The 144,179-nt window shown below is 44.2% G+C and overlaps 4 protein-coding genes across 5 annotated transcripts; 3 read left to right on the forward strand and 1 right to left on the reverse strand.

Annotated features, from left to right (window-relative positions):
• Positions 1-24,372: 24,372 nt before the first annotated feature.
• LOC119656874 (calcyphosin-like protein) lies at positions 24,373-65,220 on the forward strand. Of its 2 annotated transcripts, none has more exons than XM_038063538.1 (6): positions 24,373-24,509; positions 53,849-54,006; positions 54,080-54,199; positions 64,501-64,558; positions 64,620-64,829; positions 64,886-65,220. In XM_038063538.1, exons 1-6 carry the CDS (start codon positions 24,489-24,491, stop codon positions 64,985-64,987), a joined length of 669 nt encoding a protein of 222 aa, XP_037919466.1. In that variant the 5' UTR covers positions 24,373-24,488; the 3' UTR covers positions 64,988-65,220. The 2 variants fall into 2 exon arrangements, with proteins under 2 accessions (XP_037919466.1, XP_037919475.1); XM_038063547.1 differs by lacking the exon at positions 24,373-24,509 and adding an exon at positions 37,224-37,392.
• An 8,234-nt stretch (positions 65,221-73,454) lies between these two features.
• Positions 73,455-105,354, forward strand: LOC119661524 (27 kDa hemolymph glycoprotein-like). Its single transcript, XM_038070900.1, has 7 exons — positions 73,455-73,968; positions 103,332-103,507; positions 103,573-103,685; positions 103,751-103,914; positions 103,975-104,128; positions 104,561-104,690; positions 104,757-105,354. The coding sequence occupies exons 1-7, from the start codon at positions 73,917-73,919 to the stop codon at positions 104,847-104,849; spliced, it is 882 nt and encodes a 293-aa protein (XP_037926828.1). The 5' UTR covers positions 73,455-73,916; the 3' UTR covers positions 104,850-105,354.
• Positions 105,355-121,346: 15,992 nt separating this feature from the next.
• LOC119646306 lies at positions 121,347-122,723 on the forward strand. Its single transcript, XM_038046724.1, has one exon. It carries the CDS (start codon positions 121,441-121,443, stop codon positions 122,629-122,631), a length of 1,191 nt encoding a protein of 396 aa, XP_037902652.1. The 5' UTR covers positions 121,347-121,440; the 3' UTR covers positions 122,632-122,723.
• A 5,208-nt stretch (positions 122,724-127,931) lies between these two features.
• On the reverse strand, positions 127,932-129,748 carry LOC119646636. The gene is made up of 2 exons (XM_038047149.1): positions 129,335-129,748; positions 127,932-129,239 (listed from the first exon to the last, which is right to left on the reverse strand). The coding sequence occupies exons 1-2, from the start codon at positions 129,746-129,748 to the stop codon at positions 127,932-127,934; spliced, it is 1,722 nt and encodes a 573-aa protein (XP_037903077.1).
• Positions 129,749-144,179: the final 14,431 nt, after the last annotated feature.

Below are 144,179 nucleotides of genomic sequence, written 5' to 3' on the forward strand. Positions count from 1 at the left end.
ATAAGAATGCAGACCATTTAAATATCCTCCCAAAAGGCGATCCCCACTACATTTAATGAATTCTGAGATGTGGTTAGTAAACTGTTACTGCTTAAAAAAGATGGTGATCTTTGGAGGGCAAGCCTTTCTGTGTTTTTTTCTACGGGATTTCAGCTTCTATCCAGCAATGGCGTTAAAATTAGAATTTTATTATCATTGGAGGGCAAATTACCATAGGTTCTATTTAATAGAGAGTAAAATTTATTTTTCTTAGTAGTAGTTAGTAAACCTAAAGTTGAAAAGTTTCTCCACTTCCACTTAACGGAGACGACTGGCTATTGACCTCGTTTCCAAACCATTTTACTTTCTGGAATGCTAAGAAGATAATTTTGCATTGCAATTGTACAGTGCTATGCACAAAGAAGATTTGCTATATGAAGGAAAAGGACATTTTCTATGAACGACTATAAGTTGTTCAATAACATGCTCGGACGTGTGATAGAGAAGCATGGTCTAAGCGACCTTAACAATCGCGATGCTATTTTTGCAGGTTTTTTCAACATTCACCGCCTAGTCATCGGCAACAAGCTGTTTGAGCACAGGTTCTTTGACCAGTTTATTTCGGTATCAACTGAAAAACTGCAGATATAGAAACTGCCCTCTGTATGTCCATGATAAAAGAGGTGTTAACATCGGCCTTGAAAACGATCACGTTTTACGTGTCGTGGCTACGTTTATTCGCAAAGCAGCCCACTTCAAAAACCTTCAAATTAAATAGGGAAGAAGTACAATAAATTTTGAACGATTGGCCCGAAAATATTAAAGGGTAGTAGGACCTGATACCTGGCAAGAGTGAAGTGAGCCACAAGACTGACTGTGGAAAGGTAGAAGCGAATCGATGAACATAAGAAATGGAGTGCTCTGCTAACTATTGTGACCAGGGGTGGGAGTAACTGCTGTAGGTTTATTATCGTGATAAAATTAGAGAAAGGTTCCATAACACACGTTGCGTAAAAGGAACACAAGTTGCCACAAATTCCAATGACTTCACCATCGTATATCGCATGACTAGAGAGATTGCAGGTAGTTGAGAGCCTTTTAACGACCCGGGAAGGTGGGGTGCCCTTCGCAAAGTTCTTAAATTCTTTTTCGTAAGTGACACTCATTATTCAGGTTTACTGCTCCTGTAAAGCTTATTTATACGAGTTCTCAGGAAAATTACATATGTCTATGCCACCGTATTGCAGCACAGCCCCGCCATGCAAGCACAGCGGTCCTGGTTTATACTGAGTGCAGGCTCAGCATTCATATCAGTGGATGCGAGGCCTATCTAACACCTCTGCCGCAACTAAGGAGTACGGCACCCGAGTTGTACAGCGCAACTCCACGCTTGAGCTCCGAGGAGCTCTGCCCGCGCTGCAGGCATAACCACAACCACCATGATATTCCCACTAGGGGGCCAACCGCAAATAACCGGGCCGAGAACACATTCTCCAGGAATTCTCCTGGAACATATGCTCTCAGAGGGCCATCCCGGTTCCCATGGTACCAGATAACCTCCGGTGAGGCTTCGTGGCAGATGAGTCCCTTGCAGACTCGGGTCTGATCGCCCTCCTCGAGTAGTTTCGCTGAAAGGTAAAACTGCTCCAAACTTCGGCAATGATTATGGAAGTGGAGGATGAGCAAATTCTTCACTTGAAATCTGTTCGAAGTATTCTCGCCATCTATCCGTCGCAACTCGACGGTTGATAAGTAAAGTACCGTTCTTGTCATTGACGCAACAGAAGTGTTCGATATCTTGTGTGCGTTCGTTTCGGCTTTTGACAAGTCGATACAGATCTCTTTCGCCATGCCGAGGGTCCAGTTTATCGTAAAGATTCTTGTAATGGTCCGCTCGGGTGACAGTGACTGCTTTCTTTCCTTCCCGATTGGCATTCTTATAAATTTGCCAATTGGCCGGTGTTTTATCGTCGAGAAATTTTTCGTAGAGGGGTTTCTTTTCACGGACCTTCATTTCAACATCGTCATTCGAAAGCCAAGTATTTCGGTTGATGTACCGCTTATCCGGCTTGGTGACCCCGAGGGTTGCAGAGGCTGCTTTGTGGATCGTGTCTTTCATTTTGTTCCACGATCCTTCCATATTCGTAATGGTCGGTAATTGTAATCATTTCTTCTTTTTTCTCACGAAGTCTCCACCATTTAATGCGTGACGGGCCAGTGCGTTCCTCCCGCTGTTTTATCGGTGGCTTGATTGACAAGATGGCAACCAACGGCCGATGTTGAGGTGCGATGGTCTCATGGGAAACGGCTTTCCAATCAGTGATAGTGGTAAAATGTCGGTGTCTTATGAGAATATAGTCGATTTACGTTTTACTGTTCCGACTATAAAATTTAGAAAAATGAGACAATCTTTTGATGAACCATGTTTTCATAAGTACAAGGTCATGTGTGTCCACAAAATCGATTATACGCTCGCCACCCTCATTGCGCTTTCCGAAACCCTTCCCCCATGGCACCTGTTACCGTCTGCCTTCTCATCCACATGATCATTAAGACCGCCGGCAATGATGATATAGTCGTCAACAGGCACGTGACAAGTCTTTTTATTGAGACGTTGCCAGAAGACATCTTTCTCGACATCAGGCCGACCTGTCTATTGTGCGTACGCGGTGAAGAAGTGAATCGTGCAATCAGCTGATATAATGGTGAGCTTCATCAGCCGATCATCAAATCGTTCGACTTCTTTAATGGCATCACTGAGATACTGAGTGTGTGGGCTACCAAAATATAGAAGTTTATAACCATTCTTACCGCGTTTGCGTTTACTGTCTCAGCTTTTGGCACCAGACCATCGGATTTCTTGCAGATATCAATGCGCCTTTTCGGAAAAGCTCTTGGGAGTTCCTCGGTCTTTCCAGTTAGGGTTCCAACATTTAGCGTGCAGACACGTATTTGTTTTGTTTGCTTTGTCCGAACTAACTGGCTTACGTCCTGACGCCGTCCATTCGTCAAGAACCCTTGCCCATTTCTCGACAGGACAGGGGCCCGTCCTGCCGTGTCGACTGAGGTGGACGCCCTAGCATTTCTCCGAGGCTTGTGACTCAATCCGATCATGATGTTTGTAACGACATTGTATGCATTTCCTTGGTCGGCCAGTCACCAAGAGCGATCAGGGCAAATTTAGCATAGTGGACTAACTCCAACTATACTCTATTCTGAGGATAGTACAGAGTACGTTGTCTCAAACCCTCCTTCTTTACCTGGGCTTGGGACCAGCATACTGTGTTAATAGCAAGCTAATCACTTTTCTATTTAATTCTAATCTTCAATCAAAAATAAATCTATGTTTTCAGCTTTGAATTGATCAAACTAAGTTTTATTAAGGATCTAGGAAGCCCGGAGACCGTACCTATTCAAACCGGTCTATTGAAGGTAAGACACCGTAAGTGGTAAGTTTCTTCTTTGTTTGTTATTCTCCTTCTGCACTCGTTTTTACCACAATAGGTTTTCTTTCGCTCTTAATACACTAACATATTTTCGAAGGTTTCTCGGAATGAATCTTTTATATTATGTTTGAGCATCTTGTAAACTTCCACTTCAAACAACTTCATTTGGATTAGTTGTCGCTTGTTCGATTTTACCTTATTTTCTGAACAACCTGTTCTAAGAAACGTAACGAGCATTTAGGTTCAGTCTGTTAGGGTTTCCGAATTTGCTGAAGAAGCTAATCGTCTATCCGACAATCAAAGGCGTGTAGGTTGTCAAGTGGGCTGCTTGCAAGGGGGACTAAAGTATATGAGCACCTAAATGTATATTCCCGGTGTTTCCAACGATTAAACGAAAATGAAGCAGTAAGACGTATCTTGCAATTCGCTCCGTCTACCAGACGTACAGTTACGTCGCCGTGTTTTACGTGGGTACTTGTCTCGTGGACTTAATCCCACTGTCCTCTTTGAACACGGATTGATTTTGTGACCACAATCAGAGCCCCGGTGCAGCAAGCTACGACGGTACCAGTCTATACCGAGTCCATGGCTCAGCATTCATACTGGTGGATGCAAGACCTACCTAATTCTCTACCGAACTTAGGAGTACGACACCCGTGTTGAAACGCAACACCACGCTGAGACCCAAAGGTCTCTGTTCGCTTGAACGCAACCACAATCCCCATGAAGCTCCCACTAGGGGACCAACCGCAAACAATCGAGCTGTAAGAAGCACATACAACAGGAGTTAACCTGAAGTATACCAGACGTACAGCAGGAAAGAACAAATTCTTGACGAGGTATAAGTATATACCAATGTCGGTATAATGGCAACCTGGAGAATACTCCTGCTGCACTGTACCTTTGCATTCTGAAAAGCCAAGTGGTAGCAGACACGAATCGGACATTGTATAGTTTTTGGTGACAAGCGGAAGGCTCGCTCTCTTGAACTGGGAACCTGTTTCTGACAAGATTTTTGTTGCTAAAATAGGGTCCAGATTAAAGAGCATCACAGTTGCGCAGTGCTACACACGACAAAGTTTTCCGACCAAGTGGGGAAGGATACTTTCTATGAGCAACGATAGGCTGCTTAGGAGAAGCTTCATGAAGGTTACATTGTGGTCGTGATGGATGATTCGAATACCACAGGGGACAGTGATTATACCTTGCTTCCCGTGCATCGTCTTGGCGACTATAACAAACACGATAATAAGCTTGTACACTTCCACAATAAACGCTGTTAAAGCGTAAAGCATGCCACAACGTATCAACTGACCTTAGATATATTAGATTCCACCTCAAGATATATATTGGCCTCAACAAGTTTTTTCACAGAGCAACAGAGTCTAAAATACCAAAACTGAAACGGAAGGGGGAACGGACCCTCAGATAGACAGAAATTTCGAACAACCACTCAAGAATATCGTCTTCGGGGTCCGGCTGCCGTGCAGCAGTAGAAAAACTCGCTGGGAAATATTGATGAACACTGGACAGCCATCAGAAGTGCCCTTATGTTTGGTGCGACCAAAGATGGCTTCATGGGCGTCTCGAGACCTGACTAACTGCGGAAAATTGGGGTCGAATTCATGAGCCTAAAGAACTGGGAGCAGCCGGACTTGACAGATGATGAACCTACATTTATATAATTATTAAACATTCATTTTTCAGGAAAAAATGTGGAAAGTGTGTTCATTATATACATATGTATATAAAATATTCTCCCGATTTGCCAATAAAGAGTACATAATAGCTTAAAAAGAATGATTATGCCGTTCTCTCATATTGCCCCTAATTTTCATGAGAAATGAATCCAATACCAACCGTCCTTTGGTTCATGCCTCGTTAAGAGGGGTAGACCTAAGTATTATTTGTTGTTGTGTTCAATAAAGATACACACAAATTTCCATGAATCAGCAGAAAACATTAGATAATAAACTCAATCACCTATAATAATTGATTCACCCACTTTCCTTCTTTGGAAACTGTGCGCGTGTATGTGGAAATGACAAATACCTTGTGACTTCTCCTTCCAGAAGAAAGGACCTTTAATATTTGGAATAGTCGGTATCATTTCATCCGATCAAAAGCCTAATTATACTATTTCACTAATATGAACAATTAGGAAATTCCTAGAAATTTTCCATCATTTAACGAAGGTCACGGGTAGTGCTCGTTAAGAAAGTGTTTAGGAGACATTTCTGGCCAGCTTCTAACATTTTACCTTTTGGCTCAAAAACCATCAAATCATCTTTTATTCAAAAAATATTTTCCCGATAATGCTAGCATTTTATTTGGCAAAATTCTGATTTTTCATTGGCGTGGGACATTCCATTACATGCATGAAAAAGGATGAGTCCATAAGGAATCTCTTCATAGTAAAGATTAGGAAAATATCGAGTTGAATGCGCCTTGCATTTAGAATTTTTGAATTTCTTATTTTAGAACATATGCATTTAAGAAAGAGAAAGAAAGATGACTAACGATTTCGTTCCGGGCAGTGGTAACTCATCAGACGCTGCCTCACCTCTGCCCTGGTAGCAGCGGGACCGAAAGGGTAGGTAAATGCGTTAACGCGCTGAGTGATGGGGACTCCCCCAGCTGCAAGCCACCCGAATGTCAACTGAATGCCTCCCCGTCATTAGAGGACCACTTCGGGCTAGTGTTAGGAAATTCCTCAATATGGCAGCGCTCCTTAGCATCTCTCCGACTATACTCTCTGGAGAGAGAGTCCCCTGTGTCGGCATAAAGTTACTGACGAATCACATCTCGTCTTTCAAATAAGATGTGATCGCTGATGTTCCCCAACGTATTGCAAAACAACCAGCCGGGAGATCGTGCCTTCTCAATTTTGTGCAGGTAACACTGTAAACCTCCATGCCCTCTTAGAAACTGGGTAAGAAAATAATTAATCTCGCTATGCTTCGGGTTCAATCACAGTTGTCGATCAGCCAGCCAGGCAGATTGACTATCTGCCTCTTGGTTTGTTTTCACAACAGAGCGCCCGCTCATTCACCAGGAACCACCTCTCTCGAGTCCTCTCAATTGCGTTTGCAGATGGTTTTGCATACCTTAGCAAGGAAGACAAAAAGTTAATTTTCGAGTCAAGCGCCAATCCACAGTATTTAATCTTTGGTTTTGAGTATGCAATCATTCCGCCTATGGACGTGAGACATGGGGTCGGGATTCCCTTTTTAGCCAAGATGACTATTTGAGTATTTTCCATTGCATTGCTGAAACCATTAACACTCACTCGCTTAACCGTGGCATCAAGTGCTCAGTCTACTTTGTTCAACAAGTACCGCAACAACCGACCAGGCACCATTGTTCTGAGTTTTAGCAAACTATTGTAAGGAGTATTTTAGGGATTCAGATTCGGCCTTATGATAGATCCATGTGCTACTCTTGACGTGGTCTTTATCTCATTTCTGATATCAAGCGAGCAAAGACCACTACTCTTCGAAACGAACGACCTTCTTACCAGCATCCACCGTAACTTCCTGTCCTAAAACCAGTCTGCCCTGAGAATACGTTCCCGGCAACACATATAGCTTCGGCAAGTCTTCTCCTGACACGCTTTTCGAGCACTTTCCTGACTGTGTCAAGCATACAGAGTGTTCGGTAAGTAGACGGCAGCCTCATGACGTTACATCTACAAGAAAAAATGCGCTCCTTCAGGCGAGCATTAAATACGCAGGGCAGTCGGTCCAGGTATTGGTAGAATACCTCTTTCAGGGTGTTGTCGAGTCCTGACGCGTTATTATTCTTCATAGAGAGAATTGCTTCTTCCAGCTTTTTCTTGGTGCACCTTCCATACTGTTGATATCACTTTAAATGGAATGGTAGGAAATAATGCCCACACAATGAGGCCTACTCATTAAACATTAAATGCCGATTTTTCGGGTGATTAATTTATAACCGAGACCCCACAGATTCCCGCCAGTAGTGAGCTTTGCTTTTATTTGTCGGCTTGTGAAATCACCCTTTAGCTGATTGGAACTTTGCCATTTTGGTAAATGTTCCTCCCGCCCGATTACAAGTTATGCCAAACGTGAAGGCTTTCACGGCCGAGTGCTACTACGAGCGAAGTTCAGTAGGCTGTCGTTATCGGGTTCAAAGCTGAGTTCACGTTTTATAACTCACCCCCCGTCCGTCGCCGACACCAGCAATTCCGACACAAAGTTTACGTCGGAAAACTACGAACCCCGTTCTAGCTACCATTTCAACATTTCAAGAATCCATTTCCCTCTAAAGTCGTGATGAGGCCCCAATGAAGTTGTCCCAAACCAGGATCTCCACCTCCGTGATCAAAACAGCATCCTGGAGAACATTGAGCCTGCATTGAAAGTTTGGCATCGTTTCTTTCGACTTTGGTGTTAGATATACACTGGTATACTTTGTTTCTAAACACCGAATATAATAAAGACGTTTCGGCCTTGAGTGCGAACCCAGAGTCGAGTGCTGTCCCCCATGTGGCTGGGTTTTTATTTCGGCACTGTTCACTGATTAATGGTAGCAGCTTGTGAGCGGCTACACTTCCGTGCATGATGATAGGTAGAGTGCGGATCCCGTTAACTGGATCCTAGCTCTATTCAATTCCGCTTTGAAGGCGAATACAATCCCGAGCCCACGGTATATGCAACGCTCTTATCAAACAAGCCATGATCCCTGCAGAGAACGTTACTCTCCTCTGCGGCATGCTGCTCTTCTGTCAGATCCTCAACAGGTTGTGTACATACGCTCACAGTTAAGCACCTCCAGCACTTGGTGGAACCTAATCGGATTCGTCCTACTTACTATCCAACCAATTCTGATTTTCCTGCTATTAGGAATTTTCCTCGCCCACGGGCTGGGGACTTCCACATGAGCTTTTGGCTTCTAGTATTCGTGTGATCCTATCGTGGCGTTGACCACCTCTGGCCATTCACGCTTTATGGCATCTTTCACTTCAGTATTTTCTGAAAAAAGGCTAAATCTTAGATTCCGAAACAACTTATAGGTTCTAGACTGGATATCTCTTACAGTGGTCCGCATCACAAAACGTACACTTATTGCAGTGGACGGACTCTGTCACCTTTTGCTTTCCGTATGAATGACACTTCTACTCCACTGTATTCGGGGTTTTTCTTGTGGATCTTACTGAACAGTTCCGCAAAGCTTTTGTTGTCCGTCGGCTTGAGAAGAGTTGGCGGCTTAGTTCTCGTTCGTTTCCTCACCTTTTCCTTCGTTGCTCCATGATTCATGACTTTAGACAGACGGTTTTTTACCGGCACAAGTGGGTTGTTTTTTCTTGCCTTTCTCTGCTTTCTTTTTTTTTTAGCCTCTCGACTACCTAGATGAAGCCTGCGTCTTACTTATTTCGCTTTTTGCCCAGTTGACTCTGCAGCAGACTATCTGTGGTATTTCATGATTATGTTTGGGATTTTGTTGGACTACTGCCTTCATCCAGATCAAGTAGGCGGCGCGAGATCTTGGGCTGCATATCAACGAAGGCAAGACAAAGTATATGGTGGCAATGTCAGCATCGAAAATCAACCAACCAACAACATCAAACCGCACTGGTTAAACAGGAAGAATAAAGATAGGAGAATACAACTTTGAGATCGTTGATAATTTCTCCTATCTAGGGTCGAAAATTTCAACCGATAACAGCTACGACGATGAAATCCGCGCACGATTGTTGTCAGCCAACAGAGCCTATTTCAGCTTACAAAAACTGTTCCGCTCGAAACGTCTCACCATAGGGTCAAAGCTCTTACTGTTCAAGACAATGATCTTGCCAGTCCTCTTGTATTCCTCGGAAACTTGGGTTCTTAGCAAGAAAAATTGCGAACTCTTGGCCGTGTTCGAGAGAAGAATCCTCCGAAGAATTTTTGGCCCCCTACATGAGGATGGACGATTCCGTAGCCTAAATAACGACGAAATCTATGAGCGATACCATGACCGTCAGATTGTGGATAAAATCCGGTTCAATATGTTATGGTGGGCGGGTTACTTAATCCGTAAGGATGAGGATGATCCAGCCCGTAAAGTCTATAAGAAGACGAGACAGGCCCTGCCTAAGCGATGGCGTAGGTCAGGACGCCAGACAGCTTTTAGGGACATCGAATTGGTGGACCTCGGCGCAAAACCGGGATGTCTGGGGTTTCTTATTAAGGCAGGCCTAGACCGGATACCGGTTGTTGTGCCGCTGATGATGATTTTGATGGACTCTGATAGCGGATATTCACTCGTTAAAGTGACCCATTAGGTGAAAATGTGCTCCGGCCCGACATCAACTGGAATCCTTAAACAAAAAGATGGAAGTATAATCAACGTGAGCGACTGCATAAATAAAAATGAGGCGTCCTACTTTTCGGAACTTCTGGACCTTGGAACCCCCCCAGTGCATTAGCAACTGTGAAGTTTTCTGCAGAACTTGAGCTCTCAATCGCTGGAATTGATTTTTCATCCATAGAGAAATGGATACTGGCATCAAAGCCTGAAATTAAATCCTGTTCATTGACAGTATACCCCCGGAGTTTCGGAAAAGTAGAGCTTGCTGAGAGGTGATCCAGTAAATATCTAACGAATTGAAGTATCATCCATCATGCCAAGCTGTTAGACTGCAGGACATCTCGCTATTATGACCTTTTTTACCGAAATATTGGAGAATAAGCTCAAACTTTGCGCTGAAAACCTGATTGACAAATATCAAGGTGGCTACCACTGATTAACTATTTACGGCAATGAAATTTCTAAAAAAATGTTGACGATTACCAAATATTTGTAGACTTCAAGTGGGATTAGCAGGTATTAATGGCTCAGCACTGGACAAAATATTGCTGCAATAAGAGATTCTTGCAAAACTAATCCAGCTCATAAATTTGATGATAACAGGCACTATAGCTGAAGTGCAGCCTTAGAATACGCCATTTGACGAAACAGGGTTATAATAAGGAGGCCTGGTCCCCATTCTTTTCCAATTGACAGTCGAAGATATAGTCGATAAGCCCCCATCGATACCAGAAAAACGCGGTTATTTAAGACCGACCAGGTAGTGGCATATGCTGGTAATTCTCAGACTTTGTTCATACCTTTTCGTGGTCCAAAAGAGAATGCTGACCATATTGCCCCTACAGGGTGCTGTAATCCTGTAGTGTACCGTTGCGGTCTTGAATGAAGTGCTCTAACACACTTCAAGGCCCTGATTGAATATGGGTTGTTGTGTTAACGATTATTATAAAAGAGACGCTGGTATGCATCAACAGGATAGCGAAGAAAGCCGCAATTAGGATAAATGAAAACCAAACAGAGGTCATTATGCAAACCAGAAAAAGAACGCTATCTAAACAGGATATTACTGCTGATGAGTGAAATTTTGAAGCTATCCAAGGACTCAAATGAAGTTGATGCAATAGAGGCATGAATCCAGCTGGCAAATAAAACTTACTGGTCCGGCCTCCCCATTCTAAAGTCAAAATGCATACACAGGAAAGCGGAGCTGCCAAATTATCCTCAGACCTGTGCTAGGTTATTGTGGCGAAGGATGGACATCAACTAAGGCAACAATAAAAACAGAATATTGGAAGCGATTTTCAAGAGAGATGAGTTGCGCATCAGGACAACGAATTTGCATGAAATCTATGGAGAACCAAAAGTGTCGACCGCAATATAACTGCAGACTGCATTAACAGACCAACATATGGACGACCCGAGAATACCCAAGTGAAAAACTGAATGAAGGAGATGTATCAGAATACCGAGGAAAAGATTGAAAGACACAGTCCACGGCGCACACTGGGACGAATCGTTATTTTAGCATGACAAAATTATTTGCTCATTGTTTATGAGAGCGATTTTGGTAAAACATAGAATTCAAGGGTAACAGAGTTTGCTAGTTACAAATTCGAGTAAAATTTCAAAATGGCGGATCCAATATGACATTTGAAGATACGAGATTTCATTCACATTAGTGGTTTTAACGATTCAATATACCCAATTTGACGTTAGATTTATTAAAAAATGTACACGGGAATTAACAGACAGCGGAAATATTAATAAAACAAAAAATTAAATAAAAATTTGTATTTCAAAAGGACTTATTCTTATCTATTAATATATTATGTATAGTAGAAATATAAGTACATTTTTTTAAAATTAGATTTCTGCTTCTTCGTCTTCATTCGCACAGCAAATAGGAGTTCTAAAGCATACTTATTACCACCTGGTTAAATTTGGTTTTATTCTTTTTGGGATTTTTTCGTTTACTTGTTACAATGGGGTCCGAAGATACAAGCATCCAATTAAATATATCAACATTTGTATTTATTCTTGATGTTTTCCTGGAATGGCATTGCCTTAAAATTTTGTATTCCTTATGGCCTGCTTCAATGACATCTTCAGATAACTGGCCTATTGGCAAAGGTAAAGATTTTATAATATCAGCACCATGTAACAAGAGTTTGTGAACCGTGGCACTCATTTTATACCATGCAATGGCACTATTGTACACAAAATAATGTTAGAATCGGCATATAATGAATTATCTGCAAAATTCTGTTTGTATATGCTATGCCCACCACTTCCATCTAAACCCCATTTGCAATAAATTTCGATGATATTTGAGTTCTCCGAAATATTCTGAAGAATTACTTCAGCCTGTACTTGTGTCAAACGTTCTGCTGTATGTGTAAGAAGATCTTGCAAGGGCACAAAAGCTTCTTTTTTAGAAACGGTAATGTTTGGAGGATAACACATCTTTTTTGCCTCTACTATTAAATGATACGAAGGGTAAATGTCAGCCCCTCTTTCCTTCGCTCCAACTCGCATGGTTATATAATCCTCCTTGGTTAGGCCAAGATCAACTACAAGACCTAAAGCCTCTTCAGGGCTGTATGCTCTTATAGAACCAGAGGATTGTGTATCGTGAGCAGTCTTCATTTTTTTTATTCTGTTGGGTGAAGATTGGATGGCTAATTTTACAACCTTAGCTACACCTCTCTTTCCAGATTTGACTAAGCTTGACTCTGTGGCCATGTACAATTTGTCTGTGCTTATGCTTGATGTTAATTCACTGATCTGCCTTTGCTTAGTACGTAGAGAACTTTCTTCAAAGTCCTTTTTTGGCCTTCCGGATAGCCGAAGCGGCTCTAATTCAAATATCTCTGGAAGTTTTAAATCTTCATCAAGCCATTTCATGTTGTTGTTCCGAAACCGCTCATACGTGTAATGAGAATTGCGCCATTTTATAAATAATTTTGCAACAAACGTTTTTACTATATTTTTCAGTTGCTTTGAGCAATTTTCTGAAAGTTCGTTTATGGCAAATTTTTCCGTTATATAGCCAATCAATTGTTGATTACATTTGGCTGATGACATTTTGTTGAATTGGCTGTTTCTTAGCACTGTAAAAAGTTCCCCTTTCTTAATTCGAATTTCATTAGGAACAGGGTCAAGTCGACTACCTGAAAGAAATTTAGCGATTTTAAGAAAAGGGGGAAACGGGGGGACATGAGTATTACATGCCTTTATCAGCTATACGTTGTGCTACAAAACAAGTAAAAAAAAGTCATGGAACTTTTTGGAACTTTTTTTGTAACACAAGCAAAAGTCAAAATTTCAATTTCTTTTAAACATCAAGTAGTAGTATTTTGTGATACGCATACTAAGTAATTACTTCGTACACAGTAATGATATTAATAACTGCAAATTAAAGTACCTACCTGACGATTCTAAATTCATGATACAAAACTTTAATTTTTCTTACTAACAAAAGTGTAACGACCGTATAGTAACTGTCAACAATTTGTTGTAACTCACCAGTATCAACGAATAGAAACAATTACTCAACTTTGCGCGCATGGGATGAGCGCTGTGTCGCAGAAAAAAGGAAATTTTTTCTAGTTTACAATAAAGGGACTTATAGTGTAAATTTCTGGCGCATTTTTTTTAAATTTGGGAAAAATATTTAAAATCGATTTTGTCGTCGTAATATGGTCGTTTGTCCTTATGTGCGGCGAGGGGGAAATGCTACTAGATTGCTGCTGCTAGGACCGCGACAGTTGGAGGCAAATGTTGAAGCAGCGCAGGATTTGAGCATTTTACTTTGTCCATAAAATACGTAATGATATTATCGCTGTTTTGAATTTATTCTCATCATCTTTTATTTATAGGCGACATTAAGATACAATAATAAAATGAGAATTTGAAATTCACCAGGGCCACAGAAACCCTTTGTAAACCGTTCTCCTGAATTGTAACTTTTTCAACTCTTGAATAACGAACGAACGAGCATTGCCATTAAAATATTACACCATAAATATCTAAGTTTAGAACTCCTTATGAGAAAGTTCAACGAACTCAAACATCTGTTTATTTCTCAAGATACAGCAATCGAAACTTACATTTCAATCAGATAGTTATATTGATTCCTTGTCAATTCTAATTTACTCACATTAACAAATTTTGAGGGCATCGATTTCCCAGGCCCAAATTATTCACTGTGTCAAATATAACAAGAGGAAGGATGAGGACCGTATTGATTAGACACAGGAATGACTTCGAAGGGGGTTAATTCAAAGCATGTAGGAGTAGTTAGCCCGCCGCCTAGTAATTATTCCCCTTTTTTGCTTTTGGTAGACATTTGCGTGTGAAGGACATTTTTATCGATTTACCCACTGAAAGTGATTTGCTTGCTTTAACTGACGTGTCCGCTATGTACTAACAACAGATTTTAGATAGTGATAGTGGGTAATTATTAGATAACTCGATTTGGTTATATTCAGTGGAAAGCGACAGGTGGGCATATGTCCTTATATTTATATCCTCGACTTACTTGAGCTTACTGGAATTCCGCGGAATACAATAGTCATCTTTATAATATATCACAGGCAAATGGGAGGAGGAGGTTCATAAAATCAAACTGAATTTTTACTATATTCCTTGACCACATTGGGCATGTAAACTTACAGCCCGGTAAAGCTGAACAAATGTATAGTGAAAATGCTCGTCCTGTTTTTCTTATCAGGCAAAACAAGCTCAAAATCCTTTCAAATGAAAACTAGTTTGAAAGGTCATCTAAGTTTTCCGTATATGACTCTTGCATTTAAATCATTCAAACCCTAATGACCAATGCATAGTAATAGGTTGCCAAGCTGGATTATTATTATTATTTTTTCACGTCATTACAACAAGGAAATTGACGCTTGCTTTTTCTCCTCACGGTTCCAACAACTGTTTTCAAAAATGACCTTTAGGCTTTGATCCGCCGCTTATTCGTTGGCGATTTTTTACACCTTTTTTTACACCCCTGCTACCATTTTCGGCGCCACATTTTCTGGTACCAGCACCTCTCCTAGAGTCTCCTCTAGATTCCTCCTTTCTTTCACAAATCTAGGAAAATGGAAGAATACATGCTCTGGGTCCTCTGGAACTCCATCGCAATTTGGACAGCCGGGTGAGGTATCCAGTTTAAACCTGTGCAGGTATTGTCGATATCCTCCGTGCCCCGTATGAAACTGGGTGAGATTATTATTAATCTCACGTGTTGTCTCTTCAATCATCCCTTGACGGCAGAAATGAGCCTATGAGTCCAACGATCCTTTCCCGAGCGTTTGGCCGAATTGAATGCATTTTTCACGTCCAGGGTTACTACCGCAATATTTACTGCCCTTTCCCTTTCTGTGTATTGCATCTTCAGCCAAACGAGGAACCAATTTGATAGTACGAATGGTTAATCTGGCTTTATGGATCCAATTCTTCCGATTTACAGGGTCGCCTTGGCTCTCAACCACCAGGAGTAATTTTTCGGTATGAGGATGGTTCAACCGCGGTTTTACCAGGCTTGGGCACAAGTACCAACTTCCACTGCCTCCATGCACTGAAAATATCCCCTCGGAAATGCACGCTTCGAACAACTCAGCGAACATATCCGGTCTGGATTTCACGGCAAGCTTAAGGACCTTATTCGGTACTCCGTCCAGGCCCGGCGCTTTATTGTCTTTTGTTCTACCGCACATTTCCAGCAGCTAGTCTCTGGTGGCTGAAGGAATTGCCGTCACATTAAGAGGTGGTTGGAATTTATCGGTGCCCTCCTCTTGCTGGAGAAATAACCCCTGTATGGTTTTCAGTAAGAGGGTAGGGCACGTAATCAGCGGAGATGTACGGCCTCTGAATTATCCCGTCACGATTCTATAAGTGATCTCCCATGGGTTTACGTCCGCTTCTGAACAGAGCTCCTTGCAACTCGGTTGCAGGCTGATCGAAGGCTGGTCAGTTCATCATTCCACCAGTAGTTTGGTCTTCTACTGGGGAATGAGCACATGCTCGGCATGGACGCATCACATGCTTTGGCGATGCATTGAGTCAGATGGACGGCTCTATTTTGTAGAGGCGCCTGCTTTACCAGGTTGATCTAACCACACCTCTATGAAGGTCTGCTCATCCAAAGATTTTGCAGACCAGCCTGAAATCTTTTTCGACTTCGGACATGAGATTTCTTCCCCCTGTGGCTTAAAGAAGATTGCCTGATGATCGCTGTGGGTGTAGCGTTCGCTGACGCACCAGGACATACCACGCGCCAGTGCAGGGCTGACAAAGGTCAGATCTACAACCGAGCCTAACACCCCTTCCTGAAAGGTGTTTACAGCACCTTCGTTAGCCAAAACTATGCCCATCTGCACAAATGCTTCTAATAAACTGGGCCCCCTAGCATTTGATTCTCTGCTACCCCACTCTAGGGCCCAGGCATTGAAATCACCAGCAATCACCTTTGGACTTCGTCCCCTTGCGTCAAGAACTAGATTATCAAGTATTTGCTCGAATTCAGACAGTGTCAAACTTGGTGGGGCGTAGCAGCTGTATAAATATGCACCACTTATTTTCCCCCACACAAAGCCACTGGCTGCCTGGCTCGAACATGAGATCCCCTTTCTGGGTTCTTGGGATTCTGTTCACATTTCCGCTCAAATCTTTTAGGTCTTGATCAGCTTTGACCTTTTTGAGTATCTCCGTGGACATATTGCCCTTACTGGTGATAACAATCACATCTGGATGAGTTCGCACTTTTGCTTTTCGTTTCGCTATTTTGTTGGTAACTTCAGTCCATCCATCGTTTTCGTTCATCTTGGGCTTCGCAACACTGATCAAGTTTCCTACATTCGCTGTATGCTATCCTCCGTCTGAGGTGTTGGAGCTAGTTTTGAGAATGTCCTATCCGCCTTTTTTTCTCTTAGGCACCTGCTGATTATTTAGAGGATCCCCCTCTTTTTCACGTACCCGTTTATTTTGGCGTGATTCGGTAGTACGGTTAGGCATCACTTGTGACACTGTTGGCACAGCGGGGTTCGGCGTATCCTTATTATTCTTTTCTTCCATCTGCGATCTATTTGAAAGGATTCTAATAGCCCTAACCATGTACTTTATGGCTTGGTGCACATTGTACTTGTCCTTGATAAATTCGGACAGCTCAAATATTTTTGCCCCAAGCTGGATGAAGGGTAATTCCTCCGGATCGGGACTCTGCTCCCTATAAGCCTCCGGTTACTCCGGCTCCTTCACTTTTGGCGTTTACTGACCTTGCCTGTACTTTATCCTTCATTGTCTTTGGCATTGGTGGAGATCTCAAAGTTGACGAGCTTCTTTTGAATGGACCTTCCTTATTCCTGGAGCACCTCCTGCTGTCGCGCATCTTGAACATATGCGGTGGATGTTGTCACGGTTTTTGTCGTTCAAAAATCTGCCTTCAGTTCATCTTTATTTGGGCTTGTTACTGGTGTTCTCGGTAAGGTCGTACTTCGCTTGAACACCTCTTTCTCCAGATCCAAATCATTTGTAACATTATGTGCCAAGGTGACCAAGTTGTCCACCACCCGCAGGCACTGCGGTCGAGGGATATGCTCACTCCCAAAAGCCGCCGGTACTAGCTTTCCAAGCCCCTGCACCGTAAGTTTCCTTCTTCTCTCGTCTTCCATGGTGGTTTTATGTTCAGGGTATTCTTCCCATAGCCATTTTGGTCAACGCACCAGAGATGAGCAAACACTAGCCCATGCACAGTCAGAAAAGAAAAGTACATGAACACATAAATAGGTATGGTAAAATCTGCCAGCTGGGGTCGCGCCTGATGGGAGATCCTCACAGGACTATCTGTCTGTCTGCCTGTCTTTCTGTCCGTCACACGCATTTTTATCGGAAACGGTTATAGCGATTGGCACCAAATTTGGAAGAAAGGTGGGAACTGTGAATGCTCACGCATACAGTGAGTTACATCCTTTTACGTCGAATTTAAGGGTGGGTCCCCATACATGCAAAAAGAGGATCTACTTTTTTTTTTCACCAAATATAGTCATGTGGGGTATCAAATGTAAGGTCTCTGTTAGTACTTTTCGAAGCCGACATTTGTTGAAAGGGTGGGGAGTGCGGGGGGTTAGAAGTGATTATTTCTTTAAGGGGGCCATTCTCAGAAACTACCCAACTGAAAAATCTGAAATCAGAAGGCTGCCACTATTTGGTGCCTGGGCTCCGAATTGTCTAATTTTTTTGATAGGTTTTGAGGGGGTTTCGGCGATTTTAAAGTTTAAAGCTTTTTAAGAAAACAATTTCGAATTTTTACTAAAGTGAAATTCTAAAGAGTATTATGAAATTGAAAAGAGGATGATGGCGGTGCTAAAAGATGCTAGATATTGTGATGAAAGATGCCAGTATTCTCTTAAGGGGTCATCCCGTCCCCGTCGGTTCCGCGGAATCGATTTTTTTTTACATCAATTGTATCTAGATATAGTGTAGAATATATGGGCAAAATGATTTTTAATATTCGGAGTCGTTTGGAAATTACAGTGTTAAACAGGTAAGGTGTCACATGTCAGATTTATGTCGATGTCGATGTCCGAATGACGTTCGAATGACTTCGCTAAAATTATAAGGCTTGAGGCCAAGACTATATATATGTGTTTCTTGAAGAATCCTAAGGTTTATGGACTAGGCTTAGCAGATTAATGGGCAATCAAGATTTTATGGCTAAAAATCACAATTTACTTTTTAAACGCGTTTTTCTCTAAACTGCATATTGTAAATCGGCTGCTACCATAGCCCGAACACTATCCAACGGAATTTTTTGAGATTTTCACGATTTATTTGGAACATATTTCTAGGGTCCGCAAAGTAGGATAATTGGAATTTATTCGGTAGTTTTTTTTTCATTAAAGAAGCCTTAAAAAAAAGCCAAAATTCACAGCTTTTAATATTTTTTAATGATCCTAGTTTGCGGACTGTAGTTAAGTCTGCATGTTAAAATGCCGTTTTTTTCTTTAAGATGATCGCATCGCCCTCAACCGTGGTAGCAGAAAAACACCTTTTTTTGAGATGGGTATATGAATTCCTCTGAACTATGCTATCGGGTTGGAAAAATTACTACGCATGCTCTAGATATTAGTAAATATATGGTGAAAAATTCGTATTTGTATCTTCATCCAGTTCTTCACAAAAAAATCCAAAAGAAAGCGAAAAAAACGGCCTTCACACGGGATGATCCCCTTAAGCTAATAACAGCTGGCGACGAGATTTAGTAAAGAGATACGTATATGACTGTCTCAAGCCAATAAACCGTGAAAAAATCTGCCATATTCCCAGAACATGTAGGTCTCACTTTCCAGCAGAATGTTGAGTCCATGAATGACTAACTGAATAAGTAATTGCTCTCATAGCTCCCACGATTTCCATTAAAAGTCATCAGATCAATCTCGGATGAAGATAATTCCAACATGCTTTTTACATACATACGTATTTACACAGCTTGAAACACTCGGTAATATCTGTAAAATATTTAACGAGTAAATTTAGATAATGCAGAAAGATCTATTATCTTTGAAAGTACATCCACTGGAGAAAGTTTGCATCCAGATTAGATTCTAAGTTTGATCAATGAAAAGTGTTCTTAATGTGATACCATTTAAGCTTTCCTTTGTATCTCATCGTAGCGTATTATTTTCTTATTCAAGTCCTTTTTTAAGGTTTTGTGTAAACACAAAACCTTATTAAAATCGGTTTACCGTCTGTCTGTCTGTCTGTCTGTCCGTCTGTCTGTCTGTCTGTCTGTCTGTCCGTCACACGCATTTTTCTCGGAAACGGTTATAGCGATTGACACCAAATTTGGTAGAAAGGTGAGAACTGTGAACGCTCACGCATACAGTGAGTTACATCATTTTACGTTGAATTTAAGGGGGGGCCCCCATACATGCAAAAGGGGGGTGTACATTTTTTTTTCATCAAATATAGTCATGTGGGGTATCAAATTAAAGGTCTCGGTTAGTACTTTTCGAAGCCGGTCTTAGTTTTGACATTTGTTAGAAAGGTGGGGAGTGCGGAGGGTTGAAAGTGACCATTCCTTTAAGGGGGCCATTCTCAGAACTACTAAACCGAAATATCTGAAAAAAATTAGGAGGCTGCCACTATATGGTGCCTGGGCTCCGAAATACTTTCCATACTGATATCTGTACAAATAAAGTTAATAATAGTATATTACCATAATTTTTAGTAATTGGCTGCAAAACCCCCCTTAAGTTCATGTTAGCAACATGAAGTTTCGCAATAATATAGGGTATAATATAGAGCATGATCTCACCAAGTTTGGTCGAATTACCGCTATTACTAACAAAGTTATAATACGTCAAAGTTGTCACTTCCTTGTAAATTCAAGACTATGAATGTCAATGTCATCCGAAAGTGGATATTCTCACATAATATATGCATATATTACGTGCTACGTACAAAGAAATACACAAAACCTTTCGTACCTGAAGTGTCCAGCTTCCGGTTTCCCGACTTGTTTTATTATTATTATTCTGTTAAGGGAAATTCGCACCGCGTCTTTAAAGAACTATTGTGCCCCTCTCACTGGTTAGAGTGTACCTATTGATCATAGTATCTCAAACAGGCCTAAAACCGTCAGGAACTTTAGTATGTTCCCTACTTCCAGATGTTTCAGCTTTGCATCTGGTATTAAGTGTTCTCCAAGATGCTTCGACCTACTTTGCACAAGTGCCGGACACTGTCCCAGGATGTGTATAGAGGTTTCACCATACTCCTCACAAAACCTGCAGGCAATCTCCGTAGATATCCCTAGCTTCCTTAGTGATAGTTCAGCCAACAATGAGCAGTGAGAATTCCTACTATGATTCGGAGGTTCTTTTTGGTAAGGTTTAGGCAATCCTTTGTGCAGAAGTGCATTGAGGGCATCTTCCGGACAGGATTTCAGAGCTCCGTTAGCACCTGCACACGCCTCCCGCTCAGTACCTGCCACCGTACAATAGAACTGAAAATAAGGATGGGGTCGACTACGGTTGTGAACATCCCGAGGACCATCCTCGATGGCAGGTTCCATTCCAAATGCCGTCTTGCAGTCGAAGAGGGCTATACAAACTTCCTTAATCTTGGGGTTTATGTTCAGCCTTTAATTTGCCTTACTATCTAGCGTCATACCCAAATGCTTTACCTTGGATTAAAGAACTACTCTTTGTTCATTTAGCCTCGCGAGGTGGAATTCGGGTGCTCTGGTCATGGTGATGAAGAGTTTTACACCATTCCTGTCCAACATGCGTAGAATTTCATCTATGATCATCAACCAGAACACCGGAAAGATGGTGTCACTCTGGGACTTCCTTCTACTCACAGCTGGTCAGGTGCCTATTTCGCAGATCAGATTGAATTTTACTGGTTCTTAGCATGAATATTATCCAATGTGTTAGATACCTCTTCAGGCTTATTCTGGCTAGAGCTTCTGTGATGGCTCCGTTGCTATTGCTGTTGTTGGCTCCATCCAGGAAGGCAGTCAGCGTGTATTGTTTGTGGTTAGTCTTCTCACATCAGTACTAATTACTTACCCATCCTTAAGTCCAGGCCGAGCTTTAGGGATGCGCTGGTAAAAATTTAAATGGCGAGCACAAATAATACGGATGAGGAGATATTGGGAATGGAGAATGAGTTGGTTCCGTTGTAAGAAAGTGCATTGCCCGTCCAGCGAAGCGCGCAGCAACGGCGAGAAAAACCCGACGAGACGTCGAGCTGCGCTAACAGAGAAGAACCCTCGAAAAGTGATGCGACACCTGGGACTTATCAAGAAATGGGTGGTAGTTATGAAGCGGATGCCGTTTGAAATGTTCCCTCAGAAAAACGTCAGCAAAGGCGCGAAAATTGGGGTGATGGACCTGGATAAGCCCCTTGACGGAATTTCGTACCAAAGGCGAACAAGGAGAGTAATAGAAAATGCGCCAAAAGCAGAAAGAACCGCGCCTCCCACTGAGAACACCACGAGCGCTAAATGGATCGTTGAAGAGCGAACTGGAAAAAAATCGAAAGGAGGAAAGGACAAGACAAGACTTTACTTCACTTCGGAAAATGAAGAGTGGTGGAGTCCTAGTCGAATTAGGTAGGTGCCAAGAGGCTTCTGGGAGAGAAAGTTTTGGTGTCTAGCCTGGAACTAACGTGCTCTTTGAGAATCCGAGACCTTGGCTGCCTGACAAAAAAGAAAGAGGTAGAAGAGGCCATCAGACGCCGGGGGTCCGGGGGTAACTAATGCCCGGATTGGTGTCGCCTCTGTGAACTCCCCAGGCCAAAAATTTCCTGTGATGGAGGAAGCTTTTAAACAGCGAGAAAAAAGAACACCTGCAACGAAAAGGGGGGTTGTGTCCCTTGGAGGGACCGTGGTGCGTCTGATGAGAACGTTGCGAACACTGCAAGCTCGAGGTGATCTTCAGTTTTCAGAGCAGAACTGGAAAGAGCTAGGACGCGGTCAACATGATTCACATCCTACAAATCAATATACACTGGAGGGCAACCGATTACGAGTTGCTAGCGCTGTTTATTGGAGGAAAAAAGCTAAGCCAGTGCTCATCAGTGAACAATGCTAAAACAAGGACCCAGCTTTATGCCACCTTGACGTATCAAGCGCCACTGCCGTCTGGTTTCGGGACGGCACCCACCTTAAGGTTTTTGCGTAAGGCTGAGGGGGCGTCTTTGTCTGGATTCGGTGTTTACGGGTAACGTTTTTCAGCATCTATCTAACACCGAGTGCGATGGTGACGGACTTTCGTCGCAAGCTTAATGCTCTGGAGGACGCTATGTTGAGCACACAAGGGCGGATCTTTGTCGGGGGTGACTTCAATGCCAGGGTACTTGAATGGGGCATGCCTCACCCAGACTTTAGATGGAAACGAATTCTCGAAATGGCGGGGGAATAAGACTTGCAGTTTTTAACACCTGATCTATCCCAACGTTCCATCGCCCAGGCTGCGAGGGAAGCATTCCATACGTAACCTTCGCGTCGGAGTGTTTTTCTGGGCATGGAACCTCCCCAAGGTTTGTCGAAACTCTTGAAAGAGGAGTGGCTGTGCTAGACCCTAATCTCTCTCTAATCGGGGGTGGTATCGCTGCAGCTGACACTGTGGTAAGTGCGGTTATGTGTGTCACAAACTCCGCCGCTTGACACTGCGTCTAAACGACCCAGAAGAAGCTTGTATCATGATGGCAGAGCACAGATCAGACAAAATGAGGCACCGCAGTACAACAAACACGTAACGCACAGCTGCTGCTAGGATTTGGTGAACGAGGTGAATCGGTTATAAACTGATAATCCGAGAAATTGGGGTTCTACGGAAACCCTATTCACCTAAGACCAAGTAGATGTACCGCATCGTATGGACACTATTCCCTGCGCACCCCCGGTACGAGATGCTGACGGCTGACATTTCTTTTAAAAAAAGTTGAAAGGAGCAGTCCTCGCTATGAAAAACAAGAAGGCGTCAAGTCCCGAGAGCATCCCAGCAGAGGTGTACAAACCGGTGTTCTAACTTCGGCAGACCTACTGCTCGGCGCATTCAACCCTTGCCTGAAAGAGGGTATTTTCCCTTCTGGTTGGAAGGTGGCGAGACTTGCGCTGATCGGCAAAGGGAAAGCCGACTCTGAGCTGCCGTCTTCATACCGCCCACTTTTTATGTTTGATACTGCTGGGAAAGTGCTCAAAAAAATCATCAGAAGTAGAAGATACTTGCTGCCGGGGTCTTATCCCAACGACAGTTCGGTTTTAGAGCAGGGATATCCTCAGTTAATGCTGCCATTCAAGTCGTAGACGCCGTTCGTGGAGCGGAGGCTCACAGCCACCGAGCTAGACAGGTAGTGCTCCTCGTAATGATTGATGTCAGAAACGGCTTTAATTCCATAAGGTGGAAAGACTTTCTAGGTAAACTGGGAAGACTATCTGTGGAACCGTTCCCTACCTTGGACTGATTCTTGACTCTAAGATGAGATTAACGGGCAAATCAAAGCAGTCGCGAACATGGCTGCAGCTGGAATTTCAGATTTAAGTTGGCTAATGGCAAATATACATTGGGGCCTCGTAGATTTTATTTCTCCTCGTGCAGAGCTTTCCTCAAAATTTATCTAAATATAATAGTATCCTGACGGATTCCTCACTCTACTATACCCAGAAGTGTTCGATAGAATTCATAACAGATAATTTCAGTGACCTAAAACAGTCAAAGCTTTATTATGTGTGCAGAGTGTTCCAAGTTAGTATGTTGGTGGAACTACTTGAATAAGACTATGCTCTCCAAATGTTCAAATACCTCCATTTGTCCATTCACTTCCAATGAATCATGCTTTGCTGGCACTATATCCATTAACTGCTGCCAGCATGCCTATTGTTAAAAATTTATCCAAACATTCTAATTATGAAAGTCTATTCTTTTGGGAGGCCAAGGACTTTGAGATGTTGCGCTACAGAAGAGGATATAGCATTCTCGCCTGTACATACCATATACGGAATCAATTTCCACAAAGTATCTTTTTTAAGCCAAATTAAATTGTGAATCACTTTGTACGCAGATTTTTCCATGGAGTTGTATTTACATGTGTACATATCTACATAGGTAGATATTCGAGCGAGAACAAATGTATCTTTCATGCGAGGTTAAAAATGCTAAGTGTGCATGTGATTCAGTCAGTTTAAGATAGGTTTTTGCAAGTATTAAGTCATCAATAAAAGTTTTCTGTGTTACAATGAGTGATCCGGATCTTGATGTAAGTGAACAATCAGTAGATAGTGCAAAAGATACACTACTTAAGCTAACAGGAAAGTTCATAAGTGCATTAGCATTGTGATTCATATTCCGTGGGTCTTCCGGTTCCAGGATGTTTCGTTAATTGCTCCTGTAATTGTTTTCAGCAAATTTATCTGATTTTCCCTCATTCTTTATAAGTAACCTTGAAGATTCTTAAAACGGATGTTTCAAGTTTGATCGTGCCAAGAGATTTTCAATGTTAGCCAACAGAAGCAACGGTTGAAATAATCTTGTGATGAAAAATCTATGCATACAGTTCTTGCCGGATTTGTATTCAATCAATCTTGTTTACATATTTACATACACACTTAGTAGCCTCGCGGCATAAACATATTCAGTTTTCTGCACTTTTATCGATCCCAACAACTAATTGGACTCATTTGCAATATGTCACGCCTTTCAACTGCTGCTAATAAACCATCTTATTAATCACCCCAAAGAATAGATGGTTTTCAATGAAATATCTGAAAATATTTAGATATAGTCAGAGATTGGGAAAAAAATCGACGACCGATATGTAGTAGGTTGAGTAGCAACTTGCAGTTTGTTCAAGTAATGAGCGGAGAATGCATGTGAATATCTCTTTGATTCATATGTGAATAAGACTGGATATTCTCGGTTTATCTAGAACGGTCTAGAAAATGAACTGCTAATTGTTAAGACCATTAGAATATGGAAACGACTTTCTAGTTTTTTTCCATAAAGCAACCTGTCTACGATTCGCTTGGAAAGTGTAGATTCAAGAAAGCGTTTCATGAGGGCTGTGTAAATCCATATGGCGAGAAGCCAAGATGGAGTACATTGAGCGCAATTTAATATACCTATTAAAAGTCTAGATCTGTCTGTCCCTCCATCAATGTTTTTTTTAAGAGGAGGAAAATCTTCAAAAGACACTGGGCTAAACACGCACATGTGGCGTTTTCACCCATAACAAACAAACCCGACTATCCCCCTGGCTAACCACCCCACCATAAGGTATTACCTCACGGGGCGGAGTTAGCTTACTGTAGCTTGGTATCCTTTCTTCTTCTTCGTAGATTACACTATCAATGATCATGATCGACGAAACCGATCGTATCCTCTCATGTTTGCCCCACACTTTCCAGTATCAGCACCTCTCTTAAAATTTTCCCTAGGTTTCTCCTTTTTGCCCTGGGTTTGTCAGGACTCCATCGCAGTTTGGACTATCAGGCGGGGGGTGTCCAATTTAAACCTGCAATATCCCGCCGTGAAGAACTGAGTGAGACTATAATGATCGGTCAATTGAACCACTCTTGACATTAGACCAACGCCTTCACCATCTATTTATCGTCTTCAATAAAGGAGAGATAGATTTTACCTGAGTGAAATTATGCGGTAATTCCAACGATTAATTATTTGAAATAATAAAAACTTGTTGCTTCTTTTTCGTTGGTGCGAATATTTATTCTTGCAAATACCGATATTTCAGGAACCACTTGTTCCCTTCATCAGTGCTAACAAGTTCAACCTGTTTGCAAATGTCAGGTCAACGATCGAACCCGACCCTCTTCCTCGAAAGGTGGACACGCATCCAACGTTGGCGAGCACGATGTCCAGCTACGCAAATGACTCCAACAGAATTTGACCTCTGGTGTTCATCGGTCGACTTCCCCACTCCAGGGCCCACGCGTTGAAATCACCCGCAATGATTTTAGGGCTGCGGTCTCTAGCGTCCAACACCAGACTGTCTAACATCTCCTCATATTGTGCCAAGGTTGCACTAGGATGAGCGTAGCAGCTGTAAATATGGACACCGTTGACCTTCGTCCTTATAAAACTGGCTGCCGGGGGGGCCATGACTTCCTGAATGGCCTGTCTTCCGCACGCCCAGATTGCGGCGTTGCCAGACGCATCCACCGCCCAAGTTGCACCGCCGTAGTTTCTGTACGGCTCGCAAATAACCGCGACATCGACATTCGACTCTCGAATGGTTTGCGAGAGCAGGTCCTGAGCTGCCTCACAGTGATTGAGATTGATTTGTATCAATCTCATTTGCCTGTGCGGTTCAGCTCCTTCCTATATACCGGACATCTGCTGCTTCCCGCAATATGCCGGCCGTCCACGTCCTCTTTCCCACTACATAACATACACCGTGGATCTCCGGTGCAATCTTTGATGAGGTGGCCCTCTTCCCCACACTTCCTGCAATTCCTCGACCTATCATGCTGACTAGTGTATGCCGCCGCAAAATGGCCGAAATCGAGGCATCTGAAGCATCTCTTTAGAGATATTTGCTCCCTGAGCCTGCACACGACCCAACCTACTCTTACCTTGCCCGCGGTAATTAACTTAATAGCTGATTCCGCCGGCAAACTAATAATAGCGGTCTGTGTGCCACCATATGCCTTCTTCATCCTTTTTATGGCACTCTGGTCTATATCGCCAAGGTTGAACTGCTGCTTTAGTGCAGCACAGATGTCCTCCCGTGAGGTGACTTCATATAGGTCCTTGCATTCAACCACTATCTCCTGTTTCCGAGCTCTTACCTCAGCTTCCTCTCCAAGTACACTTTCCACCTTCCCGCGGAAGTTATCGGCCGACTTGTCGGCGGATTTACTTAACTCCAGCATCAGATCCCCTCTCTGTGTTCGCCTGATACGGCCCACACTATCCCCCAAATCCTTCAATTCCGGGTCTGACTTCACCTTTCGGAGGATGTCGGCATAGGACATATTTCCCTTCTTGGAAATAATTATTATTTCCGGGCGGAGCTTCTTTTTGTCCTTTTTCCTCTTGTTGCTCACCTTAGTCCATTGTTCGGGCCTCCGGGCGTTGGTTTCTTCCATTTTTGTAGGTGTTGTGGCTGCAATCGTGAGATTACCGACTTTCGCGGGTACTCTCGCCGGCTCCACCTTCTTTGGTGAAGAGTCTTTTTTCTTCTTCGGGACTTGCTGTGGTCCAAGAGGCTCGCTGGTACCGTCTTTAGCTCGTTTTCCTGTCTTCCCGCCTGCTTTATCACCGGGAGGCGTCACCTGCGTTTCCCTTGTGACCTTGCCAACTGACGCTTGGGAATTCTTTTCTTCGAGTGCCTTGATATAAGACAATTTAATGTCTCTTATCAAGGCTCGAATATTTTGGTGGATATTCCGTCTCTCCTTGATGAAATCGCACAGTTCATTTATTCGTTCCCCGAGTGTAACGAACGCCATTCCGGTATGTTCCCGTTTGCTTTCGCGCCTTGCGCCACAAGGAATGATCTCGATTAAGGGACTATTCGTATTTTTTTCAGAGTCCCGCGACGAATCTCGACTACCAAAAAGAACCATTGTTCTCGGTGGTGATCTACCAAGCTTCGAACTCCTCCTAAAGGGATCCGGTGTGGACCTAATTTCCACTCCACCATTATCTCTTGTAGCATTAGATGCCACAGTAGCCAAGTTTCCCACTACTGAGGCACTGCGGTCGTTGGATATCGACGGCCGGGAGCCCGCTTGCTCACTCCCAAAAACCACCGGCACTGAGTTTCCGAAGCCCTGCACCGTAAAAAAACTACTTTTCTCCTCTTCCATATTTGGTTTAATTTCTGAGTGTCCTTCCCATAGCCAATTTTTATCCACGGGTGGGCGTTTACTTCCCACCTACCCGGCCTGCGCATAAGCATGCCCATACACGCACATCTCCGGATGCGTGCATGTGCATGCCCATGACACATTCGCCGAGCACTCCCTTATCCGCACGAAGGGACGCGCCTGATGGGAGATTTGGCAACTCCGCACAGGATACCGCACACATTTAATAAGATCTAAAGTGCCTTTCCCTAACTGGGGTCGTATAGAGCAACATTGAGCTCACCACCCCGGCTATAAGTAGGCTGCAAGTACAGTGCGACCCTCCTACATTCTATGGTATCCTTGCCAAAGTCATACTTGTCTCGAATGTTTTGTCGCATACCGCACGTTTTGCTTGTAATTTAGCATCGCATCTATCATCACTACCAAATATTTAATAGCCGATTTCGAACTGATAGTGCAGTGTCAGTCCAGAGTTCTTTTTTTGAAGATGGAAGGTGGAAAGCTTCAAAATCTACCGCAGGTTCTTGCCACACGGTTATGTAGGACTCTTACCCACTAAAACCACTTCCTTCTCCTTCCACTCTCCCCGCGGAACTCCCATTTGGTATTACGTCACGGGACTGGATCAGAATTTATTCTGCGCTCATGTTAATATTCGTGTTCCTCTCGCTTTCATTCTTTCGAGTGACTTCTTCCTGCCTAAACTTCTCTCCGATGGTTGCAATCACTTTTTCGACTTCGGTCCATATCCCCTTTGCTTTCGCCATAAGTTCCATTATATTTTCGGGTGGATCATCCTCATCCATACGGATTAAGTGACCCACCCACCGAGACCTGTTGAGCCGGATTTTATCCACAACCAGACAGTCGTGGTATCGCTCATAGATTTCGTCGTTATGTAGGCTACGGAATCATCCAATCTCATGTAGGGGGTCAAAAATTCTTGGGAAGGTTCTTCTCTCGACGGCCAAGAGTTCGCAGTTTTTTGCTAAGAACCCAAGTCTTGTGTCGATTGTGATTTTCGACCCTAGATAAGAGAAATTATCAACGGTCTCGAAATTATAGTCTTCTGTCTTTATTCTTTCCGTTTGACCAGTGCCATTTGATGCTGTTGGTTTTTTGGTACTGACGTTGCCACCACATATTTAGTCTTTCCTTTATTGATATGCAGCCCACGATCTCGCGCCGCCTACTCGATCTGGACGAAGGACTGCATATCTCGGGTTGTTCTTCCCATGATGTCGATATCGCCAAGATAGGCCAGTAGTTGGGTGGACTTAAAGAGGATGGTGCTTTTCGACTTCCTCCACCTCTTAAGCTTTTATACCAAGGTACATAGTACATAGGTTAGTTTAGTTTTAGTTCAGTGGGGGGAGCCATAGCTCCAAGCACTTTGTTAGACCCATTGTGGTATTGTACTCTCGACTACGACATTCGCAGACTGTGAAGAACTGTGAGAACTATCTATCTCCACAGACAGAGACTGAGACTGGGGATACGCAGACTCTTCGTTGAAGAAAACGAGGAGGCTGAATAAAAAGTGCAGAGCCGTTCTCTTGCTCCTCCTCACATTGGCTGTATATGGCCCAGACCACCACCGACACATGGTGGCGGAAAATGAGGCATGCCGCATCAAAGTAAAATTTCAGAGGAATTTGAGGAGCCGGAGAGGATTCGGCAGGGTTGCATCTTGTCACCGATATTCTTTCTTTTCGGCGTTCTACATGTACCTCCGGGGATGTAAAGGAGTTCAATGGACCAAGACATGCTTCATCAAACACCTCGACTACGCAGATGGCATCTGTTTTCTCTGCTGGATTTAGAAAGATAAACACCAATAAAACCAACGTTCTCCCCCGAATCATCGTTCTCTCCCTATATGCATTAATGGGCAAAGCATCGAAGACGTCGATCAATTTGCATATTTAGGAAGAGCGGTTTCTGCCGACAGTGGCACCGTACTGAATGTTGCTTGACGTAATATCAACGCTAGATCCGCTTTCGCTGCAAATCTGGAAATACAGTCCTCCCAACGTCAAGATTCCATAATATATCCATCAGCTGATACAGAGCAATTTCGGTTGACCGTCCTGCCCGGTAATCCTTGACTATGACCTTCTCCAACGTTGTAAGTACGAACGATGTACGGCGAATTGGTCTGAAAAAATTGCCAGTGGAAAGGATCCGTTTTACACGCTCTTGGAACAAAGACCCTTCTGTCCTCCTCTATGCTCTTGCTATATATATCCCAAAGCTATGCTACCCCTTTTGACACTTGGAAGATCTTAAGATAATTGCTAGGCCCCACTGGAGTAGTGCTAGAAAAATAGCATCTACTGCGGGTGATTTTAGTAGTTTAAAGGTTCTCACTGCCCATTAATCTTGTTCTCGAGCACACCTTTTTCCAGTTCTCAGGAAGAATGTTGTTGCCTTTCACTGTGGGGTAGATCCCCGGAAAATGAATTCTGAAAACCAGGTGCACTCTGTTCTCCTCATTCTCGTTAAACGTCTCATCTTTCTTCGGGAGGTAATGCCCTATTATGGCTAATGTTTCTGTTTGTGATTCCTTTGGTTTGGTCTAGCTTTCCCAAATTTCCCTGAAACTGTTCCATTTTGCGTTGCTGTAGGCGGTCAGTGCATTTTTGTCTCTCGGACTTCTATTCTTTTCCGGTTAAGTTTCTGTTCCATAAGGGACATCCCTTGATGACGTAAATGTCTTATCCGAACACCTGGCCTTATATGCGCTAATGACGACTTCGTTGCCTTTTTATACCACTGTTCGTTCCAGTTCGTTTCTGATATCACTATCTCTTTGTTAATGAGGTGTCTTGCATTGGAGCCAGTCCGTTCGCCTGAGATTCCTTAATATTCTTTTTACGTCAGAGTTGCCCTCATTATCGAATCTGATTATTGTGTGATCCGACATAGAGAGCTCACTCGACATCCTTCAATTCTTGACCAAGGCCTTCATCGGACTGTTCCCTAGAGTTATGTCTAGGGAAGCTTGGTGGAGATTTTCTGGGTTATCTTAGTGTTGACCATTGCTCTTAGGTAGGCTTCCCAGTCGATGTCCCCTCCGAAGTATCTTTCCTCGGCCTCTCCCTGTGCGCATGCACAGGTATGTTGCCAAATCAATAGTTGATATGACAATTTTGACGTTTGATTGCCTCCAGGAATTGAAAACCTGCCACTATCGTGAGGAATTGATTTTTGCCTTTCACATTGCTTCTAAAGACTCTCCATAATAACGTATGGAGATCATAATTTTGAGTAGGAGGCCCATGAGATCGTCTAGCGCTGAGGTTTTGGGAAGGAACACTGTCACCATGTGTGCGCTTCGTATATAATTCCCAGCACATGTCAATAATTCTGCTCCTTTCCAGCCTGGCAACTTAGGGACTATAGTCCCAAACCATTACGCATTGCCCTCCGGCGCATAGTCCATCAGTGTATGACCTGGTCGAAAACGTATGCCGATGATCATAAGCGACAAAACGTTTGATAATTTCATGCTCCTCAAGAGAGAGTATTCGCTCCGTACATTTTTTCGGGAATATGATATACTAATGTTAGACGTGTTTTTGCCTGTTCCTGCTTCTTAAGCAGTAAATTAAGCCCCCGGGCTCTCCCGCCTTGCCGGGCCTTCAAATCAGGGAATTCTAACCAAAGGGAGGAGGAGAAAGGGAACTGTTAGTTCAAAGAACCTTCTGCCATCCTGTCCCTCCACAAGCTCTACCCTTCTTTGCAATGAGAAGAAGTCAGAATGGAATGCGCAACACGGCTCCACCTCTCAGCGCTTAACAATGTTGTTTGGAGAGAGATTCCTTGTGTTTAAATATAGTTCCTTGCGAATCTCATCCCACTTTCTACAATGAAAAAGGCGCGATGGGCATCGTCTAAAATTCCATTGCAAAACACACATCAAGAGATCGTACATTTCCAATCTCGTAAAGGTAAAGCTGAAAATCTCCAGTTGGGTAAGGAAGTAACCATGCATTCGGCTCAGTCACGGCTCTAAATTCGGGAGCATATTCAATGATTTTAAAGTGGGAATAACTCCACGGCAGCACATATCGCTTCAGCGAGCCTACTTTGGATGAACTTTTCGAGCACTTTCTCGGTAGCATCAAGCATAAATAGTAGTCGGTATGAAGGCCGCCCTTTCCCTTTGCTGATCAGCGCAAGCCTTGCCACCTTCTAACGAGAAGGAAAAATGACCTCTCCCAGGAAAGCGTTGAATGCGCCGAGAAATAAATCTAGCTGCCGTTGGAGCACCGGGATACCATCGGGTCCTGGCGCCTTCTTGTTTTCCGCAGAGAGGCTTGCCTCTTTCAACTCTTTTATAGAGAAAAATAGGTAGCCCTCGGCGCGCCTCACACTGCCGTCATCATCCCACACGAGGTTCACAGGTAATAATGCCCGTACAACGTGGTCCCGATTTTTCGAGTCACTAGTTTGCAACTAGTTTCCACGGGTCCCTATTCACCTCGTCGACAAGATCCTGCCAGCAGCGAGCTTTATTCCTGCTCATTGCGCTGCGGAGTCTCAGTTTGGCTGATCTGTACTCTGACATTATGGTACATACTTTTTCTGGTCGTTTAGACATTGTGTCAAGCTTGTGACACTCCTTCCGGAGCTCTATAATTTCCGCCGTCCACCAATACATAGAATGCTTAGCATGTCTCGATGTCCTCCTGGGCATGGAAGCTTCGCAGGTCATCGTTATCAGATTCATAACTGAATTTACAACAGTGTCAGCTGCAGAACCCGTAGGGGTGCCCTCCCGCGCGGTCCCAACTGCTCCAAGAGTTTCGACAAACTTCCCGGTGTTCATCTTCGCGACGTACCATATACAGAAAGAGCGCCAGGGATACCTTTGTTGGTTGCGGTCTCCGGAGCTGGCCAATATTCAGCCTGGTTCCACTGCTTCACTTTATTTATTTATTTAATTTAACGGACGACAAACAGAGAAAACTCCAATTAACTATTCTCCTCAGGAGATGGTGCTCAGAGGTGGCGGTGAGGAAGAAGGGGCGGCAACCCTGTCGGTCAAACTAAAACCAAGTGGCCGAGGAGAACCTCCATAGTGGTGGCACCGGGAGACGCTGTAATCACTTTGGTTTGCCGGCCGTGATTCGGTAGGCGAATGCTCCAAAGACCTAATCAGGGCGATCAGACCCGAGTCTGCACGGGGACTCATCTGAAGTGGCAAATTGGTCACGAAACCTTACCAGGGGTATACTGGTACTATGGGAGCCGGGAAAGCCCGTGGACTCACATACTTCGGGTGAACTCCTGTTGTATGTGAGGACAGCTCGGTTATTTGCGGTTGGCCCCCCTAGTGGGAGTTTCATGGTGGTTGTGGTTGTGCTCAAGCGAGAAGAGACCTTCGGGCCTCGACGTGGTGTTGCGTTTCAACACGGGTGCCGTATTCCTTAGTTCGGTAGAGATTTAGGTAATTCTTGCATCCCCCGGTATGAATGCTAAGCCATGCACTTGGTATAGACTGGTACCGTTGTTGTTTAAAAAATGCGCATAGATCCAAATAGGTAGCCCAGGGAAGCTTTTCTTAAAGAAGAGGGAACGGGTGAATTTACGTGCAAAACAATTACAGTTACGGGAGGGAGACCAGATCACGAAGCAACACTCGAGGGTATTCCTCACGAGGGAATTGAAGAGAGCTAATGAGGGTTGGATGGAGTCAAAATCAGAGTGAAGTATAAAGCCTGACAATTTTGCTGCTCGATTGATGACCTCGAGGCAATGGGTATCAAAGCGGAGTTTATTGTCGAAAGAGACTCCGAGGTCTTGAGTGGAATTTAAGCAAGATAAGGAATGCCCGTTAAGAGAGAAGGAGAAAGAAGTGGGTGAGGATTTTAGGGAGTAGCACATAGCGGGACACTTTCTGATGTTTAGCACTAAACTATTGGTCGAGTACCAACGAACCAGAGGGTCCAGGTTAGACTGAAGGGAAACAAAGTCCATAGGTGACGATATAGCGGAAAACAGCTTAAGGTCGTCTGCAAAGTGCAAACAGGGACAAGTAAGGAGGGGAGGAAGGTCGTTAATAAAAAATAAAAATAACAAAGGGCCCAGAATAGATCCCTGTGGGACGCCAGAAGAGGGGGAGAAGGAGCGGGAAGTACAGAGGTCAAAAGAGACGCTGTAGGATGGGTTGGAAAGGTAAGAGGCAAGTCATAAATCTGGTAAGGAAACGTTTAGAGACGAGAGTTTGGATAGAAGTATTTTGTGATTTACAGTGTCAAAGGCTTTCGCGAAGTCAGTGTAAATGGTATGCACTTCTTGCCGTGAATTTAGACATTTGGCGACAAAGTTGGTAAAGTCAAGCAGGTTGGAGGTAGTGGACCTACATTTAACGAAGCCATGTTGCTCTTTCACTATGTGTTGGCCAAAGTGGGCGGACAACCAGTCGCTGATATATCTTTCCAGGATTTTGGAACAGGAGGAGAGGAGGGAAATGTGACGGCAATTCTCGGCAAGCGTACGATCGCCACTTTTGTGTATGGGGATGATGAAGGCCTCTTTCCACAAGCCGGGAAAATGATTTTCTTCGAGGCTTTTGTTGAAAATAAGAGATAGGGGAAGGGAGATGGACTTCCCGGTTTTGAGCAAAAAGAGGTTTGGAGGACCATCGTAGCCAGGTCCGATATTGGCATCAAGTTTGCCAATGAGGTACTCGACAAGGATAGGGGTAAGAAGGGGAATGGTAGGCAATGCGGGGCAGGCTACATCCACTATTGGGAGGGATTCGGAGGAAGGAGGGGGAACATAGACTGAGGAAAAATAGCGGCAGAGTAAATTACAAGATAGTTGGTGGGAGTTAGCTGAGAAGCCAGACAAATTAATGGACGGAGGGGATAACTGGGCAGGGCAACGAGAGTTAGAAGGAAGTTAGAAAGGTTTCAGGTTTCCGCGCTTGCGAGAGCCTTCCACACTGGTCAAATATTCGTTTCTATACTTACGTATTAAGGGTTTGACCGATGAATGTAGAGATTTGAAAAAAACTAAGTCAACATCGTTTCTAAAAGACAGGAACTTCTTCCTCGCAGTCTCTTTTTGACGTAGTTTTTTGTGAACTTCAGTGGTGAACCAGGCGGGGTAAGAGCGTAAGCACTTAGGAGAGGAGGGAACGTAACAAGGAAGAAGATCAAATAAAATGGTATAGAAAGTGTTGAGTGTTTGGTCACACGTAAGTGGAGAGAGGAGGGGGGCCCAGTTGATTGACGCCAGGGATGAGTTCAGACCTTCGAAGTTCGCTTTACGAAAGTTGAACTTGGTAGGCTTGCGAGCGACCGGAGAGTGGAGTCGGGATATCTGAACATCGAACTCGAGAGCTGGATGATGGGCGTCAGAGGCAACATAAGACGGGGCATGAAGGGATCAGGAAAGGCAACGCACAGGAAGGTTAGAGAGGACAAGGTGAAGAGTGCGATCTAAGTGGTTTCTAGAAACGTTAAACTGGAGGGCGCCACAGGTGTACATGAAAGTGGATAGAGGAAGGGAAGGGTGGGTCGAGTTATAAGGGAGGGAGGGGAGGCCAGAAGTAATGGGCCAGGAGAGCATAGGAAGGTTAAAGTTGCCACAGAGGATGAAAGCAAGTGAGGGAAACAAAACGGTTAGGACCGCTGATAATCTGTCGACGAAATCCTTGTACAGAGAAGGCGGGCTTAGGCAGGGAAAACATACTCACGATATGATAAACGGACATACGTTTGGCGGAAAGGCACGTGGTGACAGAATCGTAGGAGGGGGAGGAAAAGATGATTTCGGCACAGAGAGGGGACTTAACGGCTATTATGGCTCCTCCGCCAATTGTCTTGCCAAGCGCAGCGCAGTCTCTGTCACAACGAAAGACACTGTAACCTTCGAGGAGCTCAGAATCTAAAATCCTGTCATCCAGTCAGGTTTCAGAAATGCTGATGTCATGATGTTGGAATGCTAAGGCAGACAGTTTGGAATCCGACAGCTTGGTCCTTAGACCCCTTACATTTTGGTAAAAGAGTGTATAGTTGTCGGCCGGAAATTTACATAACTTCTCCCTTCTTTGATATATTCCTGGTTCTCAATATTGCGGGGATGCGCCTGATGGACCAGTTTGTGTGCAGTACGGGGTTTCGCTTGTTTGTCGTTGAATATTTATTTGAATCCTACAAGTATGGTGATAAGGTCCGCTGAGACATAGCAACCCGTAGGACGGTAAGGTCAAGCTTAGTCACTGAGGTGACCAGGTATCAGTGAGGCTCCGTTCGAATTCAGTCCGTGATGCTCAATAATAAACTGTCTAATGGGCATGGTTTTCATAACAGCCTGGATTGTGGGAGGTGGATCCCAGGGAGCTATCTTCTGAATCAGTCTTTGGGGAAAACAGTGGACTGCAGAATATACTGATGCTAAATATAGAATTCTTCACTAATTCATGTCATACTCTCAACTACTATTATAAAAAATCCATAGATGATTTACAATGGGAACATATTAATCAACGATAAATAAGACTTCAAAACTTGATGTGAATTTTCATGATTTTCGTAAGTCTTGGTTCCGCCTGATTTATTATGCAGTACTACATCCGAGTATACATGAATATTTAAAAACTCATGGCTAACGCATATCATTTATGTATGTCCATTACTTTAATTAAGCCCCAGTCAAGGTCGTTAAACTAAAGACAATTCCCCATCTTTGTGGCAAACATATCGCTTGATTAAAGACTACATATGTACCCAGTTAATGCTTTATACTTCGTGGTTTTCGCAGTATTCGTTTGTTGTACATATATTTTTCGCTTGACTGGAACTCCCATCCAAAAATATGAAAATGTCATTATATATGTACATGAAAATGGAAAAATCGTTGCGAACAATATTCATTGTTTCCCAATAAAGAGAGCACCCCACCGGCGACTTCTGGGTACCATTTATTATACATGAGCCCCATCATACCGACCTAGAACTGTATCGAGCCATCCATCAAGCTATGCCTCAATCTTGGAGGAACTCATACATAGGAACTGGGTATTATTTTCCACTATTGCCGTGTCACCGCATATGCATAGTATGTATGGAGAATAGATATCCTTCACTTATTACTTGGAGCGGGCCGACGTTTACGTGGTATCCACCTTTAGCCCAATTAGGTTGATTCGAAACGGTTGGCTAGCATTGCTCATAGGAACTAGTTGTGTGTTGTATTTCCGCCGAGTTGGGCAGTTATTCCAGTCATCCGGGTGGAGTTTTTTTCAAAAGGATAAAAGTTTCAAGTGTTAAGGAAATAATCTAATTTTTAAAAGTACATATTTATGAATATATACTCATTATACATAGATAAGTAGTGATAAATTGCTTTACCACTGTCACAATTTTTTAAGGACTCTTTATAGTGTAGTGCCGTTGACTATCTAAACTCCTATTAGAAAATTGTGGATGGGTTTCACATACAATAACCATAATTCTTTCAAATCTTTTCAATATACGCTCTTGGACCTCAAAATCCGAGGCTCTACGTTTGACTATGACCCCCTCAATCGTTAAAATACTTTTCCACAGTCCATAACTTTAGAACTCCCTCTTAAGGGCTAATCCTTATAGAGATTTTCAAACAAATTATTTGAGAAAAAAGAATTCCGATATTTCTGGTAATTTAAATTCTGCCTATTTTCAAGCCTGCACTTTTCCGGAACAGGCAAAAAACCTGCATCAACGCTGGACGTTCCCTTAATGTGTTCTTTACTTTCTAGCATGTATCCTTTTGCAACTGCTGATATACCCAAAACCAATTTCTCCCTCGCATTGTTGAACTATCCAGTTCAATGCTCCTGTGCTCCTTTTCGGCTCCACTAACTTTTGACCAACAGTTTAAAATACGCGAATGTCCTTTACTTGTTGCATGTAAAGGAAGCATAAGTAAAATAGGAGGCCATCGTCTCTCGAAAAATGTAATGTTCTGAGCCTGTTGGGAGTCATAAAAATTATTGTGTATAAAGGCACGACTGACAGATAGAATTAGCTAATTAGCTTAATCATAGGAAAAGAAATAACCAAACATCGTAATAAAAGCTTTCGGGGCCATTTCATTTTTCACCGGAACCTTTTCGTGAAATCACCGCAATTAGTCTGGGGCAAACAAGAGTTATGTTATTATAATAGTATAATCCGTGGAGCACCAACCAGCAAAATCAATCATAATTTATTGGTCCAGTGTGAGATAATTAAAAAAAAAACTAAATAAAATGTCTTTTCAGTTAGGGGAATTTAGCGGAGTCAGATTTTCAGACTCAGTCCATAGAGGGATAGCAGTTCCGGTTACCTTACAAACAGAGATCTCTTTGAGTTCGCGAAAGAATTTTCTACCTAGAGGAGGGTAGCGAGGAAGTGCCTGAGGGTTTCTCCTTTCCCTCCGCAACTTCAATAACGCAAATTTTATGGTATGCCGCACCTGGCGGCATCCTGCCCCTCCCCCGGCAAAATCCGGATACGCACGCGTCTGTCCCGAAAGCCCTCGTGATGTAGTCCTTTTATAGGAGGGCTATATTCTCTTTTACTTAGCACAGGTAAACCTTCGCCTCTTGAAATTAGAGGATGTCAAATAGTACGGGTAAATCCCACTTTGCATAGTCGTCAGAGGGACATCGACCACATCTACGAAGGAATTGTGAAAAGCGGAGACCTGCCTCATCGACCCGCTCATTCCCCTCTATGTTCCTATAGTCGGGAATACAGAGGAGGGAACTTTGAGTGTATCGCCCAGACTGTTCATCGTCACTGGACATCTCGCCAGCCTGGTTGTTTTCACCACTAAGTCCAAAGTCTTCATGATCGCTTGGTTATCGTTCGAAATAACTATGTTACGCTTGGGGCTCGGATCATATCCCAGGTATCTCGACAGGCCTCCAGTATGGCCAGTAATTCCGCTTGGAATACACTAGCGATTCTTGGAACTTAGCTACCCTACGCGCACCCGAGAATACTCCCTCGCTGATTTCGCAGAACATCTTTAATTTGTCGGGAATACTGTGTTGTTACATCGCAACGCATCGCGTGTCTTCCATTTTGTCCTGGTCAGAAAGCCTACAGCATAATTAGGCAGCAGGCGTAGGAGGCTATACAAGCTATCTGGGCACTCAATTCTCCCTCAAATCACGTACAGAAATTTTCCGTTGAAGGAAAGTGACAATCTTTTGGATAAATTCATCCTGAGTGTGTATCCTGCAGCCTGCTGGCATGCTTAACGGGGGAAAACATCCTGGACAGAAATATCACCATGTCTTCGGCATACCCCTTGTTCCAGCTCTTGTCCGATATCGATAGAATTTCATCCATTGCAATTGACTAGAACACTGGATTGATGTTAGCATCCTGGGGGTGTCCCTTAACTTACAGCACTGGTCAAATGACTACCTCTCAGATCAGATTGGATTATTCTGGCCTTTAGTATGAATAAAATCCACTGCGCAAGGCATTCCTCCACTCCTATACAAGTTAGAGCCTCCTTGATTGGACTATGTTATAACGTTGTTGAATACTCCTTGTATATAGGAAGACAGCTAAGAAATTTTACTTCCAGTGTAACGACTGTTCAACCGTGCTAATTACTTTGTGAAGAGCAGTCTCTTTAAGCGCGTAAGCGTGTGTAAATTTGAAGAAAGGCGACCTATCACTCTAGGGTTTTCAACAAGAAAGATGGAGATGGGACTGATTAGACGAAAGTCCTTCGCAAAATTATGACCGCGCCCACTCGCTTTCGGTATGAAAACCACGCGCGTACGTCTCCTGGAATACAGTACACGGCCAAGTGAAATACGGCTCCGATAAATTTTAACAAGTCACCGAATAACCTTTTCTTGTTGGGTGTGAACTATGTCTGATATTATACCATCTGGACCCGGAGATTTATATGCAGAAATGCCCTTTATACCTCAGCTGATTCGATTATCTCAAATGACTGGGACTGCATAACCTCCAAGCAGAACTCTGACTCACAGTCCGCCCCCCCCCCTCCCCCCGCTGGCGGAGAAATGTATCCGAAATAGCAGCTCCAGAGCTTCGCCAGAAGATTCCGTGCAGGACCGCCTCGACTTTTTAAGAAAGGATCGGCTTCTATGTTCCTTGGCTTGAATCTTACTAAATCTCGCAGTACCACTAATAGTTTCGATAATTTGACAGTAATCTAGTTGGGATGGTTTCCTGGCAGTCATTATGGCCGACTTGTACCTCCAGACGCAGTCCTTGTATTCATACGTGTATCAGATGTTGATGACTGGTCGGTTTCGTGAGATTGGACAAATCTTTATTCCACTATGGTGCCAATGTCTTTTTGCTATATTTTGCGGGTGCGATTCTCTAAAGACGATTTAGAATTCCTCCTTCAGAACCTTGATTTTTGACACCAATTCTTCTGTCATACTAATGTTATCGTTGGGAACACCGGTGAGTAGGGTATTGTTAACTTGATCAAACTTTCTCCAGTCGATCCGCCTGGGGTCTCCGGAAAAGTAAACGTCTACAGCGAAATTCGGATTGAAAAATGGCCAATTGGTATCCGAGAAGAATCTTTGGTCAGACTCTCTCTAGTTCTCTACCCTAAAGGTTCCATTGTCAGTGTGATATCAAGGACCTTCACTCAACCATCACAGTTCGCTGAGCTGGGGAAGTGGAAGGTTAATATACCACCCCTATTACATACTGATCACCATCATCATCAACGGCGCAACAACCGGTATCCAGTCTAAGCCTGCTTTAATAAATAACTCCAGACATGCTAATTTTGCGCCGAGGTCCATAAATTCGATATCCCTAAAAGCTGTGTGGCGTCCTGATCTACGCCACCGTCCCACCTCAGGCAGGGTCTGCCTCGTTTTTCTTGTCTACCATGCATATATTGCCCTTATAGACCTTTCAGGCTGGATCATTCTCATCCACAAGGATTAAGTCACTCGCCAATCGCAAACGAGCCGGATTTTATCCACAACCAGACGGTGATGGTATCGCTCATAGATTTCGTCGTTATGCAAGCTACGAAATCGTCCATCCTCATGTAGGAGGGCAAAAATCTTCGGAGGATTCTTCTCTCGAACGCGTCCAAGAGTTCGCAATTTTTCTTACTAAGAACCCAAATCTCCGAGGAATACATAACGCCCAATGGGCCTTCCAAACTGCTATAATCCGAATTTGAACGTGTCTGGCCAAAAGCTGATCAGACCTTACAGTAGAAGAGCCAAGTTCTTCTTTAGCACAGGTGGTAAGCCTTCGACATGTGACGTCATCGGATATCAAATAGTGTGAGTAGATTTCTTCCTCCAAAAGCAGTCCAACTGCACTCAGCTTGGTATTTAAGAGCGGAAACTGGCCAATTTGTCTACCCGTTCATCCCTCTCCATATTTCTATAACCGGGAACTCAGAGGAGGGTGATCAGACTGTTCAGCATGTCTCTCCACTTAATGACCGCTTGTCTGTCGGTTAGAATGACTATGTTACGCTTGGGGCTCGGATTATATCCAAGTTATCAAAAGGTTTCCAGTATCGCTAGTAGCTCCACCGGAAATACCTGGCGAATCCAGGAAACCTTACAACTCAACGACACCATGCGTATCCGAAAATACTCCCGTTTCAACTCCACAGATCATCCTCGATATGTCCGTTACCTCGCCACGCATCATCGGTCTTCCATTCTGCTTTGTTTGGAAAGCCCACAGCACAGTGCTTCCCCTTTGTTGGGGATGGCTAGTGTTCTCGTGGTACTTCGTCTAGGATGTTACTATGACCGTAGAGTTTTCCTTTCCAGCATCCAGGCTCACAGAGTCTGCTAGTAAGGCTCAATAAGGCGTATTTAATATAATATAACCCAAATGTCGAAAATGTAGCAGTACATTGAGGGCATCTGCTAGATAGGACTACATAGCACCAGTAGTACCTGGACATACAGTTTTTAGGATCCTTTTAAGTTTTGCCTGTTATATTTCGAACTCAACGCGGCTAACAATAGAACCGCACGTTACAAGGAGGCGGACCCTATTTCCTCAAAAAGGTCTTCAAGCAGGCGTAGCAAATTATGCAGGCTTTGCTAGTTCTCAGCTCTATGTTTAGTCTTCAATTTACCTTAGAATGAGGGTCCACATGGGATGAAAGTAACAATTTTTGACCACTTAGTCACTGGAAATGGAATTCAGGTATCCTTCTTTTGGTGGTAAATAGAATTAGCACAGCGCCCTTCATAGTCTCGCTGATAACGGAGGGAAACATCCCCAGCACAAGTATCACTAAATTGTCCACATATACCATCACTTTCACTCCACTCCTATCGAGTATCCGTCGAATTTCATCCATTATTATCAACCGTAGCATTAGACTGATGCCACCACACTGGGGCGTCACTATACTCATAGCTCTGATTAAATAATCTTTCCAGATCAAATTGAATTACGCAAGTTCTTACCATATTATTCATTTTCGTAAACCACCTCTCCGATCTTACTATGGTTAGAACATCGTTGATGGCTTTGGTACTCACTTTGTTGAACGCTCTCTCTATACCTTGCAAGGAAAGTAGCTAAAGTATGATGCTTGAAGTGTACCAACCGCTCAACTGTGCTCACTACCCCATAAATATAAGCCTCTGTGGATTTGCCTTAAAGTTAATGATAATAATAATCGCTGGCGCGTCAATTCATTTAGATCTGGGCCTTAAAGTGTGTTAGAGCCCTTCATTCAAAGTCGTAATGGTATACTACATACACTGTAGGAGGCAATGTGCTCAGCATTGTGCTCACCCGTGTTTATCGCGCTGATTGGCCTCAGGTGCTCATTCATAGCTGAGTTAACTGATATCCCACATCTATTACCTTTCAGGTTGCCGAGCTAAAATTTGAATAGTGGCAACCTCTCCATGATTGTCCTTAAGTTGGTGCCCAGGACGTACCTTAGGGTCTGATTGACCGAAAGGCCTTCGCCGACACATAGCCCCGCATATCCACTTTTAGTATAAAAACAACGCATACATGTCCCTAGTAGTACGATATATGCACGAACGAAATGCAGCTCCAATCCATGAAGCAACTCATTCTTACTGTTTCTGATGCATAACTGACATTATGTCGTCTAGCTTTCTATGCAGAAAAGCTATTTATAGCCCAACTGATTTTATTCTTGGTGACTACCGATTCGAAAATCTCAAACGTTTGGAACGGTGCAACCTCCTCACTGGCCCGAGAAATGCGAGTGGATCAGCAAACAGACCTGGTCGCCGACGTAGTCCTTGTATAGCTACCAGTATTTATGCGTATTAAAGTTGTTGAAGACTTCCTGGTCAACTTCGTGAGATTGTACAGCTCCTATTACTGTATTTTGCCAGGTACGAGACTCTAAAGAATACCTTCTCCAAAGCCTCGATCTATGACTCTAATTCATCATCATCATCAACGGCGCAACAACCGGTATCCGGTCTAGGCCTGCCTTAATAAGGAACTCCAAACATCCCGGTTTTGCGCCGAGGTCCACCAATTCGATATCCCTAAAAGCGGTCTGGCGTCCTGGCCCACGCCATCGCTCCATCTTAGGCAGGGCTGCCTCGTCTTCTTTTTCTACCATAGATATTGCCCTTATAGACTTTCCGGGTGGGATCATCCTCATCCATACGGATTAAGTGACCCGGCCACCGTGACCTATTGAGCCGGATTTTATCCACAACCGGACGGTCATGGTATCGCTCATAGATTTCGTCATTGTGTAGGCTACGGAATCGTCCATCCTCATGTAGGGGGCCAAAAATTCTTCGGAGGATTCTTCTCTCGAACGCGACCAAGAGTTCACAATTTTTCTTGCTAAGAACGCAAGTCTCCGAGGAATACATGAGGACTAGCAAGATCATAGTCTTGTACAGTAAGAGCTTTGACCCTATGGTGAGACGTTTTGAGCGAAACAGTTTAAGTAAGCTGAAATAGGCTATGTTTGATTTCATCATCGTAGCTTTTATCGGTTGTGATTTTCGACCCTAGATAGGAGAAATTGTCAACGGTCTCAAATTTGTATTCTCCTATCCTTATTCTTCTTCGTGTTTGACCAGTGCGGTTTGATGTTGTTGGTTGGTTGGTTTTCGATGCTGACGTTGCCACCATAAATTTTGACTTGCCTTCATTGATGTGCAGCCCAAGTACTCGCGCCGCCTGCTCGATCTGGATGAAGGCAGTTTGTACGTCTCGGGTGGTTCTTCCTATGATGTCGATATCGTCAGCATAGGCCTGCAGTTGGCTGGACTTAAAGAGGATCGTACCTCTTGCGTTTACCTCAGCATCACGGATCACTTTCTCGAGGGCCAGGTTAAAGAGGACGCATGATAGGGCATCCCCTTGTCTAAGACCGTTGTTGATGTCGAATGGTCTTGAGAGTGATCCTGCTGCTTTTCTCTGGCCTCGCACATTGGTCAGGGTCAGCCTAGTCAGTCTTATTAATTTCGTCGGGATACCGAATTCTCTCGTCGCCGTATACAGTTTTACCCTGGCTATGCTATCATAGGCGGCTTTAAAGTCGATGAATAGATGGTGCAACTGTTGCCTGCACTGGTCCTCTCCGAAAGTATTGCCGTGTCGTCTCCGCAGACCATTTTCGATCATTTGATAAGAAATACTGAATCCTAACTTCGCAACACACTGCCAATCCCCCTCCCCGTAGACAGCACAGTTGGGCGCAGACGTAAAACGCTATAGTGGAATTCTTATCCCTCAGCTTGCACCCAGATGCTTTATATCAGATTAAAGTACCAATCTTTGCCAATTTGGCAATGGGAAGTGGAATTTGACTGTCCTTCTGTTGGTGTTAAATAGCATCAGCTCCGTTTTTACTCATAACGGAGAGGAACATCCATGATACTAATATAACTAAGTCGTCACCATACATCACCACCTTTTTGTCCAGTATCAGCAAAATTTTATCTATTAATCAGTAAAAAGAGTACCGGAGATAGGGCGCCACCCTAGGGTATCTTTCTACTGAAAGCTTCGGTCGACTGGCTGTCTCCGATGTCAAACTGCAATATCATGGTTCCGAGAATACATGATACCCCGTTGCATGTAGTGTAACGACTGCTCAACCGTGTTCATTACTTCATGAAGAGTGGTTCTTGTCGATTTGCCTTTGAAATAGGCGTGCTTAGGTTTGAAGAAAGGTGACCTCTCCATGATTAATGATCCTTAAGTTCTGGACGTATTTTAGGGCCTCCAACACGAAAGAGGTGTCTGGTTGGCCGAAAGCTCCTCTCCGACTCATGATCGAGTTTGTCCGCTTTCGGTATGAAAACCACGTTCCCACGACTCCAGTAATGCGGTATATGTCCCAACGAAATACAGGCCTGTCGAAAGAGAGAGAGGAAAGGGGCGATTTCTACCAGGTCCGGAATTTTTTTGAAGGGTCGGAAGTAGATATTTTTTCTAAAATATAGGGATAATAGAGGGTCCTCATAATCTCCACCTCTGGCCAGGATTTATCTCTCTGCGTTCCTGATCACATCATGAATATGATTTCACCGCGGTTTTGAAGTCTTCCCATTTTCAAGTTTTTTTTTTTTAATTTTTCTACGACCAACGGGCAACATAACGTTCGAAGTGGAGTGTGGTCTTGGGATAAACATATGAACAGCTGAGCTTCTCTCAATAACGACTACCTTAGTTCGCTTTGCGAAATTATATGGAGATCACGAAAGGATCTTATATCATCTCCAGCTCGGGGTTCAGAACACGAAACTTACTGTAGTACTAGCTGGAGTTGTCTATTACTTCTGCCTTAGGAGAAATTATCCCATTTAACAGTTTTAATTTTTTTTTCAAAGAGGTATATTTCTAACTTGTAAGATAAATTCAAAGTTGCTAGATAACCTCATAAGATGCGAACAGAAAAGACAAATAGGGACTCACCCTTGCATTTCGTTGGCTGTTTCGAACGATTGGTTTCCATCATGCACTTCCTTCTACCAAATATCCACAAATTGGTTTTTACAAAATAAAAGCATAGAGGTTGGCCACGCAGTTCTTAAACACAACAGGCGTACTTTGTCCTCCTGGCCAGGTCTTCCTAACTGCGAAATAAAAAGAGATATATACCTATCTGACGATTTGATTTTACCTACCTTAAAAAAGTGTTACACCATAGCACTTATCCTGTTTCTCAGCATGGATATTATCCAATGCGTAAGATTCCCCTCCAATCCAATACTGGTGAAGGCTACCTTGATGGCGTTGACACTAATAAAGCTCAATGCTCCCTTTGTATCCAAGAAGACAGCTAGGGTATACTGCTTGCACTGCAATGATTGTTCAGCCATGCCAATTACCTGGTAGAGAGCGGTTTCTGGGGATTTGCTTTTGAGTTAGGCATACTGGGACTTAGAAAAAGGCGTCTCCACAATCGTCCTTAAGTGGATGTCCAGGACGCTCTCTACGGTCTTCAAGACACAAAAGGTGAGGGTGTGAACCAACAGCTCCAAGGTTCCACCAGAAGATTCCGTCCAGGATCCTTCCAACTTCTTCAGAAAGGATGGGCTCCTATATTCCTTGGACAGATTCTTACTGAACTTTGCAGATTCCCTGGTGCTTTCGATGTTCTGGCAAAAGTCCAACCAAGACCGCACTCTTGATGACCGACTTGTACTTCAGCCCTTTTATAGTTGCCAATAATTATACCTATATCAGGTGTTGAAAATTTCCTTGTTCAGCTTCCTGAGGCTGGACCGATCTTCATTCCACCACGATGGCATTGTCTTTTTGCTGTATTTAGTAGGGCACGAAACTTGAAAGGCGGTATCAAATGCCTTCTCCAGAGCCCCAACCTTTGCCTCCAGTTCGTCTTTCGCGGCAATCTTGTCAATTTGCGCACCGGGGAGTTTGTTCTTGATGGGTAGGTAGGTAGGTATCAGTGGCCGCTCCGAGGAGCCCAATTAGCGCTTTGGTGCGCCGTTTTGATGCCACAAACTCCCAAGACCGTGACTGTTGTTATAGGAACAGGGAATCGGAGTCCAGCTGGCTCGGATCCTCAGAGCCAGCCCGTAGCATTCACGAAGGAAAGCAGCTCTCCGACCCTGTAACTAGAAATCTCACCGAGGTCCCCAAAGAATGGTTTACCCAGTGTCCGCAGCCTGACTCGAGCTAGAGCCGGGCAATCGCAGAGAAAGTGCATGAGGGTTTCCCTTCCTTCTCCGCAGCTTCGGCAATGCGAGTTGTAGGGTAAGCCGAGCCTAGCGGCATGGTCCCCTATGGGCCAGTGCCCCGTGCAGACCGCCGTAATCTTGAATGCATTTGCGCGCGTCTGGCACAGGAGCTCTCGTGATCGGGCTATGTTATAAGCGGGCCAAATTCTCCTTGATTTGGCACAGCTTGTAAGCCTTCGCCATCTCAGGCCCGCGGCTGCTAGGTAGTGCGAGTAGACTCGGCCCCCGACAGCCGCCAGCGGAACACCGACTGTGTTCCCCGAGGGACTGCCAAGAGCAGAGCCTTGCCTGGCCAATCCGTCAGCCCGCTCATTCCCCTCTATGTTCCTATGCCCGGGAACCCAGAGGAGAGTGATCTTGAGCGTGCCGCCCAGATGGTTGAGCGTGTCTCTGCACTGCCCCACCAACCGGGAAGATGTCGTCGTTGAGTACAAGGCCTTGATGGCCGCTTGGCTGTCGGTCAGAATGGCTATGTTACGCTTGGGACTCGAATCACGCTCCAGCCATCGACAGACTTCCAATATCGCCAGTACTTCCGTTCTTGATAATATGACCAAACTTCCTCTAGTCGATCCTCGTGGGGCCTTTGAATAGTTTGAAGACCTCTATGGCGAGATCTAGACTGAAAAGTATCCAACTATGATCTGAGAAGGATCTCTGGTTAGACACTCTCCAGTTCTCCACCCTCAGAATCTTATTGTCGGTTAGTAGGGTGATATCAATTACCTCCTCCCAACCGTCGCAGTTCTCGGAACTGAGAAAATGGAAGGTTGGTGTACTGCCCCTGTTTCACACAGCGATAGATTTGTATTAATAATAAAATCAAACAATGGCTCACCTCTTTCGTTGATTTCCGAGCTGCGCCAAAGCGTATGCCTTGCATTGGCGTCACAGCCTATCAACAGATTGACTTTCTTTATTGTCATGGTGTTCGTCAAATGCTTTAGTATTTCTGGCGGAGCTGGTGAGCCATGTAAGTCGAGAAAATATACGTCTGCTTCAGTTTGACCATGACTTGGTTGTTCGAACTCAGGTCTGGACACAGAAAAGCGTAAAGATTCTTCCTCGTGAGGATACATACTCTAGGCCTGTCCTGATCAGCGTTTCCTGTGCTGTGGAATAAATTATAATATTTACTTTGAAGCCCTTTGATGATCCGGTCGCCTCCAATCCGGGGCTCCGGTACTAGTGCGATGTCGATGTCTTCCTCTAGGAGGAAGACAAGCAAGAAACTGCAGATTTACCTGCATTGCCATCAGCATGACCTGCTTGCGTAGAGGGTTCGTCAGTCTCCGTCGGATTGTCGATCCTCATCTCCTCGAACAACTCTTTGGCGGCGGTCGATTGGATACTGGTCTTCGTCCGCTTCTGCAGAGCGGAACGCTTTCACCTTTGCGTTCCTGACTCCGACCCGCACTTTATAGTCTACCTTTTCCAGTGCCTGCAGACACTCTCCGTTTATACGGGACAGAAAAAATTGGCTGTTCGTCGGGGGTTGCTCTTCTTTAATAACTATCCTGCCGTCTATAAAAATTCTGGGGTTTTGATCGCGCTAGGAATGGATGAGCTTGTCCTTATACGGACCTTCAGCAACCTGATGCGAGAGACCAGCCTCCTGGAAATCTCGTTGTAAGGGATAAATTTGAGCTTTACGCCTTTCCAGATGTCGCTGATCTTAGCGACGCACGAACCGAGAAAGTCCCTGACTTGGGACCAACGCACCACCTGAGAGAAATCAAAGGGATGGATCCCGTGTGCCTTTGGAATCTAGGAGATGCTCAAGGACCACCTCCGACAGCCTGCCCTCAACACCTCCGACGCTAGTATGCCACTGGTGGAATTTCCATCCACTAGCACCACACGTAAGTGGCTCTTGGCCACGTGGCTGAAGGGTTTCCCAGTTCGTAGCTCATCGGTTGGCTGTTGCTGCTTATTATTCTGCAGAGTTTGCGTAGTATCCGAGCTTTTGAACGCTCTGCTCCGCTTGTGTTTCTGTTCGACCTCGTCTTGAGATAGATTGCGTTGGGCTTCACCTTCTGCTCGTCAGCCAGGCGTTTGGTGTTATATTCCTCAACAATCGCCTGGTATTTAGCGGGATCCTTTACATCCCGCTCGTCGACGGTAGCAGTCTCCTTATTCTTAACAATCTTGTTGAGAATATGCATAGCCTTCTGGTACTGGCTCGTTCCTTAGTTGGTTTCCGGTGACCGACATTCTTTTCAATCTTTGCTTTTGAGGCGGGGGGGCTCGACGCCGACGGCTTCAAGTAAAAAGTGCTATGGCTGGTACTAGCTGCACGAAGGGTGACGGCAGTGTATTCCAAGCTGAAAGCCACTAGTCCATCTGCTGCCACTCTCCGAGAAATCTCTGCACTTGGTTTCACCACACGACGACTACTATCTCCTGACTGGATGCCAGCAGCTCGACCTATAATTATGCGCTCGACATGACCACCTCTTCTTCTCTCGTCGGTTTTTAATTTTTTTAATTGAGTCCACGTCTTGCGACGTGTAGTCCAGGAAGAATGCACGAGTAGTACGGGAAGAATGTCACCAGGGCAAGGGTCTTATTTGAAATTAAAAGCGCTAAAGGCATCCAGAGTTCTCATACTAAAAACCAAGCTCCGCATTGGCCACGCAGCCTTCAGCGTATGCTGTTCCAACTTGACTTGGGATCCTGCTAGTACTTTCTCCAGTGCAGGGAGGAAGATCTCCAGGCTGTTGCTTCGGCTTATCTCCTCGACAGATCCACTTGCTCTTAATACATAACTAGCAGGTAAACAGATCTTCGTCATTTGAATGAGCCTACTCCCAGGCCGGCCCCACACACACTTGGCCCGTCTGAAAAGGGTTCCTAGGGGCCACCGTGTGGAGTTCTCGTGAAGCCTTCCCGAATTTCGGAAAAAAGGAAATACGACAAGTGGTTTGCAGTGAAAAAGAAGTTGGGTTAGACAGCTGGATGTACTTTCTCGACGGTACTAAAACTGGCGGAACAAAAAAAAAAGAATCCTGGTAGACTGGCAGATACTACTGTTGAGTATGGATTACTTTAAGTGGATTCGTTGCGTAGTTGTTGCAATGAGATTTCTGGTGACTGTTAGCGACTACACCTGAAGACTTACCAGGCCTCAATATTTGAATGACTCTTTTCGCTGCTTCCAATTCGGTGGTTCGAACAGTCTTCGTCTTCAGAAAACCAGTTTCTGTGCTTATAGATGTTTTCATATTTCCTTCGTTCATATGAGATGGATTCAACAGAAGGATCCTCTTACCAGCTCAAAGCGAAGGTGACGATGAGACTCAAGTGGTATATCACCAGACTTATTTATTTAGGACAATACACAGAAAGCAAATTCCTTATTACATATCATCCTCAGAGGGAGGAGCAAGTCAATGGCTTATTTTACGCTTAAAGCTAGAGAGGGAAATAGAGTCAAAGGACCCAAGCTGTAGGGCATTGTAGGACCGGCCAAGTCTCGGGATCGGAGAATGAAAGTAAATCTCGAGCTCCGCGAAGGGTACATCCAAAATGTCTGCACTACGTGTGTTATAAGACGAGGCGATACGGAAAGTAATATCCGAGTTCGCGGAGCAGTCCATCAGACAATTGCACAGTTCGAAAAGAGTACACATATCAGGGAGGGGAGATTGAGGGTGCGGAGTCGTGACGGATAATCAACCCGTGGAAGGTTCTTTTTGTAAAAGAGGGTCCGGGTGAATTTACGTCGTACAGCTTCAAGAGCGCGGCAGTCACGGATGCGGTAGGAGGACCAAACTACACAGCAATATTCAAGGATGTTTTTGACAAGGGAATTGAAGAGAGTGAAGGAGGGCTGGATTGAGGTAAGGTCGGAGGAGGAACGTAGGATAAAACAGATATTTTGGAAGCTCTATTGATATGCCAACGAAGTGGGAATTGAAACGAAGTTTATTGTCGAATATTACATCCAGGTCTTTGAAGGGGGTCAGTAGTGAAAGGGTTTGTCTACTAAGAGAGTAGGATAAAGATGTTCTGAGGAGGGTTTAAGCGAATAGCACATCCAGTGGCATTCAGTGTTAGCTTGTTGATAAAAAACAGGAAGAGTAGGGGGCCAAGTATTGAGCCTTGGGGAACACTAGAGGAAGGAGAGAAGGAACCAGATGAGTGACTATGAAAAGAAACTTTGCAGTAAGCCAGGAGATGACTGAGGGAGAGGAGTCTAGTAATGAAAGTTTGGAGAGGAGAATGTTATGGTCAACGGTATCAAAGCCTTTGATGAGATCTTTATAAATCGCATGTACCTCCTGAATTCAAGCATTTAGCAACAAAGTTGGTAAAGACCAGGGGATTTGAAGCCGTAGATCTATGTTTCAAGAAACCATGCTGCTCTTTGACAATGAGGTGACCGAAGTGCGCGGTCAACCAGTCGTTGACGTATCTTTCCAGGATTTTAGGGCAAGAGGAGAGAAGAGAAATGGGGCGGTAGTTTACAGCAAGGGAAGGGTCTCCGTTCTTGAGGATAGGAATGATAAGGACCTCTTTCCAGAGACGGGGAAAGTAGCATTCATCTAGACCTTTGTTGTAGATTATACTTAGGGGGAGGGAAATGTGTTTTCTACAGTTAAGGAGGAAGAGATTAGGAAGCCCATCGGGACCAGGTCCGACATTGGGGTCAAGATTACCAATGAGAAGCTCAACCAAGGAAGGCGCTTTTCTGACCATTGACTTCACAGTAGAGTGTATAGCCTTAAAATGAGCAAGGTCGGCGTCATTCTTAGAAGCCCGAAACTTCTTCCGCAGTGTATGTTTCAAGCGAATGTTAATAAGAATTTCCGTTGTGAACCAAGTTGGGTACGAACGTAAGCAGGGAGGAGAAGAAGGGGCATAACAGGAAAGGAGATCGGACAGGATAATGTAAAAGGTGTTTAAAGCTTGATCACATGATAAGTTGCTTAATATACGTACCCAGTTGAAAGACGCTAAAGCTGAGTTCAGACCGTCTAAATTGGCGTTGCGGAAGTTGAACTTAGTGTGTTTACGCTTGGTTTTGGGTTTTGAACGAGGGAGCTCCGCTTCAAATTCAACCACATGGTGGTGAGCGTCAATTTTGACATACAGGGATGTGCAAGGAAACAAAGAGAGCTGGCGCTCGGGGAAGTTGAAAGGATGAGATCGAGAGTGCGGCCCAAGGAGTTTTTGGTGGTACTGAAATTCAGGGCAGAGCAAGTGTTCATAAAAGAAGAAAGTGGGTGGGAAGAATGGGAGAGGTTGTTGGAAGGAATTGGAAGGCTAGGATGATTAGGCCAGTTGAGCATGGGGAGGTTGAAATCTCCGCAAAGGAAGAAAGGGAGGGAAGGGAATCTGACGGTAAAGAGTTCAGACAAACTGTCAAACAATTCTTCATACAGGTGAGAAGGGCTAGCACAGGGGACATGTACACAAGAAGCAATGAACTTCGTCTATTATCTTTGTCCTCTGTAAAAGTTTGGAAGTACACAGAAAACAACCCAACAATACAAATTTTAAAATTTTAGTAACATACATACCCATTATCATAATTTTCAATTATTCGCACGAGGCATAGCTCTTCGTCCTTAAACTTAGATTTACCGGGTCATAGTGGCTCAAGTAAAAACAGTTTAACTTCGAGTAATCAGCTTCTGAATGCCAAGGAAGTTAACGACCTACTGTACACATGTGAAATTCCAATTTCATCCTACATAAACAAATGATTGACAAAGAAGGAGATTTGGTGACGAAAATTGATTGCTTTAATCACGCAATTGCGGTTTTTAGCTAACCTATTTTTTGGCAACGTGCTTGTAGGGCAAGCTGGCCGAACACGAGGAATTAAACTTGCGGAGAAATGCTGGGTTCACTGCACAGAATCGTCCTGAAAACTGATTATCCTTTCACCTCTCATTATTCCTCAAGTCGTCGATAATAGATACTCGAATTGTTCATTAAACAAAATTAATTATTTCTCTTGTTTTATGAGGTCTTAATCATATCCAGTGAAAAGGACATTGTTCTTAATCGTTGTGTACTCCCCTAACCTGGAATGTTGCTATAGAAAATGAATATTCAGCGAATTGTTACCGTCGTCCCCGTACGTGAGTAAATAGCGTGGCGATGGTAATGGGCAAAGGTTAGTGCTCGCTTTAACGCAATGCTGACGAAAAAACTAGGCTTCACCGAGGACTGAGTGTCCTTCCTCTTGTCCGATTTGGTATTTATATTCGTATTTAACCCGCGCATACAATTGATTTTCAAATGCTGTTTTACCAAATCGATAGCGACATTATGTTTAGTGGAGCAAGTTGCGCTCAAGTTGCCGACTAGTTGTCCTTTACCATTAAGAGCGGTTCGTTAGTAGGTCCTTTTTGTGAATTTCTTTAATAAGTTTTCTGTGAATTTAGGAATAAAGTTAGGTTTTTAAAAAATGGCTTCAGTTGTGCAGTCAGTTGAGTCTTTGAAAATGTCGAAAAACGATATCATGCGGCTGGTATTTATAGTGTCCTTTTGTGACTTTATGTTTGAAGCCTGCATTCTCATGTCATCTGTTTTTTGTTCTAGATGTCTAAAGGACCCGTTAGTGATTTGCAGTTGAAGGAACAGGATCTTGCAAACAAAAGCAAACGAGCGTTGGTTGATGGGAAACCTAAAGATTGTGTAGAAAAATTAAGGCTACTGTGCCTTAGTCGTGGTGCTACTGGTATCCTTGGCCTCGGAAGGTAGAATTCCTTATTGTCCTCGTTAATCTTGATCTAATGCTTTTCATTTCTTGTTTTTCTTTCGCTTTCAAAGGGCATTTCGAAGAATGGATGACGATGGTAACAAATCACTTAATCTAGAAGAATTTGTGAAGGGTCTTCGCGATACAGGACTTGAGTGCTCCGATGAGGAAGGCGAGGAAATTTTCAAAAGGTAATTTTTGTGTTGTTGCCGCATTTTAAACCTTTAGGATGTGTGAAGTGGAAGTAATGTCAATTTGAGGTTGAGTGTTGCGTGCATCATCGAAAATTTAAATGTGATCTGCTATTGCTGACAATTCTGGCTCCTCATAAGAATCATACTGTTCTCATCTAATCCTGACCATTTTATAACTAAATCAAAATCCTCTAGAGTCCAGGTGCGTTTAAATAATTTTGCCCTTCCAATATCAGCCCCTTTTCTTTAAGCACTCCAGATCAAGGTTAAAATTCCTGCAAGTCAGTCAATCTTTTAGGCTCGACCCGTTCAGAAACCATGAGTCAACTTCTCTAGATTCCTTCATTTATTTATGGGTGTTTTATTAACGGTCCCGATGAAATTTGAAGTTCAGGTATTCATGTGAAAATATTGGTTAGGAACCCGATTCAATTCATTTGATTTTATTTACAAAACTGACAGGTTTATATCAGGAGCCAGGTATTTATTCCTTCATTTGCTTATTCGAACATGGAGGCCTCAACGTTAATACCGTTTATACATGTATTTGACAGTAAGCGCCTTCGACCGCAGATCATGAGATATTGAATCACCTACCCGTGCTGATAGAATCCAATTCTGTTCTTTTTTGTTTGTGATATGAGGGATCCTAAGTCCACATTCACTCGATGTTGGACTGGATCAGTTGCCTCTGCCCTGGGCGAAACTGTTAGTCTTTCTTTCTTTTTGAATACTTGGGCGCTATGCCTCAAACGAGGGGTCCGTGGACCAAAAAACATGTAAGTTGCTCTTCATTTGGTCCGGTCCAACATCAAGTGCATGTGGACTTAGGCGCCCAAGGCAGAGGTGAAGCAGCGCCTGATGAGTTGCCTTTGACCTGGACGAAATCTTCAGTCTTTTTTTCCAACTCTGTTCGTTTTGCCTAAAATCTACGTTCTATATGCAGCCATCTCTACTTGCCCCTGCTAGGGTTAGAAACGGTTCCGAAGCCATTTACTGATTCAAATTCCTAATTCAGAGATTTATGTAAAATATACCTGTCCTACCCATAAGGATCCAGGACATTACCCTTAAGCTATAAGAAATTCTTAAAGAATAGTGATGACCTTTTTGACATCATTTATTATTTATTGGTATAAAATGGAACAATGAGAATAGTGAACCACAGCAATTAGGAGAATCCTACACTTACGACAGGCCTTCAATATTATGGAAGACAGTAAAATCATGGACGTAGTTCAATTGTTCTATGAAATTCCGGCTTCAGAGATGTGAGAGGTGTGTTGTTTTTCCAAGGTTGTTGGATTATATGTATATAAGGATTAGATAGTAAATTACAACGACTAAACGGGTTGAAGACGGTCGAAGGACCATTCTTAGTGGAGACGACCTAAAAGGAAGAGCTATCCCAAAAACATATAAAAAAATTGGCTAAATTGATCGTGAAGGTCCGCCCGCAAATTTTCATCGCAGTGCTTTGTCGACACGTGCTAGCTAGGCTGGAGAATATTTAGGGAGACACTTCAATCCATCACGTGCCATTATAGAAAATTGCACGTGTCCATGCCGTGGATCCGCACAGGATCCTGAAAAATAGAAATATACTATTATTAACTTTATTTGAACATACATCGCTTTGGAGGGTATTTCGAAGCCTAGGCATCATACAGTAGGAGCCTCCTGATTTTTTTCAGTAGTAGTAGTTTCTGAGAATGGTTCCGTTAAAGAAATTATCACTTTCGACCCCCACATTCCCCACCTTTCCCATAAATGTCAAAATTAAGGCTGATATCGGGAAGTACTAATCGAGACCTTTCATTTGACACCCCACATAACTATAATTCATCATCATCAACGGCGCAACAACCGATATCCGGTCTAGGTCTGCTTTAATAAGGAACTCCAGGCATCCCGGTTTTGCGCCGGGGTCCACCAATTCGATATCCCTAAAAGCTGTCTGGCGTCCTGACCTACGCCATCGCTATAGAATCGTCCATCCTCATGTAGGGGGCCAAAAATTCTTCGGAGGGTTCTTCTCTCGAACGCGGCCAACCCAAATTTCCGAGGAATACATGAGGACTGGCAAGATCATAGTCTTGTACAGTTAGAGCTTTGACCCTATGGTGAGACGTTTCCAGCGGAACAGTCTTTGTAAGCTGAAATAGGCTCTGTTGGCTGACAACAACCGTGCGCGGATTTCATCATCATCATCATCATCATTTCATTCATCTTGCATTTACCTCAGCATCACGGATCACTTTCTCGAGGGCCAGGTTAAAGAGGACGCATGACAGGGCATCCCCTTGTCGTAGACCGTTGTTGATGTCGAATGGTCTTGAGAGTGATCCTGCTGCTTTTCTCTGGCCTCGCACATTGGTCAGGCTCAGCCTAGTCAGTCTTATTAATTTCGTCGGGATACCGAATTCTCCCATGGCCGTGTACAGTTTTACCCTGGCTATGCTATCATAATAATAATAATCGTTGGCGCAACAATCCATGTTGGATCAGGGCCTTGAAGTGTGTTAGAGCACTTCATTCAAGACCGTAACGGTACACTAGGAGGCAATGTGGTCAGCATTGCGCTCGCCCGAGATTATTACCCTGATTTGACTCAGGTACTCATTCTCAGCTGAGTCGACTGGTATCCGACGTCAAATCACGATGCAAATTCCACTGCCACCAGTGAGATTTGAACCGCGACCTTCCGTATGACAGCCTAGTGCTCTAACTACTGAGCTATCCGGACACATGCTATCATAGGTGGCTTTAAAGTCGATATTCCATATTTCAAGAGTTTTTCCATCGCTTGCTGCAGAGAGAAAATCTGATCTGTTGCATATTTGCCTGGAGTGAAGCCTCTTTGGTATGGGCCAATGATGTTCTGGGCGTATAGGGCTATCCGGCCTAGCAAGATAGGGGAGAATATCTTATAGATAGTACTCAGCAACGTGATACCTCTATAATTTCTGCACTGTGTGATATCTCCCTTTTTATGTATAAGACAGATAATGCCTCTTTGCCAATCATCAGGCATTGATTCGCTGTCCCATACCTTGAGCACAAGTTGATGAACCACTTTGTGTAACTGGTTGCCTCCATATTTAACTAATTCGGCGGTAATTCCATCGAATCCTGGCGACTTATGATTTTTAAGCCGATGAATTGCACGGACTGTTTCTCCTATACTTGGTGTTGGCAATATTTGTCCGTCGTCTTCAGTTGGCGGGACCTCGCAACTCGCCGATCTTCTGGTTCTTCAGTAGCTCATCAAAGTACTCAACCCATCGCTCTAATATGCCCATTCTGTCGGAAATCAGATTTCCCTCTTTGTCTCGGCAGGATGAGCATCGAGGTGTATAAGGCTTCATCCTGCTGACTTGTTGGTAAAACTTCCGCGCCTGGTGCGGTTGCTCCCTGTACTTTTCGAGTTCACAGACCTGTTGGTTCTACCAGGCTTCCTTTTTCCGTCTGTGAAGTCGCTTCTTCGCTCGCCGGAGTTCATGATAAGTCTCCGCGCGTGCCCACGTCCTTTGAGAATCCAGCATTACTCGGTATAGAGCATTCTTCCGTTCCATTGCTAGCTTACATTCACCGACAAACTAGCCGTTCCTACTCTTTTTGCGGCTAGGGCCAAGTATGCTTGTGGCCGTATTTATCATAACGTTCTTCAGGTGATTGTGAAGATCATTTGTTGACTCTTGAGCTCGAAGGTCTCTGTTGACTGCAGTTATTGCGGCATCCATTTCCCTCTTATAGGTGTTGCGGAGGGCTGTGTTGTGGATGGCTTCAGTGTTAACTTTCACCTGGTTATCAGAGGAAATTCTGGGTGGTGTTGTTATTCGAGCTCGGAGCCAACGAGATAGTAATCCGAGTCTATATTGGCCCCCTATATGTTCTGACATTCATCAAGGTTAAAAGGTGGCGACGTTCAATCAACACATGGTCAATTTGGTTGAAAGTGGTCCCGTCTGGAGAAGCCCACGTATATTTGTGGACCGTTTTCCACGCAAACCAGGTACTTCCAACAACCATTTCGTGTGACACTGCTAATTTGATAATCCGCATTCCATTATCATTTGTATTTTTATGCAAGCTATGGGAGCCAACGTATCGCCCGAATATGGGCTCCGCCCCTGCTTGGCTGTTCCCCAATCCCCAAGTATGATTTTGATATCATATTTGGGGCAGGCTTCGGGGGTTCTTTCTACTGCCTCGTAGAGGGTAGATCTGCAGTCTCCTCCGTGGTGGCGTGAACGTTAATGAGGCTTATGTTTCTAAATTTGCCTCGCAAGCGCAGAGTGCATAGCCGTTAGGTTATGTTTCCAAAGCCGATAACAGCAGGTTTCTTTTTTTTGCTGACTAAGAAACCTGCACATGGTTTACTGTATGGCCCCTATAATATATGGTGCAGTGGCTCTTCTCCGGGTCCCTGTCCAACGCATCTCCTTACATTAGCCCTATATTGGAATAGGGTACCGGCTAGCTGCTTGGTAGCTTCATTTCTGTACAGAGAGCGCACGTTCTATGAGAAAATGCCCAAATCATTATTCCTTTATCGTTACTGGGTTCGTCGTTGTATTATCCGTCCAGTCCGAGGCTCCTGTTGTGGCTTCGTAAGAAATTGTTTTCCGTGTAGGGTTGTCAGCCCTACCCTAACCCCCAACCTGGAGGACCAGTTGATACAATTTGTCCCAGTTTTAGGCGCGGGAGACTCACCTTCATCCTTCTCCGTCTGCAGCTTTTCGTTAAGAAAGAGCTTCCAGGGGTCACCACGTGAAGATGGAGATAGGGTTTGATAGTAGAGCTGTTGGTGTTGGTTCAGCAGACGTTTTCCAGATTATGTGCTCCACCGTGGGTACGAATCCACGTTTCGCCCTGGGACCTATACTACCCTTTCACCACCAATTGGGAGAATCCTGCACTTACAGCAGGCCTCCAATATTATGGAAGTCAGTAAAATCATGGACGTAGTTCAATTGTTCTAAGACTTTCCGACTTCAGAGATGTGAGGTGTGTTGTCTTTCCAAGACTGTTGGATGATAAGTATGTGACTATTGAGTATTCAACATTGATCAATTTGGACCAATGTTCGGATAAGACACAGTAAATTACAACGAGTAAACGAGTTGAAGGCAGTCGAAGGACCATTCTAAGTGGAGACGACCTAACTGGAAGAGCTATCCCAAAAACATTAAAAAAATTGGCTAAATTGACCGTGAAGGTCCGCCCGCAAATTTTCAAGTTTCTTCGCAGTGCTCCGTTGACACGTGCTAGCCAGGCTGGGGAATGTGTGGGGGGGGGGGGTCATTTGACGCTTCGATCCATCACATGTCATTATAGAAAATTCCACATGTCCAGGCTGTGGATCCACACAGGATCCTGAAAAGTAGAAATATACTATTATTAACTTTATTTGAACATACATCGGTATGGAGGGTATCTCGGAGCCTAGGCATCATACAGTAGCAACCTCCTGATTTTTTTCATATTTTTCGGTTGGATAGTTTCTGAGAGTGGGTCCGTTAAAGAAATGATCACTTTCGACCTACGCATTCCCCACCTTTCCAACAAATGTCAAAACTAAGTCCGATTTCGGAAAGTACTAATCGAGACCTCTCATTTGACACCCCACATAACTATTTATAATTAGTGAAACAAAAATTGCACCCCCCTTTCACATGCATGCATGCATTGAAGCATCCAAAGACATAAAACCTTTGACGTGGAAATGTTCATTGACGTAGAAATGTTCATTGACGTGGAAATGCTCACTGAAATATTTAGGGATAGTTCCACACCAACAAGTGCAGTGAGTGAAAAATCTGAACAAATTGCCAGAAACATAGTCGCAGCCTGTGACGCCTCTATGCCAAGACGCAGAAATAACGCTCACAGATTACCGAAACCGTGGTGGAATGACGAAATCAGATGACTGAGTGTCATATGCCTATAAGCGCGAAGAAACTACCAATGCGCAAATAAGGAACAGTAAATTGCACAGAGGAAGCGAGCCGAAGAGAGCTGCGAAAGGCGATCCGTGAAACTAAACGGAATTCCTTTAAAGAACTCTGCCAAGAGGCCTGCATCAACCCGTGGGGATGACCCCGCAGATAAAGTGCCTAGTTTTATTGCAAAGATTAGTGACCACTTCATTCCCACAGCAAAGCAAATACATTATTCCGTTCGAAAGAGAGCATTCCACAACGGATATCCCAAGTGTAACAGAGGATGACCTTACCATTGCCTGCGAAAAAGTAGGGGCTAAACAAGCACCCGGGCTGGACGGAATACCGAACGTGGCTTTGCAGGTGGCGATAAAAGCAAGACCGGTTCGTTTCCATTTTTAATACCTGCTTGAAAGAGGGCACCTTCCCGACTCAGTGGAAAAGGAAAATGCTGATGCTGCTACTAAAGAGTGGTAAACCACCTGGAGAGCTATCATCGTATCGTCCTATTTGTTTGCTGGACAGTATAGAAAAGTTGCTGGAGCATATTATGTGCAAGAGGCTGTTCCCAATTGTAGAACAAGCAGGAGCCATGTTCACACAACAATATGGTTTCCGCGCTGGCCGATCAACAGTGGATGCAATCAACGCAGTAGTCAATCTTCCAGAGGAAGCAATTGCAGGTATAAGGTGGAGAGTTGACACCAAAAAATACTGTGCCATCATCACCCCCGACGTGAGGAATGCTTTCAACTCAGCGCAATGGCAGCATATAATAAGATCTCTAAACCAGCTGAACGTTCCCTCGTATATTCAGCTAATTACCAGGAATTATTTTGTAGATAGAAAGCTCCTCTACGATACCGACGTAGGCCCAATTGAATATTTGATAACCGACGGAGTGCCTCATGGATCAGTGCTGGGCCCATTACCCTGGAACGTGATGTACAGCCATGTGCTCGCTTCCGCGACAAGCTACCCTTATCGGCTATACGGACGACATTGCAATTATTGTAGTGGACAAACACCCGGAGGATGCTATCTGGGCATGTGAGACATCGGTAAAGCTGATCAAGGATTAGTTGGTATTACATGGATTAGTGCTACGGGCTGGCTCTGAAGATCCGAGCCAGCTGGACTCTGCTTCCCTGTTCCTATAACAACAGTCACAGTCTTAGGAGTTTGTGGCATCAAAACGGCGCACCAAAGCGCTAATTGGGCTCCTCGGAGCGGCCACTGATACCTACCTACCCTACATGGATTAGATTTGACGGAACACAAAACGGGAGCTGTATTGATCAGCAGCTGAAAACTGAAAGAAACTCAACGGTTCGCGTGGGGCAGCATGTGATAACAGTCCAAGCCTTTCATAAAATACCTCGACGTTATGCTGGATCATCGATTAACCTTCAAGGAACACTTGAGCTATGCCGGCGAGAAAGCAACGAAAGTTATAGCTGCGTCAACTGGCATGACATCCAATATTGGAAGACCCAAACCACCGTGGAGGCTGCTGTTAGCCAGAGTGTGTTCATCCATTTTACTGTATGCAGCACCCGTTTGGACAAAACCCCTTAATGTTCAGGCGTATAGGAGAAAATTATCTTCAGTATATCGTCTGAATGCGATAAGAGTCGCTAGCACATTCCGAACAATCTCAAACGAAGCAGGTTTCGTAGTTGCGGGAATGGTTCTCATTGATATTTTGACTGAGGAAATCCAAACACTATACAATTGGAAAGCACGTAGTGACCATAATGCCGAAGATCGATGACGAAAAGAAAGAGCGCACACAGGAACACTGGGATAATTATCAGTGAACTTAGAGGCTGATTCCAAATATCCAGTGTTGGATTACTCGTAGCCATGGGGATGTCCACTATCACTTGACCCAATTTCTAACTGGACATGGTGGACACCGCAGTTATTCACATCGTTTTGGACATGATGATTCTCGCTTCTGTCCTGAATGCATAAACGAATACGCTTTGTACCTCCGAGATTTGCAAATGAGACGGAAATGCTCCAACTTCTCTTGACAAGGCGCTTACAAGTGGAAACGATCATTCCATTTCACTGCAACAATCTTCGAGAAAAATGCGTGTGACTGACAGACAGACAGACCGTAAATAAATCGATTTTAATAAGGTTTTGTTTTACACAAAACCAAAGCGCAGTCCTTTCTCGTTGTTAATAGCAACCCGAGAAAGGGCTACCTTCTACTCAATTTGGGCCTGTGCAAGGACAGTAGCCAAAGACGGGAGGGATGAAGAAGAATGTGCGATTGAGGGAACATATATAGATTGTGGAGCCTAATTGGTAGAAGAAGGGACATAACTTCAGGAGAGAAGTTTACAGAGATATCATATTGCCTGAGATGAGGGTCAATCCTGACACGTAGTACCTCTGCTCGCGCAACGAGGCGTTATGCGTAGCAAGATTTTTTATCAGCGGATTAGGGTGGGGACAGCCACTTCTTCAGTCTGACGCGCGACGGTTTGATCATATGCAGAATTATGGAACAAACCCCGAAGAGGTTTTTAGGTTCAACCTTCTGCATTTGGCCGCGCATCTCCTGAGTATCGTCGTCTCGAAGCGATGGAGGGCTTCTGCTGCATTGGGTGGCAGAGTAGTCCATGTTGGGAAGCCATCGTTCAGGATTGGTCGAATTAGGGTTTTGTATAAGAGGGTTTTGGTGGCAGGGAACAGGGTCCAAGATAAGAAGAGGTTTTTTAAGGCAGCTGGGGCTTTAGAAGCTTTGGCAATATATGACCTGACATGGGGGTTGGATTTAAGTGTGTTATTGAGAGAGATTCCCAGGAATGTTTGACTTTGGCTTGAAAGTGCGATTGGCCATGCATAGATGAAGGTTTCTACTTTCTGGGATTGTGCGCCAGTGGCACTTCCCGTTGGCTAATAACCTCAGACTTAAGAGAATTAACGGAGAGGGCCCACCGATTGAAATACGCAATAGCCCCATTGGTTAGAAGTTTGAGAGAGAGCAAGGCTAGTGAGGGCCCTGATGCGGGAGGCCCATTGTCTTTGGAGAGAAAGAGCGGGTGAGGGGCTGCCTGAGCTGGCGGAATATCGTGGAAGAAGTTGTTAAAAAGTTTGGGGGCTAGAATGGATCCGTGAGGGACTCCTGAGTTTACCGGGAAGTCGATGGAGCGAAGTCCATTGAAGCGTAAGTGGCAAGTTTTTTTGCAGATAAAATCTCCAAGTATTCTGAATAGGGGTAGGGGGCAATTGGTCTGAATTAGCTTGTAGAGCAAACCCGCCTTCCAATCTGAATCGAATGCATTTTCAAGGTCTAAGGCAGAGGCTACGGCACAATGCATATTTTCCAGGGGATTAAGGATGTAGTCTTACAGGTACAGGATTGCATCCTCGGTGGATCTGAGGTTTTCGAAGCCGAATTGATTGAGTGCAATGATGGACGAGTAGTGCCTATTGAAGTGACTTAGTAGGATACTTTTGGAAGATTTTCCCAATATTGGAAAGAAGAGAGATAGGCCTGATATCTTTCAGATCGCCAGAGCACTCCTTCTTAGGGATAGGTATTGGGAGAACTGATTCCCATGATAAGCGCACACTTCCGCAGGACAAAGCTAGAAATATCGTCGGGGCTCACTGATTTTTTATTTTTGGACCGGATGGTTACAAGTTCAATTTCTTCTAGGGAGGTAAAGAGGGAGGCGAACGGGCGGTTTCTGACTATATCAACCAGGCGGCGGCTGACAATAGTTGCGACTACCGAATTCCAGATAGGGTTCGCGGGTGACTTGGTTTTGATTAAGTGGCTGAAGTAGTGTACAAAAGCCTCTGGGGAATAGAACTGGGGGTTACCTATTTTTATCGGGGAGTAGTTGACTTTGCGAGAAGATTTTTTCCTTCCAGCCAATCGATTAATTATTGAGAAAACTTGTGGGCCAGGTTTAAAGGATTTGAAAAGTTTCTTGTAAGATGGATTCAGGTCGGACCTAATAGCTCCATTGGTTTTGTTGGACAGGTTTTTAATGATCTCGAAGAGGAGACGGTAGCCAGCGTTGCATCTGTTACGTAGCCGGTGAAATAGTCGTTTGTTGCGCTGCAGTAGTCTGTTTCTGTCGCGGACTAAGAGGAGGATTGAGAGGAAAAGGCACCCGTGTTTGTAATAAGCAGCTCTTTGATTGGGGGATGTTTGCCAAGTTATTTTGGCTCCCACCGCCAAAATTTTGCCTTACTTACTTCGAAGATACTACTGTCATCCCGGTCACAATGTAAAACGACCTTAAAAATACTTAAACACATTTCTACTTTATGCTAATCAGTATTTAACTATGTTACTTATACTGACTTTTCGATAATTCCCAGGTTTGATCTTGATGATAGTGGAAGCATCAATATGAATGAGTTTTTATTGGCGTTACGAGTAAGTTTGATCAATTTTTCATATTTATCGAGGTCCTAATTTAAATACACCTCATTTCCAGCCCCCCATGTCACAGTCACGTCTCAATATAATCGACAAAGCGTTTGAGAAATTAGACAAAACCGGGGATGGTGTTATAACGGTCGACGATCTGAAGAACGTCTACAGCGTTAAGAGCAATCCTGCCTACACCAGCGGCGACTTGACAGAGGATCAGATTCTGACTATGTTCCTAGCAAATTTCGAGGACGGAGGAACCGTCGATGGAAAGGTGAGAGTGATACCCAAGAAGTGCACCCTTGTCTCTATCATATTTCTATCTTGCAGGTTACTAAGGAAGAATTCGTCAATTACTACTCAGGAGTGAGTGCCTCGATCGATAACGATGCATATTTCGATTTGATGATGCGTCAGTCGTACAAGTTGTGAGCGTGGAAATGTTTGACTAACTTTTTTTCTATATTTATCACTGGTTTCGAAAGCGGAAGATTCCGTGCAGAAAATATAAGCGACCTCATTATTGTCCACGCACGAATTTTTAATACATAATACTGACTGTTTGTACTATTAATTATTACGTCTGCTATGTATCCTAATGCAAGCAAAATGCAACCTAATATTAATAAATATTCGATTAGAAGTATCTTTAGCGTGCCTGGAAATGTTCAAGGTTTATTGAATTTATTTTTGTATAATTTTTATGTGGACATTTTATATGTACAGAGATGTGAAAGCTGCTGATTATGATTATTCTTGTTCCAATATGTTACTGTAGTTTACGTAGATAACATATAAGTGGATGCTTTATTCCAACACAACTAAAGTGGTTCAATTTCAAGAGGTTAGAACGGCAGATAGCTGCAGTAAATGCAAGTGTAGCGATAAATAACTCTGCGGGTCAAGCCCAGCGGCTTTACTCCATTTGAGGGTGTTGATGGTCGAAATGATTCCTCTTCTGCTTGGAGGAACAGTCCGTATTAGCATGTTACGGTGACTGACCATTTCATCGTGCTGCGGTATACTGTTCTGAAATTATTGCCGTCTGCGGCATCTTCCACTTCCCAGACCAGCGCAATAACAAATTCTCTCTTGTCACGCCGCTGAATTTCTCGGGATTTCACTCTGTATCAGGATTTGAGCACATCGCGCCGTCATCACTCGCAGCGTTCAGTAGAGCCTTCAACCCCTTCTCTTTATCGATCCGCTTCCACGACTCTGGACGTGACCTGCCCAGCAGCCGAGAAAAGAGCATTTTCTATGGGTGCTCATCGATATTCTCAGACGGGTTCTTCAGTAAATCTGCCTGGCGTTCACTAAGATAGCTCTTCCACTGTCGAGCAACAGCTGGATCATACAAGCGGTCAATGTTGAGCATGGGAGATCACAGTTTCCCAACTCAGTGAATTGGCGGAAACAACAGATGGTGATTGCTTTCAAGGCTGATATTAGCGCCTCCTTTGTTACGCACAGTCAGAAGACAATTCCTAAACCTACAGCTGATAACGAAGTGGTCGATCTGATTACTCGTATGGCGTCGGTCAGTTAAAACCCAACTGACCTTATTGCAAGCTCTGTGCGCAAACTATGTGCCACCAATGACGAAGCAGTAGAGATTGCAGAAATCCACGAACCTCCCATTATTACCGTTACAATCGTCAGGACCGTGCTTCCCCATTACATGTCCGAGCAAAATGTTGTCAGATACAATCTTGGCATTTAGATCACCCATCACGATCACAATGTCACCTTTAGGAAGCTTCCGCTGAACCGCGTTCAATTGTTCGTAGAAAGCAGCCTCCTTCACTACATCGTTGGCGCCTAGCATTATACAATTGTAATGATCCTTAACCTAGACCGAAATCAAGCAGTTATAAGTCTGTCTGAAACCGGCTCCCAGGTCAAGAGAGCGCACCTTGTGGTACCCATCAAAAGCAACCCGACACCTGATTCGCTTCTGTTACCACTAGGCTTTCGAGAATACAAAAGCACATTACTATTAGTGTGGCAAGACGGAGATGGAATACTCTCCTGAGGTCCACCATCTTACTTCACTTAGGCCCATAATGTCCAGTTTATATCGCTGGAATTCCTATTCACAATAAAGTTTTAACGTTTGCAGGTTCCTAGCCAACAAATGTTTATCCCTTTTGGCCGCCTCTCCTGAACTACTCTGCGTCAAGTATTATAATTTTTGGACCACTCGTCGGTCATTTTGGGATAGTGGGATCCTTAGGCCCCCAAAGAATTATCGCTCTTCTCATTTACTGCCCACTTTTGCTTTCAAATTACCCATGGTAACACATCGTTCAATAAGTCCCGAGACTAACTATGAAAACAACATTTTATCGGCAAAATTCTTTATTATTCATCAACATAATCTCCTTCAAGTGTAATACAATCATTCCAACGCTTCTCTAACTTTTCAATACCATGTTTGTAGAACGATTTGTCTTTTGGCTTAAAATGAGCCTCAGTAGCAGCGATCACCTCCTCATTTGAGCCAAATCTTTTTCCCTGGAGCATCTTTTTGAGATCCGCAAAGAGCCAGTAGTCGCTGGGGGCCAGATCCGGCGAGTACGGAGGATGAGGAAGCAGTTGAAAGCCTAATACGTTGAATTTGGTCATCGTTTTGATTGGCTTGTGGCACGGTGCGTTGTCTTGATTAAAGATAACTTTCTTCTTCTTCATGTGTGGGCGTTTTTTCGCTATTTCGGCCTTCAAACGATCCAATAACACCATGCAGTAGTCGCTATTGATGGTTTTTCCTTTTTCGAGGTAGTCAATGAAAATTATACCATTCGGATCCCAGAATACGGACGCCATCACTTTGCCGGCCGACTATTGTGTTTTTGGATGCTTCGGGTGGCTTTCACCGGTCGTACGCCATTCAGCTGACTGCCGACTTGACTCCGGAGTGAAATGGTGAATCCATGTTTCGTGCACTGTCACATATCGACGCAAAAAATCCTGTTTATTTATTGCGAGTAAACAGTGCCAAACAGCTCTCCGAATCATTGATACGTTGTTGCTTTTCATAGCCAATTTTTGGTACAAAATAGTAAAAGCACTACCAGTTGAAGTGTCACCATCTTAGCTATCTCGCGCACTGTCATTTTGCGGTCACCCATCACGATTTTCAATACTTGCTTGGTGTTTTCGGGAGTTACTGCCTCATTTAGCCGACCCGAACGTTCCGCATCATTTGTATCAGCACGACCGTGTTTCAAGTCAGCATACCACCGACAAATGGTTGTTTTCGACGGAGTAGAGTCCGAATAACGTTTTTCAAGCCATTGCTGAGTTTGAACAGTGTTTTTTCCCATTAGAAAACAATGTTTTATCAACACACGAAACTCGTTTTGGTCCATTTTTTCACGATTGCAAAGGTAGCGTCACTGTAACCACTATAGCTTTCTTGGTTATGTTTTGAATTACATCAAATTTTGACACATCTTATCTGAAGGATGGTACTTCTGAACCTTGGTATGTAAATGGCATTATTAGCGCCATCTCGACGCTAGTCCCGGAACTTATTGAACGATGTGTTATTTGCCTCGTTCATCGACCTAGTTCTTTGTTGAAATTAGTTGGCTTATTTTCACGAGCTTTTTTGAGATAAGAGAGATGAGATTATTTTGAAAAATTTAAGCCAAAAATAAATGGGCGATCAAAGGGTAGTGTACGTCCCAGGAGGAAACGTTCCCACGATGGAGCATAAAACTTAAGAAACCAACAGCCCTATTACCAAACCCTATCTCCAACTCAATGTGGTAACCGCTGGGAGCACTTTCTTAATGAAAAGCTACAGACGGAGAAGGGTGAAGGTGAGTCTCTCGCCGCTGATAACAGGACAAATTGTACCAACTGGTCCTCCTGGTTGGGGGTTGGGTAGGGCTGACAACCTTACACGGAAAACCGAAGTGACCAAGGTACGAAAGGAGCCTCGGACAGGATGGATTTTACAACGACAAACCCAGCTACGAAAACGGAACAATGATGTACGCATTTTCGCATAGAACATGCGCTCCCTGTACAGACGATCGAATGCTGCTCAGCAGCTAGCCGATACCCTGTTCCAATATAAGGCTGATATAACAGCGCTGTAAGAAGTACGCTGGGTAGGAACCGATTTCCCGGAGAAGAGCCACTACATCATATATTATAGCGGCTATCCCGTAATTCATGTGCCCAGAGTAGGTTTCTTAGTAAGCCAAAAAATGAAACATGCTGTTATCGGCTTTGAAAACATAAGCGAAAGGCTATGCCCTCTGCGAGGCAAATTTAGAAATTTAAGCCTCATTAACGTTCATGCTCCTACAAAGGAGACTGCAGAGTCGGAGAAGGATACCTTATACGAGGCAGAACGAAGCTTCGATATGATATCAAAATCCTATTTGGGGATATTAACAGTCAAGAAGGGATGGAGCCCGAATTCAGGCGATACGTTGGCTCCTATAGCACTTCCACTTGACCACGTGCTGATTGAATGCCGCCACCTCTCAGCATTGATGAATGTCGGAACATATAGGGGCGTCAATATAAACTTGGATCACTATCACGATCCTCTTTAAGTCCACCCAACTACTGGCCTATGCTGACGATATCGACATCATGGGAAGGACGATCCCAGATGTACAAACTGCCTTCATCCAGATCGAGCAGGCGGAACGTGTGACGAGATCTTGGGCTACACATTAAAGAAAGCAAGACAAAATATATTGTGGCAACGTCAGCACCAAAAACCAAAGAGGTAACAACATCGAATGGCACCGGTAAAATTATAACAATAAAGATAGGAGACTTCAACTTTGAGACCGTTGATTATTTCTCCTATCTAGGGTAGAAAATCACAATCGATAACAGCTACGACGATGAAATCCGCACACGGTTGTTAGCAGCCAACAGAGCCTATTTCAGCTTACAAAAGCTCTTACTGTACAAGACAATGATCTTACCAGTCCTCCTGTATTCCTCGGAGACTTGGGTTCTTAGCAAGAAAAATTGCAAACTCTTGGCCGCGTTCGAGAGAAGAATCCTCCGAAAAATTTTTGGCCCACTACATGTGGATAGACGATTCCGTAGCCTCATAATGACGAAATTTGACCGTAAGGTAGTGGATAAAATCCGGCTCAATAGGTATCTAAGGTAGAAAAAGAAGACGAGACTGACCCTGCTTGAGATGGAACGATGGCGTAAAACCGGAATGTATGTAGTGCTTTATTAGATCGGATACCGGTCGTTGTGCTATTGATGATGGTGATGATTGCGCCGGTGCCATAACAGGACAACCAGAAATGACGCGGTCCAACGTCTCTAACGCCGAACCTAACATTCTGCAATAGTCGTATTCTACTCGTTCTTTCATTATGAGCTTTTTATAGGCTCAGGTGGCAACCATGGCGTCCTGAATGACAGACATGAATCCCTCCATCTCAGCAAAAAGCACGCAGCCATCTATTCGGCAAATGCAAATTGACAAATGCCTACCAAATACAATTCACGTGTTTACGGTGCAGTGCCTTCGACTTCCATTCGTCGAACCGCTTCCGGTCTAACTTCACCCCACTCAGAGGATTGAAAGATCAAGTTAAGTGGAGTCAGTTCGAAATCTTTCTTACAAACAGCCGCATGGAAGGAACTTGCCTGCTCTTTACTAAACAAATAAACGCCCAGCGAGTCGAGTTGGCGCTGATGCTGTCCGCTACGTCAACCACACTTCTGCCTTCGAAGTCACAAGGCAAGTTTATCCTCTCCACGCGGAGTTTGGATGACGCATTTGGAATTAGGACATAATAGTCCGTATCCGCCGCTGGACGTTTTCCACGACGGCAATATTCCGAATGCATAAGTCAGTGAAGGGACAGCAAATACATTCAATGCGCTTATTTATTTTTCCTCAGGAATTCGGACAGCAAGCATCCTTTAGATCACCAACTCGAGCAAGGGTTCCTTGCAGAATTTCTAGGTATTTGTAGAAGTCTGTCTCGGGCATAGCCTGGATGTGGAAGTCACCAATGCTATGTCCGCATGCGGCTCGCGGTGACCTTTGTGAATGGCTTGGATTTGACACTTGTCTAATCCAACGACGTCGGGGGATCCCTGAAAAATAAAGACCGACAAGAATGTCAGTCACCGGGAACCGACTAAGAAGCGAAGGTCCACTGGTATCCTGCTCAAGAGCCAGTACTAGAAGGTCATGCATATTCTCAGCAAGATTGCTAAGAATAAGGAGCAGAGTGAAAAAGACCTCGCTAAATACCAGGTGGTTGTTGAGGAATACAGCAGCAAACACCTGGCAGACGAGCAGAAGGCGAAGCCAATCGTTCTCAAAGGCAATCATTATCAAGACGAGGTCGAGCAAGAACACAAGCGCAGCAGAGTGGGAAAGAGCTTGGACGCTAAGCAACATCTGACGAAAAGTACGCAGCAACTGCCAGCCGAGACAAGCCACGAACTGCGAAACCCTTCAGCGTCGTGGCCAAGAGCCGTGTGGCGCTGGAGGATGGTAATTCCGCTAGCGGCAAACTAGCGCCGGAAGTGTGGACCAGTGTTGAAGCCAGCCTGTCGGAGATGGTCATTGAGTATCTCCTGGTCGCCGAAGGCACACAGGATCCACGGGAAAAGGTCGACTATAAAGTGCCGTTAGGAGTCAGGAACGCAAAGTTAAAGGTGTTCCGCTCTGCAAAACAGCACGAGGACCTAGATCCAATCGACACCGCCAACGAGCTATTGGAAGAGATGAGGATCGACGGTCCGACGGGGACTGACGAACAGGAAGACAACCTGTTGATAAGCTGCGACGCCAATGCAAGGCATACACCAACCGTCCATTTCACTGGAGAACTGCGACGGTTGGGAGGAGATTCTTGATAACACCCGTCGTCGGTTAGTAACAAAGGGATTCTTAGGGTTGAGAACTGGAGAGTGTCTGACCAGAGATCCTTCTCAGATCACAGTTGGATACTTTTCAGTCTAGACCTTGCCGCAGAAGTCCCCAGAAGGATCGGCTAGAGAAAGTTTGGTCAAGTAATTAAGAGCAAACTCCCGTTGCACAAATTGGCAAGATTGCAATGAATTGGAGTCAAAGGTCGGGGCTTTGGAAAAGGCCTTTAAAGTCTTGTGCTTTGTCCAATACAGCAAAAAGACACTGCCACCGTGGTGGAACGAAGCCTCGGGAAGCTCACCAGGGAGATCCTCAACATCTGCTCCAGGCATAAATATTCGCAGCCCTACAATCAAATTGGGAATTACCGAGGATAAGTCCGGCTGGATTATAAATAACTTCTCCGTATATAAATCTCTGAGCCCAGATGGCATAATGCCAGTCAGCAGGAAAGGGTTGTGCCAGGGTTTGTTGAGATTTACCGGAGCTGTATTTCTTTAGGATATGCACCAAAGTCTTGAAGACGCGCACGAGTGGTTTTCATACCGAAAGCGAACAGGCGTGGCCATGAGTCCGCGAAGGACTTTCGACCAATCAGCGTCACGTCCTTCGTGCTGAAAACCCTAGACCGCGGCGTGCACATCCACAAACGCCTTTCTCTAGGTTCCAGCATGCCTACCTCAAAGGAAAATCGCCATCTCTCCGTTGCTCTGGTTAATAGTGATTAACGAAATTTTACGAATATTGGACAGCATCGGGGTGAAGGTGGTGGCGTATGCCGACGACTTGGTGATATTTGTGTCTGGGATGTTTCCGTGCATTATGAGCGACATCATGGAAGGAGCGTTGCGAAAGGTGTGCCTGTGGGGCGCAAGATAGGGACCCGGTATAAACCCAACAAAAACGGAACTGATGCTATTCACCGCCAAGGCAAAGACACCTGAATTCCAACTACCACGACTGAATCAACAAAGATTGGTTCTTTCCTCCTATGTAAGGTATCTGGTTGCAAACCTGGATCATAAACTGGGTTGGATTGAGTGTTAAGAAGGAATATAGCCTTCTATGCAGGTGGTGGGGCAGTGCAGAGACGCGCTGAACAGTCAGGGTGGCCCTCCTCTGAGTTCCCGGGCATAGGAACATAATGGGGAATGAGCTTGCTAAGGGATTGACTTTGCGGGGCTCTGTTCTTGACAGACCTTCGGCGGGTACAGTCGGTGTCGGTGGCGACTGTCATGGGTGGAGTCTACTCGCAGAGGTAGGTAGAGTTAGGCTACGGACACTGGGTAAACATTACTTGGGGACCTCAGAGAGATTTCTAGCTGCAGGTGGGAAAGCTGCTTTCCTTCGTGAATGCTACGAGATGTCTCTGCAGATCCGAGTCGGCTGGACTCTGCCTCTCTCATAGCAGCAATCACGATCTTAGTAGTTTGTGGCGCTAATTGGGCTCCTCGGAGCGGTCACTGATGCCTACCTAGCCCCCTATCTGGGATAGCTAAGCAAACGGTCTATTTAACTTAAAAGAAAAAGTCTACTCTGTAAATCTTCATCAAGCGTGAATGATTGCCCGACAAAGTACCCATCCCTCCAATATGCCCACGCGATTGATGTATGTTGCCGCTTCCCGCTTGTGTTTTGGTAATATTGCGGCGCTTGTTGCAGATGCGCTTTGCGCATAAAATTTCGTTCGTGATCCTGCCACAACAGAAGACATTCCTCAAGTTTCGTTGCTTTGGATGCGCCCATAAAACGATAATAGTCAATACCAGCTCAGTTATTGAAATCCAATGATTCAATAATCACTAGAAATTGGGTTGGAATGCTGATTTTTTTATTGTAAACCAAATAAGCGTTTTGAATTAACAAAGAAATTTTGTAAAGCTGCAGCTTTTTCAAGTCAGGTTGAAAAATATAGCTAATGTCCAAACCGACTAACACGTATCAGCATCGGTTTCGGAACGCACCCGACGGAACATCTGCACAATTTTATAACCAACTGTGAAACTGCTGACAGATCTTTGTTGTGATAGGTTCCTGGAGGCGGATTGTTGGGCTTGCTAATCGGATTGCAGTTATTATTCTCCAGAGACTCGACACCATCGGATTCGAATATCACATTTCAAACTGGAATCTGGTGCAGTGTGCAAATATTTCCGCAGTTACTCATCTCAGATGCTGCGTCAAGTGTGAACAAAGGGCGAAGTGACGTCGGTCGTATGTCCGCGGAGATAACATTGTGTGTTTGTCAGTAATTGTCGGTCAATCATTCGGGCTCCGTCCATTTGCCATCCGAACTTGGAAATTTAATTACGATACTCAATCAAATTAGCAGCCAGTATTGCTTTGCGCGAGGGTCGCGATAGTTGCCGTGTGGTCTCGAATCTCCAGAGAAACACGCTCAGAACGTCCAGTGGCAGCTCACGTCAGCCGAGTGTTGTCTTGTGTACTCAGTGAAGATTAGTGTGCAGCAGCGAAATGAATCGTCGGCAAGTTGCTTTGATCGGCCTGCAGTTCCTGCTATTCTCAGGTAAGCAGCCTAAGCCCTGCTAGTCCCGCTCCCAATCCTCTAAGTTAACGCCTAGCCAGATAAGGGTACTTCGACTGAATTCGCAGCAAAGTGCCCACACCTGGGTCTGGTCAATCCGAGTGTACTTTGGAATTACATAAAACACGACCTTCGCATTTAGTATGTGGCGGTAATTGGACACCTGAAATCTGGTTAGTGTTATCGCCGCCAATTAAACGACTACTCAGCCCAGCGGATTAAGATGAGTTAGAAACTGAAGCGATTGCGGGGCAATGTCCACAGAACGCGATTTTCGTTGAGTGTCAGAGGCCAGGGACGAAGTTGCGCGTCTCGGTTGACCGCTGCTCGTTGCGTCTTTCGACAGCTTCATTGCAAGCTTGCTTAAATTTGTTTTCGAGCACTAATCAGCGGCCAATTGCCTACTCGCTTGGTTGGGTGTGCAAGGGTCAACTCGCCTTCCGAGTAATTAAACGCGGTGGGCACCGGTGCGGCGGCCTGATCTTCGCTTCGACCGATGCGGGGATGTACAGCAATACAACTCCAAAATATCAGTTAGATCAGATGGAACACTCTGCGCCGAAATTATGGTTGCGGTGCTAGGGGACCTATGGATGTACAGCCAGGAAGTTCGTTGAAGATGGGATTATAATTTCTCTTAAATGACGATGGAGCCCTCACATGGCACAATTCTTATCATTTGCTGTACTATTTTTATTGGAACTTCAGGAAAGTCGGCAGAAAGATCAGGGGTCTACGTACCGACCCTGCAGCTAGAAATCTCTCTGAGGTCCCCAAAGAATGGTTTACCCAGTGTCCGCAGCCTGACTCTAGCCAGAGCTAGGCAATCGCAGAGAAAGTGATGAGGGTTTCCCTTCCTTCTCCGCAGCTTCGGCAATGCGAGTTGTAGGATATGCCGAGCCTAGCCTATGGGCCAGTACCCGTGCAGACCGCCTTAATCTTGAATGCATTTGCACGCGACGGCACAGGAGCTCTCGTGATCGGGCTATAGTATAAGCGGGCCAAATTCTCCTTGACTTGGCACAGCTTGTAAGCCTTCTCCATCTCAGGCCCGCGGCTGCTAGGTAGTGCAAGTAGACTCGGCCCCCGACAGCCGCCAGCGGAACACTGACTGTATTCGCCGAGGGACTGCCAAGAGCAGAGCCTTGGTCGGGCATAGTGATTTAACCACGTCTACACGCCATCGTACGCAACTCACTGAAATGCGCTTCAATTCCTTTCATGATCTCCTGAGAACCTTACACTTTTCTAGCGCCAAGTGCTCCTGGGTGATCCATTCGTCGATCATTTGGAGACATTGTGTTCTATTGCATGGCCTAGCCTGCAATGGGTGTGTCGCTCCTATTTAATATGTGATCTATCCGTTGCCACTTCTGCCATCTGAACAAATTGTCTACGGATAACTGGCCTGTGCGTCGACCAAGTCCTTTGTTCGAAATATTATCATCAATTGACGAAGGCTTTTGAGCAACAGTGAGGGTCACTTTCCATGAAGGTCTTGGGGGGTTTAACCTGCCGTGGAAGCATAATCCCACGGTCCCCTTCGGACACTTATTGATTTGGAGACCACAATCAGAGCCCCGCCATGACTTGTCACAGCGGTACTGGTTTGCACTGAGTGCAGGTTCAGCATTTATACCGGTGGATGCAAGGCCTGTCTAACACCTCTGCCGCAACTAAGGGGTACGGCACCCGAGTTGTACAGCGCAACTCCACGCTTGAGCTCCGAGGAGCTCTGCCCACGATGTAGGCATAACCACAGCCACCATGAAACTCCCACAATGGGACCAACCGGAAATATCCTGGCCGAGAATACATCCTCCAGGAATTCTCCAGAGAGCCATTCCATTTCGCATGGTACCAGATATCTTCCGATGAGGCTTCGTGGCTAGGCCACTTCAGATGAGTCCCTTGCAAACTCGGGTCTGATAGCCCTCCTCGAGTACATGGGGATGGCACTCCCCAACGGGTTGACTGGAATTAGCTCGAAGCGGAGAACCGCAAGGAAACCTTTCCATTAGTCAACTACCGCTCTGCATACAATACAACACGAAAGACGTCACAAGACAGTACTAACATAAAACATACACGACTGGTGACTGTCTACCACGGCCACTATGACCATTTCCCCATCATACTGCAGGCAAAGCAGCGTCGAGGAACTCACTCCTTCGTCGGAAGGCAGCATGCGCAAATTAATTAGCGTATTACTGCTAGCAAGGCACTGGCTAAAATCATGAATACCGTTCGCCACGTGAATCCATGTCGTCCAGATTACGGATGTCGTATGTACGCTGGACAGACACAGAGGGCATGGAACCAGTCTTCTGACTGTGCCTCACACAGAACACAACCCTGAATGGAGGCAAGGTTCGGCGAGAAGCGAAATTCATTTAAGCTACCATGCCCCGTCAGGAGGAAGCCAATCTCTAGTCCGAAGTCCACGACGAAACTTCCTCTGGCAGTCACATTTCTGACGTACTCAATCGGGACGACCTGCCACTTAGACGTTACACTCTCATCTAACACCCTTTTGACCGCAAGCGGTCCTAAACACTTACTAAGCCTATTTGCAGCAAAGATATGCCCCTCCTAATCTTGTAGGCGCCGGACTACCTCCAGATCAAGAGGGGGAACATCCAACAAGATCTGCATGGCGTCGGTCGAGACCGTACGACATACAGCAAAAAAAAAAAACACGCTAACAACGCCACTCGTTGGCAAGCATAGGACATTTTCCTACCCTGTGTCGTCATTGCAAAATCATACAACATAGGAGACCCGTACGTAGAACATGCAAGGAAGAGTCCCACATATATGGATCTAGCAACTCTGCTGCTTAGACCTCCTCACAACTCATCACACGCCTCAACATATACACCAATTTAGTCAATCGTGGCTTGAGTTCAAGGACAAGGGCATGCGTTCCGCGATCGTGACTTCCCAAGTATGCCACTTTCCGCTGGTACTTGAAAGAAACTCAATATAATTTAATGAAGTTCGGACAGTACCCCGGTGCTCAAGTCGACTATTCCCCTTAACAAGAATGAGGTGCTCATCGGCGTAGGTAACACATTCAGCAACGGTAGGGTCGCTTTCCATGGGCTAATCCCATATAACAACATCACTAGCACAACGCAGTCTCAACAAGATCTTGGTGTTGAGATAACCATTATCGTTACGGTCGCCTATGTTTCCCCATGTTCGAGCAAGGTGTAGTCAAAGTCCACCCTGGTATTCGTATCATCCACCACCATCGCAGTGTCACTTTTAAGAAAATTCTCCTGAGCTCGTCAGATTAGCCAGTAGTTGAGTGGGCTTGAAGAGGATCGCGGATCATTTTTTCCGGGGCCAGGTTAAAGAGGATGCATGATAGGGTATCCCCTTGTCTTATACCGTTGTTGATGTTGAATGCTATCGAGAGTGATCCCTTTGATTTTATATTTGATCGAAATATCAAATTTTTTCATGACCGTTTTTTACCCTGGCTATGCCATCATAGGTGACCTTGATGGCGATGAAAAAATGGTGCGATTGATGGCCATATTCCAGCAGTTTTTTCATTGCCTGCTGCAGAGAGAAAAACTAATCTGTTGTTAATTTGCCTGGAATGAAATCTCTTTGGTATGGGCTAAAGACGTTGATGTTCTAGGCATATAGGGCTATCCGACCGAGCAAGTTGGCGAAGAATATCTTATAGATGGTATTCACAACATGATACCGCTATAATTGCTACAATGTGCGTGAGATCATTTCTTCTTTCTTCTCAAGAAGTCGCCACTGTCCCGCGGGACAGTGCATTCCTTACGCTGACTTTCTCAAACGATTTTTTTTTGTCGGCTCGCTGAAATAGATTCGCCATGCTTTTCACCTTTAAGTGCGGATACTCTTCATTGAGTTCGCCCATTATGTCGCCCGGGTCTGCCTCTCCGTGGAGACCACGGATAACTAAGGTCTGAGTCAAGTTGGTGGGGTACTGGTTGTGGCATGTAGCCCATTTTCGTTGATGAGGTTGAAGATCATCGTATGATGGCTTTGTGCGAAAATGAGGGTCCTATCGCCCCATGTTTTCTTTATGGTTGTTTTCAACCCTTTCTTTTTGAGAATCCTCAAGAATTGAAAAATATTGATTTTGTATCCAGTGATAGCCGGAATTTTAGCCTTTTTCGGGCGGGTATTTGGGGAGAGGGTGCCTGATGGTTTGCCGGAGGGGCATTAGCTCTACTAACACTAATATTGTCTTTACTTTTCTTCATTTTCCGCTGGATGAAGTTGAATTCCTCGCCTTCCTTCTTCGATGACCACTTCGAGGAACATCTTTTCGCCATCTTGGTGATATTGGTCTTGTTGTTGCTCCTTTTGTTGTTCACGTTGTTGTTATTCCTTATGTTGCTTACGATGTTGTTGTTCTCGTTGTTGATGTTGCCGTTGTTGATGTTGTTATCGTTGTTGCTGTTGTTCTCGTTGTTGATGTTGCCGTTGCTGCTGTTCCGACGTTCCAATTGGCATTCTCCCTTCGAGGGATGCGAAGCGTTCCTGTAGCTGCTTAATTATGTTCTGCTGGCAGTCCAGTTGCTGGACCATGACGGCCTTCTTCTGCTTTGACTCCTCAATTTTTTCGAGGAGGGTCGCATTCATTACCTGCAGTTCTGAAGAGCTGCCTTCCTCTTCAGATAACAACTCCTCCGGGAGTATCATTTTACATCTCTTGGCGAACATACTGTCCCCAAGCCCGTACCTGCTGTTGCACGCAGCAGCCCTGGAATGTAAACAAAACTTTTTACTTTAGATGTTCTTTTATGAAAAGAAGAACTCGGAGCAAACTGGCGGTAATTACGAAAAAAAGAATCGCAATTATTGCGTTGTGCCAATGTGGGAATACGCCGAAAAAGATTCATAGTTTGCTAAAAAAAAAGCTACCGGTAAACGGATGATTCGTTTTTAGCACATTAGCTCGATACCGCGAAACAGCTGATATGGTTGACAAGCCGCGGGAGGGGCACCCGCGCTCCGTACGTCGCTCGCATGTCGTGCATGCTGTGCGTGAGCGTGTTCGTCGCAATCCTCTTCGCAACCAGAAATGAATGTCGGCGGAAATGGACGTTTCAACTCGAAGTATGAGTCGTATTTTACGAGAAGATCACGGTCTCAGTGCGCACCGGCGGTGTGTTAGCCATATTTTAACGCCAAAACTGAAGGAAATACGGCGAACTCCGTATTCTGCTCTTCTGCAACGATTTTCCGGTAAAAAATATCGCAAAATTCTATTTTGCTGTCCAACGTCGTCACCATCCGACTTCTGCCATGGTATGGTGGGCCTCGGGCAATCTAGATTTGAGTCCTCTAGACTACAGTCTTTGGGCTAAGTTAGAGGATACTGCTTGCGATCGAACTTACACCGATTTGGAGAGTTTGAAGCATCGTGCATGCAGCTCGACCAATGGCGCGTGAAGCGATCGATGCATGGCCTCACAGACTTCTGGCCTGTATAGCTGCTAGCGGCGGCCATTTTGAATATTTTTTTTTCCGTTTTTAAAGCTCTATGCTTCCCTTTTCTAATGGTGTACTTTTCGATTGATTTGATTTATTACTTCGTGAGAAATAAATATTTGTTTGACTAACAGAACTTATGGATATACTATGTAGATTAAATCAGTGGAAGGATCGGAGGATCGAACAGGGTGTCTTCAGAAAAGTGTTATATTTATCATCCTGTATTACCTGAAAGGTTTTAAATGTTGGCTTTAAATTTGGGGAAGATTCAGATCTCGTCGCACAGTGACCAGCTTCCTTCTATGTCATCTTTATATTATCTGCATAAGGGAACCAAAACGCTGTTTATTAAGCTATTTTTGGTAGGATGCTACCGAAACGCCCAAAAAACAGTTCCTCCACGTAAAATCGCGATCATAATGAAAGTCCTCCAAACGAAGGGCCACGGCTACCTGCTAGTCTTAGCTGCTTCGATCTTTCATAATTGGTTTCCTCTAGGCTGTCTTTTTCTCTCCTATCTACAGAATTTCGCGTGGAAATTGCGTCCGGAGATTCGTCTCTAGAACGTTTCATAACTTGAAATGCATGCGTACTTGATAGCTCCGTTCACGTGCACTGGAGACTTGCCAGCATTTTTAATGTGCTTTGAATACGATGATAAAACAAGTACGGCCGTAATTATTTCAAAATGAATGTAAATATCAAGCCATCTACGGAGTAAAACATGATTCATGAGAAATATACAAGCACATTACGTGCCTTTGATGGTCATAAAAGATGCATGTGAGTTAAGGAAAGGAGGAGGAAAATAAGATTCATTTCAGTTGAGATAAAAAAAAATGTAGACGTCCAGTATTTTTTACAACAACTCTGCGGTGGAAAGATAAACTCAGAAAATATTCTAAAAAATTAATTTAAATTCAGAGAATTTCAGCAGAAGTAGCCAAGAATAGAGGTCGTTTCAGAACTCACAAATTCTGTCGTAACCTTCTACACTCATTTGTGTAAACCTCGAACTGATGCAAATTGTGGAGTTTTTATATTTACTTACTAAAATTCGCTATTGCTTTATTTGGCCAGCTTGCTGTGTTATGGAGTATTTTGACTCGAACGAGGTTTCACACGTTGGAAAGTTTATAATGCTTACATTTTGAGAAAACCAGGCAGCAAGATAACATGGTGGTGCTTCCAAAGATGAAAATATGTTCCTAACAATCCGGATTTAGCGCCGCATTCAAGATTCATCCAACTCAAAGCGATGCAAATATTGTCACAGACTATAGGCCATTGGGTCATGACTTGCAAACAAGTCGAAATACCGGAACCTGGACGCTTCGGGTATAAAGGTTTTGTGCTCATCTTGTGTGAGAAACTTTCTATGCGCGTTTTCCCATCCGTGCATACCTAAAAATTCAAAATATTCCTTGCATGTATGTATTTCAAAACTCCAACTCCGCCGTTCCTAAGAGTTCAGCTACCTCATATACGTTTTACGAGGTTAGACAATTAAGTAATGAGCCTGATTTTATTGCCGTGCTTGTGGTAAACTTGCAACCTTCAAATTCCTCTCCCCTTCCCCGGCATCCTTCCTCTCTCCATTGATATATTCACCATCGCTCTAGCTTGTTTAGTTCGCCTGCTGTGTCGTGTTGAGTAGATGTGTGTTGGTGGTGCTCGTCACGAAAATGGAGAAACGAAATCTAGAACAACGCATCGTGATAAAATTTTGCGCCAGATTGGGCGAAACAGCTTTGGAAACGTACGCTCAAATTGTAAAAGTGCATGGTGATAGTGCTCTTAGCCGTGCCCAGGTGTTTCGATGGCATAAAGAGTTTAAGGAGGGGCGTGAAAGCGTGGAAGACGAGGCGCGGAGTGGGAGACCAGTCGAGGTGCGGACTGACGCACAATTGCAAAGGTCTCCAAACAACTGTTTGCTAAATAAAAATAAAACTAGGTAGCTTGCTCCTACTACAATATATTTGAATAGTTAGTAAATACGTATTTCGAAAGCTACTTACTTTCTTCCTCAGTACTTAAGCTACGTATTTACTAACTATTCAAATATATTGTAGTAGGAGCAAGCTACCTAGTTTTATTTTTATTTAGAAGAACTACAAGCATCGGAACGATAACTATTTTAAACTGTTTGCTGTTCAGTTGTTGTTGCGAACCCCTCAACATCTCAAATTCAATAAGCACGCTATTCCAGGAATCATTACGATAGCTGCCACCATTATTACTCTGCTTATATTACTACACCTTAGGGTAGAAGAATGATAATTTCATGGCGAGAAAGGAAAAGGTGGAACTCAAGGAAGGAAGACAACAATATAATATCAGCACGATCACAAAAAGCCGATCAAACATCACATCAAAGGGTAGTATAGGTAACAGGGCGAAACGTGGATTGGTATCCACGATGGAGCATAAAACCTGGGAAATGCCTGCTGAATCAACACCAACAGCTCTATTACCAAACCCTATCTCCACCTCTACGTGATGACTGCTGGAAGCTCTTTCTTAATGAAAAGCTGCAGACGGAGAAGGATGAAGGCGAGTCTCCCGCGCCTAAAAACGGGACAAATTGTACCAACTGGTCCTCCAGGTTGGGGGTTGGGTAGGGCTGACAACCTTTCACGGAAAACAACTTGTTACGAAGCCACAACAGGAGCCTCGCACAGAACGGATTTTAAAACGACGGACCCGGCAACGACAACGGAATAACGATTTGCGCATTTTCTCATGGAACGTGCGCTCCCTGTACAGAGATGAAGTTGATGAACAGCTAGCCGATACCCTGTCCCAATATAGGGCTGATATAACAGCGTTACAAGAGATGCGATGGACAGGGATCGGTTTCCTGGAGAAGAGCCACTACACCATATATTATAGCGGTCATCCAGTAAACCATGTGCTCGGAGTAGGTTTCTTAGTCAGCCAAAAAATGAAACCTGCTGTTATCGGCTTTGAAAACATAAGCGAACGGCTATGCATTCTGCGCTTGCGAGGCAAGTTTAGAAATATAAACCTCATTAACGTTCACGCCCCTACAGAGGAGACTGCAGAGTCGGAGAAGAATACCTTCTACGAGGCAGTAGAACGAGCCCTCGAAGCATGTCCCAGATATGATATCAAAATCATACTTGGGGATTTTAACAGCCAAGTAGGGAAGGAGCCCGCATTCAGGCGATACGCTGGCTCCCATAGCTTACACGAAAGCACAAATGATAACGGACTGCGGATTATTCAATTAGCAGGGTCACACGAAATGGTTGTTGGAAGTACGTGGTTTGCGTGGAAAGCGGTCCACAAACATACGTGGGCCTCTCCAGACGGGACCACTTTCAACCAAATTGACCTCGTGTTGATCGAACGTCGCCACCTCTCAGCCTTGATCAATGTAAGAAAATATAGGGGGGCCAATATAGACTCGGATCACTATCTCTTTGGCATGGTGTTCCGAGCTCAAATAACAACACTACCCAGAATCCCCTCTGACAATCAGGTGAGAGTTAACACTGAAGCCATCCACAACACAACCCTCCGCGACACCTATAAGAGGGAAATAGATGCCGCAATAACCGCAGTAAACAGAGATGTTGTTGGTTGATTCGTCTTCGGTGCTGACGTTGCCACCATATATTTTGTCTTGCCCTCATTGATGTGCAGCCCAAGATCTCGCGCCGCCTGCTCGATCTGGATGAAGGCAGTTTGTACGTCTCGGGTGGTTCTTCCCATGATGTCGATATCGTCAGCATAGGCCAGTAGTTGATCCTATCACACAGATATCACACAGTGCAGCAATTATAGAGGTATCACGTTGCTGAGTACCATCTATAAGATATTCTCCGCTATCTTGCTAGGCCAGATAGCCCCATACGCCCAGAACATCTTTGGCTCATACCAAAGAGGCTTCACTTCAGGCAAATCAGCAACAGATAAGAGTTTCTCTCTGCGGCAAGCGATGGAAAAAATATTGGAATATGGTGCAACTCATCTATTCATCGACTTTAAAGTCGCCTATGATAACATAGCCAGGGTAAAACTGTACACGGCCATGAGAGAATTCGGTATCCCGACGAAATTAATAAGACTGACTAGGCTGACCCTGACCAATGTGCGAGGCCAGATAAAAGTAGCAGGATCACTCTCAAGACCATTCGACATCAACAACGGTCTACGACAATGGGATGCCCTATCATGCGTTCTCTTTAACCTGGCCCTTGAAAAAGTGATCCGTGATGCCGCGGTAAATGCAAGAGGTACGATCCTCTTTAAGTCCACCCGAGACGTACAAACTGCCTTCATCCAGATCGAGCAGGCGGCGCGAGATCTTGGGCTGCACATCAATGAAGGCAAGACAAAATATATGGTGGCAACGTCAGCACCAAAAACAAACCAACCAACAACATCAAACCGCACTGGTCAAACAGGAAGAATAAGGATAGGAGAATACAACGTGAATACAACCGATAACAGCTACAATGAGGAAATCCGCGCACGGTTGTTGTCAGCCAGTAGAGCCTATTTCAGCTTACAAAAACTGTTCCGCTCGAAACGTCTCACCACAGGGTCAAAGCTCTTACTGTACAAGACAATGATCTTGCCAGTCCTCATGTATTCCTCGGAGATTTGGGTTCTTAGTAAGAAGAATTGCGAACTCTTGGCCGCGTTCGAGAGAAGAATTTTCGGCCCCCTACCTGAGGATGGACGATTCCGTAGCCTACATAACAACAAAACCTATGAGCGATACCATGACCGTCCGGTTGTGGATAAAATCCGGCTCAATGGGTTACGGTGGGCGGGTCACTTAATCCGTATCGAATAGGATGATCCAGCCCGAAAAGTCTATAAGGGCAATATCTATGGTAGAAAAAGAAGACGAGGCAGACCCTGCCTAAGATGAAGCGATGGCGTAGGTCAGGACGCCAGACAGCTTTTAGGGATATCGAATTTGTGGACCTCGGCGCAAAATCGAGATGTCTGGAGTTCCTTATTAAGGCAGGCCTAGACCGGATACCGGTTGTTGCGCCGTTGACGATAATGATGATGAGTGTTGGCCTTGGAACTGGGTATGAACCGTGAAACAGTCAGACAAATTTTAACAGGCGATTTCGGGATGAAAAAGTTGTGCGAGAAGATGGTTCCAAAGAACCTTTCTGAGGAGCAAAAGCAGCATCGAATGAGTGTTGCAGAAGACTGTTTGGAACAAGTGGAAGACGATCCCACGCGGCTTGATCGAGTTGTCACAGGCGATGAGAGCTGGTTTCTCCAATACGACCTGGAACCCAAATGCCAAAGCTCACAACGGTTGTCTCCGCATGCCTGCGCCCGAAAAAAGCTCGCATGACCAAGTCGAAGGTGAAAACGATGATTATTACCTTTTTTGACAGTCGTGGAATCGTCCACAAAGAATTCGTTCCACCGGGGCAAACCGTAAATCAAGTCTACTATCGCCAAGTACTCGAAAGATTTGCGAAAACGAGTCCACAGGGTGCGCCCAGACATCTCTCATAACTGAATCTTCCATCACGACAACAGCGTGTTCCGATATGTCACCCTGTGATTTTTTTTGGTCCCTATTGGTGGTCAAAGGAATCCATTTTGAGTCAATTACGGACATCCAAGCGGCCGTGACGAGGGTACACGCGGACATCTCAGTCGAAGTGTTCCAGAAATGTTACGAAGAGTAGAAAACGCGCTGGAATCGCTCTATATCTGTCCAAGGGGACTACTTTGAAGGGCATGGCAGAGCTGTAGAATAATTTTTAAATATACGGTTTTTATGGAATCAGTATCACTACTTAATTATCTAACCTCATAGAGTGCGATAAATTCACTGAAATACACAATTTAGACCCCCTATACCTTTGTTAACAATGGTTCGACTTTTGTCAAACTTTCCAAAATTTTGTTATTACTTACAACTTTACCAAATTTTGTACTTCTAGGATAAACTTGAGGGGGGTTTTCGGATAAATTTCTAAAATACTGAAATATACTATTATTAACTTCATTTAAGCAGATGTCAGAATGGGAGGTGTTTTGAGGCCTAGATTTCGTTCGGATACAACACCGTGATTTTTTTAGATTTTTCGGTTGTGTAGGTTCTGATAGCGCGACCTGTAATACTTTCTTAGGCACACACGCCCTCACTCTCCTACGTTCCACCCGGTATCAAAAATATCAGTTTTGAAAAATACTCATTGTTCCCTTTCATTTAATATCCCACATGACCATATTCTTCGAAAAAAATTAGACCCACCTTTCACATGTATGGGAAGCCCCCTCCCCCCTTCATTTAAACCCAGTCCAAAATGATGCCACCCATTGCATGTAAAGGGGTTCACAGACCACACGTTCTTATCAAATTTCGTGACAATTGGTTTAGTCGTTTCGGAGTTAATCGGGTGTGGCAGACATCGAATCGATTTTCATAAGGTTTTATTTTACACAAAACCTTGCTAGAGATGAAGCAGTCTTTGTCTTCTCCAGTATATAATCTACTATAGGCACTCTTTGAAGCTCAAGTTGCTATTATTTCCGTCAGCTCCTGATTTTCCTAAGGTCCTAAGGTTACCTTCTGGTGCCCTTCCCTCTGAAAGGTATACTTTGACCATTTTCAACTTCGATTTGATAATGCCAATGGTTCCATTTAGATAAAAATCTACATCTTTTGGACACTTCGCAACTACAGCGACCCCAACGTCTTTTCCAAATAAGTCACCATTGTATCTTCCTTCGTTTATTATTTAAAAATGCTAATGGAATAACTGGTTCTAGTGACTTCAGAATTCCATCCAATCTCGGAACCTTATCATTTTCTCTGAAATTATTTTTAACAACGTTGTCTTAATCTGATTTTTGTTCATGTTTATTATTCATAATGGCTTCGTAGATACTAATGGGTCATATTTCACTCAGACCACAATTTCCGGAGATATTGTTTTTTGCTTGAAGTTCCTTGTGTTTTTAGCTGCAGTTTCTTATGATCTGAGTACCATTGACCTTTATTGAAATTTTCTCCTACAGAGAATCTCCGTCTGATGACCCTTGGCAAAACAGACAAGCAGCCTACCCTTAAGAAGCAAAATGTGTACAATTGACTGAATCAAACTACGCATAGAACTTATGGCTCTTCATTGCTATTTCCGAGAATACTCTCAATTATTACGGCAATCTTAATATTGCGACAGCCATTTATCAAATGTTTTACAATACCAGCTCGAAAATTAGAAATGAAAAGTTTTGGCCAATTCTAATTTATTAGAATTTTTAATTTCCAAGCGTTTTTGATAATGAGCAAAGTAGCCCTTGATCACATTTCAAAAGAGGTTCATAGCTCCCAGCTCCCTTTAGTTCCTACCAATTTCATGAGTCTTTCATCGTGTATTGTTCCACTCATTCATTACCTACCTGATCCAGAATTTTTAACAGTTCTGTCTTCGGCAAGAAGAGGGGATCTGGATTGGGGGTAACTTCAATGTCAGGTAGGGTTCGTAGTTTTAAACATCCAATCCACGTAGTTGCCTAAGCTGCAAATGGAGCTTTCCCAATGGAAAGAAGAGTTCTGGAAGAATTCCCGGCGAGTCACCATAAATACATCGCGTTTGAAATGCTTGGCGCTACCTCTTGGCCTTTGCCAGCCCGCTCTCTCTGGGCGTGGATTGTCGCGAAGATGAACATCGGGAGGTTCTTTGAAGTTCTTGGAACAGCTAGAGACGGGCTATAATATGCCTCCATGCTCCGGGAGGCACCCGGGAGTTGTGGTCAGCCGTCTAGATATTGGTGGACGGCGGTTATTGCTGCCTTCCGCCTTCTGCTATTCCGCCCTTTGGCACAATGTTTAAACAACCGGGAGGAGACATGCACCACAATAACAGGGTACAGATCAGCTAAAAGCAGACTCCGTAGTTCGCTGTTAACAGGAGCTAGTCAACGGGGTGTACGGGGACCACCGGCAAATCGAAGCCCTGCGGAAATCCTTTTCACTTAATATCGATATATTCTCTACGGACCCCCGCCGATGACTTTTCACTTTTCATTATTAAAGAGTTGGAAGAGACTGTCCTTTCGGTGGAAAATAAGGCGCCATACCCCGAAGTTATGTTTTGCCAGAAGTATATAAACTGGTGTTTCACACCGGAAGGTTACTGGACGTCACAGTTTAAGATCTGGGAGATCCACAGGGAATGTTATCATATGGATGCTGTTCATCGAGGTGGGACACCAATCGTTTATTTCGGCTCCGTAAGATTACGGATATGCTAGGTACATTCGAAAGTTAATTCCATGTGCCGGATTACTTCTCGTGGATATTGAGGCAATATCTAAGTTGAGCCAGAGGTAGATGGAGGTCATGTTGGAGGTAGCACAAGGGCTGCACCTCAGAGATGCATCTGACAATAGTATAGTATCTCAAAATGCCAGAAGAGTCACGCCTTGTGAATTATGCAGATGACGTTTCGACACTTTTTGATAGATGTAGTGTTGAATAGTCTCAAAGCTAACTTAGCATATTGATGCGACGGGTAAGCGAATATATGAAATCTTATGGTATCAGCTTTGACCAAAAACAGAATCTCGTCCCTGCATCCCGTGTCGACCGGCGAGTTGATTATAGAGTCAAAATCGACAAATAACTTGGATCGACGTCCGACTTGAATCAAAGCAACAGCGGAGAAGGCCATAGCAGGAGTTTCGGTCTTACGTCGGCTACCGGCAAACATTAGGGCTCCTTCCTTTAACAGAAAACGTCTTATGAGTACCACACAGTCCATTCTAATCCATTCCGCGGAGGTTTGGGCTGATGCCCTTGACAAGGAAATTGAGAATTCTGCGGGTGGTATTTGCCTGCTGCGCTGTCCCAGTACCGAGAGTGATTCCCGTTTTCCTCCTTGCTAAGGAACGCAAAATCATCCCCAAGCGAAGGAAGGGAAGTGGCTGCTCGTGAGGACCGGCAATATACACTGAGTAAGTGTAAACTCCCTTGGGAAAACAAATGAAGAGGGAAATAGTTAGCGCGGCTCATCGGCAAGCATAGTTAGATTCATAATAATTTCCCTACTTAGCTTCTAAGTGGGCATGGATGTTTTCCATGTTACCTGCACAAGATTGGAAGGGCATGATTCCCTGACTGCCCGTTCTGCTTGGGGTGGCGGACGACACCGGTCACATTTTTCTTTCTTGTGGCAGGTGGTGTGGGATCCGCTAGCAAATTTATATAAGTACAAAGGAGGGGGTTTTCTCCGGTCATAACTGTCAGATAGGTGCTGAAGAGCACTGATAGACAGAGCCGTATTGTGCATTATGTTCGGGTATTTATCCTCGCGAAGAACTCTGGACTCGACTGGCGGTGGGACGGGATTGCAGGAGATTCTTCAAACTAGCAATTTTCTTTCTCTTCTCCACTTCCTTTAGTTGGAGGAATTCCTTCCCTAAGGCGAGGGAATAGGAGGGCTAGCCCGAAATGTGTTAAACGGTTTCAAACTAGATCTGTGATGACGGGGAGGTGTTTAGTTGATAGTCTGACGGCTTACTTTCTTACTAAGAAATAGAGGGAGAGGATCCCCATCACGGTTATCAGTTAAATACTGATACAACCCCGCGACCTAATACCATATAGTAGTCACGTGGGGAGAGTGGATAGACGGTTTTAGTGGGTAAAAGTCCCCCATAATCGTATGACAGAAATCAGCAGTAGCTTTTGAAGTTTTCCACCTACCATAAAAGAAAAAGACACGAACAGACGGACAAATATTGAACCGATTTTAATAAGGTTTTGTAAACAAGATCTTAGAAATGATTAACTCACCAAATCGTGCCTGGTCGAATTAGATGCATTCTATTTTGTAGCTCTAATTAAAGTTATGCTTTGCAACTTAAGGAGTGCATATGTATATAGTGGGTTGGGGAAAAAGAAATGTCATATTTTGTCAATAGAAAGCGACACTTAAACATATCTTGTGTTATACTTATCGCATCGGGTCATACTATACGGCGATTGGAAGACGACAGCCTGTGCTACAAATGTTGTGATCGTACGTTTCAGTCTCAAGTTATAGCGCGTCAAAGATGGAGCCCACCAAGCAAGAAATTCGTTATATTTAACGTTTTTACTACCTGCGAGGTAAAAATGCAACGAAGACGCCGAAAAAAATTGTGTAGCTTATGGGCCCGATACTGTAACGATTCGCACAGCACAGTGTTGGTTCGATCGATTTCGTTCTGGTGTAGTGGATGTCGAAGATACACCCCGTACTGGTAGGCCAATCGTCGTAGAAACCGATAAAATCGTCGAAATCATCCAAGTAGACCGGCATGTGAGCATTTGCTCGATTGGCCAGGAACTGGGTAAGGACCATAAAACCGTTTGGGACCATTTGCAGAAGATTGGATTCCAAAAGAAGTTGGATGTTTGGGTGCCACACGAGTTGACGCAAAGAAATCTCTTGGACCGAATCAACGCCTGCAATACACTGCTGAAACGGAATGAATTCGACCCATTTTTGAAGCGGATGGTGACTGGTGATGAAAAGTGGATCACGTACAACAACCTCAAGCGAAAAAGATCGTGGTCGAAGCCTGGCGAGCCGGCCCAAACAATCACCGAGCCCGGATTGAGCTCGGATGGGATGTCCTATCGCCCCCACGGCATAGTCCGGACCTGGCACCAAATGATTATCATCTCTTCCGGTCCATACAAAATGCTCTTGGTGCTACTAAGTTGGCCTCAGAAGAGGCTTGCGAAAATTGGCTGAGTTTTTTGCAAATAAGGAGAGGGGGTTTTATAAGGGGAGGATAATGAAGTTGCCCTCTAAATGGCAACAAGTTTACGAACAAAACAGCACATATTTGACTTAAATCGGATAATTCTAAGTATGTTAAATAAAGCGTCAAATTTAGATCAGAAATACGACATTTCTTTTTCCCCAACTCAATATAGCAATATCTCATTTCCAAGTTAAGATCCATTTTCTGCTTTTTCTTTAGCCTTTGTCCCTTTCACTAGCGAAGTATTCTAGTTCTGATCAGTTGTGCCATTTTATTCTGTCATTTGCGACATTGCGGTAAATTTTAGAATTGAGACGTTGATTGATACGTCGACCACAAAGAACACCAGTTGTGGAACGACATCCCATCCAAGTTACGCTAATCCGTGAAGCAGTTTCATAACTCGGTTCTCCATTGGCTGATAGCATTGACCCGAGATATTTAGATCGCTCAGCTTTGGGCAGGCCACTGACAGTGATAGTGCCTTTTTCATGGGGATCGGTCGACAAAAATTGGAATTTCATTCAGATTCGCAGAACACAACATGACTACGAATTATATCAAGCGCAAATCCGCCAATCCTATTGACCAAAGCTTGGCCAGAGCTGAAAATATTTTTTTGTGAATTCTGGGGTCCTAAGTCCGCATCAACTTGATGTCGGACCGGACCAAATGGGAAGCAACTTACCAATGGGAAGCGCACTAACAGAGGCACGAAGCGGTTTTGATACACCCGCCACATTTCGAACTTTACTTTTCCAATCGTGGTAGAACAATTGAACCCAGCGTACGAGTTCTTCCGATACTAAGTGCTGTCATAAAGCATACCAGATGAGTTCATGTGGCATACGGTCAAACGCCTTCTCTAGATCCAGAAGTGCAATGTAAAAAGGGCGATGCTGCTCACGGTGTTTCTCCATGAGTAAGCGCGCAGCGTGTATTGCGTCAGTAGTTCCGCAGTTCTTGACAAATCCGGCTTGATTCACGGTTATTTCAACGATTTCGCGAATACGGTTGTCAAGAATGCGTTCAAAAATCTTCATGGTATGGGAAAGTAACCGGATCGGACGGTAATTTGAACATTCTGCTGGAATACCTTTCTTTTTCCATATTGGAACAGTGGTACTTTCTTGCCAGTCAGATGGTGTTCTTCCTTCTTGAATAATCCGATTAAATAATTCACTGAGCCATAGTGTTGGGTCCCAGCTGTTCGCTTTCCAGAACTCAGATGCGATGTCGTCGGGTCCTGTGGCTTTCCCCGAGTTCATTCGTTTTATTGCCTCCTCAACTTCAGTTGCGCTGACAGGTGGATCTGCTCCAAATGTCGGCAATGATTGTGGAAGTGAAGGATGACCAAATTCTTCAGTTGAAATCGCTCGAAGTATTCTCGCAATCTATCCGTTGCGGCTCGACGGTTGATCAGCAAAGTACCGTTCTTGTCATTAACCAACAGAAGTCTTCGATATCCTGTGTGCGTTCGTTACGGCTTTTAGCGAGTCGAGATCGCTCTCGCCATCCCGAGTGTCCAGTTCATCGTAAAGATTTTTGTAATGGTCCGCTCGAGTGACAGCTACTGCTTTCTTTGCTTCCCGGTTGGCATTCTTATAAATTTGCCAATTGGTCAGTGTTTTATCGTCGAGAAATTTGTGGTAGAGGCGTTTCTTTTCACGGACCTTCATTTCAACATCGTCATCCCAAAGCCAAGTATCTCGGTTAATGTATCGCTTACCTGGCTTGGTGAACCCGAGGGTTGCAGAGGCCGCTTTGTCGATCGTGTCTTTCATTTGGTTCCACGATTCTTCCACATTCGTAATGGTTGGCAATCGTATGAGTGAGACCGTTTCTTCTTTCTTCTCACGAAATCGCCACCATTTAATCTACGGCGGGCCAGTGTGTTCCTCACGCTGTTTTATCGGTGGCTTAATTTGCAGGACGGCAATCAACGGCCGATGTTGAGGTGCGTGGGTCTCATAGGGAACGACTTTGCAATCAGTGACAGTGGTAAAATATCGGCGTGTGTATGGTGCGTACGCGGTGAAGAAGTGAATAGTGCGATCAGTTGATATAATGGGGAGCTTCATCAGTTCGAATTCTTTAATGGCATCACGGAAACCGTTTGAGATGGTAATGCCAACACCATATTGAGTGCGTGGGCTACCAAAATAGAGAAGTTTGTAGCCATTTTTACCGCGTTCGCTTTCAATGTCGCAGCTTTTGTCACCCAACCATCGGGTTTCTTGCAGAGCGCAGATATCAATGCGCCTTTTCCGAAGGGCTCTTGCGAGGTCCTCGGTCTTTCTAGTTAGGATACCAACATTTAGCGTGCAGACATGTATTTGTTTTGTTCGGACTAACTTGCTTACGTTCTGACGCCGTCCATGCGTTAAAAACTGTTGCCCATTTCTCGACTGGATCGGGACCTGTCATCCCGCGTGTACTAAAGTGGACGCCCTAGTATTTTTCCGGGGCTTGTGACTCAATCCGATCATGTTGTTTCTAATGACGTTGGATGCATTTTCTTGGTCGGCCTGTCGCCGTTTCTCACTACTGCATTACGCTTCTGACCACTTAAATAACGCCCTGCGCCATTAAGATTCAGTTCAATGTTTCACTTTATTGTTATGCATAAACATAATATGGAAAACAATAAATCTGAGGCGGGAATTCACTTACTAGTAATATAGTTAGGTAATAGGTTCAAGTGTTCCATATTTAATCAGTTCTCATTACGTCAATCCGTAATTTACAGAATTTTATTCAAAGCGATGTTGATATTCTCTCTTCTACGTAGGATTTTCATATTTCACTTTTTTGTAGTTTGATATGACAAAGGATTTCATAAAAACTGCCCAGTATGGCTCAGAATACGCATAATAATGATGTGCTTTGTCTGAGCAGAATGATTTATGAATTATGATGAATTCAATTAAGTATGGACACCAATTTTATCAGTTTTTTCCACAAGAACAATTAAATTCTTATCAACTGAAAATAGCACAAAGTCAGCCCCAAAGCTCATGTCTGACATTTGAGGGCTATCTAGGTTCCATGTAAAGCAATTTGGCTTTATCGCCGTTTTAAATCAATCGCGCCAGTAAATTCTTGTATATTATAATTAGCCACCGTTTGGTCAATTCTTTGTAATTGCTATGAGATTACGGGATTGACGTGGACACGTCGTCATTAATTGAATTATGCTCAGCAAAAATGGCACCCTATATGCTCCCCTGTGATTACCAGTGATTGGATCGCTGTTGGAGCGATATTCCGAGGTTGTTGCATTACTTTTACTCTGACCGTTGTTATTAAATAGAATCAAATGTAATTGACCCCAATTAGCGATATTTGATTCGAAAATAAATTATGTAGCGAAGACGGCAATAACAATGTTGGAGGTTCGCGTTAATTGTGCTCCAATCCTGCAGACATTGTTTGTCGTGATTTGTTGATGAAATCAATTCTGGGAGCCAGGGAGGGGAGGAATTTTAAATTTTGCAGAATCATTCAATCTTAAAAGCGACTGTTTGTAGGTTGACACGTCGATTTGCATTTTGTTTGTTACAGACAAACAGCACTTCCAGCTCGCACATAATCTCATGTAAAATTCACATCAGTTCTCAAGTAATTGCTGCAATTGACTTTGAAAATTCTAGCCTCGATGTCAGGAATTCACTTTATCAGAAATTACGTCCGTATCATGTTCGATTCGGGTGGAATCATTCACGTGGGCGGAGATTGTATATTATTTTGCCTCATTTCACTGTATCTATGTCTACACCATCCTTCGACGGCAATAATTCAATATTGATAAGCCTGAATAATTACGATGATCAAGGTTAAGGTTTATTTTTTTGCACATAATCAACAGTGTCTCATAATCTTTTTCGATTTTTAGTACTTTCATATGGACTTTGACATTATACAATAAATAGTTTACGTAAAAGCTCATACGGTAATCATAGAAATCTTTTCTTTCACTAAAGAGATTACTTAATGAATGTGTACTTTTGTATATGCTCGTACAAGCACATGTGCTTACGAGTGAATATAAGGTGAATACTTGAGTCATCGGACACGTTGCGTTAATTGGAAAAATCAGCTGCAATATGTTGATAATATCGAACCAGGTTACTAAACCCATGTCTTGAAGATAAGAATTGACGATGGCCTGGAAGTGGCAAGGACGTATTTATTCCAAGTTTTCACCCATTCTATCCACACACAGTATCTCATCTAACATTGGAAACACAAAAAAAAATTGTGAAAACATACCTTTATCTCTCAGAATAGTCTAGATATCCATTTCCTTATAATTTCATAGGGAGACACATCGAACTCTTCAAAATAGTCATCAATCACAGAATTCTCTTTTCCATCGCTAACAAATCTTTTACCTCCGAACTAAAGCTTTCAGTACCGGAAGGTCGTGGTTCAAATTTCACCGGTGATAGACTTATTTGTATCGTGATTGTATATTGGATAGCAGTCGACTCAGCGGTGAATGGGTATCTGAGTCAAATCAAGAACGAGCGTAATACTTCCTACAGGGGCTTGAATGTAATGCTCTGACACGCTTCAAGCCCCAGATCCCCAACTTAGAAATATGGACTAACGGTTTCGTCCAGGGGGCAGAGGTAACTCATTAGACGCTGCCTCACCTCTGCCCTGGGAGCAACGTGATCGTAAGTGGCAACAGATGGAAAACGCTATTTTATATATTCACAAAGACACCACAAGAGTGCGAATTATATCCAAGTGAAACCGGCAACAGTTTGAGCCTGAGCTAGGTTAAAGCTAAATTATTGTTCAGGATAGTGAGGGATCCTAAGTCCACATCCACTTGATGTTGAACCGGACGAAACCGTTAGTCCATATTTTTAAATGCTTGGGTGCCATGCCCCAAACGAGGGATCGTGGACCAAAAAACGTGAGAGCAAGTTGCTCTCCATTGGTCCGGTCCAACATCAAGTGGATGTGGACTTAGGATCCCTCTTAATTCACGGCAGGAGATACACGTCATTTATTCCGATTTATATAAAGCCATTGATTCCTATATTCTCCAAATCGACTAGTCTTAACTTCCTCTCTCCAATTATCATATGGCTCACTTCCTACCTTTCTAACTGATCCTGTAAAATTGCCTTTCATGATTACTGATTTCCTTCCTTCTCCCGTTTGTAATGACTTAAGGAATTGGGTGATGGCCAAAAGATCATTCCGGTTGGCCTGAACCGACCTAGACGAGAGCACTATCCCAAAAACCATAAATGTTGGCGAAATTGACCGTGAAAGTTCGTCCGCAAATGCTGAAGCTCCACTAAAGTGACCCTTCAACATGCACTCGCGAATCTCTTTTGAATATTTCAGTCCATCACGTGTCATTGTACAGAACTTTACGTGTCCTTAAACGGATGCGTATAAGGGCAATATCTATGGTAAAAAAAGAAGACGAGGCAGACCCTGCCTAGGATGGAGCGGTGGCGTAGGTCAGGACGCTAGACTGCTTTTAGAGATATCGGATTGGTGGACCTCGGCGCAAAACCGGGTTGCCTGGAGTTCCTTATTAAGGCAGGCCTAAACCGAATACCGGTTGTTGCGCCGTTGTTGATGATGGTAATTCAGTGATCGTCACGAACCGCATTTTCAACTTTTTCCAGAAGTTCGCCAATTACAGTTGGAAGTTATTTTTAAACTCAAGTCAAGTGTATGATTTATAACTCCATAACCATAAATAGTTTTAACCTGATTAAAAATCTCTACTCGAGCTTTTCCTTTCACAACTAGGTAGCGGATTTTTGGTAAAAGATGCTGCTGGGCCAGTAGTTTTCAATTTACTAACGTCAGTCTTGCTAATATCTAAAAAAAAAACATTTCCATTGAAAAACTTATTGCACTTACTTTCTGGACGTGTTTCGCAATTGGCTCTTTTATTAATATGTTTTTTTTTTTGTATTAAAATTTAGAGGTCTAAAAATTAAAATGTCGATTTTTGGGGTATTCCCCTAGGCTCTACAAAATTATGTCATCAGTATTGCAAAAACCTGGTATTAAACGTCGAGTTGCCCGAAGGATACTCCATTGTTCGTTGCAATAGAGACCTGCTTGCACCACATAAGCCCAATTGCGGAAGTTTCCTAATTGTATTTAAATATCCTTTCCACTTACTTACCCATCCCGTCTGCATAAAATGTTTTGGTAATTTGTTTGAATATCTAATTCAAAAGTTTCCGCCCTTTTCTTTTTTCGTCTGGAGCAATTAGGTAGCTTACCTTATCAGTTCTTTTCATAACCGTTTCCTTTCCCCTCTGTGTCCCGTGAGTTGGGGCTTAAGAATACACTTAAAATCATCCCTGCTTGTCGCAAGAGGCGTCTGAAAGGGGTAAAAATTTGTGGGCTAGTAATCTGCAAATTTTGAAACTCTACTGCTACCGAAACATCAACACTGCCGCGAATAGGGATTGACCTCACGACAACGACTTTTGGCTATCGAAAACGGACTATGAATTGTTTTTGGACGCACGCTCTTCGACAACGGTAGCGAGAGTCCTCAGAATGTGCTCTTGTACTCTGGAAAGCAAAGTGGTAGCAGATGCGTCGGGTTGTTTCTAAAGGCTACCGCAAGGCGCGATCTCTTGATCTGGAAGCCGGTTTCTGACAAACTTCTAATTGCTAGAATCCGATCCAGTTTAAGGTGCATCACAATTGTACAATGCTACGCACTAACGGAAATTTCCGATATAGTGGAGAAGAATGCTTTCTATAAGCAATTAAACGCACTTTGGGGTAGGGTTCCTAAAGGTGACATTGTGATCGTGATGAATGATCTGAATGCCAAGGTGGGATCTGACAACACCTTGCTCGGACTTGCGATAGGGAAACACGGTCAACAATAATAGTGGAAGGTTCGTGGATTTCTGGAATTTCCAACGCACATTGGTACAGCGCCTGCCTCTTTATCATCGGAGTTCGCTGGTTTTATACTATTTCAAACGAAGAACTTGGTCGGCACACAAGCTTGGCACTAGTACGCGATGTTATCGGAAGACGGAAGTGGCAGTGGATAGGTCACACAGGCGACATTTGTATATGCATTGCTATGCACTAATGGACATTTTCGATATAGAGGAGAAGAATGCTTTTTATGAGTAATTAAAAGCGGTTCAGACGAGGCTTTCTGAAGGTGACATTGTGATCGTGACAACAATTTGCTGTGGTATGAAGTCATGGTTTTGGTGCCCGTAACAATAACTGAAAGGTTTGTAGACTTTTGCAACTTTCACCGTAATTATCAGGGACACATTGTTTGAGTACATTCTTAACTTATCATTACAAGAGAGCAGCTGAAGAAGTAGAAGAAGCCCTTCACCATTCTGAATCGTTTAACAGATTGACATCTCGTGGATGATATGGTAGGTCATCCTAACATAAAGATTTGCATTGCTCCCTCCAAACAGAATTGAAATCGATAGAAACAAAGCCGCTAGCCAGAACAATCTAATCGAATTCTGAGAATTGTTTTTGCATTTCGTTATAGTTACTACTTCCACTTGTTCGTAGATACTATGAATTTCGATGGCAGAAGGGGATGATCTTTAGGAAGGGCGATAATATGAGGGGTGCTTCTGTGCTTCCTAAGGTCGCAAAGAGAATAGCTAAAATTATCTTTCAACTCATCAAAGAACATCTGGAAAGCTAGGTCGACAAAAAAGCAGGTTGATCTCCTGTCTGGATTCTCCTGCACTGACGAAGTGGGGCGAAGTGGAGGCTTTCAATTTGACATCTTTTCCCAAACAATTTGACTGCGCTGATAAGATCTGCTTGTTCTCTTATCGAGTCATGGACTTTTTGAGGAGTAAACAGAATCAGACTGAAGATAAATACCAAAATACCCCGAGGTTCTCAGTCTGATAATTATCGTATTCTTCTGATCTGTTTTAATGGCCAGAATATTGAAGTCGTCGAACAATTTGCTTATATGCACCGAACCTGCTGTTGCTCGTCTTCACAGCGCTAAATCTTCCTTCACTGTTTTGCCCAAAATTTGGATCTGGATCTGCAAATGTGTAGGAGTTGGGCATCATCAACTCTTCTTTTCTCTTTGTTGCCCTTGCGGTGAAAAGCAATCTTCTCTCGTGCTTCCAAAATGTCTGGATTTATCTTGTGCTCACTTGCTGACTTCACCCCAGTCCAACCCATTCTAAAACGATAGAAGTATTTTTGGATATTGAAGCGTAATTCACTGTTGTAAACGAAAGGGCAGACCCCAAAGAATAGAACCTAGCTCCAGCTTTAATATGGTTGAACTGAAATCTTTATCAACGTTTAAAAATTCCCTGAAAGCATTTCGTATTGATGACTTTCTAATTACTACTTGAGAATATATTGTTTCTCAACTTCAAACTTAGCTTGACAATGTTGGCACTTTCAATTGTAGTAATTTGTTTTTGAGACGTTTCGGTGGAGATTCTAAATCTTGAAACATCGTTGAGGAACTCTATAGAGTATTTTTCCAGAAATGCAGCACGAGATCCATTATAGAAGAAGTCAGTTTGTCTATCTCTGAAAGGAAAATTGTGCCTTCGATTGTCATCACTCCTTTGATTGTCATCTGACTTATAGGTTCTTCTTTAATAGTTCGACATATTAGATTGGTCTAGACTTCCAGAATCTACTACTAGTGAAGAAATTGTCGTTTTCATACTTAGCATAAGGAGCTATTCTAAAATTGAATCTACTTTTAATCGTACTCGTCACCCAAAATGCTCGAAGTTGAAGATCGAAAGTTCAGCTGGTGAATGCTTCACGCTACAATGTTGCAAAATGGGTTCCATAAATCTTTTTTTAATGACTAAGCACTTGAATTTATCAATCGAAAAATGTTCCTTCCCAGTAATGAACATTTGCTTAAGGATATGGCAAGATAGCGCGTCTATCTTATCGAAAAAATTTCGAATGTCAAATAATCTAGGTATTTTTAAGGCATGTGCCGAATCATATCTTTCTAAACTCTTAATTTAATCTTTTTTTGTTGGTACATACTACAATTTGGGTTGGCTTTTGGTATTTAGTATCTGAAATTTGTATTTTATTAGATTCGATACTATCTGGCAGCTAAATCTACTAGAGTCTGCAGTTTTTAGTTCACATATAGTTTAACCATTTCAGAATTCAAAAAAAGCAAAACTTCTGTTTGGTTTGTTGAACTATGGATTTTACCCTCGCTAAAATATCAGAAATTGTATACCTATACGGAAGTGTAAAATTCATAAAAACATCTCCACTCGCTTTTGAGCTGGGTAATATGACAGTTGGTTTCCCCATGTCTTCACTTGATTCATTCCCTAATGTTAGTAATAAAGTTATACGTCTAGCGACCCATCAAATCTTCGAATTGGGCCTTACTGCATTCCAGAAACATATATTTTAGTGGTGGTCCTTCAATTCAGCTTCAGCTGCCGCAGTTGAATGCATGCTGCGTTCTCCTTCATATATCTCGCAGTATCTCTTCGATAACTTGGGATATCTCGCATTCGATGGACTACTATTTTAATAATAATAACTGTGGCGAGACAATCCGATTGAACCTGGGCCTTGAAGTATATTAAAGCACTTCGTTCAAGACCATAACGGAACCTTATAGAATGATAGTACCCTGTAGGAGGCAATGTGTTCAGCTCGTAATTATTACCCTGATTTGGCTCAGATACTCATTCACAACATTATGTTATGAAACCCCCGAGCTATCACGACCCTACTTTCCTTTCGTTTTCAAGATTTTGTGTAAAACAAGATCTTATAAGAATCGAATCGACTCGATGTCTTTCTATCCGTCTGTCTGTCTGTCTATCACACCCATTTTACTCGAAAACTGCAAAACCAATTGTTACGTTGGCGAGAAGTTGTGGTCTGTGAATTCCTTTACATACAACGGGTAACATCATTTTGTATTGGGTTTAAGGGGGGGGGGGGATGAAGTGAACAAGTGGTTCCCGAAATATCGGAATTTGCAAGAATAAATATCCACACCAACGAAAAAGAAACAACAAGTTTTTTATTATTTCAGATATTGAGAACAGTTTTGTCATCTTTCTGTCAATTTGTGGATACCTTGCAACTAAAAGCGTTCGTCTCTTGAAGCGAACCATGCATCGAGCCATTTTTTGACTTCGTCGGTAGAACCGAAGTGTTGCTTAGCAAGCGCGTGTCCCATTGATATAAACAAGTGGAAGTCAGAAGGCACTAAGTCTGTTGAGTAGGGCGAGTGAGATAGGTAATCCCAGTGAAGTGCAGCACTGGTTTTGATGTGTGTGCTCATCATGCTGAAAACTTATCATTTTGTGCCTGGTGTCCCATTTTCGTTGCTTTTCAAACAACGCATTATTCAAATTGAAGTTCATAATAGACCCCATCCTTGTGACCCCACCAAACTCAACAACTCATTGTCTTTTACAATCAATGCTTGCTCGGGGTATTACTAGAAATTAAAACTCAACACCGTGTCCATCACTAGTAGTAGTTTTTATTCGCCATATATCGATATATAATAGATGTTCGCCTGGATGGACCAATAATGTTTTTCGCTTAAGATTCTCGAAGTAGATCCATTTTTCTTTAACCAAACAAGATTCGATGAAAAAAAACATTTTCTTTCGTGCATTTTGAGAAGAATTTCACAAGTGGTTTTTCAGTTTTCTTGTTGTCTTTCGCTCAATTCATGTGGTACCCATTTTCCGCACTTTTCAATTTTTCCCATGGTTTTCAAACGTAAGAAAATGCCCGCTTGTGTCACATTTAATTGTTTTGCGAGTTGTTTTTGAGTTTGATTGTCATCATTATCGAGCAATGCAGTTCCGGATTTTCAAACTTTTCCGGTGGTCTTCGTTTCTCAAATCGAAATTATCCCTTTTGAATCGTCGGAACCACTCTTGGCGTTGCATTTGGAATAGAGTATGCTTGCCGCATCCCCCAACCAATAAACCATGTCTTTCAACAGCACTTCTCTTCAAATGAAAGAAGGTTCTTAAAGATTCCCGCAAAATCACATTTTCTGGTGGTGGATTTGACATTTGCAAAGCGATGAAAAACTATATTGTCATATGAAATCTCAAACGTTTGGTAGTATCTATTTTTGACAGATGTCAAAACAATTAAAAATAACTGATAGACTATTACGGTATCTGTGTATGAATAATTATGGCCATCCAAGAAAGGGAGGATGGAGACCGGAAACCAGCCTGCTCTATCGATCAAGCTTTCAAGATATCCTTTGATGCGCTACAGGATTATTTTAACTATTGTCTTTACGATAGCAGGGAGTACGCAGATACCCCTCCAATTGTCACACTTAAAACAGGCGCCCTTCTTTGTGATCTTAACGATCATCTCTTTATTCCACTCTCTGGGAAAGGTCTCGGATTCCCAATATTTCTGTACGAGTGGAAGCGTCAGCTCAGCAGTAACCAAAGACTTAGCGATTAATAACTCCGCGGGGAGGTCGTCACGCCTAGCGGCTTTCTTCTGCTCGAATGCATTGGTGACCGAAATGATTTCTTTTTTGTTTGGAGGAACAGTCCGTATCCTCATGCTACGCTGACGAGTCATTTCATTCACAAGAGGAGGAGGTGCAATGTTCTTTCCGCCTCTTCAGTTCTTGATCGTTGACATCCTTCATAGATTTGCGACCACATGTAAGCTCTTTCGTGTTGCGTTATATATTCCTGAAATCATTGCGATCTGCGGCACCCTTCGCTTCCGTGACCAGCGCAATAGCAAATTCTTTCTTCTCACGGCGCTGAATTTCTCAGGATTTCGCTTACTATCGGAGTTCGACCGCGCCACGCCCGCCACCGCTCATCGATCCGCTTCCACGATTCCGCAGTCAGCCAGATCTTATGACGCCCCTTCGGGACGTGGCCGACTACCTGTGCAGCACCCGAGAATAGAGCACCTTTGATGGCGGCCCATCGATATTCTCAGGCGGGTTACTGATTATACCTGCCGTTCGATCAGCAAGATAGCTCTCTCACTATCGAGCGATAGTCGGATCATACAAGCGGTCAATGTTGAACTTTGGGGGTCGCAGCTCTCCAACCCTGTGAGATGTAGCGGACGTAATACGCAAGCGAACGTAAGTAGAGATTTCGCTGGGCTTAATCCCACGGTATTGTTAAGACACGGATTGATTTTGTAAACAGAAAAAAAGCCCCGCTGAGACAAGCACAACGGCACCGGTCAAGTACCAGTGGATCAGTGGATGCAAGACCTACCTAAATCTCTACCGAACTATGGAGTACGGCACCTACGTTGCAACGCAACACCACATTTGGGGCCCGAAGGTCTCTGTTTCCTTGAACGCAACTACAATCCCCATGAAGCTCCCACGAGGGGACCGAACACAACAACCGAGCGAAACTCACATGAAACAGGAGTTCTTCTGGAACATATAAATTTAGAGGCTATCCCGGTTCCCATGTCACCAGTATACCCCTGGTAAGGTTTCGTGACCTACTGCCACTTCAGATGAGTCTCCGCGCAGACTCGGGTCTGATCGCCCTAATTATGCCTTTGGAGCATTCGCCTATTGCATCACGGCCAGCAAATCAATGTGATACAGCATCTCCCGGTGCCACCACTATGGAGGTTCCCTCGCTCATTTGGTTTTGATTTGGCCGACAGAGTTGCCTTACCGCCACCTCTGAGCACCAAGAGAACGTAGGCGACCATCAGATGGTAATCCCTTTCGAGGCCGATGTTAGCGCCTTTCTTGTTATGCAGAACCAGCAGACAACTCCTAAATGCTGATTACGAAGTGATCGATATGATTGCTCGTATGGCGTCGATCAGTTGAGACCCAAGTGACCTGTAGGCCCTGTGTTCCAACAATGAGCCACCAATGACGATGCGGTGAAATTGCAGAACTCCGCGAATCTCCTACCGTTACCGTTACGGTTGCGTAAGTGTCTGAAAGTAATTAGCACCGCCACGAATCTTATGAACGATACAATTTTCAATTTTTTTAATGCTAAGATATACGTAATAAGAAATAGTTTTTATCTAACTGAATTGTTTTTACTTTTCAGTGTATGTTTACACACAAGATGTCGATTTGGAACAAATTAAATCACAAATACCACAGCTACCTGGTAATATAAGCATTCCAGAGGAGTTTGCCAATTTCACAGTCGATGATTTCAAGAGCGTGATAAAAAGTAAATGCTCCAAACAAAGCGGAGATGAAGCTTATGAAAACTTAGAGGTAATTTCACTTTTGTTTGTAAAATATGCTCATTTTCATTGCATGAAACCGTTCTTATCTTGCAGAAAGAGCTACCAAATGTTATGACATGTGTTTCTGAAATAATAAACACAACTGCAATGCAAGAAGAGATTAAAGAGGCGAGTCCAAAGGGTGAACTGGACGTGGTGTTCAATAAGTAGGTGGCGATATTTATTTGATTGATTTTCATTGTTTGCAATTTTCTTTCTCTGAATGTTCCAGATATTGCCGAAAACGCCCGTTGTTAATTCAATGCATTGAAAACTTAAGAGGAAAGATTGAACCATGTCTCGATGAGGAGGAGGTCGTCTACTCCAATATCACAATGCGAATCGTTTCGAGTTTGCTGAATTTCATTTGCCACAAAGATGGGGATCAAATCGCTTGTAAGTGCCTCAAATTGGTGGCAACCCGTCAAGAGTGATCAATATGAATTTCTTTGTTAGTATTCATTGCCGAGAAGGGACCTGAATGCTTTGAACAAAGCAAAGAAGATATCACCAAATGTGTTAACTCAACGTTCTCAAAATACGTGCCTAAAGATGGGTTCAATGACATTTCGCAGCTCCCCCGATTGGTTGTTGGAGTTGAGCAATGCCGGTGAGTAATAGCATCTGTTTTAAGTTCATACGAACCTTGTCGTTATCAGCAGTCAATAAAACTGTCTTTGATTAAAATTGAAGCAGTTTAGAGACAAAATAATTAGAAATGCATGTAGCATGGAAGCAATGTGACCGTTGCTTCCCCTCGATAATATACACATGAACTGTGATGTAAGACGCGATAAGATCTGCTGTTGCAGCTCCCAAATCATTCGAAAGCAGAGTGATAATCCAATGCCTAATTTCAAATTCAAAGTCGAAAGTCTTTCACTGAATATGATTTCGTATACAATAGACTAGCCTTGTAGGTCTCAATAAATTCATTTCCAAACACAAATTCTCCTCTACAACTCCATTTACGTAAGATCGTCAAAACACCCGTGAACATTGAACTTATTTACACTCATCGATTACAATCTTATTTTCACAGTGATTTGAACGAATTCCAAGATTGTGTCGTCCGAACATTGGAAAAATGCGAGGAAATCACTCCAGCCAACATTGTAGAGTCAATGTTCCGATTCATACGTAATGAAACAACTTGCGCTGACTCGAAAACGGTGAGCTGAACCCTCCTCTCAAATGTCGTCGTTAATAATAATTGAATTCCTCCTTGTCATTTGCAGAGCCCTTTGAAGTCGAGTTCTTCGACTCTGCAGCCAGCCATCCTCGGCTTCCTTGGTATCACGGCATTAGTGCGACTAGTGTACACGTTTTGAAACAATCGAATGAATCTATTTACATTGAGAATCAGCCATTAGTTAGTAAGCGGTTAAAGTCTTTGTTCGTATACTTCTGTCTCCCCCATAATCATTAACATTAGTTTTGCTGTGCATTTTTCTACTACATATTTCAAATGTGTAAATATGTGACGACAGTAGGGACTATTGCCGATACACGATGCATTATCATAGTTCTCGCCATTAGGAATGTATGAGAGGTACTCGTGAGAAAATGATATACAGTAATAGAACTTTTGATATAATGCAAAAATCAATAGATATTCTAGCAATTAGTGTATATTCACGTTAGGAATAAGGGCACAATGTTATAAAATGAATTTATATCTGAAAGAAAGGAAACTAAAAGACTTGTCTATATTCATACGCTATCAATTGGTTCCTTTATGGTAAAGTGCTGATGTATGAATTGTTTATATATTGTACTTGTTTATCTATTTTTAGAAATGGAGCATTTGCACAGTTAATAAAATCGTTGTATGAATATCTTGTGTTTGAATGAGTTTAGTTGTTACATGTTCTTGGGGCGGTCAGCAGCGGTAGGTAGGTATCAGTGCCCGCTCCGAGGAACCCAATTAGCGCAGTGGTCCGTCATTTTGATGTCACAAACTTCCTAAGACAATGACGGCTATTCGAATTACAAGAGAAGGAGAGTCCAGCCAGCTCAGATCTTCAAAGCCAGCCCGTAGCATTCACAAAGGGTAGCAGTTCCCCCGCACTGCCACTAGAGGTCTCTTGAAGGTGTTTAGGTGTCGTACGCAACCTGGCTCTAGATAGAGCTTGGCAATCGCAAAGGATGTGCCTGAGGCTATCTCCCTCTTCTTTGCAGCTTCGGCAATGCGAATTGTAGGGTATGCATGGGCCCTATATGATAGTACCTCTTATAAACCACCGTAATCCTATACGTTCTAGCGATTGGGTCTTGTTATAAGCGAGCCAAATTCGCCTTAAATTAGCGCTTAATCATTCGATATCTAAAGTTACCATCCTTCACATAAGCCAGCGGGACGCAAACTGTGCCAATCGAGGGCTCGGTCATGTCTCAACCATCGACAGGTTTCCAATAATGCAACTACGCCCGCCGGGAATATAATGGCGAATCCTCCAAAACTGTACGACTCGGCTACTCTGCCTGAACGCATGAAAACCCCAGCACCGACTCAACAGACCATTCTTGATCCTCCGTGGTGGTCAAAAGATAGTATAGGTCCCAGGGCGAAGCGTGGATTGGTACCCTGGGAGACTCCTGCTGAACCAACACCAACAGCTCGACTGCCAAATCCTATCTCTTCCACCACATGGTGACTACTGGAAGCTCTTTCTTCATGAAAAACTGCAAACGGAGAAGGATGAGGGCGAGTCTTCCGCGCTTAAAAACAGAATAAATATCACCAACTGGTCTTCGAGGTTGTGCGTTGGGTAGGGCTGATAACCCTACACGGAAAAAAACTTTTTACGAAGCCACAATGGGAGCCTCGAACTGGACTAATATATACAACGACGAAGATGGCAACGTAAACGGAATAACAATTTGTACATTTTCTCATGGAACATGCTAGCCGATACCCTGTCAATATAAGGCTGATCCAACAGCGTTGCAGGTGATGCGTTGGTCAGGGACCGGCTTCCTGGAGAAGAGCTACTACATCATATATTACAGTGGCCATCCATCATGTGCTCAGAGTAGGTTTCTTAGTCAGCCATAAAATGAAACCTGCTGTTATCGGCTTTGAAAACATAAGCGAATGGCTATGGATTCTACCCTTGCCAGGTAAGTTCAGAAATATAAGCCTCATTAACATGCACGCGCCTACAGAGGAGACTGCAGAGTCGGAGATAAGATATCAAAATCATACTTGGGAATTTTAACAGCTAAGTAGGGACGGAGCCCGTATGCAGGCAATAAGTTGGCTCCCATAGCTTACACAAAAATACAAATGATAACGGACTGCGAATTATTCAATTAGCAGTGTCACACAAAATGGTTGGTGGAAATATTTTGCGCAGAAAGCGGTCCACAAACAAACATGGGCCTCTCCAGACTTCAACTCCAAATTGATCACGTGTTGAACGAACGCCACCACCTCTCAGCCTTGATGAACATATAGGGGGGCCAATATAGACTCGGATCATTACCTCGTTGGCATGGTGCTCCGAGCTCGAATTACAACACCACCTAGTATCCCCTCTGGCAATCAGGTGAGAACCCTATAGGCGGGAAATGGATGCCGCAATAACCGCAATATCGACATCATGGGAAGAACGACCCGAGACGATAAACTGCCTTCATCCAGATCGAACAGGCGGCGCGAGATCTTGAGCTGCACATCAATGAAGGCAAAACAAAACATATGGTGGCAACGTCAGCTTCAAAAACCAATCAACCAACAACATCAAATACACACTGGTCATACGGGAAAAATAAAGATAGGAGACTACAACTTTAAGGTCGTTGAAAATTTCTCTTATCTAGGGTCGAAAATCACAACCGATAGCAGCTACGATGATGAAATCCGCGCATGGTTTTTGGCAGCCAATAGAGCCTATTTCAGCTTACAAAGACTGTTCCGCTGGAAACGTCTCACCATAGGGTCAAAGCTCTTACTGTACAAGACAATGATCTTGCCAGTCCTCATGCATTCCTCGGAGTATTGGGTGCATAGCAAGAAGAATTGCGAACTCTTGGCCGCGTTCGAGAGAAGAATACTCCGAAGGCAGGTTGTGGATAAAATCCGGCTCAATAGGTTACGGTGGGCGGGTCACTTAATCCGTATGAATGAGGATGATCCAGCCTGGAAAGTCTATAAGGGCAATATCTATGGTAGAAAAAGAAGACGAGGCAGACCCTGCCTGAGATGGAGCGATGGCGTAGGTCAGGGCGTCAGACAGCTTTTAGGGACATCAAATTGGTGGACCTCAGCGCAAAACCGGGACGTCTGGAGTTCCTTATTAAGGCAGGCTTAGACCGGATACCGGTTGTTGCACCGTTGATGATGATTGGTCGAAAGTCCTTCGCGAACTCATGACCGCGTCTGCCCGCTGCCGGTATGAAAATCACTCGTGCGCGCCTCTAGGACTGTGGTACGTATCCTAAAGAGATGGAGCTCCGGTAAATCTCAACAAGCCACGGCACAACCCTTTCCTGCTGCTTCTATAGTATGACTGGCATTATGTCATCTGGGCTTGGAGGTTTATATGCGGAGGAGCTGTTTATAACTCAGCCGGTAATTACCGATTTGATAGTCTCGCACAGCTGGGGTGACCGCAAACCCTCCAAGCAAGGTTCTGACTCACAGTCCTCCTCGTTGGCGAGAAAGTGCGTTTGAACCAGCAGTTCCAAGGTTTCGCTAGATATTTCCGTCCAGGAGCCTTCCGACTTTTTAAGAAAGGATGGACTCTTATGTTCTTTGGACAGAATCTTACTGAGCCTCGCGGATTCACTGGTGCTTTCGATGTTCTGGCAATAGTCCAGCCAAGACCGCCTCTTGATGGTCCTGCTGGCCGACTTGTACTTCTTCAGACAGTCCTTGTATGGCTGCCAATATTTATGCCTGTAGCAGATGTTGAAGATTTCTCTGGTCAGCTTCCTGAGGCTGGAGAGATCTTCATTCCACCACGGTGGCAGGGTCTTTCTGCTGTACCTAGTAGGGCACGAGACTTTAAAGGCGGTATCGAATGCCTTTTCCAGAGCCCCGACGTTTGACTGCAGTTCGTCTGTCGGGCCAATTTTACCAATTTGCGCTCCGGAGAATTTGTTCTTAATTACTTGACCAAACTTTCTCCAGTCGATCCTTCTGGGGTCTCTGAAGGGTTTGGAGACCTTTGCGGCGACATCTAAACTGAAAAGTATCCAACTGTGATCAGAGAAGTATCTCTGGTCAGACACTCTCCACTCCTCCACCCTAAGAATCCGATTGTCGGTTATTAGGGTGATTTCAAGAACCATCTCCCAACCGCCACAGTTCTCCGAGCAGGGGAAATGGAAGGTTGATGTACTGGCCCTGTTACACACCAATAGGTTTGAAGTAATAATAAAATCAAATTAAAATATTTGCTTTGGAGCCCTTTGATGGTTCAGTCGCCTCCGACCCAGGGCTCCTGTATTAGTGCGATGTCTTCCTCTAAGAGGAAGACAAACAGATTAGCCGAGGCGCGCTTCGAGTGCTACAGATTTATCTGCGTTACTCTCAGCACGATCTGCTTGCGTGGGGGGTTCGTCAGTCGGACCGTCGATCGTCATCTCCTCCAACAGCTCGTTGGCGGAGTCGATTGGATTTAGGTCGTCGTCCGGTTTCGCAGAGCGGAACACTTTTACCTTGCGTACGAATCGGCTAATTCAAGAAGACCCCAGCACCGAGTCTATAGAAAATCTTTGATCCGTCGGTGAAGAATATTGTCTCATAACCTTGCAACACGTTGTCAGCTCTCCACTTTGACCTGGTGTGAAAGTCTACAGCGAATTTCTTGGGGAATGGTAATGCCCAAAATTCCTGAATTAATTCGCCTAGGATGTTAATATGGCCCCAGGACTTCGTTGTCCACCATCTGGACTCGGGTAGATTGACAGTACAGAATGCTGCAGCGTATTTAATGTGGGGGTCCAGAGGGAAGAAATGCAGGAGTACATTGAGAGCAACTGCCGGGTGGGACTGCACATATCCATTTGCATCCGCTTGGTTCTATTGTACTTCTTGCTCAGCGCCTGCCACAACACAACAGAAACGTACGCTAGGATGAGACGAAACATGGCTGTTTACATCTAGAGATTCATCCTCGACCGGTGAGCCCATTTCCTTAGTAAGATCCTCTTGCAGGCGTAGAAGGCTATATAGGCGCTTATAACCATCAATTCTATGCTTGGAATTCAAGTGTTTTTGGCTTGGTGGTAAATAACATCAACCAAAACGGATTGATTAATTTTGGCCCGCTTTTTACAATCCACAGGCAAACCTTTCCCAATGTGCAATTCATACACCACCATCTTCATCCCGCTCTTGTCCCGATCCAAGAGTATCAGGAAGATAGCGCCACCCTAGGACGTCCCGCTGCTTACAGATCTGGTCAAATGACTACCTCCCAGGTCAGATTAGATTATCCTGGTTTTTAATATTAATACTACTCTAAGCCTACTCTGGTTAAAACTTTTTTGATGGCTTTGGTTCTAACGTTGATACGTGCCTTGAAACTACGGTATATTGCTTGTAGTTTAGCGCTCAACCGTGCGGTTCCTGTGAATTTGTCTTTGGGGATGGCGTGCTGAGACTTGAAAAAGAGCGTTCTCTTTATGATCTTTATGATATCCATCACGCGCTATAGGATCTTTAACACGAAAGACGTGAAGCTGATTTTCCGAAAGTGCTTTGCGGACTCAATTCAGCTCCGAAGCACCCGTACACTACACGCAACCTTTCTTGCTGTTTCTAGAGCATTGTTGACATTACCATCGGGGTTCGGAGATTTATACGCGGAGGTGGTTACAGTCAAACTGACTTTACCCTCGCTAATTGCCGATTTGATAATTTCACGTGACTGGGACTGCATACCCTCCAAGCAAGGTTCTGTCTCACAGTCCTCCTTCCTGATGGTTGAAGTGCTTACGGACTAGCAGTTCCAGGGTCTTATCAGAAGATTCCGCCCAGGAACCTTCCGATTTTCTGAGAATTTTACTGAGTCTCGCAAACTCGTTGGTGCCTTCAATGTTCTGAAAACAGTCCAGCCAAAACCGCCTCTTGGCAGTCTCGATAGACAACTTGTACTTCTTCAGGCAGTCCTTGTATGGCTGCCAATATTTGTGCCTGTAGCAGATGTTGAAAGTCTCACCTTGACTTGTTGCACTGATGAAAGGAAGAAGTGGTTCCCGAAATATTGAGGACTGGAGAGACGACAACGTTAGATTAACTATAATCTTACCCAGTTTCTCACGGCGCATGGAGGATATCGCTAGTATCCTCTCAGATTTAAACTGGACTCGTCACTTAATGGTCCAAACTGCTATGGAGTCTGAGAGAACCCAGAACATGTATTGTTCAAGGTTTGTGCAAGAAAGGAAGAACCTAGAGGTGACTCTAGGAGAGGCGCTGGTACCAGAAAATCTGCTGCCAAGAATGGTAGCACGCGAGGAAGATTGGAATGAGATCAACTTCATGGTCGCATCTATCCACAAAAAACTGCGAAACGCGGAGGAGATGACAAAAGCGCGGTTACGAATGCCGCGGAGAGAAGGAAGATCACCAAGTTACAGTGAGTTGATTCCGCCCCGTGATGCAATACCTTATAGAGGTTCCGCAGGGCATGGGAGAGTCGGGGGTGGTTTTAGTGGGTAAAAATTCTAAACATTGGCATGTTGAGGTCAGTGCCTTTTGGTAATTTCCACTTTCCAAAAAAAGGCAAGTAGACAGTACACAAAACCTTAATTAGCTGTGATTAATGTAGATACAATAATAACTGCGTCGTAGCCGGTACCAAGCCTAGTTGTGAAAACAGGAGGCATAGGTAGCTCCCGTCTGAATGGCTGTAGGCTATCGCAAAATCTCACGGGTTGGGTAACGAAAGTGTAGGAACTCTATAGTCTTGAAGATTACTCTCTGTGGAAGCTACCACTGCACCTGCCAGCACCTTATAAAATAAAAATCCATCAAATGAGGAGAAGGAGAAATTTAAGGTCCAGTACTGATAACTAGTGGTTGGTGACCTGGTCGGTCTCTCGTAATGGACAGAACGGTGCCGAAATTGCTAAATGCATGCATGGTTTAGAGAAGGAGAATTTCCTGAGCAACGGAAGCTAAAAAAGCTGACATTTATTCCGAAGCCAGGTACACCATTGGGTGACCCCTTCTCACATTGACCGATATGTGTCGTCAATACCATTGGCAAACTATTTGAAAGAGTAATATACAACAGACTGCTCGTTCTTGTGGAAAAAGAAGCAGGTCTTTCTGATAAGCTATTCGGGTTTCGTAAGGGGAGATCAATCGCCGACGCAATCAACATGGTGACTGGCCTGGTTTGAGCTGCAACACAAGACGACAAATACTGCGAAGTGGTGGCTCTCGATGTAAGAAATGCGTTTAATACTTCAAAGAAAATCATAGAGGCTCTAGCGAAACTAGAGGTCCCGAAGTACATTGTACGCGTCGTTGTTGGATTTCTTTTTGGGAAAAGCTAGTACTCCGAATTGGACGATGGACTGAAATTATTCAGAAAACGTGCGGGGTACTACAGGGATCTATTCTATCATAGATCTCTTGCTATGGTGGAACAAGACAAAGTCGACGTGGTCTTAATAAAATAAAAAAAAAAATAAAATAAAATAAATAAATTACACCGCGGAAAACCAGGAATGGCATACCGACTGAGTGTACTCCAGGAAGAGAGTGCTTATCGTACGGTGGCAACTAGCACGATGGGAATCCATCGCAGAATGGCAAAAGAAATGGAACAAAGCACAAACCGGTCGTTCGACCTACCGCATCATCCCGCACATTCGAAGACGGATTGAAGGAAGCCACGGGGAATTCAGCTACGAGCTAACGCAGTTCTTAAGTGGGTATGGAGGGTATCGTACTTATCGATTTGATCACGACGAGTCACCATGCCGCCCAAGATGTGGTAACGAGGTCGAGAATGGTCCCACGGACTACCGGTTGAAGCATGCTGCATTTGACTGTCCCAGGTTTACCGCGTCCCAAACTATGGTACACTGGAGGCGGTCGCAGGCTAGCGCTTAATACCCGAAGATTGTGGAGTTCATGTTGGAGTCAACGGAGGCTTGGAATCAAGGGCAAAGCGAGTTCAAAACTATCCATCGATAGCTTGGACAAGAAGAATTGCGAAGAAAAGAAGAAAGGCAGAGAACCATAATGAGCCTCAGTGAATAACTGTTCCAGTCCCGCGATGGAATGCTTTATAGTCGTCCAGTGGGAAAATTGAAAGGAGAAGGGGGTAGTTTTGGTGACTAAGAGTCTCACATAACTGTATGGCAGTTGCCAATTTGGCAATGGAAGCAGCAGCAGTAGGTTTTGAATCTTTCCACCTTTCAGGACAGACCTTGAATCGATTTTAAAAAGGTTTTGTTTTAAGGGGCAGGTGAATATCATGCCGTCTTTTGTTTCACCAAATATTCTGGTAGCACTTTCAGTGAGATATCGGTAGTTGAAAATCTGAACACACTAAAACAGATACGTAGCATTTTTGGTACAGAAGGTTCACTAGTACGGCTGGCGAATAACATACATAACGTCATTAGTTTTTTGGAAAAACTGTCACACACAATAGTTCTTCAGGAAGTAGTGCAAGCCCCTTTCTATCAGAGCCATGAATTTTACTTCACCTGAATTGAATCGGCAAGTCATGACACCTCGGTAATTGGTGTATTCTACTTGGCAGGGTTTAGCTATAACCGCACCTAGTTTCCCTGATTTTTCAGGCTAGCTTCTCATTCGTTGAAATACTATCATCATACTATGCTGACCATGTAATAGTTCCATTTTCGTGCATAATAAACTCAACGGCTCAACGTAATATTATTTGCGACGATTGGGGGAGGCTGACAAGTGTATTCCAATTAGTCCGTCCATTATTACCACATAGTGGGATAATTTACTTGTTACTGCCCTTACCTATTGGAAGTTTGTCGCAAGTTTAACAACATAATTAATGATTTTGTCACGTTTATTATTTCGGAAGCCTCCAACTACTTAACCGCCTAAAAGCAGGAATTATCCAGGGAAGTGACCAGGCTCTGAATTACAAAAAGCTTAGTCTAATCGGGTCATATAGGAGGAATTTTATTTGAATAGGAAACTCTCTCCAACATCAGTGAATAGTGACCATATCTTGAAATCTAATCAGTTATCAGAAGTTCCTTACAAACAGGAAATTTAAGGATTTTTGCACTGTGAAAATGTTTGCTAAAGCATTGTTATCTTTGGCCATTAATGGTCTCTTTCACGAAAGCGTTAATTGTAATCGTTACATTTCTTACATCGAAACCAACTACCAATTTCATAGTTTAGTGTTCATAGCGCCTAATCAGAGCCTCTTGAATATTTTTGATTTGAAAATTTTCAAGACTCCAATCATTTATCTCGTGGATGGCTTGATAATGGACTATGGGGACTTCCAAAGTTTCAACAATCTTTTTATTGTATTCGCTGAAAATAATGAGCTACTTTCACCGCGGAAGATATTTTATCATTCGAAGAGCATCGTCAGATATGGAAAGGTGATGGTCTGGAACGTGGATACTCAAGAAAGGCCAGATGGTAGCAATTTCCAGACTACATTTAAATCGTTTTGAAATAGCAGTATTTTACAGGTAAGTTTGGTTCTTCCGTGCTGTCACAACATATTCCATCGGCCCATCGTCCGCCTTGCACCAAAGAAGTCTCTCCGAAAGGTAACTCTCGATTATCCGAGCTAAGTAACCAGGGACACCTAGTTTAGTCAGGGTGTCCTTAATCCAATCCCAGTTAGCCGAGTTAAAGGCATTACTGACACCCAGCGTCACCATCGCGCAGCACTTACCAGTGGTCGATGCTTCCCGGACCAGGTCTATGACCGTTGGAATGACATCGACTGTGAACCGAGCTCTGCGAAAACCGACGAACGGAAGCAGCCTATTGTACATCATCTTCTCCAATATCTTCCCCATAGTGTCTAAAAGACAGATAGGGCGATATAAAAAGGGTGCACCAGGTGGTTTTTGGGGCTTAGGTAGCAGCCAACCTCTGCCTTCCTTCCACCATGCACGATTCAAATGCACTTATGAACCATGCGGGTCTAATTTTAGCTGCCAACTTCAGGGCCAACTTCCAATCCAGAAGCCTTATTATCCCCAATTTGTCCGTAGATCTCCCGTAGTTCCTCCTCGTTAACCCCTTGCATTGTGCAGACGTCCTGTTACAACGCTGGTTGAGGTTCACTTTCTTCATGTTGTGGGAAAAGAATTGCGATTATTTTGAACAAGAGTCGCGGGCACGCCACTTGGGGTGATTTTTGTCCACGTATCTTGTTCATTATAACCTTGTAAGTAGCGTCCCATAGGTTTGTACTTTGCTCACGTTCCCGTATAACCTTCTCAAGGCTACTTCGACAATCGAACTAGTCCTTCTTCGACAGTCGATGTTCTGGCTTTCCTCTGAAAAAGGACTTTGACAAAGCCTCCTCGTTCGCAAACATGATACCATCAACAGCGCAATTCCTTGGTTCCACCAGTAATTTGGTTTCCTACTGTGGTGAAATTTATGTCATCGTAGTGTAGAGTCGCATGCCTCAATTACTTGTTGACATAACTTGCTCACTTTTTCCAGTGTCGTTCCCTTCAGGTCGTTCCTGATGCTGAGAAAGATGGCCTGGTGGTCACTCCGAGTGTAGTGTGCACTCACCGACCAGACCATCCCTCCCCCTAACGAGGTATTGAGGTAGGTTAGATTGACGATTTAGCCTAGCTCTCTGCCTCGGAAGGTGGGCACACATCCAACGTTCGCTAGTATGATGTCCTGCTCCGCGATGATTTTAAATAAGATTTGGCCCCTGGTGTTTGTTACTCGACTTCCCCAGTCTAAGGCCCACGCGTTGAAATCATCGGCAATGATTTTGGGGTTGTGGTCCCTAGCATCCGACACCAAGCTGTCTACCATCTCCTCATAATGCGCTAATGTTGCACTTGAAGGAGCATAACAGCTGTAGATATGGACGCCGTTGCCTTTTGCCCTTACTAAGACAGCTCCTGGGAATGCCATTGTTCCTTGAATGACTTGCCGTCCACATGCTTATATCGGCGCTTTTCCCGATGAGCCTTTCACCCACGTAGTACCAATGTAATTTCGGTAAGGTTCACTAATTATCGCCACGTCCACATTTGACTCTCGAACGGTTTGCGAGAGCAAGTCTTGAGCTGGTTTGCAATGGTTGAGGTTGATTTGTATCAACCTCATTTAGCCCCATATGTCAGACACCTGCCACAACCTGCACCGTGCCGGTCGTCTACTCCTGTTTCCTTTCCTTTCCTTTTGCAGAACATGCATCGTGGGTCTTCTCCAGACTTCCTGCACCTTCTCGACCTATCATGGTCACTAGTAAATGCGGCCGCAAAGTGACCGAAATCGAAGCATCTGAAGCATCTCTTAAGAGGTATTTGCTTCCTAAGTCGGCACACGACCCAACCTATTTTTACCTTGCCCGCAGATATCAGTTTAATATCTCCTTCATCCTTTCGATGGCACTTCCTTCTATTTCGCTAAGGTTGAATTGTTTCCTGAGCGCAGCACAGGTCTATCCACTCGATTACTATTTGTTGCTTTCGAGTTTTCACGTCTGCTTGTTCACCTAGTACCTTTTCCATCTGACCGCATAAACTATTCACTGTCTTCTCGCTAGATTTGTTTAGCTCCAGTATCAAATTCCCCTTTTACGTACGCCTGATACGACACACACTGCCGCCCAAGTCTGTCAATTTCGGATTGGCTTTGACTTTCCCAAGGATATTGGCGTAGGCGTATCCTTTCTTGGAAATAATGATTATTTCCGTTTCCTTTTTTTGACGTCCACCTTTGTCCATTCTTCGGGTTTACGAGCTGTAGGCGCTTCCGCGTTTTTCAAAGTTGGGGCCGTAATCAAAGAACTACCCGAAACTTTCTCCGGCGCAGCATTCTTCGGCGAAGAGGCCTTTTTCTTCTTGGAAGCCTTATGTGGAGGAGGCGCCACCTGCGTCTCCCGCGTGATTTTGCCATATTCCGCTTGGGCACTTTTCTCCTCCACCGCCCTAATATAGGACAACTTAGCGCGGAGCGGCGATATGGGCATGTGGTCGCCAAGCCATCCAATATAGCTTGAGTCAGGCAGCTAGTGGCTTCGTGTGGGCAAAATAAGCGGTATATTCATATGCAGCTGCTACGTCCCACCGAGGCTCACACTTCCCGAGTTTGAAAACCTGTTAGACAATCTTGTTCATGACGCAAGGGGACGAGGTCTAAATGTGATATCCGGTGACTTTAATGCGCGGGCCATCGAATATGCTTATGAGAAGCATTCGTAGAGTTGGATTTTGGCCAACGAAGGTGATGTGAACACTTATCGGAAAGGGGGATCTGGTGCAATTGTAGATCTGACTTTTGTGAGTCTGACACTAGGACGTGGTATCTCCTGTCAAGCTAGCGAGGACTTTACATACAGCCACTACCAGGCAATCACCTTTGAACTAAGGACGGAGTCACAGGGCAGAAGACCCGCACCCTAGAAGCCGACATCCAGAAGAACACTAGACCGGTCTGCAAAAGCGATGGATGGACAACATTCATGGTGTGGTTAGACCTGTCTAGCAAAGCAGGCATCTTCCCGGATAAAACTCCCCATGCCACACAAAGCATTTCTAAAGCAGGTGATGCATTGATGTCTAGGAGATGCACATTCCCTACTAGAAAACCCAATTATTGGTGGAATAGTGAACTTGCCAGCCTTCGATCGATTTTCCACCGAATCAGACGACCGACTCAGTGGGTACTAAGTAAGATCGATCAAGGGTAAAAGGAGCATGCCTATAGGGAAGTCCGTAAGAACCTCAAACTCGCCCTCTGGATGTAGGAGTAAAAGGGAATGCTTTAAGGAGCTCTGTTCGGATATAAATATGTGGGGTAGCGCCTATAACATTATGACAAGGCGATTCAGAGGCCGTTCATCTCTGTAGACCACGTGCCCTATATAATAATCAAGCGATTATTTCGCCATCAATAGGAGGTACTGACACCTTCCAGCGTCCCCTGAATGTGACGCCGGTTCCACTAGTCACTAGGGACGAGCTGCTGGAGATCTGCAGTCGAATAGGCGACAAAAAAAGCCCCCGGTCTAGACTGCATACCGAATAAGGCCTGAAACTTGCCGTCAAATGTAGACCGGATATATTCGCGGAGTTCCTCGAAGTGTGTATGTCCGAAGGTATCTTTCATGGTGGCCAAAGGGTAGTATAGGTCCCAGGGAGAAACGTGGATTGGTACCCACGATGGAGCATAAAACCTGGGAAACGCCTCCTGAACCAACGCCAACAGTTCTACTACCAAACCCTATCTCGAGTTTGCGAGGGGCAGTTGAGCGGACCCTCGAAGCCTGTCCCAAGTATAATATCAAATTGTATTCACGGCAGGGGTTGTTCTAGTTGATATTGTGTGGTGGGGACCCTGGACGTGAGGAATGCATTCAATTCGGTCAATTTTAATCTTACAGGAAAGTTTCTGGCGACGGCTATTGTCGATAGCTAGTCCGCAAAAGCGGACGCTCTGGTCTGATGATAGAACCAAGGAGTATGTTTTTTCCGTGGGTGCCCCACAGGGCCCTGTACTGGGCCCACTACAGTGGAACATTATGTATAATGATATATTTAAGCTTGCGGTTCCAGAGGAGGCTTCGGTGGTGGTACACCGAAGAAATGAAACTGGCTGTGGTCGCGAGGAATCTCGAAGATGCTGAGTTATATTCAAGTGAAGCAATCAGTGTTGTTAAGACTTGGCTAGAGAGTGCTGGATTGGCGCTGTAGGAGAAATTACGTCTGTATTAGCATTAGGTATCGTATCATCACTTCCACGCTCGTCCCCACGTACTGGAGGAGGGCGATCATACCCGAGTCTGCAAGGGACTCATCTGAAGCGGCTCTGCCACAAAGCCTCACCGGAGGTTATCTGGTACCATGGGAACCGGGATGGCCCTCTGAGAGCATATGCTCCAGGAGAATTCCTGGAGAATGTGTTCTCGGCCCGGTTATTTGCGGTTGGCCCCCTAGTGGGAGTTTCATGGTGGTTGTGGTTATGCCTACATCGCGGGCAGAGCTCCTCGGAGTTCAAGCGTGGAGTTGCGCTGTACAACTCGGGTGCCGTACTCCTTAGTTGCGGCAGAGGTGTTAGATAGGCCTCGCATCCACTGGTATGAATGCTGAGCCTGCACTCAGTATAAACCAGGACCGCTGTGCTTGCATGGCGGGGCTCTGATTGTGGTCCCAAAATCAATCCGTGTCCGAAGAGGGCAGTGGGATTATACCTTCACCGCAGGTACTAACATTAAACCCCCAGGACTTTTATCACTTCTATGCTGGCTATTATATACTTGGGAACGATGATAGATCTTAGGTAGCACGTAGATCATACTTGCGAAAAGCATCGACCACGAGTAAGGCTCTGGTAAGGATGCTGCCGAAAGAAGGAGGACCGCGGCATACTTGCAGACTGGTCATAGCCATCGTGGTGTATTCTATTTTGCTGTATGCATAAGCAGATGGCAACAATGATGGGACCAGTCAGAAAAGTGACGTTGGACTTACAGGTTGATCCTTTCCATCAAGGAGTAGCTGGAGAGAAAGTCTGGACAGATCAATTATAATCTCACGCAATTTCTCATCGGCTATGGAGGATATCGTCAATATCTATATAGGTTTCGAAACCTTAATTCCAATAGGTGTCGAAACTCTGATAGGGCCCCAAGGAACCAGGGCACGTTTTCTTCTAATATCCTAGGTTCGTGGAAGAAAGGACGAATCTTGAGGAAACTCTAGGTAAAGTGCTATCACTAGACAATTTTTTCCGGAGAATGGTATCTTGCCAGCGTGCAGCTCCATGATCGCAGCAATCTAGGATATCAAATTCAAAAATGAAAAGCAGTAGAAGTGAACTACGAACCCCGCGGGTAGACGGAAGAAGACCTAGCTAAAGTAAGCTATTTCCGCCTCGTGATATAATACCTAAAGGTAGTTCCACAGGGTTTTAGTGGATAAAAATAAAAATGCCTTTTGAAGATTTTCACCTCCTTCAAAAAAAGGTACACTCCCCTGCTTGATCCAGTCCTTTTTGCCTCTAAGGCCTTTGTGATTTCTTTCCTCGGCGTGTTCCTGTGCACGTACACAGGTATATTGCCAAAATTATAGTTGATATGGCAAGTTTATCGTTTGATCGTCTCCAGGCATCACTCATCCCCCCACCTCGATGACGGGAGAGGTTAGGAGTCCACCCTTGCTCTTTCGACGAATCTTGGGAAAAACTTTAGATGCTTATATCTCCGTTAATATTAAGAATTTCGGAATAAGGAGCTTAATTGGTGATCACTACTTCTGGTAGAGGGTCTTGCTTCTGAAGACTGTCCATAATCGCGTTTGAAGATCCTCATTCTGAGCAATTAGGAGGGTAATAAGGCCTTCCATCTCTAGTGCTCCGACTTTAGGAAGAAAACCGTCTTCATGTGTGCTCCTGGTATATCATCCCCAGCACATGTTGACTGCTCCTCTCCAGTCTGGCAATTTAAGAACTATATTCCTAAACCACTCCGCAGTGTCTTCCAAAAGCGTATCCCAGTGGTCATAAACTTCGCAGTCCATTTCTTGCATATCTGCTTGACGTAAATTGTTTCCTGATCCTCCCGAGTCAGTATTTGCTCGGGAAACGCTTTTGGCAATAAGGGCAGTCGAATGTGCTTGACCACACTAGCAAAACTAATGGTGGACTTTCCGCCTTCACCTCTGATCTATCTTGGATTTCCCCCGTCTTGTGTTCAGGTTTGGGTTTTTTGGGAGCATTCCCCCTATTGTGGACTAATCTTGGCCGCTTTAGCTTAGGCCTGTCCTTACAGTTCTTAAGGGTCTCTTCTGGTTTCAGGCCTTCCTTCAGATAATGCAGGTACTATCTAGCACTTGCACCACTGAGGCCTGCCTCCTTCTTGACGTGTGATATACTGCTCCTAGAGGTGCTTTTAGTTGTTCCTGCTTTTTGAGCAGGTATCTTTGTTGATTGTAGTGCTGGCAGTATGTTGATCTTGGCTCCATTGCTTGACGTCCCAGCTTCTCCTTTTTTGGGTGTCATCACTTGTCTTTCAGTATTTCGTAGATGTGCCTCTGCCTGTTTTTGTTTTGTTTTTATTCATGCAATCATTTGGTTTCTGCATGTATCGCGGTAAGAAGGTTCGCGTGCCATGCCCCCCCCCCCCCCCGTAGCACGGTACGTTCAAACTTACTCACTGAGGCGACAAGGTATCAGTGGGGCTCAGTTCGAATACAATCAGTTATCTCAAACTGAAAAACGGCATGGTTCCCCTTGCACCCTGGATTGGGGGAGATGTTTTTCGACTCCTTAGTCTAGATCCGTGGCGTTTTGTTAACAGCAGGGTCACCTCGTGCAGGGTGTGGCTATCCCCACTCACTAACGCTCTTGGTAGATGAGAGGCTTGGCTTCTGGAGACCCACATATCACCCTCGAAGAGAGATAGATCACTCCCAGAGAGAAACAGGTTGGCCCCAGGCCTCGAAGAGAGATAGATCACTCCCAGAGAGAAACAGGTTGGCCCCAGGAAGCTAAATTGCGCGTCAGTCTATCCTGCAATGCATTGCTTGACCGTTTTTTACGAAAGACATTTCTATAATTTCCATGAATTAATTTATCTACCATTTTAATAGTTTTAAATTTGAAATTTTCAGGTTATTGCAGTAAATACGCGAACAGATGGATCTGTCGATGTTTTCACTTACACTCCGTTTCCAGACATAACTATTTCAAGGGTGGAGGACCTACAATTTCCCTTTAGGGAAGCTCCCTTGAACTTAATGGGTTATCCGGTTCGATCGTACGTAACAAATGATGCACCACGAGCATTCAAATACATCAATCGACATGGAAAAACAGTTTACACAGGATACAGCTTCAAAGTGGTTCTAGCCCTTCTAGAGAAACACAATGGAACATTTGTTGAGATTTTCTACAACAAAACGAAAATTGTTGACGGCTCAGTGCAACATCGTATGCTTGTGGACAGAGAAATCGATATTGCAGTACATCCTTATGTATTAATGGGAGGGATACTATCCGTCAGTTATCCGATCACCCCAATTGACGTTTGTGTTGTGGTACCAGCGCCTCAAGAAATTCCAGCTTCTCTGTACAATGTTCTCCCGTTTGACAGAACTGTTTGGTTCACTATCTTCGGTTCCATTTTAATTTTCTTTTTCGTACACTTAATGGTGAAGGTTACCTCAGGAAAACCTATTAATTATGTAGAAGATATTATCGGCAGCGTGGGAATCATCATCGCAATGACTCCAGAAATCGAAATTTACACTCGTTCCTGGCAGAATAGGATCATTTTCGTATTTGTTGCAGCTTACGGTCTGATACTGGTAAGCCTGTATCATTCCACTCTGACGAGTCTTTATACCATTAAAATTTATGGAAAAGGAATGGAGACTCTAGAAGATATAATGAAAGCTAATATATCCATTATGGTTCTTGACACCGAGTGGATGCCTCTAAGGAATGCAGTTGAGCCTGAGAATTTTCAAAAGCAATTTATTCCAACTGAAGAAACCGTTTTCATTGGTCATCGAAACTATTTCAACACGAGTTTCGGTTACGTCTCAGCTTCGGATAGAATGGAGTGGCTCCTAGAACAACAAACATATTTTGAACGTCCTTTATTCAGTCCACCAATATATTGCTTCATACCTACTTGTCTGAGGATCGGAATGTCACCTTTATCACCATACGAGGAAGCTCTGGACAGAGTGATCTTACAGACCTTTCAGACAGGTTTACGAGATAAGTGGTTGAAGGAGACATTTGATGATACCGTTTATGCTGGTATAGTAAAAAGGATGATTGTGTCACGAAGTAAATACAAACCATTGGTTTTGGAGAATCTGGAATACTTTTGGATTTTTTGGGCTTTCGGGATGATTCTGTCAATGATCTCTTTTATAGTTGAAACTTCCTTAACTGGGCACCTTGTTCATGACATGTAAACCAATCTATCTAGATGCATAGTATCCAGCACTCAGTAGTTATTGTATCACTCAGTTTAAATCATACTTTTTATTTTGGTGAAGCACAATTGTTGCACCTGTGTTCCTCTTTTCAAAATGGCAAAGTTTACTGTAGGGTAGGTAGCCATCATACCAACATTTTTAAAACCTTGAGTTTAACACTACTGGAAAATAACTGAAAATATAAAATGATTTACAGAATTTGTAGATGCTGTTTCAATCGTAGTGGTTAAGGTTTCAAATGTGGATACAAAATGGAAACGGAAACTGAATGCTGTAATGAGCGCAAGTGTTTAAGATAGTCAGAATCATCATCATCAACGGCACAGCAACCGGTATCCGGTCTAGGCCTGCCTTAATAAGGAACTCCAGACATCCCGGTTTTGCGCCGAGGTCCACCAATTCGATATCCCCCCCCCCGTCCTGACCTGCGCCCTCCCTCTATCTTAGGCAGAGTCTGCCTCGTCTTCTTTTTCTACCATAGATATTGTGCCCTTATAGACTTTGCCACCGGGATCATCCTCATCCATACGGATTACGTAGCCCGCCCACCGTAACCTATTGAGCCGGATTTTATCCACAACCCGATGGTCACGGTATCGCTCATGAATTTCGTCGTTATGTAGGCTACGGAAGGTCCGGCCAACTGAAGACGACGGACAAATACTGCCTACACCAAGCTTAGGAGCAACAGTCCGTGCTTGTAGCAATTCCGCAAACTTTCCTGAATAGCCTTCTTAAGGCTACTTTGAAAATCGCGGTATTCCTTCTCCTACTGCTGATGTTCCAGCTTCCCTCTGGTCCTTTGGCAAAGCCTTCTCGCTCGCAAACACTAGTTCCACCAGTAGTTTGGTTTCCTATTGTGGTGAAACTTTCTTCGCGACGTTGTAGATTCGCATGCCTTAATTACACTTCGACATAACTGACCCACTTTTTCTGGCGCTGTTCCCTTCGGGTCGTAACTTCCTTCTAAAGTCGCCAGGAATGTCTCTTCCTGGAAAGCTGCAATAGACCACCCAGCTATCCAGGTTTAAGATTTGGCCACTGGTGTTTGTTACTCGACTTCCCCGGTCTAACGGACTGCAGGCTCTTCCTTTTTTCAAAGTAAGGGCCGTAATCAAAGAACTACCCGAAACTTTCTCCAGTGCAGCATTCTTGGGCGAAGAGGTCTTTTTCTTCTTGGCCGCTTGTTGGACACCAAGAGATTCATTTATTCTATCCATGTTGGGGAGGTGTCATCTGCGTCTCCTGAATGACTTTGCCATATGACACTTGTGCGTTTTTCTCCTTTACCGCCCTAATATAGAACAACTTAATGCCATGTATCAGAGCCTTGATATTTTGGTGGATATTCCGCCTCTGCTTAATGAACTCAGAGAATTTACTGATGCGTTCCTCCAATAAAATAAAATCTCGACTACCTAGGGGTAATGTTGCCCTCAGTGGTGACCTCTCAAGTTTTGAGCCTTTCCGAAAAAGATCCGGTATAGATCTCATTTCCACTCCACTAAGATCTCTTGTAGCATTAGATGCCAACGCAGCCAAGTTTCCCACTACTAATGCACTGCGGTCGCTGGATATCGACGGCCGGGAACTCGCTTGCCAACTCACAAAAACCGCCGGTACTGGGTTTCTGGAGGCCTGCACCGTAAAAAAACTACTTTTCTCGTCCTCCATATTTGGTTTGATTTCTGGGTGTCCTTCCTATAACCAATTTTTATCCACGGGTGGGCGTTTACTTCCCATCTACTTAACCTGTCCGGATGGCTCAAGTGGTTAGAGCACTGGGCTGTCGTAGCGGAAAGTCGCGGTTCAAATCTCACGGGTGCCAGAGGGATTTGTAATCGTGACTGGATGTCGGATACCAGTCGACTCAGCTGTGAATGAGCACCTGACTCAAATCAGAGTAGTAATCTCGGGCCAGCGCAATGCTGACCACATGTCTCCTGCAGTGCAGTGTACTGTAGTGTACAGTTACGGTGTTGAATGAAGTGCTCTCTCTCTGCCTTGAAGTCCCAGATCCAACATGGATTGTTGCGCCAACGATTATTAGCATAAGGTGTCTCAAAAGAAATTTTATATTTATTTAGCTTACTGCGTGAACGCAACGTATCCGAGGGGCGCGGGGGTTATGTCAATCTGTAGCGTGGCTCTTGGGAACTTAGTTGCTATGGAGCGTTTCTCGGGAGCAGATCGCGCCTTGTGCGTGCGAGAGTCTTACAAAAACGGCGATTCGGCAACTGTAGCGCGTAGAAGATTCTGCAGTATTCGAGGTTTTCGCCACTTAAATGATGCGCCAAGCATTCCTCTCATTCGACATTGGGTTAAAAAGTTTGAAGAGACTGGTACAACGCTGGATAAATCAAAATCCGGGCGACCTAGGTCATCAAGAACGGTAGAAAACGTGGAGAATGTTAATCAGTCTGTTCGTGACGACCCGAACCTTTCAATTCGGAAGCGTGCAAGTGCTTTCAATGTGCATAGATCATCATTACATCGCATTATGCATAAAAACCTAAAGCTACACCCCTACAAAATTCAATCGGTGCACGAATTAAAGCCCCAAGATGCCAGTCAGAGGCTTAATTTCGTAAATCAAGTGATTGAGCGATTTTCAACGTTTACCAACATTTTGTTTTCGGATGAAGCCGATTTTCATCTTAATGGCCACGTAAATAAGCAGAACTGCCGCTACTGGAGTGCAACGAATCCGCAAACATCAGAAACCCCTACATTCGCCTAAAGTGACCGTATGGGCTGCAATATCGGCGCGAGGAATTATCAGCCCTTACTTTTTTGAAGACAAAACGGGGCGCGCAGTTGCAGTGAATTCAGAGCGTTATGTGGGGATGTTAGACCACTTCTTGGTACCTGAACTGCAAAACTTTCCTGGTTATAACCAAAGAACATGGTTCCAACAGGACGGAGCAACTTCACACACGTCTAATATGTCTTTGCCACGTGTTCGTGAAATTTTCTCAGGCAAATTGATCTCCCGGAGAGGTGACATAAATTGGCCTCCACGCAGTCCAGATTTAACTCCAGTGGACTTTTTCTTATGGGGTTATCTTCAATCTAAAGTTTACGCTAATAAATCAACTTCACTGGCGCATTTGAAAGAAAATATCCGCCACGAAATGGCAGCCATCCCTAAGTCCACCTGCCGAGATGTCATAAGTAATTTTACTGTTCGATTAAATGAGTGCCGAGAACGCGAGGGTCTACATTTAGACGATATTATTTTTAAGAAATAAATCCCCAAAAAGTGTATTTTAATAATTAATAAACATTGTTTCTATATACGGCTTACATTTTTTTTAATCGATCCACTAAATATAAAATTTCTTTTGAGACACCTGGCATTATTACCTAACCTACGTATAGGCATGCCCATGCACGCACATCTCCTGTTGCATACGCATAACGCATTCACCGAGCGTTCCCGTATCTGGGACGTGCCTGATGGTAGGTTTGGAAATTCCACACAGGATGCTGTATGATGTGTCCTCTTCAACCTGGCCCTGAAGAAAGTGATTCGCGATGCAGCTGTAAATGCGAGAGGCACCATCCTCTTCAAGTGCACCCAACTACTGTTCTATGGTGACGATATTGATATTATGGGAAGAAAAACCCGAGATGCACATCGATGAAGGCAAGACGAAGTACATGGTGGCAACATCAGCGCCAAAAACCAAAGAACTGTGGCGCGGCAGGATTCGCAGCATTCGAAATTTATTTCGAATGTTGCGAATGCGAACAAATAGATGGCGCGGAACTCTCCACCTTTTAGAACTCGCCACGGGAGTGGAGAGCTAGCGGTCAGAATGTGCCGTTGGTTGGGGGCAGAAAGAGCCACATGGAGAGAAATCCTTCTTCTGCCTCCAGCCTTGTCAGCGTACAGCCGCGTGTTGAATTAAGCTAATTGCGAGTCATTTCATTCAACCTAAGAATTTAGTGAACGGGAAAGTTGTGTTAATATAAATACTAAAGTAATCTTTTCTTTTAGTAACGAAAATCATTTCCTTAATTCGAATGTAAATAGCGTGAAGTATAAAATACAGAACAAAAACGAACTGATGGTTTCCTATCTTCGGAGAATATCGCGACCTTACTAAATTTCCAAGCGACTGTATCGTTTTTGAAATAAGCGTAAGTGTCCGCGAAAGAAAGAAAGAAGAAAAGTTTAGAGAAGCAGCTTAAGAACGAACAACATCGAATCGCACTGGTCAAACGAGAAGAAGAAGAATAAAGATAGGAGACTACAACTGATTATAGCTATGAAGATGAAATCCGCGCAACCATCCCACAGAGTCTACTTCAGCTGACAAAAACTGTTTTGCTCGAAACGTCTCATCATAGGGTCAAATTTCTTACTGTACAAGACAATGATCTTACCAGTCCTCATGGGTTCTTAGCAAGAAAAAGTGCGAACCCTTGATCGCGTTCGAGAGAAGAATCCTCCGAACAATTTTTGGTCCCCTTCATGAGGATGGACGATTCCGTAGCCTAGAAAACGACGGAATCTATGAGTACCATGACCGTCAGATTGTGGATAAAATCCAGCTGCGTGTTGCGGTGGGCGGGTCACTTAAGCCGTATGGATGAGGATGATCCCACCCGGAAAGTCTATAAGGGTAATATCTATGGTAGAAAAAGAAGACGAGGCAGACCCTGTCTAAGATGGAGCGATGGCGTAGGTCAGGAAGCCAGACAGCTTTTAGGGATACTGAATTGGTGGACCTCGGCGCAAAACCGGAATGTCTGGAGTTCCTTATTAAGGCAGGCCTACACCGAATACCGGTTGTTGTGCCGTTGGGGATGATGATAGGTACACTATACCAGTAAAAGGGACACAAAACTTCTTTAAGGACGCAATCCAACTTCCCTTAACAGAATAATAATAATAATCTGAATATTATTGAATCGAGGAAATATTGCAGGCTACTTTGTGTGCATTCAATAAGTCAATGAGATATGTGTATATTATAGAATGACGAACGTAATTCACAATTACATATTTTTTAATATGTTGATATTTTGCATCTTTTTCAAATATATAATCTAAGCGTTTTTATAGTTACAGATTTGGAGCTTTATGTGTATCTACCCCATTAGCTTCTTGCAAATTAGAAACTAATTCACTACAGTTAGCATTTCTCTAAACTCGTAAATACTCCCCCAAGGAATTTATTTGCCAAATTTATTTTGTCCTTAATGTGAGGCAGCAACAAACTGTGTATCTCTAACTCTAAATATAAAAGTAAAATACACTAATCAAGTTAATCTTTCAATTTTCTCTTGCAAATTTCTATTAAATAACAAATTACTGCCAAAATCATTCCAGTTACCCAAAGGATCCAAAAGTACGTCAAATTCTCCAAAATTAATGGGTTGAACTTGCTCTTCAATACAATTCTCCTTTTTACTATGCCTGCGTCCACACTTTCATCCAGAGAGTCTTTCAACCACTTTTTGAGTAAACCTCCTTGATAGGATTGCAGGATAACTCTATCCAAAGCTTCCTCATATGGCGAGATGTACTGCATGCCCATCATCAGATATGCTGGGTAGTAGCAATATATGGGTGACCTGAAGACGGGGCGCTCGAAGAACGCTTGCTGTTCTAGTAACCACAAAATCTTATCTGAACTTGCTGCATATCCATAGCTCATGTTGAAACTATTCCGATGATCAATATAAGTAGCAAGGTCAACGGGAAGAAATTGGTTTTTGAAAGCCTTCGATTCAATGAAATTTCTATGGAAAATCCATTCAATTTGAGGGACCATTATGGTTATATTAACTCTCATCATATCTTCTATTGTTTCGATCTTTTCTTCGTAAACTTTCGTTGTGTAAAAGCTGGTTAGGTTGGTTTGATATAGGTTTGTTACAAGTATACCGTAAAGGCCGATGAATACCAAAATTACTCTACTTTCCCAGGATCGGTTATAAATTTGAATTTTCGGAGTGATCATTACGATGACTCCTATGCTATCAATGATGTCCTTGGTGAAATCTATCTTTCCTCCAGATGTAAGTTTCACCATTAAATGAACGCAAAAGAAAACGAAGATAGACGCAAAGATGGAATACCAAGTGATACTTTCAAAAGGCAAAATATTGTATAAGGATGCTTTAACTTCTTGAGGAGCTGGTACCAATATGCAGATTTTCATTTGATTTACCGGAAAACTAAAGGATAAGACATGTATAAATAATGGATATGGATGCATAGTAACGTCGATCTCCTTATCCATAATCAAACGATGTAGCACTCTGCCATCAATGTTTCTTGTTTCGTTATAAAAGATTTCATCTAAAGTTCCATTATGCTTTTTTAGGAAAGCTAAGACCAGTTTGCAACCATATCCTGCATACACCAATTTTCCATGTCCATTGATATATTTAAATGCTCGCGGGGCATCTGAAGTTACGTATGACCGGATTGGAAAACCCATCAGATTCAGATGAACCCTTTCATAAGGATATTGCTGATTTTTCACTCTTGAAACAGATATTTTTGGAAATGGGTTATAAGTAAGAACGTCTACAAGTCCAGCCTCGTTCCAGTTTACTAGTATTACCTATAAAAAGTATAAGGTACAGAAAACGGACAAATAGATAAAATTGTCTTTGTCGTATAGGCAAGGGTGCCTGAGGCAAAAGATCTATTACTCACCGGTAAAATATAATTTTTCCAAAATAGTTCGAAAATGGGTTGAAATTGACTTTGAGCACATCCTTGTTCAGCATGAACGTTCCAGACCATCACCTTTCCATATCTGACGATGCTTTTCGAATGAGCAAAAACTCTCTCCCCAGAAAGAAGCGTATTATTTTTCATGAACACGATGAAAAGATTGTCCAAGTGACGAAAATCCTCAAATTCCATTTGCAGTTCACCAGTCAGATAAATTAGCGGAATTTGAAGAATATTCAGATCAAAAGTGCCAAAAACACTGTGATTAGGTGCTATGAAAACTAAACTGTGAAATTCGTAGTTAGCTACGATATCAGAAATATAGTTGGCTTTATTGACACTTTCACAGAAATCTTTACTGAAAATAAAAGATATCAACAGGAGTGGTAACATGTTTCTCTTGAACCTTTACGACCTGAAGCCTAACCACTTCTCCCGTTGGACTCAACTTGAAGCGAATCGAGACGTATTTGTCATTGGAATTAACGATTCAATGGACACACCTGAATAATGTATTCAACCCATAATATTCGTGTCCAAATTCAATAACAAGATTAACGCATCAAACTCGTTATCTTCTAATAATGTGAATGAAATTATGGATTTTCATGATGCAAGCTGGAATCAAATTATTTCAACTGGAATGAAGAAGCATTACTGGAAGAGAATAATGTTAATGGACTTTCTCAAGGCATAATCCAATATTATTTCTACTAACGAATAAATAGATAATGTTACGTTCTTGCTCGTATCACTGGATTGCGTAGCACTAGACAAAAACCCATTCTATAACTTTAATATAAGCGTTTATTTTACACTGCATTATACATCCATCCTGGAATTAATTATAGAACACTTCTTTCAAGTAGTACGATTCGAAGCGTATTTATAACCGACGCGTTTAAGTCTACTTCTGAAACTTGACTGAGATGGGAAACACAACAGGGAAATGACTGCGGAATGAGAGATCTGTCAAATGAGGTTCATTACGCGGACTTGTATGACGCAATATACAACAAAACCGATGCGCAATTCGCAACGGAAAAAAGTTCGGAAAATTGAACTTTTGCGATGCGTGCCAGCTAATAGTTTGTTGACATTTCACGTCATTTGCAATATGGTGGCGCTTTTCGTTTTCTACTGTTACTATTGAATGTAATTTCCTCTGCGCAGGGTAAAGACGCTCAGGTAGCGTCTAATGATGTCAACGTCAAACCAAATTTTTTAATGAATTCGTTTTGAGAACAGCGGACGGCATTATTTGCGTTGCAAGTCATCATCATCATCAAGGGCGCAACAACCGGTATCCGGTCTAGGCCTGCCTTAATAAGGAACTCCAGACATCCCGGTTTTGCGCCGAGGTCCACCAATTCGATATCCCTAAAAGCTGTCTGGCCTCCTGACCTACGCCATCGCTCCATCTTAGGCGGGGTCTGCCTCGTCTTCTTTTTCTACCATAGATATTGCCCTTATAGACTTTCCGCGCTGGATCACCTTCATCCATACGGATTAAGTGACCCGCCCACCGTAACCTATTGAGCCGGATTTTATCCACAACCGACGGTCATGGTATCGCACATAGATTTCGTCATCGTGTAGGCTACGGAATCGTTCATCCTCATGTAGGGGGGCAAAAATTCCTCGTAGGATTCTTTTCTCGAACGCGGCCAAGAGTTCGCAATTTTTCTTGCTAAGAACCCAAGTTTCCGAGGAATACATGAGGACTGGCAAGATCATAGTCTTGTACAGTAAGAGCTTTGACTATATGGCGAGACGTTTCGAGCGGAACAGTTTTTGTAAGCTGAAATAGGCTCTGTTGGCTACCAACAACCGTGCGCGGATTTCATCATGGTTGCTGTTATCGGTTGTGATTTTCGACCCTAGATCGGAGAAATTTTCAATGGTCTCAAAGTTGTAGTCTCCTATCTGTATTCTTCCCGTTTGACCAGTGCGGTTTGATGTTGTTGGTTGGTTGGTTGGTTTTTGGTGTTAACGTTGCCACCATACACTTTGTCTTGCCTTCATAGAAGTGCAGCCCAGGATCTCGCCCCTCAAGCCGCCTGCTCGATCTGGATGAAGGCAGTTTGTACGTCTCGGGTGATTCTTCCCATGATGTCGATATCGTCAGCATAGGCCTGTAGTTGGATGGACTTAACGAGGATCGTACCTCTTGCATTTACCTCAGCATCACGGATCACTTTCTCGAGGGCCAGGTTAACGAGGACGCATGATAGGGCATCCCCTTGTCTTAGACCGTTGTTGATGTCGAATGGTCTTGAGAGTGATCCTACTGCTTTTATCTGGCCGTGCTAGTGCTAGTTATTAATGTCACTTGCATTAGTCCCGTCGCTTCCATTAATAAAAATTGAATTTAAGCCGGAGGTATTTCCACTCTTCTCCCCCTCGGACTCCACCTTGTTGTAGTGGGGGAGACTGTAGTAGTCTACTACTACACTAAGGGTGTCCAAAACATGAATACGGAAACGATGGATTAAAACTCTCCAAGTGGTAGAGTAGACCATCCGCGACCATGAGCAATCATGTCGTGGACTTTGGAGGCCTCACCACATTCATACCCTTCTATAGGTAAATCTGTAGAAGGCATGTTTTCCGACTCAGTGGAAAGCTTGCATTTAGTGCATACGGGGAGGCTACCCAGAAAGGAAAGTATGGTAACTCTTAACTTAGGGGAAACTGAAAATCCGATTATGGCTGGCGCATCCACGGAACTACAGCCCAAATCTACCCGCAAACCGACGAGGAAGGCTCAGCAGAAGGGAATTTCGGCCACTAAGGAGGGGGGACTACAAGCTGAATCCTGTATGTCAGAACCTTCTCCTTCACCCTTACCGGTAAGAGTGGAAGAAAGGGAAGCTGGTGACGTGGACGCTACTGGTTTAACGCAAGTATGTGGAAATAGATCCAGGCGGCCCGGACACCGTGAACCGAGAGGGCCCCAAGCCGGCGGCAGAAGAGGGCACTGCGAAGGAATATGAAACACCTTGGGAATGAGGACATGGACGTGGCTGTGTCACTAGGTGCGGTAACGTCCAGAGAATTCGGACGCAAGGAAGCGGAATATCCGGCGGAAGATAGGGGTAAACTAGTAACCCCGGTGAGATCCACACTGGACGCACCAGACTCTTTTGTCAGTGGTAATGCGTGCGAGAAGCATAAAACCAACATATCTGTTGTGGCCAACCCTTTATTGTACTCCGCACCAGGGCTTAAGTCCACGCATCCCGCGGGGATTACGACGGGCGTGCCGGGAGATAATCAACTCAGCGAGAGAGATCTCAGTGGAGCTGGTCTCCCATAGGAATACGGACATGAAGGCGGGAAGGCAGAGGACGTATGTGCAGGCTGTAGCCTCTATTCTGACTGCTGTCGCGTGAGTTTCCTCCAAGGATGGCAAAATGTCAGAGGTACAATTTACTATCCTCCGGGAATGCCTGTGGAAAAGAAATGCTGGAGCCTGGAACGAAGCCACGATTTAACAATCAAGGTTTTCCCGATGAGCTTCTCCATTTGGAGTGCACTGACGAGACTGCCATAAACTAGCTCCAGCAGGCAATCTCGGATTTGAGTTCTGACAGTCGGCCCAAGTTCACTACTGTGAACACTGGGCTACGCAGGACAGAACATGTCGGATGTTCGTAGGAAAGCAGAGGACATCATCCGCATGCTGGGTGAATAGAACCCGGCCATGGACTTTGGAAACTAGAGGGTTAGTGAATGCCATCGAGGACAAACTTGTAAACGTGGAGGGTTTCAACTTGGTATTCGACCTGGACCAAAAGAGTCTGAATGTGCTCAGGGGACGTCACCATATGATGCTCCACTTTTTCTTAGATAGACTGAAATTCAGTCATATCAGGAAACTGTAGAGGATCATCTCCATTTTGAGAGCGAAGAACAATGATGGTCTTCGACTCGCACAATATAGAGCAAATTGCAGTATCTTTGGTGCACTCTCCTACAAATGGAGCTGCGCGCGGCGGATAGTGCATACAGGGGCGGAACCCTCGTATGAGAGTTCGCACTGGTGAAGGGACTACAGAGTGAATCCTACCTGCTAGTAACTTCTTCTACACCTTGCAAGGAATAGGTGGAAGAGAGGGAAGTCAGAGACGTTAACGGAACTGACATGATGCCAATTCGAGTGATCGAATCTCTGCAAACCGGACACCGGAAACCAGTCACGGTACTAATTGGAAAACAGACGAATGCTCTGCCTGATGAGATGAGATTTTCATGGATGGGGACATGGAAACTGCTGTACCTCCAAGTGTGGGAAAAAACCCGCCACACGCGGACTGCGGCATATATTTCTAGTTGTTTTCCACAACACATTAGACTAACTTTATGTCGAAAAACATGAAGATTAGTAAAATCAACCTGCAGCATGCGAAATCCTCCTCCTATCTGTTGGCAGCGAGGCTGATAAAGCTGCTGAACTGCCCGTACATTTTTCTGGTGCCAGAGCCATGAGTTCGATTTAATAGAATCTATGGCATTGGATCGGTAAAGGGAACTAGGATCTTCTATAATACGATGAAAGATCCATAAAACGGAGAGCATGTGTCCTGATGTCAAGACGGTTAGACGCAACCATGCTGAGACAGTTCTGTTGCCAGGACTTAGTAACGGTCATCGTACAATATCGGATAAATGGCGAGAGAAAAAACATCATAGTTCTTTTCTTCAGCTTTTTCCCGTTCACAAGCGCGGGGGGGGGGGGGCGAATGCCTGGTCTGGTTGCAATCTCGAGGCTTTTAAATCCCCATCCACCGTATCAAGCCACCATTGTTTCGGCCTGCTTTTGGTAAGTGAATTCTCGTTACCACGAATTGCGTGACTATACCATCGAAGACGCCTCTCTTGCAATTTTTCCACGATCGGTGCAACCCCATAACGATCGCGAATATCCTCGTTTGGGATGTGATCAAAACGTGTCACGCCACTAGTCCAACGCAATATCTTCGTCTCTATTACCACAAGACGCCGTTCATTGTCTTTTATAGTCCGCCGACACTCAGAACCATAGAGGGTGACAGGACGGACGACATTGCGGTAAATTTTAAATTTGAGACGTTCGTTGATACGTCGATCACAAAAAACACCAGTTGTGGAACGCCACTCCATCCAGGTCGCATTAATGCGTGAAGCAATTTTATTACGCAGTTCTCCATTGGCTGATAGCATTGACCCGAGATATTTAATTCGCTCAGTTCTGGGCAGGTTACTGGAACTGACAGCACTGAGCAATTTAAATATCTCGAATCAATGCAGTCAGCCAAAGAAGAACTGCCTTCTGCTCCTTACATAGGGAAACACAAAACCTCTTATACCTGAAGCGCCAAGCTTCCGGTTTCCCGTCGTCTCCTCCAAAAGCTCGTTGACGGCATCGATTGGATCTAGGTCGTCGTCCGGTTTTGCAGAGCGGAATCTTTTGACCTTTACATTCCTGACTCCGAACCACACTTTATAGTCGGCCTTTTTCAGTGCCTCTAGGCACTCCTCGTTTATACGGAGTAGTAGAAGCTGACTGTTTCCCTGAGGTACCTCCTCCTTGATAACAGCCCAGTCGTCCATGGGAATCCCGAGGTTGTGAAGGCGCAGGAATCGGACGAGCTTGTCCTTATCCATGCGGATCTTCGGCAACCAGATGCGAGCAACCGGTTTCCTGGGAATCTGGTCGTAAGGGATAACCTTTAGCTTTACGCCCTCCCAGACGTCGCTTATCTTCGCGACACACGAACCGAGAAAATCCTTAGAGAACTGGTCCGTGCAAGCTATTACGTGGAATCCACGGACCCCCTGAGAGGAATCAAAGTGGGGGATGAGTCCCGCGTGTTTGCCTTCGGTGTCCAGGAGATGCTCATAGACTATGCCCGACAGCCTGGTCTCAGCGCTGGTCCACAACTCCGGCTAATTTGCCGCTAGCAGAATTACCATCGTCTGTGGCTCCTGGCCACGTCGCTGAAGGGCTTCGCAGTTCGTGGCCCGTCGGCTGACGGTTGCTGCGCAATTTCCTTCAGATGTTTCTTAGCGTCTGCGCCCTTGCCCACTCTGCTCCGCTTCTTGCCTTGCTCGACCTCGTCTTAAGATCCATTGCGTTTCAGAGCGATGGGCTTCGCCTTCTGCTCGTCAGCCAGGCGTTTGTTTTTGTATTCGTCAACAATCGCCTAGTATTTAGCGAGGTCTTTTTCATCCCGCTCGTCGACAGTACCGGCCTCCTTATTCTTAGCAATCTTCCTAAGAATGTGCATGGCTTTCTGGTACTGGCTTGAGCAGGACACCAGTGGGCTTTCGCTTACGGGCCGGTTTGGACGACCGACGTTCTTGTCAGTTTTCACTTTCGAGGGAACCCCCGACGTCGAGGGCTTCGGGTTAGAAGTGCTATGTCTGGTACTCGCTACACCCAGCTTCACGGCAGTGGATTCCAGGCTTGAAGCCACTAGTCCGTCTGTCGCCTCGCTCCCGGAGGTTCCTGCGGTTGGTTTCAGCACAGCGGTGCTACGGCTGGCACCGAGTGTGCTGTTCTCGACGACTACTGTCTCCTGGCTGGATGCCAGCAGCTGGTCCTCCGACGATGCGCCTGGCATCACCCCCTCTTCTTCTATCGTCGTTTTTACTTTTGTTTTGTTTTTTTTGAGAATTAACTCCATGTCTTGATCCCACGAGTAGTCCGGGAAGAGTGTCTGCCCTGACTGGCGCGGCCACCAGAGTAAGGGTCTTATTTGAAACTGAAGGTGCCCAAGGTATTCAGAGTCCGCATACTAAAGACCAAGCTCTCCATTGGACGCGCAGTCCTCGGCGTATGCTATTCCACCTTGGCTTGGGATCCTATTAGCACTTTCTCCGATGCAGGGAGAACGATCCTCGGGCTGTTGCTTCAGTCCATCCCGCCGCCAGATCTACTTGCCACTAACACATGACCAGCAGACAAGCAGATCCTTGTCAGTTGGATGAGCCTACTCCCAGCCCGACCCTACACACTCTTGGCCCGGCCGAAGACGGTTTCAAGCGGCCACCACGAGGAGGCCGTGTGAGACTTTGCCTAATTATGCAACGTTAACCTGAAGCTAAATCTTTAATAATTTTTTTTAATTTTACCTAATTTTGTTGTTTTCATTTCAGATAAAAAATTTTAAGCGAAATAATTCGCGTTTTCGACCCTTGCTTTGCTTCTTAAATGTGGGTGAAAATTTCGGTGATAAAACGATGTAATTCAACTTTTTCAACTTGTCCACATTCCATTGTCCGCGACTGTATTTTCCATTTACTGGAATATTGTACTTTCTATAAAATAATTCTTTTTTGGTTCATAATGGACTCCAGAGCTCAAAGCATAATTTTATCGCCAGGATTACGGAAGTCTAATCAAATTCCAATGATGTGATAGAATACTTTCCTTATTAGGTTGTTATCAGCTGAAGTTCGATGATTTTTTAGTGTGATTATAGCTAAAGTAATGATATCAGATTATTGGTCTGATTTTTTTTTCATTTTGAGCAAGAAGTCCATGACATTCCAGGGTAGTGGCTTGTTTAGTCTGGTCGGGCAATATAGGAAAAGTTTTATTTCAAAAGTAAACCGTTTCCCAGTGCCTACAATACGGGAAATCTGTGAGTGGAAATTGGGATTTTCCCACCCTCGAATATTGACCAGCAATTGCTATTATATCATACATCCTTAAACCTAGATTAAGAGTTCGCCGGAGTATCTTCTATTTTATAAACGAAAAAGGCTTAACAATCTCTTCTCTGTGAAAATGTTTGCTGGGGCGTTGCTTCCTTTGGTTATTAACGGACTTCTCCATGAAAATGCCAGTTTGACTCGTTACCTTTCCGACATCGAAACCAACTACGAATTTCACAGTTTAATCTTCATGGCGCCTAATCACAGCTTCTTGAATATCTTCGATTTTAAACTTCTCAAGACGCCAATCATTTATCTGATGGATGGCTTGGTAATGGAATCTGGAGATTTTCAAGGTCTCAACAATCTTTTCATTGTATTCTCTGAAAATGATGAGTTACTTTCACCACGGACGATATTTAATCACTCAAAAAGCATCGTCAGATACGGAAAGGTGATGGTCTGGAACGTAGATGGTGAAGAAGGGTCAGAAGGCAACAATTTTCAGTCCACATTCGAATCTTTTTGGGATAACAATATTTTACAGGTAAGATTCGTAGCTTCCACCTTAGGAATGACTAGCTCAGAATTTTGTGGGCGTGCAACCTGGAAATTTGGAAACTTTCTTGCTAGCGAATTGAATAAGGACTTATCGGCTACGATCTATGTCTATCATATCAGGACAGGAGTTGGCTTTTGAAAGGCGTCTAGGCTCCCTTTTCTTCCTCGTACATATCCTTTTTAACCTCTGTCTCTCCGGGGGTGGGGTTTGGCAAACCTAGCTTTACCATGATCATATCAAATTACCCATTATTTGAAGGACCATAATGTGTGGCTTTTTAAGGGGAGTTACTGCCACAATTCTTTAGCGGGATTAGAAAGAGGAGACGTTTACCCTCTTCTACATATCCTCTCCCTTTCGCGGTGTAAGATTAAAAATTTAAACTTGGCCATGATGATATCAAAAAAACTTCACTTTTGGGGGGGGGGGCATAACTAATAAAGAGAGGGGCGGAGGTGACCGCCACGAGATTTACGCGGTTCCCAATATGAATTTCCAACCTCTTCTGGGAATGGGGTAGAAAACACAATCTTTACCCGGAAAGAATACCCACTGGAAATGCCGGTCCAATTCCAATAGTACAAACTGGTGACTCGGAGAAACGTCCTAAAGGTGACCTTGCGACTGTGATGAGTGACCTAAATGTTTATTTCCTACTTCCAAATCTTTCAACTTTGCATCTGGTATTAAATGTTTTCCCAGATGCCTCGACCCACTTTGCACAAGTGCCCTCTTATACTGGATGTATACATCCATAATAAAACCCATTTTGATGTATGCATGCATCGTCTGGTGGCCAAGACTGAACTTTGCTAACAGCAGGAAGCTGCTAACGCAGATTCAGAGGCTTGGTTGCCTAAGTATTACTGGAGCAATGAGTACTACGCCGACTGTGCCGTATCCTAAATTTACCCACCATTCACTGGGAGGTGAAACGGAAAGCGGCCAACGACGCATATAGGCTAGATACCATTGGTCATGCGTCTATCTAGAAATTCCTTGAAAAACATCCGGTAGCCCTGATGCCGATCGATCATATGGTTTCCAGATTCGTCTTTGAAAAGACATACACTGTCGTAATCACCGAAAGAGAAGAATGGTCGACAAGTGGCCATGAGTCTTTTCAGATTACAGACCTAATAATCTTCACCGACGGGTCAGTCATGGAGGATGGATCGGGCGCTGGAGTGTTCTCGGAGAATCCGATTATAGAACTGGCCCGACCGCTGGGAAAAATGACGACCTGGAATGTGAGGAGGAGACGGCCCTGCACTTTTTATGTAGCTGCCCGGCATCCTCAGATCTCAGACGAAGACACCTTGGCAAGGTTTTCTTCAATGAAGAATCTGCACACTCTCTGCCTCTGGAGAATGTTCTAAGATTCGCTAAAGCCTGGGAACACCGTAGGCGGGAAACCATTGAACAGGTAGCTTACAGGGATAGTACAATGGGCCTAACAATGGTCTGAGTGCTCGGAGCTGCGGCTCTCCTCAGTTAACTAAGCTAACTAACTAGCTTGCACAACTGCCAGACAGTGTCCCAGGACGTGTATAGAGGTTTCTTCACACTCCGCCCAGAACCCGCAAGCAGTGTCCGTAGATATCCCTAGCTTCCCTTGGTGATAATTTAGCCAACAATGACCAGTGAGAATTTCCGCTATGATGCGGAGGTTCTTTTTGATGAGGTTTAAACAATTCTTTGTCCCTTTGGACTGCTCCATTCCTCGTAGACCCGCCCAGTATAGTTCCCTCAACCGTTCCTCTTCATTTCTCAATGTCATAGCCATGGAACCGTTTCCGATTCCACAGAACGGTTCTGGCCCGTTTAAAGGCGTCCCCGCTCCCTCCTTGGCTAGTTCGTCCGCTGCCTCCTTGCTTTCCAACTTAGCACAGCCTAGAATCCAAAGTATCCAGACCTTGTTGAATGAGCCGAACGTATTCAGTCTCTCAAGACATTCCCATACCAGTTTAGAGTTCACCTGGTTGGACCTAAGTACCTTGATCGCTGCTTGGCTGTCAGTCAGATTAGCAATGTTCTGCCCTCAGTAGTTCTTTTGGATATTAAAGGAGGCACATCTGTTTATGGCGTATATTATCAAGTACACTTTCTTTGCAACAATGACACCGACACACTCTCCCTCCACTGTGACGGATCCGTAATCAGTTGCTGGCTTAAGCCGTATGTCACAGTCACGCTCGGCCAGTTCGCCTTGTTACAGTTGCTGGCTCAAGCCGTATGTCAGGTCACACACAGTCACACCCAAAATGGCTCAAACTTCTTATTGAAGTGAAATCTTTTTGTCACGTTATCCCTTGGTATTAATAATTCGGGGTACCGCCTAGAAAGAATATCAATCGTCCTTCGATTTAGGCAGCTCCCCGCCTCACTGATACTCCCGACCATACTGAAGATTCCCCTCGTTGCCTACATCTGTATGTGCAGATGGAGAGGGGCTAATCCCGGAAGGACCTCCAGGGATGCCGTTGGGCATGTCCTCATTGCCCCACTGATACACACTCAAGCCAGTCTTTGGAGTTTGTTTAACTCCCTGCCTTTTATGCTGACTTCAGTTCTTCCTGCTCATAGGTAATGATTGTCCTTACTACTGCAGTATATATCCAAAGTAGTATCTTCGGGCTGAAACTCCATTTTTTTCTGCTGTGGATCGACAAGTTATCAGAGCCCTCGTGGCTTTCCGACATGTGCTCTCCTGAGTAATTTTTGGTCTAGCGTAATGCCCAACTATTCGACCTTTGTTTCTCGTTTCATCTCCATGTCATGTAACCTCTCTCTCAGGTGACCAAGCTTACGTCTCCTAGTGAATGGTACTATGGTGGTTTTGGCTGGATTGATCCGCAGTTCAACAGTCCCACCTTCCTGCACCAGGCACTAGTAACCCGTAGTGCAGTTTTCATAGGGTATCCTCATATTTGCCCCTACAGATTGAAACAATGTCGTCCGCGTAAACCTGGACCTGTATTCCAGTATTTTCTAGCACGTCCTGGAGTTCGTTCACTACCATACTTCATATAAGCGGTGATAGTACCCCGCCCTGTGGACAACCTAGAATAGTTTTCATGACAATAGAATTTGTACCTGTCGGTACTTCTATTTCCTTGCTTTCGAGCATTTTGCCCATCCAGAATGCCAAGGTGTTTCCCACTCCTTTGCGGCTCAGTGTACCTTGTATCTCTGTGTGCGATGTGTTATCGAATGCTCTTTCGGTATCAAATCCGTTTTAGCCGCTTCCAAAATAAAAGCCACGTTTGCTCGTCTCCATGCCCTTGGTAAGTATGCCAGGGCTATTATGAACCTTACCACCCTCAGAAGAGACTCTAAGATGATTTCTAGACGTCTCTGGATTAGTGCTGGGAAAATTCCATCTACTTCGGATGATTTCAGTGGTTTAAAAGTTCCCACTGCCCACTCTACCCTATCTTCTGAGTGTACTTCTTTTGCTAGTTTCAGTTTCAGATGGCAGAATGTTGTCGCCTGCCGCCGTGAGGTAAGACCCCAGGAAATGAGTTCTGGGAAGCAAGTGTAATCAAAGGATACTGCCCCGTCTTTAACTACAGCCTTATAAAGCCTGGTTCCTTCTGTGATCTGTTCGATCCCTTCAGAGAATTCCCTAAAGTTGTTCGGTTTTGCTTCCCTTCGCGTTGCTATACGCAGTCAGTGCATTTTTGTACCGTGGCCAATCCCCTGTTTGTTCTGCCTGGTTGAAGAGTTTTCGTACCACTGTTCTCATTCTGTCCAGGTTCTTGTTCCACCCGGCTCTCTCATTATTTCGGAGATGTGCCTCCGCCTGGTTAACCAGTTTGTGTGCGGTACTGGGTCGCGTTTGTTTGGCTGCAGTTTACTCATTTATTTCAGGGGTTAGGAGGCCCGCCGTTTCATAGCCCCCCCCCCCCCCCCCGCAGCACAGTAAGGTCTAATTTACTCACTGAGGCAATCAGGTATCAGTGAGGCGCCGTTCGAATACGTCAGTTGCCCTGACTGCAAACTATCCAATAGGCACGGTTCCCATTACACCCTGGATTGGGAAAGATGCTTTTCGACTCCCCAATCTAGATCCGTAGCGTTTTGTAATAGTAGGGTCAAGTCGTCTACCGTTCAGTGCACTGCTTGACCCCTGAAAACATCTTACTGATGCGTGTGACCGAGAAACACGGCCTTCCAGATCGTAATGACAATGATGGAAGGTGGGACTCGATCTTCGAAGCCTTCTATGCGGTCCACTTTCGTGACCGGAGTGGGAGAACTATCCTGCTGATCGGACGGCAGGCATCTTGAGCAATTTGACGATAGTACCGATGATTACTGGGCTGCTATGCGATGCCATTTTTTTCGACGCGATTGTAGATGGGTGCCATAAGATGTGGTTAACTGCCGAAATTTGGGAGCCGATCGATGAACGTAGGTACAAAGTGCCAGAAGTGCAGGGTAACGTATGTCATGACAAAAGGAATTCCACCAATCTGCTGATGAGGGGAGCAGAAACTCCGACAAACTACCATATATCGCACCACGAAAGAGCTTGTAGGTGGTCCAGATTGTTTGAATATTCTTTTCGGTAGTCTGGTCTATGATAAAGGGGAATTTTTCACGAGTTATCTGGTCTGTTGAATTACAGCATATCTAGTAATTCGTGCTTATGATAATTCCTTCACAAAAATTTGTGTGAACATCGAAGTCGATGGTAAGCGACCAAAAGACCGACCGAAACAACCGTGGCTTGATAGGATCCAGATCAGGCTTTTGACCAGGCCAAATTGCGCAACCGGTAATAACGAGCTAATTATTTACTAGCTTTACTACCCACAATGAAAAGTAACTGAAGAGGTGGACAGAACACTTCACCACGATTCTTAACCGTATTATATCTGGTAAGGTTCCTCCTCTTGTGGGTGAAATGGTTAGTCATCATAACATGTGGATACATCCAAGTAGAAGAGAAACCATTTCGACTGTCAATGCACTCAAACTGAGTAAAGCCGCTGGGCTTGACACTCTCCCCGTATTTATCGCTGTACCTGCAGCCGCTATTGATCTGCTACTTCCACTCTTCTTGGAATCTTGGGAATCCGAAACCTTTCCCAAAGAGTGGAAGAAGGGAATGATCGTTGAGATTCCAAAGAACGGCACCCGTTTTGAGTATGACAATTGTAGGGGTATCTGCATCCGCTCTGCCGTCTCAAAGATAATAGCTAAAATAATCTTAGACCGCATTAAAGAACATCTCGAAAGCTTGATCGACAGGGAGCATGCTGGTTTCCGCTTCAGATCCTCCTGCATTGACCACACCAACATTCTCTCTCCTCTGCTCTTCATCGATTTCGCGAAAGCTTTGAACAGTGTGAACAGGGAGTGTCTCTGGAGTGCTCTACGTAGAGGGGGAGGGGCATTCCGAAGAAACTAATAGATATTATCAGAACGCAAAATTTCAAGTGCTGCACCGAGCTATAATCTCGGAGAATTTTGACGACGAAAGCGGAGTCTGCCCGAGTTTTATCCTGACATCGATATTATTTCTTCTTGTCATCGGTGATGTTCTTTATCGTCCCGGGGGGAGGGAGAAATTGAATGAAGTATGATATTTCTCCTCAGACACCTCGACAGCGTGCCGGGGTATAGACTTTGCAAAATGGACTCTGGATTTGGAAAGAGAGGCAAATAGAGTTGTACAGAAGACAAACACCAACAAAATCAAGGTTGTTAGCCTAACGGATCATCGCACCCTCTCTATCTGCATTAATGGGCAGAACATCGAAGGCGTCGATCAATTTGTATCTCTAGGAAGCGTGGTTTCGGTCGACGGTTGCATCGAACTGGATGTTGACTAACGTAATACCAGCGCGCTAGATCCACTTTCGATGCCCTGTCTAATATCTCAACCCCAAGATCAAGTTGAGACTGTTCCGTGCTAACGTTCTTTTTGTGTTGCTATATGGAAGCTGTTTGCGTTGTATTATCGGAGTACGCAGGCCTGACACTATCAAAAACGAAGAACATGGTTGGCGCATACGCCTGGCACCCGTTTATATACTTTAAGAAGGCTCGACAATTGCATCCTATGATGGCCGACGAGTGGGTCGCCGCAAGAGCGCTTGGCGCAGAACAGTAGAGAAGGAGCACGAGCGTCTCGGGAAATCATGGAGGGAGCTGCTGCGCATTTCAGCGTAGGTGTGGTTGACGGGCTGTACCCAAGGGTTAAGTCGCAACCCGAATTTTGAAAGGTAGTGCATTCGTCCGTGCCTCACTACCGAGTGTGCTGTATCGTATTGCGAGCGTCACAGTTCAAGTTGAACGAATTCTTTAAGTGTCTCCATTTTTCCTGCCAGGACTTCCAGCAAAGGTAATGGTGCATAGCCCATAACTTGCGGAAATAAGTTTCCAAATAGTGTTTGTAAAGTGGATTCGTCTATGCAAATGGTGGAAAAACAACCAAAATATTAACTAGAAAAGTGGCAGAAATGACTCCGCGGGATTCTGGTAGTGTAGTGGGTGTATCGTCACAGCGAACGTTAAAACGACAGCTGCCATTATGATGGCACGTTGGTGTGGTTGATGGACTATACCCCACTAAGGGGAAAATGACAACCCTATTTTTTCATGAAA

Source organism: Hermetia illucens, chromosome 1 (assembly GCF_905115235.1).
Source record: "Hermetia illucens chromosome 1, iHerIll2.2.curated.20191125, whole genome shotgun sequence".
Lineage (NCBI taxonomy): Eukaryota > Metazoa > Arthropoda > Insecta > Diptera > Stratiomyidae > Hermetia > Hermetia illucens.

Bases quoted from the DNA above. Each gene is read 5' to 3' on its own strand.
- LOC119656874 (XM_038063538.1), top strand. From the start codon at position 24,489: ATGAGTGATCCGGATCTTGAT. The intron at 24,510-53,848 runs GTAAGTGAACAA...TTTTTGTTCTAG, and splicing joins TGAGTGATCCGGATCTTGAT to ATGTCTAAAGGACCCGTTAG. The intron at 64,830-64,885 runs GTGAGAGTGATA...TCTATCTTGCAG, and splicing joins GAGGAACCGTCGATGGAAAG to GTTACTAAGGAAGAATTCGT.
- LOC119646306 (XM_038046724.1), top strand. From the start codon at position 121,441: ATGGGTTATCCGGTTCGATCGTACGTAACAAATGATGCACCACGAGCA.
- LOC119646636 (XM_038047149.1), bottom strand. From the start codon at position 129,748: ATGTTACCACTCCTGTTGATATCTTTTATTTTCAGTAAAGATTTCTGT. The intron at 129,240-129,334 runs GTGAGTAATAGA...TACTTTTTATAG, and splicing joins GGAAAAATTATATTTTACCG to GTAATACTAGTAAACTGGAA.
- LOC119661524 (XM_038070900.1), top strand. From the start codon at position 73,917: ATGAATCGTCGGCAAGTTGCTTTGATCGGCCTGCAGTTCCTGCTATTC. The intron at 73,969-103,331 runs GTAAGCAGCCTA...TTTACTTTTCAG, and splicing joins GCAGTTCCTGCTATTCTCAG to TGTATGTTTACACACAAGAT. The intron at 103,508-103,572 runs GTAATTTCACTT...CTTATCTTGCAG, and splicing joins AAGCTTATGAAAACTTAGAG to AAAGAGCTACCAAATGTTAT.